Source organism: Cupressus sempervirens, chromosome 2 (genome assembly GCF_028749045.1).
Source record: "Cupressus sempervirens isolate cs-2001-9-10 chromosome 2, ASM2874904v1, whole genome shotgun sequence".
NCBI classification, from domain to species: Eukaryota; Viridiplantae; Streptophyta; class Pinopsida; order Cupressales; family Cupressaceae; genus Cupressus; species Cupressus sempervirens.
In genome coordinates, this window is record NC_143119.1 from 739470932 (window position 1) to 739615110 (window position 144179).

General features: G+C 34.9%; 1 protein-coding gene across 2 annotated transcripts; it reads left to right on the plus strand.

The window, feature by feature from the left end:
* The first annotated feature begins 12061 nt into the window (after window positions 1–12061).
* LOC149575502 (protein CLT1, chloroplastic-like) lies at window positions 12062–116322 on the plus strand. 2 transcript variants are annotated; one of them, XM_089815241.1, is made up of 10 exons: window positions 12062–12898; window positions 49760–49905; window positions 70996–71033; window positions 71411–71526; window positions 71860–71959; window positions 72062–72106; window positions 72261–72311; window positions 72520–72643; window positions 115479–115604; window positions 115715–116322. In XM_089815241.1, exons 1-10 carry the CDS (start codon window positions 12513–12515, stop codon window positions 115870–115872), a joined length of 1290 nt encoding a protein of 429 aa, XP_089671367.1. In that variant the 5' UTR covers window positions 12062–12512; the 3' UTR covers window positions 115873–116322. The 2 variants fall into 2 exon arrangements, with proteins under 2 accessions (XP_089671367.1, XP_089671368.1); XM_089815242.1 differs by having other exon boundaries at window positions 12065–12898; window positions 72062–72097.
* Window positions 116323–144179: the final 27857 nt, after the last annotated feature.

A 144179-nucleotide genomic window follows, 5' to 3' on the forward strand; every position in this document is an offset into this window, starting at 1 on the left:
ATTTATTGTTATCAACGTTTTCAAATTTGAGAAGATCAATTATTTACTATGGAGTTTAATTAAAATCAGTCCATTGCCTATTCTATTCTAAGTTTCTAAAGTTAAATCTTGGAGAGTATTATAAGTTGTAGATTATTATCTTTCAAATTAGGTCATGAGGTTATAATAATGCTTTAATTGCCTCTTATTAAGATTATCAAAGGAGGAATGATGATTAATTTTCCTTTAATTCATTTTGACATATTGGCTTTGTCAAGATATATTTAATCTTGCTAATATTTAGATAATATTGTAAATCCTTATTATTGTCTTTCTTGAAGTTTTTATCTTGCTAACCATATTATTTTTAATATCTTTCTTGGGGCCTTTATCAAAATTTCCTTAAATCAATGTTAAACATTTTGTCGATATATTGTTGTATGACATGTTTAAGTTATTCCCAATGATGAGCAGATTGTTATTATTGCTTAAATGTGAAAATGAATTAGTTGTCTGAGGTACTAACTGGTCAACCACTAGCAACATTCCTTTGCTAATAACTAGTTAGGAAATCTTAGAGATGAAATATTTGTTTATGTATCCATATTCTGCTAATAAAGTAGTCCTTAAAATAATCTTCGGGGTCTTGTTATTAGCCTTGTTAGAATGAACATAAACTGCAATGTACTCACCCTATACAAATCTTGTAAAGAAATCAACATTGTGATATAGAAAAATTAATTGATCAAAATCAGTATCATGCTTTGTTTAAATCCAAAGTTTCATATAATCTTAATGAGTCATTGAGTGTTCGAAGATTGCTAGTATTTTGGAATTTTCCATGTATTTGTTGTTGTTAAAGTTCATTAAAAGTATACTTTTATATGTTCTGAGTCCTTAGTTTTAATGTCTAATGTTGATCAGTTATGCTAGATCTATTTGTTAATATCCCATCTAAATATTGGATCTAAATATGTTTATTTCAATATTTCCCAAGAATCCTTATTCATATTTATTCTTCTTTCTTCAAGAAATTATATGTAGCATGTAATTATATTAATATAAATATATATAATTTAAAATTATGTTCATATTTTTATACTATCCATTTATAATTGTATGGACCCTAAAATGGTCACCTAGATTATGGGGCCATCATTCTTCAGTTTATCAAATGATGGAATCAATTTATCAAATTCCTGAATCAATGCCTTACAATATTTTCAATTCAAATCAATTTTCTTGATCAAATTGTAATTATTTCAATTATTTCAATATTTCCTAAGGTTTGATCATTTCATCAGTAATCTTATTTAATTAAAAGAAAACATCCCTTTTAAATAAATGAAATAATCTTATTTAATTAAAAGAAAATCTCTCTTTTGATTAAATAGTTTTATCTTATTTAATTAAAATCTCTCTTTTAATTAAATAATCTTATCTTATTTAATTTTTAAAAATTTCACTTTTAGTTAAATAAATAAATCCCCACTTAAAGCTCTCTTTTTGATGAAAAAGGAAAATAAATCAAATAAATCAAATAAAAATAAATAAAGATTCATTTTTTGCACATATTTCTAAGTGGTGGGCTTTTTCCTCTTACTTGACTTTTTAGGGATTTATCCCATATTGCTGTTAAGGATGCATTCCTCTCCACACTTTCCTTTATAAGGAACCCTCTCCTTCTCATTTTCACAAATCAAGATTTTATTGTTATGCTATAGGTTTGGAGAGCAATTTTAGAGGAGAGCTTGAGCACTTGAGCTTGGACATTGCAACTTCTCTTTTCTTGTCTTCTTCTCTCATGCATTTGTGGTAATCCATTTAGATTACGCTTGCAATTGCATGCTAGATTAGATTTATATTTCCTTTCATAAAATAATTTTACATTTGCATTTTTTTTCATAGATTAGTTTGCTTTCATGCGTTGTTGTAATATATAATAATTTTCATTTTCATTTTCATGCATATTTGATGATCATGGAGACTAGCACTCTTGCTTTTTCTCTTTGAATCTCTTGTTTTATGGTGTACTTGCATAGGCACAAACTAAGTCTAAACTGAGGGCCTCCATTATAAACTCTTACACTCCATGAATAGAGAGCTATGAGCCACCATTTGAGACCTCATTCTTGAGCAATCTTGGATTTAATGGTTCATAGAAGTGTGTTAACATTTTAGCACACAATAATAATACGGTTTAAAGAGTGTTTTCTTTTAAACATTGATACATAAGCAAGTGTAATAAATGCAAAATAGTTGTTTAGAATTTTATTTTAGGAACTTCTGAGTGCATTTCACATAACATCAAGTATTCTTTAATAGACAAATAATTTAATTCATTTGGTGTTTTTTTTGTTTGGAATGTTTTCTTCTACTATATTTGTGTTACTCCTATATCACATTTTATTATATATTTAATTTACATAAATTATACTTATATTTAATATTATATAATCATAAAATTTATATATTTTAATTTTATTAAATAGATTAAATATATACAAAATATAACATATCATTAATATACAATATTTATATGGTTTGCATTTAATATTATTGACTATAAAGTTTAAAGAATATGATATAATAAAATTTGGTTGTTGAATAATTCAAATTATTGGAAAATCACAGAAATTAAAAAAAAACTTATTTATAAATGTATTATTTTTGAGTTTATATAGTAACTTTTAATCTTCATTAACTAATTTGGTATTGTCTTCATATAATGCTTCAAGACACTCAAACGTAAAGACCAAGACCACTTGAGTCCTATTTCATTTGAAGGTTTTAACTGAATTGTGGTTGGATTCATTTTTCATGTAGATCTTTTGTTATGTTTATCAACTTTATAAGCTTATTATCTATTGTTAGATATTTACCTAGAAATTTATTAAATAATAAACAACACATAATGGCTAAGGCTTACATGGTGCTTAGTATAATGGTTAGAGTAAGCGTTTTGGTTAGGGTTGAAGTTAGAATTAGGATTATGTTTCATGTTTTAGGATTAGGATTATAATTGGCATCGTGGTTAGGGTTAAGGTTTATACCATCATTGTTGTTATGTTTAAGCTTATGATTAGGGTTTATGATTGCGACAATGGTTAGATTGAAGGTTTATATCATCATTGTAATTTGATTAAGGTTATAATTTTGATTAGGGTTAATAGTTGGGGTTAGAATTACAATAAGAGGTTATGATTTACACTATGATTACAATTATAATTAATTTTACAATTTTGGTTATGATCTTGCTTAGGAATAGGGTATGATGTTTGGGTCAAGATTAGGAATTAGATTTAGGGTTGTGGTTAGGGTTGAAAATAGGGTTTAGGATTACAATTATGATTAGGTTAAGTAGTCTTATCATGGTTAGAACTATGGTTAGGGTTAGGGGTAAGGTTAGTTTGAGGTTAGATTTAGGATTATAGTTAGTTTTATGGTTAATTTTAGGTTTTGTGGTAGGGTTAGGATTAGAATAATGTTTTAGGTTTATGTGATGTTTAGGGTTACAATTGTGTTTATAGTTTGAGTTATGATCTTGTTGAGGATTAAGATTATGGTAATGATAAATTTTAATGTTTCTTATAAGGTTAAGGTTTATGGTCATTAAGTGTGACTATCTTCCTAATTTAGAGGTTTTAAAAAAATTATTTATGTACCGATCACTTGTGTCTTCAGACATGTATCTTACATAAACATCATTGACTAAATAGCTTTTTAAATGTGTAGTGCCTCTCCCATTTGATTTCTATAAGTCATCCTGATGGATCCAACCTTGTTGATCTTGCTTGGTGAGTGATCATGACTGGGACCATGAGTGTTCTACACCCTCGAGGTGATTGGATTTATGTTATCGTATCAATTGCTTTATTTATGCTTATGGCTAATTTATGAGATTATGACGTGATTTATGGTTCACTGAGGTTTGTGCTAGTGGATACCAGGATCGATGTGGTATCATGTGTTGTTTCATGATCACCTAGAGATGTGTGCAGAGATTGCACTATGTACTATTATCTTGCTACATTGGACTAGGCTTCCTGTAGAAATGGTTAGTCATGAATATGATTGTGTTTGCTTAGGTGTTTTAAGTGCCTTTTCATGTTGTTTAAACAACCATTATTAAATGCTTAAATAATTAGAAATGGATTGTCCATGTTTGATTCGTTGGTTATGTGTTGCGGATATTTACCTCGTTATATTTGATCTGAGAGATACTTGTTTTTTATTAGATAAATAGGTTTTATAGGGATCCTGAAACTCGAGAGTTAAAACATAACAGGCTGAAAATAAGCATTAGAAGCCCAACCACAAAAGTAACAAGTCTAAAGGCTGATAATAAGCACTAGGCCTAGCCAAATAAACAAAGGCCAAAGAAAAGGCCAAACAGAAAAAAAAACAAGACAAACAAAACAGTGAAAAGCCAGAACAAAAAGCCAGCTAAAAAGGAAAAAGAGAGGAACTAATCCTCGATCTTTCTTTCCAGCTCCTGCATGACCTGGGCAGCCTCCTGGGCCATTTGGTTCTCCTCGGCCTCTTGCTGGTGAGTCTTGTGTTCTTCCTGGTCCAGAGTAGAAAAAGTGATACCAATGGTATTATCATCATCAGATCTGGCTTTACCCCTATATTTTCCATCCACATCCCCCTGCATGCCTCTATCTTTAAGCCAATCAGTTAAATATAGAATGTTGTTATTAATCGAGTTGAGCAATGAGATTGTCTGGCTCGATAGACTGTGATTATAATTTTCCAGGTTGTGGATCCTCCTTTTCGCCAAGCTATGCCTATCATCATAATCTGTCCCTTTCTCCAGGCCCTTTAGATTCCAGGCTCCTTCCATTTGACCCACCTTCTCCTTAACCTCCTCCAGCTCATCTGAGAGATACTTGTTACTAATGCTATGTTTTACATTTGAGATGACCTGAGGGTCAAATGTTATACTTTAATTTCAGTATCATAGATGTTAGACTACTATGTTGTTTAGTTGATCATATCGATTGATGATGCCATTTTGAGATGACAATGTGTTTTATGATGATATATGGTTATCTGGTATTTGGACATATCTCTGATTGTGTTATGTGGTGGATTTAATGTTATGGGTATTTACTTCATTCTTGCATTGTTATGTTTTATGCGAACGTGAGTAATGTAAATGGATTATTTTGGTATAATTGAATAAATGGTTAAATTAGGTTATTTATTGCATTTATTGCTTTAGCTATGTTGTTATATGAAATTGCACTTGATCGTGTTGTTTAGTGTGCAAGATTTATATCCCTAGCAATGGCATACGGAGTTAGTGATCCAACTATTCATATTTACCAATGTTGTCCCTATATGGTCGATGTATCTTATTTAAATGTTTAAATTAAACTTCCAGTGATTTGATAAATCTGGACTCATTTGCATTGTGTGATTAGACCAATAAGTGTGTTTGCGCAATTAGAGTTTCGCATTATTGCAAAAGTTGTTAAGAAAATTTCTATGATTTTGAGTTTTCGGGCTCTAAATTTTATTGAATTTAATTTCTGGCAACTTTGCCATAGATGAATTCCTATTACTAGGAATAACCTATTTTGTTTGGGTCAATTTGGGGTTTAACGAGGTTGGCTGGTTATTTGCTCTAATCAATTATTCACTCAAAAAGTGAATAATATTGAAAGAGGAATTTAATTCCTCACTTCTCACTTTTGAATTAGAAAGTTTGAGAGTAAAACCCAAAATCCTCTTCATGAGGATTTGTTGTTTTGTTTATTGTGGGAGCTACGAGTGTGGGATCGTCATGAGATTGATCTTGTTGGATTCAACTCGGGGAGACCTTTGATTGCAATGATTTTTGGCTACTTCTATAGAATTTTTATTTTATTGTTCAAATTCCTGTTTTGCCCTTTTGGTTGTGAGGTAGGGCTCCCCCGTTTTATTTTTTCTACTTCATTTTAGCTTCTATTTTTGGTAGTCATTTGTTAGGAGGTTGAGAACTAGTGTTCCCCTCTATTTTTGTTTGTTAGTTATGCCCGGTAGGTTGGGTTTGAACATTTTCCCTATTTTCGAGATGGGGGTTTGGGGTTTCACACCGTTATGCTAGTCATTTTTGCATATGGTGTCCTAACCCAAATTTTATTAGATTTTCAGGGTTTTGTGCCCAAAGACCAAGTGGGTTTTAATTTTGAAGTTTTCTAGTTTTTGAGATTTTTACCTCGTTTTGTGTGTCACCCTATTTTCTCAGGTTTTCTTGACATGAGTTTGGTCGTGGACCTAGATCATTTTTTTGGATGTTAGTCAAACCATTGTTGCACTTTTATGTTTGCATTGGGATGTGTGCCACATTTGTAATCCCAACTTTGTGTTCGGTTGAGTGATTTTATACCTAGTGATATTATTTCTTTTGGACCCTTGTTATTGTTTCATGGACACTAGGATTTGTGTGGAATCCATACTCCCGGATTGAGGTTGGTTGAGTGAGTTCATGATGTCTAGTCTTGTTGCATCATTGGGATTTGTGTAGAATCCATACTCCTAGATTAAGGCCGATTGAGTGATTTCATGATGTATGGTTTTATTGTCTTTGAGATTTGTGTAGAATCCATCCTCCCGAGCTTGTTTTTGGTTGAGTGATGTTTTGCTTGTGTTCTCATCTAGTCCTTGTGTTATGATCTTCATGATGGTGGTGCGCCACACACGAGTATGTGTACATACATTTGTTAGGTGACTTGCGAGGTCCGATCTTCCATGGTACTTCTGGAAGTTATGATCATTGGGGTTGGGTTGGGAATATGCATGCCTACAGACACTCATCATTACATAAGCATGGGTAGGGTAGGGTAGCATATGGAGGGGCTTCTTTTTCACAGCCCGGTGTCTATTTCCTAATGGTTGGCACATAGAAGTTTTAATCAAGTGATAACTAAATAAAATGTGTGAGTGATAATAAAACTTAAGATAATAAAATGTATGTGCAAGAGCCTTCCGTTGAGGAGTTGAGCCGCACAATCTGAGCTTGGACTTGTTGATGCCAAGCGACTCTCCATGATGTCAGCCCCTACATAGTAGCCCATTGAGTGTCTAACCAGGACCTGTTGTACTTGCATAATCTATGTTTTTGGTTTCAGTCATCATACTGTCTGGCATGAGTGTTAGCCATGGACACTTGCTTTGTGCGTGTTTGTAGTTGGATCATTATCTCCATCAACATGATGGGAGTGGACCTAGGGGTTCCACATGGTTGGGAGGCATAGCTGCTTTCACCACAACTGGGGACTAGTGTATAAGGACGGTCTATTGTCGTAGTGTGACTGTTGCTGGATGTTTTCACTTGGTACTTCAAGTTCCAGAGTATGCTTTCTTATGATTTATGCTTTAATTGGAATGCTTGGATATCATGTTTAGATGATGTTAGTTTAGTTGACATATTCCTATATTATGATGTTTAGCATATGATTGATGATGTGAATTGCTTCATTAAAGTATCTATTGCTTTGGTTTAGCATGTTAGATTTCCTATTCGTATGATGTTTAGCATATGCTAGATGATGAGTTTGATTTGTAGGATTATCTTATGCTTTACTTCTAGCATGTTAGGTTTCCTTATTCTTATGTTGTAGCATGTTTTAGTAGCATCATCCTCATAAGATAGCTTTGACGATCTGGTCAGTGGTTTGGGATATTACATGTGGGGGATGGCTTGGGCCTACGATGGTCTCATGGTGCTATTACAGTTGGGAGGAACCACATACTTAGTTTGGTTGTTTAGTTCATTGCAATGTTGTTTCAGTACATTGTGATGTTATTTTCAATACGTTCTTTTATTGCTATGGTTTAGATGGATAGATGTTCCTCTTTCTTGTTTCATGGCATCTTCTTGATTATGCACTCGAGTGTTCATTCCTCGATCTATGTGGATTTGGTACTCCTTGATGTGGAGGAAATTTATTTCCTAGCTTTTTACCTTTATGTTTTTTGGCTTGTTGATTTGTATCCTTGTGTGAAATTGTACTTTCTCACGCGAGAATGCAATTGTCCATGTGGTGTGCTGGGTTTCCTCACATGACTTGTGGTGGATCCTCGCACAAAACCCCACACCAGTGCAGTGCTTTTGATTGCTAATTCAAGCATGTCCTCATGCAAGATGGTGTTTCCTTGTGTGGATCAGTGTACTTTCTCACACGAAGAGGTGCTTCCTTGCACGAGACTGTTAGTTGTTATTCTCTTGCATGAAAAATAGGGGGCATCTCTACTATTTTTTAGAGAATGCAATTTGGACTTTTGAGTACCCTTTAGGAATGCTAGTGGTTCCGTGATTCGATAGATCAGAGATATTGTGTTATGATATCATCTTTGGCTTTTGTTCTTTAGTTTGGTCACGTTAGTTAGGTTGTGGCGTTTAGAGATCCTTTGGTTGCTAGGATTGTTGGTGAAGTCTTCTGTTGCAATATTTGTGATCCCTGTATGCTATTGTCATGTGCATTCATACTTGTAAAAGAAATATCTTGGCTTGTATTGAATCCTTGTTCCAAGGATCTCCGAGTGGGGCATTACAAAATGACCTTATTAGTTGCACAAATACATATAAAAAATGTACCACATTTTCTTGCTAATTACCATCAATATTTATTTGGTGTACCCATTGCACCCTAAGGTGCGATTGCTAGTTTTTAAAATTCTTTAATTATCTTAAATTTAAATAAATATAAGACATTTTAGTCCTCACCAATATTTTTCCATTCTAATTTTATAGATTATGGATGTCTTAAGTGAAAGGATATTTAACTCATTTTGCCTTTTGAGTTTGGTGAATCAAAGATCTTGCCCATTGTCTCTTTCATATAATCAATTTTAGGGTTTCCAGCTGAGGACAAAAGCTATATAGGTGTTTAAAATCATAAATACAAGGACATGGGTTGTGCTTGTAGTTTTGGCCCTTCATTCAAAGAAATGTTCATTTCTAACATATTAAAGCCTCAGTATTACAAATTGACTAGTAAGCATTTGATCCCAATTGACAATAGTCGAGAAGCTCTACCCCTCTATGTCAAATTTAGCATTTGTTTTAGCACATGTTGAAGTGCTTGTCTAGACTTCACTCTTTTATCCAAGAATATTGTGATATTTATTTTTTAATTATCCCAAAATTAAATTAGTATAAGATATCTTATTCCTCAATATTGTTTTATCATTCTCAATTTATAGATTATGTTTGTTTGAAGTGAATGAATATAACTCATTTAGTTGTTTGTGTTTAGTGAATTAAAGGTCTTGTCCATTTTCTCTTTCATACATAAGACCTAGTTAAAAGTAAATAACATAATCTAAGCAATAAACACATTTCTTATTTGCCATATATGACATAAGGCTGGACTATAATTAAAACAAGTTATGGATTACTTACTTGATGACACATTCTATTGGTGCTTTTAAACACCACCCACTCTATATATTCATTTTTAAAGGATAACAATATGGATTATACGATTTCTATATAAGGATCATACGATTTCTATATAAGGATCAAATCAACATACATATTTAAAGGCATAAGTGTTAATTTGTACAATTTTGACCCGTGATGAAAGAAAACTCATTTCTAATTTATTAAATACTTACTATTTACATATCTAATAACATGCATTTGATTCAAATCAACCACGACAAGACATTACTTGTCACACAAAGAGGTAGTAACATTTAGCCCTCTATGTCAACTTCAACATTAGTTGACATTGACAAAATGATGACTTAAAAACACAGATCAATATGTGTTTTCACTAGTCACACACACACGCGCGCTACACACACACACACACACACACACACACACACACACACACACACACACACACACACACACACACACACACACACACACACACACACACACATTCATTTTAAAAGGATAACAATATAGAATATTATAGGATTTCTATATAAGGATCAAATCTACATATTTAAAGCCATAAGTGTTAATTTGTGCAATTTTGGCCCTTGATGAATGAAAACTCATTTCTAATTTATTAAATACTTAATATTTACATATCTAATAACATGCACTTGATTCAAATCAACTACAACAAGATATTAATTGTCATACAAAGAGGTAGTAACATTTACCCCTCCATATCAACTTCAATATTAGTGGACATGGACAAAATTATGGCTTAAAAACACAAGTCAATACAATCCAATGAATTTTTACTAGTTCTTTTAGATTTTTACAATATTTTAGAGTCAAGACTATGAAAAACATATTAGTGAAATTCTCTTGAAAATTTAGTGTGATATACAAATTTTGAAGATCATTGTAATATTAATTGTCACAATTCCTTAATTAGCCTAAATACTAATTAAGCTGATAGGCTTATTCTCAGAGCTTTGCTCCTGGAAATTACTATTTCGTCGGAATGTTGTAAGACCTTGAGTTTTAGATTTTCTGATGAGCTATTGCAAAAAAAATAGTTTTATAACTTTCAAAAATGCAATTTCATTCTTCTTAATCTCAGTTTTAATGTTTTGGCAAGTTTCTATTTTGATTTTTGTAGATTTCATAGTTCATAGATTCACATCTGTTTGCTATTTTATATATTTGTTCATTCAATTTTATTTATATTTTGAACATGTAAACAACATTGTACATTATTATTAATTACTTCAATTTGATATTCATTTAGAATAGACACCATCAAATATCAACAAAATGCATTTTTTCTTACAATAGACAATAGTAGTCAACTACATTGATTTTTTTTTTTTTTGAATCTCAATTAATTTAATTTAAAAAATTAAAATTATTATTTTTATATGTCATAGAAAATTAATATAAATATAATATTATTCAGATATTTTTAAAGAAAAATATTTTTAAAATTGTTTAACAAATAATTTTTTTATTTTAATGAATAACCTTTTCTATTAATAAATAATATACCAAGTTACAATTCATATTATTTATTTTTAATTAGATTATTATTTTAAAATCTATTCTAAGTAATTATGAAATGAATAATATATTCAAATGCTAAATTTTATATAAGAACATAAATAATTATCATTTCAACATTATAAAAAAAATTCAATTTTTGAAAATTGAAATCATTCTCTTTGCCTTCTTTTAGAAGAGTTTCATTTATGCATGATTGTTATTATCAATAGTTAAACTATGTATATATTTAAACTATGAGACTATGAGTATGTGGCAATTTGATTTTTATTTATTAGGGTTGATAGGTAATTTACATGTTTTAGTCAATAAGCTATATGTGAGAACTTTGCTCCCCTAAAATTACTTTTTTGGCTAGAAAATTGTCAGCCTTTGACCATAAAACTGTCAGCCCTTGCCATTAATTATTTTTGGACCAGCTTTATCTCACTCCAACTTCAACTCTTGTTTTTTTTCCTATTTATTTAATTTAATTAGCTTATATTTTTCTTATTTATTTATTTATCTCCATTTTTTAACTGTTGTATTTAATTTATACATTAATTTATCTAAATTTTGAACTCTTATTTTTTTTTCTATTTATTTAAAAAATTAATTAGTTGTTATCTTCACTTTTAACTCATATTTGTCTTTCTTTTTATTTAATTTTGATTTTTAAAATTGATTGAGTTTTCAGTTTTTATATTATTTTAGCTTACGACTACTAGTAAAAGTTATCTTATTCCTCATCAATTTAGTACATTCTTCACGTGTCTCTCAAAGAATCTAACCCATTTATCAAATGACATCTCTGTCGCTTTCAAATATGGGACCCAATTTCATGTATTGTCCATTTTATAGTTGACTCATTTAACTTCAATTATAACAAAGAAAATCTTTTGTACCCCATAAAGTTTCTTTATTCCCAAAGAGTCCTATAATAAGCGAACCTGATTAATTTTAATAGCTCAACACCATAAAGATAGACAAATTGAATCTATTATATTCAACCTAACATCATAGAAGTACCCCACAACCATTCAAGCTCGCCCACCATAAATCTCCATCATTGATAAATAAATAATAAAAACTCACTTCCTTCCAAATAAAAATACAACAAAACAAAATCAAACTGTTGTTCCCAGAACCTGCATTTACTCTAGTGGACCAGGGCATCTTAAAAAGCAGATGGTATATATTGTTTCCATTCATTCTGTCAGATGCATAAACTGGAAGACGCCACAAATTCACGACATATGTCTCCAAGTGACCAATCACACTATCAGGTACTCTGGTGTCATGGAAGTGCAAAATCTTGATCTGCTAAACGGGTCATATACGCGGGAAAAAGCAGAAGCTGTGGTGGCGAAGTGCCAATTGGGGAGGACCCACTCTGAGAAGAGGCCGACACCTACGCCATTGCCACCAAGCACGGTCACCCACATTACTATTTCAGTCCCAAATTTTATGATTGATCACCAAACAGCAGTCAACGTTGGAGGCTTCCTGGTTTCTCCCTCATGATCACCGAATTCATTAAAAACACGTTACCCAGTGATTCAAATTATTGTTAACTCTGTTGCAGCCGACTTCCTCTGAAACCTTCTTGTTTGCAATGTTCTCGATCGCTCGAACCGCCACGCGGACTTGTTGCTTTCTACCCGAGAGAAGTGCCACTCAATCGAGTTTTCAGAGTAAGGTTTTGTTGAATGGAGAGAGAAATCATGGGATCTGTGGGGTTAAGCAGAGTTTGGGGAGGACATGGTGGGAGCACAGAGCAGGTCGCAGCAGGGGACCGATCGTTAATGTTACGGAGGGAAGAACGATGGGTGAAATGGATGCTGTCAATTTGAATGTTAATTTGAAGGCGAGGAACATTGAAGTGTTAATTGCCGCAACAATGACTGTGCTGTTTGGTGTTGGCAACAAAGTCTTGTACAAATTAGCCCTCGTTCCTTTGAGAAACTACCCTTTCTTTTTGGCCCAGCTTGCTACTTTCGGGTAATCCCTTTTTTTCTCAGTCTCTATATCTTTGTCTTTTTTTGTTCCTGCATATTGGATACAAGTAATTCAAATTACTCAGTAGTTTGTCTGGGTGGACAAGGCATGAACCATAGTTGTTAATTAATTGCAATAGATTGACCACAGACCAGAATAGTGTATGTTACTTTGATGGTGATCCTAATTGAACCCCACAATCCTTGAGAATGCATCTGAGAATTCAAATACAATTGGATCGGTTTAGATTAACAAGACAGGAAAATAATCAGATTGCAGACAGTTATGGACCCACGAGAAGGCTGGGAAGCTGTTCTACATTTTTGACCTTGCAGAATCAATGAGAGTATTCCCAAAGGTCTCTTACAAGTTGGTTAAAGAGAAATAATTACACATTACACCGTTCAGCTTAGCCACACTTTATGAGAAAATCCCAAAGATCTGTCACTAGACATTCTTTATAATGGTTTACTGGCATCACAAACGTCAAGGCCTCTTCAAAAAGTAGATTATATCAATTTATGTATGCAACTAAAGATGCAAATTAGAGCTATGCACCAAATCTAATATCATTAGTAGAATAATGTTTCATATGTAACTAAACCTCTGAAATTACAGAAATACATAATTCTCTAGAGAAGATTCACAAGCATAGCCTTTCATAAGATATTATAGAGTTGAAGACTACAGGATTATGCAATTGGGTAGGATACTACTAGACTAAGCTAGTGAAAAAAATGAATGAACTTTGAAATGCAGAAGGATCGACTTTTGAGAGATTGGTGCCTTAGTCCATTGGTACTAGAGTCGAGCCTTAAAACCAAAACATCGCATATTCAATATCTCGCTGAGACACAATTCAGAGATACAATGATCAATACACCAATTTTTCTTTAATTTATTCCCAGCCAATCAGACAAACCTCATATGCTGTTATGAAAAATACCCTTAAAGACAGAATAATTTTTACAATTGCTTTGATAGTCACGCAATCAGGAATGAAAATAGGCTAGCAAACTGTTGACTACTTGTATCTCGGACAGGTACTTCTGAATAGGTGTGATGTCTATTTGCATGCAGAAGTCATCCCGTTAAATTTTCATGCACCCAGTTCACGTGAAAATTGAAGAATTTCTAATTTATAGTGAAAAAGAACATTAATTCTATTATTATTTAATGCAGCCTTCTTTTACCTCTGAGAGCTAATTTTAGTTTGGAGATGGGACACTGGAGTATTAGAAATTGGAGTGCGGAGGAAGAGCTAAACACATAGAGAAATAAGAGAATTTCCAAGAGAAGTTAAGAGTGAGTGTTCGGGATGGGAGATGATTGTGAGGCTAAAATCATCTTTCAACAATTGCTGTGGCAATCTTGTAATCTGCTGTATAAATTCTTGCTCAAGATGAATAAATGTGTGTTTGCAAGTTTTCCCCACATTGGGGTATCGTGGGTATATCTATGTTATTTGTTATTGGTTTCATGTGAATTTGCTTCTGCTGTTCATTGTTAAATAACCTAGAGTATTGGCTGTCATGAATTGAATAGATTAAAATTAATCTTTTGTTCTGAGAAATTTGTTGAGTAGTTAATTTGTGTTAGTGAAATAGGATCGATTAAACTTATTCTATAACTTATAATAGCACTTGTGGATATTTTATGTGTTTTCCAAGTTACTATATGAATGAATATATATGTCAAATAAAGAGGCATGTCTCTTTAACATATTAACTTACGTTAGTTAAAGTTATAACACAACTAATATATCCTTAACATATTATAATGGTTATATATATATATATATATATATATCACTCTTAATATAAGTTAATTATAATATTTGTCATATATTATATCTCATATATATAATATAATTTATCCGATAGAATTATAACATTAACACTCCCTCTTAATGAAGAAGGATAAAACACATAGATATTACACCATAGGTAATATCTCAAAAATAATACATATAGGAAATCTTTGATCAGAAGATTTCTACTATATGATATCAAGTAAGTATTGGCCTATCAGAATATCAACATATGATATTCACCAATTACTATTTGATATCATATTTGGTAACATGAGCATTGGCCTATTAGAATATCAACAATATGATATTCACCAAGCTCTCAAGAGTAATGGCCTATCAGAAACATCAATTGAATGATGATCACCAAGTACTCAGTATGGTATTGGCCTATCAGAATATCAAGGCAAGATATTCACCAAGTACTGAAAATATATCTATACAAGCAACTTGTAGATAATCAAATTAATGATATCAAAAACCTAGTTGTTGATTTAAGATAAAGCCTTTACATGAAACAATTTCACAAAATGAATCATGCTACAAGTTATTGTAAGGACGTCACTTTACAACAACTTCTCTTATACAAGTGATAATCATTTGGAAGTCGTCACTTCTTCATGTACACAGGGGATAGGCTCATACATGAATGACATCAAAAATTCACATGAGGTCTCCACGAATACTATCATGTGGTGTTGTCATAACATTCACCATAAACATATCAGAGAATAAGGTTTCTCCCTCTTAGTTTGATATCAAATTTTTTGACCTCTTAGCACAAGGTTCTCTCCAATGAAGTGTCAGAGTTCCTCTGAATCTGTTATCATCCTTTTAACCTCTTGGTAGCAAGTCATGTCATGCTTCCTTAGTTCAATGGTTACACTGATAGTATAAGGCCTTCCAGCCTACATGCATGAGACTTTATCGCAAGAATAATAGTCCTCTAGCTGTTATAGTTTCTGACTAGTGGAGAATCCATCAACAAGGTCTACTCCTTCTAAACCAAGATCATCAAAAATTTGATTGAAGCATTTTTATTTTTATTTTTTAAATTTTTTTCTTCTCCCTCTTTCTCCAAGGTTGCCTCTAATGAACTATTAGACTCCCTCTCATAATCATAATCATGAAGGATATTCGCTTCAAGATTGTCACATTAGCCAACCTAATCATCAGATGATTTGTGAATCCTAAATCATAGCTTCTTTGGAGCTGCTATCATAAGATTGAGTTTGCACAATATTTGGTAGCATGCCTAATGTTCCAATCTTCTTTCCTGTAAGGACATCCTCAAAGACAAAGGAAAATATTAAGGCAAATATACAAATGACTCTTTATAGCACATATTGAAGTACAAATAAGAGAGAGACTACAATAAGTAGATAAGTGTAATACTGAAGGATAATGAATACATATCTACGCATCCTTGATACAAGTTTGCTAAAATGAAAGTCCATATCTGAAAATGTCTTCTTAGATTATTTGAGAGACATTTCCTCTTTTGAATCGGCTCCTCACTAAGGATGGTTCAAGTTGGAACTTTGATAGTGTCACTTCTCTGACATCTCCTCACTGAAGATGGTTCAAATGGGAATGGAACATTGGTGTCCTATTCCCCCCACAATGTAAAATTCCCACCTATTCCATTTTATAGAATTTTCAGTCACTATCAAGTCCAATGAGAGACAAACATGCATGAATGATACCAATCTCTAAATCTGTTAGTCATCAACCTCTATATTTGAAGTGACCATCACATGACTTGAAACCTCAAATACCCAATTTGTCCAAAGTATTTGCAGATCTAAATTCTTTGCTCATAGTATTGAATAACACATCCAATACTGTGAAACAATTAGCCTTCCAATTGAAGATTCTATACTGAAGTAGAAGCAACTTAATACAACTGAATAGAGGCAGAATAATCACAGAGGTAACCCATAGCTCTCATAAATTTCCCAAACACTTAGGTCTGATAGATATAGTCCCTCATGCTTACGGTTTATGGTGTGTGACAACCACATTTCAACTGCTTATCAAAACCTCTGCCTGTAGAATAAAATAACACTCCCAATCATTAAGAATGAGATCTTCCGTTTGAACCTTTGATATCTCTCTTATCAAATTTCCTTTTCAATATACAGGCTGCACTATATTTTCTCACAGCCAAGCTTAATATCACTCTCCCGGCAATATATGAACTCTTGATGTTATAGAGGAATATACCAGCAAGTCTATATGACACTACGACCACCCACCAAGAGTGATGAATTGTCGAACACACAGCAGAAATACATGTTCTCCAGGATTTCCTTCAGTAATGTTCATGGAGACATTAGTCTTCCACCCAATATTTATGACAAGAACACTAGAGATAAAATATAGTAATTAATATTTATCCGAGAACCATACATAGACATATGAGTATCCCAAATAATAATCTTCACACTAATGACTCTTTACAACATAAGAGAATTTAACTCCAAACCATATGCTAGGTGGAATTATAAAGGCTGTCTTCTTCTAGATCCTTCAGCACACTATACCTAGAAGTTCTCCAAAACTACTAAAGCCGTCTGGCTTAGGGAATATAAACCATCTCGACTTAAGAAGACACAACACAACTGTGGATTTTTTTATTGGGTTCACCACATCCAGTTCCTACCTAGAGTATCCATTGTATTCCTTAACTTCACCATTTTTAGCAATACTTCTAATCAGAAATAGGGAGTTTTCAGTCAAACTGAGATTTGCCGCTCTAAATAAGGAAATCGATAATAAAAATTGAACCAATGCTTGTTCAAAGTTTTGTATTCTTGACAAAGTTTAATAATTTTCAGTCTCATATCCTCAGGGGAAATGTTTGAGAACTATAATGCAATTTAAAAATCCATGCTTATAAATAAGTCCAAAGAAATACTTGAGTGAAAGATATTTTCGTGTGTGAGAGTTTATTCTCTCGTGTCCAAGCCTTCTCAACCAATACCCTTGGACAGGTCTGCTTCAGTTATTTATTTTTTATTTTTAAAACTTAATCTCTACCTTGAGTAAGTTGGCCAGCTTTTGACCTAAGCGATAAAACATGGAATCAGTCTCAACTTGCTGCTGTCTAGAATAGTTTCCAATCACAGTTGATATTTGTTCCCTTTCTTAATATGCTTGACTTTCTCAATATAGTCGATATGCCTTATAAATGCTTTCGTAAAATCAATCTTGAAGGATGTTGTGTCTTACACTTGCACATGGAACCCTGCTTCTAGTCAGATCCATGAAGGCACTCATGTGTTGTCTCTACACAAAGTAGCATTTAACCGTCAACACAATGCTTTTCATTTTCTTCAGACTGTATAGCATACTTTATTTGAATTGCATGTTGATCATTAGCCATATCTGCTATTTTAAACTTTCTTTATTAAAATCTTCCTCCCAGGCTTTGCTCTGATACCATGTTAGTGAAATAGGATCGATAAAACTATTCTATAACTTATAATAGCACTTGTGGATATTTTATGTGTTTTCCAAGTTACTATATGAATGAATATATATGTGAAATAAAGAGGCATGTCTCTTGAAGAGACATGTCTCTTTAACATATTAACTTACATTAGTTAAAGTTATAACACAAGTAATATATCCTTAACATATTATAATGGTTATATTATATATATATCACTCTTAATATAAGTTAATTATAATATTTGTCATAAATTATATCTCATATATATAAATATAATATATCCGATAGAATTATAACATTAACAATTTGCAACTGGGTTATAGAAATTAACATGGTATCAGAGCACTAAACTTTGAATACAAAGTCAAGTTTTGTGAAACAAATTTCAAGAAAAATAAATCAGATTTCAGTTTTCAATTTCTTCGAGGGTTCCATTCTTCTACAATGGGAACCAATGTTCCACATGAGGATAGGCTTGAGGGTGCTTCAAACTACTTGCAATGGAAGGTTCAAATTACATTAGTTCTCAAGGAGAACAAGTTGTGGACCTATATTAGTATAGTGGTGACTTTACTAGTGAATGGTCCCGTTTCTCTAGATACATATGAAGTCCAGGAGCCCAAGGTGCAGAGGATTATCCTTAACTATGACCAAGATCACTTGATTGCCCATTTGTCAAAGAAAGACATCTTGATCAAGGCCTTGATGAAGCACAAGTTTGTATTCTTTAGGGATAAGTTGGGTGTTGTGTAGAACCATAGATTAACTACTAGCAGAGTACTCTCCAAGTTGCAAAAACTCGCCAATTTTTCTAGCTTGATGAGTTTCTATGGCTGTATTGGCACTAAATACTCGCTGATTTTTTGACAAAAACTCGCCAAGTACTTGCCTGAGTTTTTGCCAAAATCTCGCTCGTAGTTTTATAATTGCACTTAAAGGAAAAAAATGGCCCAATTTAATTTCATTTCTCATTTCTCAACTTGTATTTTGTTGAGAGGGGGAAAATAATCTTCCCAGCACTTGCAAACTGATTTCTATCGATATGAAGCGAACTTGCCGTTGTTTTTGAAGAGGATGACATCAATGATTTGGAAAGGCAGGCTATGGAGGAGGGGTGGATTTGGTTTCACACTAGATGACATTGGGTTGAATGAGTAGTCATTGCTAGTGCAAGCAAAAGCTAGAGGTAGAGCTACATTGAGGATGGAGGACAAGCCATAGACTGTGTTAGACATACCAAGCAAGGAGGCATACTTGTGCCAATGCAGACTTCCAAGACTACACCCTCTAGTTCTACCTCTCCCTTAGTTTTTACTAGTGGTTGGAAGAGGAAGATATAATTGTAATGATGTATTTACTTTTAATTTTACATAAATTATTTACTATATTGCCTCTATCCATCAACGTTCTTCACGAGAATGCAATTTTGTGCTCGTTTTGTGTTTAAATGTGTCTAGACTAAGCTTGTTTCTTTTGCGTTCTCATTTATTGACTCATTGGATGCATCTTCTCATTGAAATTTGCATAACAAAATGCATTTCAAATTTCAAATTTAAGCAACTATTTAAGTTCTCGAGTTTTTTTGTCAAAAACTGGCTGAGTTTTTCTCGAATTTTATTTTTAGGCCTGGGCAAGTTTTCCGACTATGTGTAGAACACCTTGCTAAGACGGAGTGTTGAGTTGGTGTAGCTTAGACAAGTACTTTTGAATAGGTGTATTGTCTACACATGCAGAATTTGTCCAGTTAATTTTTCCATGCACCTAGTTCATGTAAAAAGTGAAGAATTTGCAATCTTTAGTGAAAAAGCACATTATTTATTTAGTTAACATAGTCTTATTTTATCTGTAAGGGTGAATTTTAGTTTGGAGCTAATTTTAGCTTGGAAATCTTGGTCGTTGGAGGATTATAAATTGGAATGTGGCGGAAGAGCTAGACACATTGAGAAAAAAGAAAATTTCCAAGAGAGCCTAGGGAAGAAGGGGAAATAAAATTTTAGCAAGCAAAGCAGAGGTAATTATTCTTATAGATATAAATTACTATGCTTTTTGTTATAATTGTTCAGAGTCCAGATTCTTGCATAGGCATAGTTTGGTGATTCAGTGAGAGCTAGTGTCTGGGCCAAGATTGGGAGGCTGAAATTATCGGTGTTTAATTGTTGTAGCAATCTTGTAATGTACAGTATGAATTCTCGCTCTTGAAGTTGAATAAACATGCTTTTTTTCCCCACATTGGGGTTTCCTAAGTATATCTGTCTTATTTGTTTTTGGTTTCGTCTGAATTTCCTTTTGTTGTTTATTGTTATTCATTTCTGTTAAATAACACAGAGTATTGCTTGAGGACAAGCAATCATTGGCCAGCGAGGATTTGTAATGTCCCCAATTTTTAATGTAATAATTTTTAATGTCCCATATCATCTAAAATACTGAAACAATACTGAAATAGAGATGCGCATGTTGAGATAATGGGTGTTGCACACATTGCATAATATTGTTATTTTATTATTTTATTTTTATTATGTAATGTTGTACCTAGATGGACGTGCAACATGTAAAGATTTCCATGGAATATTCTTGATGAGTTGTATTGTAACATTGTGAAAATATTTTATGTAATTATTTAATATTGGGAAAAAGAATTAAATGCCCAATATTAAATGTGGGGTCAGTGGGTTAGGTAGCACATGGTTTTAGCACATGGTTTATGTAATACCACTTGGTGGTTTTTGTGGGACTTGCTACTATATAAGCAGCCACAAGGGTAGTTGTTGTATAGAGAGTTAGAGAGAGGGACAAGGAGAAGACAAAAGGCAAGAGTCGAGCAGGACAAGGCTTGACAGGTTAGCCAAGGGAGCATTTGTAAAGGTTGAAAGCATGGCATGGGATGTGTGGATTCATGCTTGTTCACATAGTTTGCTCGGTTGTGGCTATGGCCATGAAGGCTTCCATGGTTGTATGGCAATGGTATTTTTGCTGAATAATACATGGTGATGGATGCTTTTGGAGGTTGGGTTTTTCCCTCAATGAGGGTTTCCCAAGGTATATCTTGTGTCACAAATTTTGTGGGTATGTTGTCTATTCTCTTGCATGTGGATTTTAATTCCGTGTTTATTTCAGATCTATTATGGGTTATGTGGAAACGGTTATATTCTTTATTGCCAAGTTTCTTTACAAGTGTTATCAGAGCTATGGTTTTATTATTATAACCCTAGATTGAATCCATGGGAATGCATGAGAGGATAAAAGAAAATGGCAAGATATATGAATAATTTATTGCAGATCTAAGGGCTTTGGGTTTGCTGTTATGATGGGATGTTAAAAGATTTGGGCATGTGAAATTGTTGGACAAAAAGATTTTTCGGATGTTTCATTTAAATGAGGGTTTTGGGGGGTACTTGCAAAAACGACCTCCTGGGTAAAAAAAAAAAAAAGACATCACCATTGGATCCGGGTTGACATTTCCATAAATTTTGATATATAATATGCCCTAGTTTGGCCATGTTCAAAGGAAATGAAAGAGTTTTTTGGTTTCAGCCCATGATGGCCGTCAAATTTAATCCCGTCAGAATTTTCGTCACTGAAAAAAAAATAAAAATGAAAAATTGTACTGAAAATGGTAAAAAGACTGTCTTAGTAAAATGGCCATAACTTTCTCTCAGAATATCGGATTTCAGAGTTCTTATAGGTGTTGGAAAGCTAATTCAGAGCACTACAAGATGGTGTAGGTTTGGTTTTATGATTTTGAAATTTTGTTAGGTTTTAAGAGCCCTAAAGTCAGATGTTATTTATTTTGAGCACGGATTAGGGCATAACTTGGGCATACGGAGTCAGATTTTGGACTTCGAGTAGTCAACGGAAAGCTCTTGGAGAGTTCTACACATTAGTTTAGATTTGATGCAAGTTTGGCATGATTTATTTGTTAATATATTGATCTGAACAGTTTATAGATATATTTTGACTATGGTAACATTGTGAGTTTATGGCATTGGAAATTTAAGATTTGATGTCATTGTATACTCAATTCATATTTCAGATTGGTCTTATGATAATATGGTTATCGGTGTTTGGATTTGGATATGCATGATGACTTGTTGGATCTACAAGTTGTGCAGTGTTGTAAGCGGTCTATACTTACAGGTTGCATTTATAGCTTGGTTATGGGTTGTCTTTGCCCATTGATCTTTCATTATTGATGCATATTCAGATTGGTTGTTTGGATTTGGGTTGTCTATGCCCTGAGTCACATGATTTGCTGATTTTATTCTTCATGTAGAAGGGATGAGATGTTGTTACCAGGTACAGTCATGGTGGAGGATTGTGGTTGACTATGCTGACAGGTTGGACACTTTGAGAGACAGATGCTCGGTTCATGGATGTGATCATGGTGTCATGGATTTTGGCATGACATGATTGGTTATACAGGTACATCCTTGATGTTCATTAGCTTGGATTTTCTGATTTGGTTATGGTGGTATATCTTCTTGGTAGAGGATCATGGTTATTTGGTTTCTTTTGAGGAGCTCATGATGTGCACTTTGAGTTCTTTGATGGTTTGATGCCTTGGTTGATTCTCATGGTTAGAAGATGGTTTTTCATCATTATGTCATGGATAGCTTGGATACACGGTTTAGTGGGAGCTTGTGACAGTGATGGGGTGACGGTGCAGGATTAGTTCCTGGTTTGGTTTATATCTTCTTGGTTTGGAGAGGATGGATTTTATGATGCCATAGGTGACTTGGTACCACAGTTGAGTGGGAGTTGTTGGCATTGATATATTTATTGAGTGTTTGCAGATGTTGGAGGTTTGTCTTAGATCCTGTTGTTGCAGAAGCGTCTTTGACATTTGCATGGTGCACTTGTTATCTTCATGGTGTATGAGGATGGTTAGATCTTGAGGACTCATGGAGTTCTTGGTTATCTTCATGGTATGTGGAGATGTTTTTTCTTCATGGTGTGTGGAGATGGTTGCATCTTGAGGACTCACAGGGTTCTTGGCAAAGGTGTGGTTTATGCTTTTATTTGGCATGTTATCCTTGGTATGAGGATGGTTTCATTATTATGTCATGGTATACTCTTGATACGCGTTTAGAGTTGTGACAAGTTATGGTGTGTTCATATGGAGCATGTTATCTCTTTAGTTGAGATGGTAAGATCATGTTGTCATGTTTATGTTCCTGAGCCCATGGTTGGAACTTTGACATTAATCTTGGTTTAGTTTCTTGGTATTGAGTACACTGATCATAAGCTGGATACTTCATGATATTGCTATGTTGCATTTGGAGTTGGCATGGATTGATTCGTTACAGGTGCTCATGGATACTTAGAGACGGCGGTGACGCTGATTTCTCTTAGATTAGAGAAGTATTTGTTGGGACGGTTGATGGTTTCAGCAGGAAGTCCGAGGGGCAGTCACCTGATATGGACTTGAGAGGAGATTGTTCTTAGATGAGTCTTGGTTGGAGACTTGGGTATCTTGATGAGCATTCTCATTCCCCACTCTTGGTCTACTCGATGGTTTGCTATTTGAGAGGTATAGCCCATTATTTTCTCTCAGTTGCATTATATTTATGCTTGTCTTTCATGGATATGGATCTTGAGCTATGGTACATGAGTTAGTTCTGGAGGGTTCATTTGAGAGATGGTTTAGCATTGGTTATCTCCATGTGCATATGTTGTTATGCTGGTTGAGTTTGGGAGATGGTTTTATATTGGGCATTTTCCTTGGATTAGGAATGGTTATTCCTTAGTTTAGGAATGGTTTATTGAGTTTGATCTTCTTGTGAGAGGCTTACATCCATGATTAGTTATATGGTATGGTTTGGGTGTTGTTGAGGCTTCTTGTTGGGGTTTTATGGAGGAGATCATACTTGCACAGTTTACATCTAGAGGTGTGTGTAGAAGGACATGATACAGGTTATGATTTGCATGGTTTCTCTGGTCTTGGTTATCTTCTTGGATGTTCAGTTTTGCTTACATTGGATTTGAGATTGGTTAGATATTGTGATCACTGGTTTGTGCTTATGCATGTCATGTGAGAGATGACATGGTTATTTCTTTCTCTTTCCTCTGTTGGTTGTGGTGAACTTGGGAGAGCATTGGAGACTTGTTATGAGAAATTTTTCTTGCAGGATATCAATTTATGTATTGTGGATGTCCTTGATACTACATGGATTCACTTCTTTGAGATGTGTTGAGTGGATTGGTTATAAATTTGACATTATCTTTTGCAGTGGGAGCTTCTTGGTATATATGTGGCAGGTATTGCTCTTGAGGCTTGTGATTGCAGGTTATAGATTGGATATGTCGGTGATATGAGATTCACTTGTTATACCTTTGAGGTATGGATAGTTGGATGGGTTTGGCACTTGCTGTGGGTGCTATTTGAGCTATGGATATTTTGACAACTACAGATACATGTGATTACCTTTGGATCAGGTTTTTTTTTTTTTTTGTGCTTGGAATTTCAGTTGGTACAGGATTTTATGATCTTCTAATGTGACAGGTTGGGTGGTTTTCTCTTTGGATGGCTTCTATGTATGTCTAGTGGGAGTGGCATAATAGGAGGTGAGATCATTCATGTTTGAGATGCTGGATACTTTGATTTTGTCGCGGGTACCAGGATGGAGCACTTAGTGTATTTTGATCCATGATGGTGGATGCGCTGGGAGGGATTGTTCCCTTGTTCATTTATGTGGCTACGGATTGACCCTATGCAATGTATACAACAAGTGGGAGATTGTTGAGATAATGGGTGTTGCACACATTGCATAATATTGTTATTTTATTATTTTATTTTTATTATGTAATGTTGTACCTAGATGGACGTGCAACATGTAAAGATTCCCATGGAATATTCTTGCTGAGTTGTATTGTAACATTGTGAAAATATTTTATGTAGTTATTTAATATTGGGGAAAAGAATTAAATGCCCAATATTAAATGTGGGGTCAGTGGGTTAGGTAGCACATGGTTTTAGCACATGGTTTATGTAATACCACTTGGTGGTTTTTGTGGGACTTGTTACTATATAAGCAGCCACAAGGGTAGTTGTTGTATAGAGAGTTAGAGAGAGGGACAAGGAGAAGACAAAAGGCAAGAGTCGAGCAGGACAAGACTTGACAGATTAGCCAAGGGAGCATTTGTGAAGGTTGAAAGCATGGCATGGGATGTGTGGATTCATGCTTGTTCACATAGTTTGCTCGGTTGTGACTATGGCCATGAAGGCTTCCATGGTTGTATGGCAATGGTATTTTTGCTGAATAATACATGGTGATGGATGCTTTTGGAGGCTGGGTTTTTCCCTCAATGAGGGTTTCCCAGGGTATATCTTGTGTCACAATTTTGTGGGTATGTTTTCTATTCTCTTGCATGTGGATTTTAATTCCGTGTTTATTTTAGATTTATTATGGGTTATGTGGAAACGGTTATATTCTTTATTGCCAAGTTTCCTTACAGCGCAAACCAATATTTTTTCTCAATGAAACTTAACACCTTAATTTCACTTTAAAATTCACAACCAACAAACTTGGAAGAATAAAATCTGTTTATATTAATAGTAGCAAAATGTCTATATATAGCAGATTCAATCATTTGTGGAACCTGTTGCTTGATTCTGCAATCCACATTGGCAGGCTGAATGTCGACTTGCCCCAGAAATTCTACAGCAGGCCTGTAAATTAAATTGCAGACTTATGGAATGAAATGCTGATCTTCATAGGTGAATCACGGGCCCAAATAGGAGATTGCAGGTTGAAGTAACTTGAATGCAGGCCTCCCAAAACACATCTGCAACTGATATTTAGGTCTCCACGCTGAAAATTATGAATTGTAGGTCCAAGACAAGATGCCGCCTTGTTTCTAAAGAGATGAATTGGCATAGGGATCACCAATAATGCAAGTAACAACATAAATGCTGCCTTCCAGATGTAAATCAGTAAACAACAATGCCCAATTTAAGCCCTTCAAATGCAACAACAGGATGATAATAATTCCTCAGTGAATTCACTCCACAGTTGCACAATATCACTTCCAGAAAAGCAATCTCCTTAGACAACATAGTAGGAGAAGGCAAATTTTTATACAACAACAACAATTTGCTATAGAAGTTCTCAGACAGACCCTTATACTTCAGCAAGGGCACACAAATCAGAACTCAGAAAAAGCCACAAAGGCAACAAAGTAAATTGATTTTCAAGCCTGCCTTTCCCAATGAAATGAGCTCTCATTAATAAGCTTTCGTTAGCAAAAGTTTCCGTAAAACCCCACTTCAAAAATCGTGGAAGTTTCCCAAAAGAAATCAACACTAGATTCTTTCCAACTTGCTTTTTAGAAATATCTCTTAAAGCCATTATTATAATAATATAAACGTAATTATAATAATGCAACTCATTGAATAATAAATAAATAGGAGCTCATGCAATTCTTAACCTAATTAATTGTAGGTGACGACAACCGCCAAGCCACCCACTATACTGCCAAAAATAGCAACTACTAAAAATAGACTTACTAAAAATAGTAAATCTATAAATGAGACCCCCAAAACGCCATGTCAGCTCATGAGGGTCGCTATAGTGAACTGACTTGGCCAACTGTAGGAACTTGCTAAAAATGGGGACATTACACTTGCAACTACCTACAAGCCATGCTTAAATGATTGTCGGGGAAGACCTTTCTGAGCACGTACAAAGATAGCCGACGACAACACTTCCCACAAAAAAAAAAAAAAAAAGGTCCGAGATATGTTAAATCAATTGGAACCACAAATACAAATATTAACTTGGGCCCCATATTAATTAATTAAAGTAACTAATTAAAGGTCCTTTTATTATATAATTTAAATTTTGGGAACAATTAATTAATTAATTAAATTAAATTAAATTATTACATTAAAAATTGGGGACATTACACTCTAAATCTGATTTTTGCAATTCAATAGTCTCCCTCTGAATGTCATTTCTTCCTATTTGAAAAAATTGATTGCAATGACTATTTGAATAGGCTCTTTCTCTCAAATTTCTATCAACATTTAATTAGCAAGAATTTCTTAGTATTCAGTAATCCATCAAACCACATATTTGTCACCCATCAGTCATCACAAATCTTCTAGAATCCAATTTTCTTATTCTGGTTTGCATCGTTCTCTTAGATTGCTTTGAAACCTTTTTAATTTTTAGGTAATGCTCGTTAACCACAAGCAAGCCATCACATTTGTTGCCTTCCCAACCATAGATGATAAGCTCTTATCATCACCCTTGAGCACATGGCATTTTCGTACATCGCAAATTCATTACTACTAATGCAAGAACGACCTTGCATATATATGAATGAATGCCTCCTAATAGACCTCTAGTTGGCCTTGTAGTTTTTGTGCCAAGAAAAGTATCCGACCTAATAATTACAAGTTACATTCATATAGGTCTTGCCCAATTAAATATCTGCAAGTTACATGAATCACCCAATCAGGGCCAAACCAAAATAAAGATTGATATGACAAAGTTCGTTAGCAACATGGCTAAGGCCAACCAGCCAATTAGCTATTAGGCATTCTAGGATAGCCCTAGAAGGGATCTAACCTAGCTACACATCAACAGATGGTACCGAGCATATGTTAAAGCCTTTCAGTATATTGATCTTTAGGGATATTCAATCCCTATCTTGCTTCTTGACACTTTATTACTTAAAGTCCTTTGGAGGTCCTTAGATCTCCGCTTGTATTCAACGAGAATGAGATGAATTGCCCTTGACCTCTTGATGAGAGCAGGGGCTTAAACTGATGACTTCAACAATGTCCCCTTACTGTAGGATATTGAGGAGTCTCGCTGGTTTGTATTTACTCTAGGCCCAGTTTGTTTTGTAGGACTGGTTTGTAACTGGACTGTGGATTGATAATCTCCAATTTGTATTTCTTTTATTACAATCACTTGTCTCCACTGATGAAAAGCCTTATGACTCAAGATTGAGTAAGATGTTACTCTTGTAGATGAATTTTTACTTAATCATTTTTTTTGGTCTTCACACTACTTTGTTATTCAAAAGGTTTATGCTATATCTATTGTGTTTTTGCTGACAATTCTGACTATGTTAATGTCACTGGGTACTGTTTCTTCCAATATGGATTGAGGCCCTTCTTTTAGTCTACAACTTTTATAACTTCCTGTGATGGACGTCTTTGTTGATGAGTATGGTTCCCATGATACACTTTAAATTGCCACAACTACACCCACGTTGGTTCATGGACAATTCTCTGCTGATGTGGTTTATTGTTTGTCTGTTAAATGCTAGAGATCCTCATGCTGGTGTTTATACTTATATTTGGTGTAATCCACGTTGGAGTTTTACTGCCCCTTTGTTCTTTTCTTTTCTTCTTACTTTTTTGGTCGTATTTGTAATGTCCCCATTTTTGCCAACATTGGAGTTTTATGGATTAACCTATTATTGTGATACTCGTAGGCTAATTATTGTGGATAGAGGGTCTTTTGAGGCAGTGGCATGGCTTGGGAGGGTTTTGTCTTCTCCACAATTCAGTAAGCTACAGGTTGGTCTTCGTTTGGCTCAAATTGGACTTCATTTGTTCTTAGATTTGTGTACTTATTATTTGTGATAAGTCGGGTGTTGATTGAGATGGACCCTTTCTATTTTTGGAGAGTGGATTTGGTCACATGGAGAAATAATAGGTGTGACTCCTATTTAAGACGATATATTTAAATGATGAGTATTTTGGGAGTTATTATATTTTTAGTGGCCAAATTATTATTAAATCATTAAATGACTAATTATAAAGTTATAATTTAACTATATAATTTCACTTAAGTTGAGGGTTGAGTCACCATTGGAAGGGGGCCATTTATTATATGCCTAAGCTAAGTATTTAATTTATGAAGTGAAGTTGTGTTGGAAAGTTTCAAGAGTTGAGTTCTTTTGGGAAACTTTCACAATTTCAAAAGTTGAGTTCTTTTGAAAACTTTTATCAACAAAGCATTATAAATATGAGCTCATTTCATTGTAAAAAGCATGCTTGAATATTTATTTGCTTTGTTGCCTTTGTGGCTTTTTCTGATTTCTGTTTTTTGTGCCCTTGCTCAAGTATACGGGTCTGAATTTTGAGTTGCTCCAGTGGATCTACAGCTGAAGTATTGTAGATTCAAATATGAGATTTTATTCTAAATTGTGTTGCAAATAGTTGCTGAGGTAAAACTATTTGCTAATTTCTCCCGCTGTTCTAATTGTAGTCTAAGAAGAATTTGCTGGTGAGGGTTCATGTTCAAATTTTGAAAAAGAGGTTTTTTGGAATTATTAATCCTACCTGTGTCTGCAATTTAGAGGCTCTATCTGGGCAATTAAGGTTGTTGTTTTTCACTTGGAAGGTTGCATTTTTTATATTAAGAAGCTTGCAACATTTCCTAAGGCTGAGATGTCAATTACTAGGGGCTGGACGTGTTTCCTTAGTGCGTACGACTCATACTTTTGGGGCTGCATATTACAGCAGAGCCTGCATTTTTCATCTAGAGACCCGCAACTCAATTCTATAGTCCTGTGAGCTGCTAACAAGGCTGGAGATTGTGTTCATTGGCTGCGTTTTGAGGAAGGGATTTGCAAATCAGTTTCACAAGTTAAATTTCAGACATTAACATTGATATCAAGATGGGCGACAACCATACATGCAAGGAAATTGTCATTGCAAGGGTATTTACATTTCTCATACCAGGTTCCTATTTGCTGTATGGAATTATATTAAATTTTCTTGCAAATATTATCTTATATTGTCAATTCAATTAGTAGATAATAAATTCAGAGTGTTCTTGTTATTTCCTGGTATTTATAATTCATAATTCATTGCATATGTCTAAAACTCCGTTAGTAAAGTCCACAAGATCACAATATAAATCAGAGTGGTATAAGAGTTGTGCGCTGAGTGTTTGACAAAATGCCTAATTACATTAGTAAAGAAATTTGGAGTTTATGAAGTTATAACCAGCTGAGGGTTATTGCAGTATTTGCTTTTATGGCTTTTGTGCTGAACCTGTATGCCAACCTGATCTGTGGTGTTGGTGCCTCCAGGATATGGTATAACGCCTGAGAAACTATCTTTTGTTTTGTGATTGCTGTTAGTGCCAATGACGTTGATTGTCTCAGTTTATTTATTTTTTTTCTTATTCTTCAAACTCTTCTGATTCCTTCGATGCTGAGATGTGTAACAATCATTTCCTGTTGATGCTATCCCGTTCAGTATGTCTTTGCATATATACGCAGGATTGAAGTTTGAAAAGCTGTGACTATAATTAGTCGGGCCTCTTCTCCACGCCTATGCTTGTATTTTATTATCATATTAAATAATGGTTTTATTTTAATTAGTTAATTATCAGTATTGCATGGACTGATAATGTTTAATTCATAATTTAATTACTATTCTTAATGTTTATTGAAAAGAATAAACTATTTTAACAAAGAATTATTATTGGTGCGTGTCAATTATTATTTGGAATAATAACAATTTGGATTATTATTATTTTAGATAAAAGTCAATAACAATTTGCAATCATTAATTTAATGATTTTGTTGTGTGGATTTATAATTATTATTTTAATAATAATCGTTTATGAATTGTACTCATCATTTATTCTTGATTAAAATGAGGGGAATGGTACTTAATAATTTAATTGATTTTATCCAAGCAAATGCTCACTCTAATTTTCAAGGGTTATTACAACAAGAGATAGCACATAGGCCAAGTATATCTTAGCCTTAAATCCATTGTACGTGCATAAGGGGGATTTTCCAATATTTTATTTATTATTTGAGCCCCAACTTTTGTCGTTTGGAGCTTTTGGATACCCAGTATTCTGATGTAGTAAGCCCGTGGAGGTGTTTAAGCATTATTAAATTGCTTTTTACCATTGACGGTTTAATTGGTTTAATGATGTTTTGAATAGTTATTTGAGTGATTTGATGTTTCAGAGAAATATACTGTACGAGTATCTAATTTAATTGGAATTAAATGCTTTATTTGTTTGGGGGATTTTGGAATTTATTAATTTATTTATTTAATGTGATTTTATTTTATTTTCTTATTTTGAAATGAGTTCCTTTTTTATTGTGAAAAAGTAAAAAAAAAACACTCAGTAAATTTTAATCTGCTATTTGCTGAGAAACCCTCTCCTCTTGAATTTGAATTGGCTTGGATACGATGATCGGAGGTAAATATTTTGTAGGCATTTGATCTTTGGATTTCTCTTGTTGACTCTACCAGTTCTGCAATTTCAACTGGTTTTGTTGAGTCTTTGGCAATTTCTTTAATTTTCAAATTTCTCCAGATTCAAGATAAGAATCTCTTCTTTTCTCCTTAGTCTTTCAACTTAAATGTAAAGAGTGCTGCAAATGATTTATTTAATGTTTTTCAACATGTTTCTAGTTTATGGAATTGAATTTGGTGTTGATCTGATTATTTCCCCAATTTGCATTGTGAAATGAGGGTTTTAGTGTACTTATGCTGTCCATTTGGGTATGGATGAGTGTATTGAGAAAATGATTTCATTTTTGGGATGTCCTGTGAATGAGAATTAATGGGCTTTCTCAGATTTCTATTTCATTGGGTTTGAACTTTTTAGTCAAATTTTGGGCAGATTGGCTTGTATTGCCCAGTTTTGAGACAAGTTTGTTGTTGTATGAATTGTTGATTTGTGTTTAGAATTGGGATATGTAAATGTGGAATTATGTACTTTGTGCATGAGATTTTTGGTTGGAAATGTATTGGATTTGAAATGCAAGGCTTCTGGAATTGATTGTGTTTTTTTTGGATGTTTGGGATCTCTTGTTGGCAATTTATTCCTGATGATTGGTCATGGAGTTCGGATCCAAAACTTTGAACCAAAAAATACACAGTCAATTGCAGAAGTATTGCATTTCAACATTATGTACTGTAGAAACCATATGTTTGTATTGGATTTGTTCTTTTGATTGAGGAACTTTTGGGCGAAATTGATATTATGACACAATTTTGATGAAGGAAACTTTATGTTGGAGCTTGGATTTGACTTTGGTTTATGATTTCTTTCTTGAGCCTTGGGCAGTGAAATAGGGGGCAATGATGGGGGCAATGATGGGAGTGGTGTCCAATGGGGGACAAGGCACAAAGGGTTCCCTAGGGAAGGCATTTGAAATCTTAACAAGTGAAAACCAATGACACATTAATAAAATGATCTAAGACAAATAATTTCTTTGGCACTATATGAGTGTTATCATGAGGCTATGGGTGTATGTATGGGAATGTGGTGGTTCTTTCTTGATTGACACTAGTTAGTATGAGAGAATGCTCAATGTCGAGTGGTGATACCATTTTATGAGCTCATCCGATGATACTCCTCTGTCTTGTTCTCTATGCATCCAACCCTTTAGATTTGTGTATCTCATAGGAGAGGCTGTGCCTTCCATGTTGCTAGCGTTTCTTGATGGTGGCAAGTGTATGCCTTGCTAAGAGCTATGTTTTAGGAAATCCATTGATTGTTGAGCTTTGCATACTATTGATTTAGTTGTCTTATTGAGTTTCCTTGAATATGACCAGGAAAGGAATGTATTGAGGTCATAACTCCCTATTGCATGATAAGGTGACGTGTGAAATAGATTAAGACCTACGTTGTGGTCTTCTTTGATTGGTGTGTGTTAGCCTAACCTATGTCGCGGTCTTGTTTGTTTGGTGTGTGTTAGCCTACTATCTTTGTGTGCAAATGCATTAGTGTTACGTGTGTACGAATTGAGTGGTCCTAGATGATATCATTCGTAACTATGCTTTGACCAATTTTGTTAGATTTGAAACTTCGATGTCTTCTTGAGAGAGGGAGAGCATCATCAAAGGTTTTACCTCCCATTCATTGACCATTGGTCTCCCGCACAACTTCCTTTTAGAAGTGGCCTGATCCTACATAAGAGGTGCAGAAATGGGGTTTGGTCTTATTGCCATCTGAGTCTTTGGTGTTTAGGACATGCATTAGTCTTTGTTGCTCACACTATCTAGACTCCATTAGACATGTACTTCTAGTTCATGTGACTCATTGTTGCATGCTATGTGCATAGTGCCATGCACTTTAGATTCACCACCTTAGTCACATAATTGAGCCCATAAAATTGGGTCTTCATGACCCATCTTAGACTTGTTGTCGGTTTTAGGCAATAATTGTCTAATGACCTTAAGGAACAGTGACTTATTGGCAACTATTTAACATTTAGAATGGTGACTTATTGGCAACTATTTAACATTTATGGTTTTTAATGGTCAAAAGACCAACTAAGGGGAGTCCCTTCTCAATAGTTCTCAGCTATTATAATTCAATTCATTTTAAATATGTTAATATTTCATTCATTCTATTTTCCTTTGTAGGATAAGAAATGGAACCCTTCTCAAATGTTTTTATATGTGTAGTTTCTTTTTTTTTAAGTTATCTAATTAGGGTTTTATCTAATAATGCAAGTAAGGTATTACAACATATTTGTTGATGACATGTTGTCAAATTTGTATATTGATTTCATTTTGCCCAACTAAAGGACCATTCATCATATATGAAATTTACAATATAATTGAACTGTAAAGTTTATCAATGCAGATTAAGTATTATTCCATAGATGGGGCAATTTCTCAAGCAAGTATAAATTGTGTCCAATGATAGAAGGTGTTAGAAAGTAAAGTCCACTGAGATAACTGAGGGGGGGGGGGGCGGGGGGGGTGGTGAATCAGTTATGCGATTAAAACAACTCTCAATATCTTTATTAATTCCATAATATGTAAATATTAGATGGAACAACCATAGAAAGATAGCCATGTACAATAAAACCATAGATGTTAACTAGGGAAACCCTTGATTAGAGTGAAAACCCTGGTGGGAATGATGTCGACAAGATGATGTAGTAATATAAAAGTTCATTGTGAAAGGATAGACCTTGTTAGGAGTCAGTGAAATCCAATCAGTACATATGAGTCCCTGTTAGGAGACTTTGAATCTCTATTAGGAGATTCCAATGCTGATAGGAGCTATGCCAACCCTGTTAGGAGTTGAAAGGAGGACAACTGAACCCACTGCCCAAATAGCCTCAGAAACAGTCTTCACTAGACAATATTTCGGATAAGCATATCCAAGATTTCTGAACAGACTAACTAACAACTCCTTTTCCAATATAGTTCCTTTGAAGCTCACAACACATCAATCCTCATCAATCTCTGCTCTGATCAAAAGATATTTGCATTCAAGTTCGCTTATAGAATATCTATTGGCACTAGATACTACATATTATCTCTCTGATGATTACAACCAAGGAAATGACCTTTCCTTTATACCAAGTCACAAAACAAGTTATTGAGTCGACCTTGAGGCTTTCCCAATTTATAATAATAATATAGGACATCCTTAAAATATTATAATACATTTTACATTACAATTTTACACTTTATCCAAGATTACCAACAAACTATCAGTTCACAATCTTCATAACTCTTCACACGATGATCATTTGATTATGCCCTTTAAATCAAGACATCTTTGTCATGTATTCAACCTTTGTCTCAGTCCGCTAAAGATGATTCCATCTCTGTGAGGAGATAGAATCAAAACGTCAACATCCGCTTTCTAGAAACACTGTCTGAAAGTTGCCTTCACTAAAATCTTCATAACTCGAACCAGTCTTCATAATTTCGTACATGCACTTAGTTGTAGCATCTTGACATACTTGAGAACATATCCTTAAGTGCGCATAAGCTGGTCTACACTCCTCAAACCACACTAAACACTTCTTCCTCTGTAATTGTGCCAGTCTTCATAGAATAATAAGTATGTTGACATCAATAATAAATAATGTCATGAATGCATCACATAAGCTTTGAATTATGTCTCCAACATTGCTAACATACTCCCCTTTAGGAATAACATCAACATTCATGCTAACAGAAGACTAGGGTGCTATGATCACCATGTTCCTCTAAGAATGGTTTTGTCCGTTTTGTAGATTCGTAATTAAATTGCAAATTCATATCTATATATTTATAGACAATGCATTACCAAGACTTGAAGTAACCCTCCTGGGGGGTTACATCTGTAGACGGCCTTTTATGTTGGGCACTTGTTGGATATCCAGGATGAGATTTCCCAGGCTAATTGTCTCACTGTTGGAGCAACGCCCTACGTATCTCTTTGGGTTCCTTCAAAGTAAGCTCTCACCCTTACCGACTTTGTATTCAGATTGATCATAATATTGATAGAGAGGAACAAATTTGTTGGCTTTGTATGTTGGCAGAGGCATAATTAGAGAACCACTTCATTTTTTTGATGCCCCATCTACTACGAGATTAGAGGGAGATTTTACCGTCTGGTCAGAGAGTGCATGTTCCTCTCATCTTTTTTCAGATACATGGATCAACCAAGCTTGGGTTTTAACTCCGGGAGACAATGCAGCTCCGCAACCACACTATGCAACTGTTATTTCTCCAGAGCCAGGCTTTGGATCAGCTTATCATTGCCTTTTTCTTGCCCATGTGTCTGGGTCGGGGTGTAAAGTGGCCACCCAATACTCCTATCACCTACTACTCTAGATCCTTGAGACCCTGCAATGAGCTCACTCAGCAGTGCCACTCCTCCAGTGGTGCTCAGAGATGGTCTGAGACCCTGCAATGAGCTCACTCAGCAGGCTCTCCATTGCCCTGGACTATACCCTTCAGTGCTAGACTTCTTCCTATTGCGGAAGGACCCCTTGTCCTTGCCTTGACGGTCTTTCTTTTGCTTTCTTGCTTGCTCTTTTCCAAACACCGTTTGTTGCTCCTATTGTTGGCTGTCTTTTTGGTTGTAAGCTTTCAGTCCCTTAGACCCTTTTGGTGGTCTTTTGTTCGACATTAATAAATTTATCTTTTCTATTTGTTTTACAGATTCAAAGTTGATAAGAAAATTCATATTCAATATTCAAATACACATCTGATATGCAGCTTCATAAATGATATCCAGTTTCATAATAGAATTGCAGGTTCATAAATGATATACAGGTTCAAAATAGAATTAGAGATTCATAAATGATATATGGATTCACTCTAGAATTGCAGAATTCACAATATCTGGATTTATATTTGAAATGTAGATTCATAATAGTTATGTTTGACATAGGTTTTTCTCCTATTTGAAACATTAAGTCTGCTAATGCAGATTAAGTTTCACATACATGTCTATATCTTGTATGAATGTTGTAATATGATCCAAGTGCACTTGGTGGAGAATGATCCAATTATAACTTGGTGGAGGGCATTCATTAAGAATCTCATGGAATGATCCAAGTATAACTTGGTGGAGGGCATTCATTGTGAATGTCATAGTACAACCCAATAACTTGATGGAGAATATTTAATTACAAATGTTAATTATTTCAAATGAGATAGCTTATTAAAGATGTGAAATAGTCAGTTAGATTTATTATGAACTTACCAATTTCTTGTAGTCATTATGGTCCCAAGCTAACCTAATATTGGGGACATTACAATGGTATTAGAGTATGATCTTGTCATCCTGTAGGGTAAAAAGTTAGACTAAAGAATAATTCAATAAAAAGTGATCTAACAATGTGTTACATATATGCTTTGGGTCTTCATACATTCAATTCTATACTCAATATTTGTAAATGAATGGGTTCTAATTTTGACAAATCTAAGAGTTAAAGAATAACTAATAATGAGCCAAAGGACATGATTTGAACACATGCCATTTGAACCATTATGACATGACCATAGAAAAATCGCCTAAATACTTTGAAGTCATGTAATAATAGCTACTCACATTTAAAGATTCACAAAAAAAAGAAATTGCTCGAGGACAAGCAATTTTGGGACATAAGGACTGCCATATCCCCTATTTTGAAACAATAATTATGATTTTTAATAATAAACAATAATCAAAATAAAATAAATATGAATAATAATAATTATATGTTTTTTATTTATACCTATACTATAGGGAAAGATAACAAAGAGTAATCATTTGTAAAAGAATTGAAATATATGTTTTTAAGGGAGATAATATCAAAAGATTAGGTTTATAACTAATGGAAACAATATATTTTACTAGACAAACCGTTCTTTATTAATGATTAAAGTAAATGCTATAAATTTATTAAATATTAATAACAATTTTGAATATATTATTATAAATATTTTTTTTTCATTGGTAAAAGGTGGAAGCTATGTCTATTATACTTATAACTGAAGTAATTAAAAAATTTACTTATCTTCATTCAAACAGACAGACACTAGTAGGAAAGAACGAAGAAAACCTGCTGTGCAACATAGGTCCTATATTATTACATAAAATAAAAAGGTCATAACCTAGTTTATAAATCTTATAAAAGGGCATACCCTTTAATTTTGAAAAAATTGAAGTTTGAATGTTATGGTAAGTATTTCCGCTCCCCTGTATCATTTTTGAGGATCTGGTATCTATTCTTCTTTCCAGTTCGTACGTCTCCTTGATTGCTTTTCTTGCCACTCTTTTTATTTTCTGATTTACCCATACCTCTTAGTGGAAAGTGACTGAATTTTGAAGTACTTGCCACTCTTTGTATTTTCTGATTTACCCATACCTCTTAGTAGAAAGTGACTGAATTTTGAAGTAATCTGTCCTGTCGACCTTTGTATTTTGCTGCAGCTTAAAGACGGTTTCCATCTCATATATATGGTTAGCACAAAGATTAGATATAAAATAGTTTCCTTTCTAGAACTTTATCTTTATTATGCCGAATTTCTTTATGGTTTATGGGATCCTATATGTGCGGACTGAAATTATAACTTCTAAAGATTTTCTTTTAGTTTTTTGAAAGAGATTTCCAACTTTATAAGCTTGATTTAGTCCTTGGTCTCCTCTATAAGAACCCATTTATTCTTAAGAAAAGAGTATCAGATTGTTTCAGCAACATATTTGTCTTGTTCTATTTCTTTTTGAATCGAATTTGTGCTTAAATCCAGGAAGTTATAGTAAAATTAAATTCTTAGATTTAATTATAATCTAGATGATGGTCCTATTTATTAGTCATTAAACAACTAAGCTAATTTTTCCAAGTCTTTGGGATTGACTGAATTTGATTGAGTTCGTGAAGCTTTATATGAATTTGTGTGTGAAACGACTATTCTATATTGTTTACCGCATAGGTTAATTAAGAATTGCACACAGATAATGAACACGAACACGAACAACAGAACTTTTCTTATTATTATTTGCATATGCCAGAACATTACATTATGCTTTTTTGATCTCCTGAATACAATGCTTCCCAAAGGGGTTATAAATACTTTCCGAAGAACATTCCCAAAGGAGTCCGTCGGCCACATACAACATGTCGCTACATAACAAAAATCTTTCCGAAGGGACCTGTCGGCTACATAACAAGAACCTTTCCGAAGGGACCTGTCGGCTAATACACAATTTCCTTTCTGAAGGGACCCGTCGGCTGATACACAATTTCCTTCCCGAAGGGACCCGTCGGCTGATACACAATTTCTATCGACGACATCATCCCCCCCAAAAAGAAAAGTCGTCTCCTAACGACTATAACAAAATCTCTGAGACAAATCAACAACCAAAATACATTGACTGACTAACTGGTCTTCAACACTGTCACCTTAGCCAATTTGACATCTGACCCTGATAGCCACTTGTGCCGCTTTCTGCATTCCAATTCCGGGTGCATTGAACCAAGTGTCGCTGTACTGCCTTCAACTGGATGATCAACTCCTCCCGAGCTCTCTATGCATCCACCAAGACAGCCTCACGGCCAACACCTACTCGTAGTGCCTCTGGTACACAGACACTCCATGCCTGCAGCAGCTCCAAGTTTTCTCAACTGGTCAGACTCCCACGACTAATATCCACAACGACTGGGGGTCCAGGGCCAATACCAAATTAGCACTCTGAAACTCACACAAAACTGCACGAAACACACCATTTCTGTCATTTTTTGCCGATTCTATACTCTTTCTGGCAATTGTTGGTTCTTCCTCTACCCTGCGGCATAATCTGATACTCATTTTGAGCATTCCTGATTTGTCGACTTTTTTTTTTTTTTTTGAAAAACTTCCTGCCACCCTCTGTTACATTACAACCGTAATCTTGTACGCCAATTCCTTATGCAATAACTTGTAATGTCATTCAAAATCTAAATGCCATATCTTGCAGAAGCTGTACGCCCAAACCTATAATGAAATCCGCACACCAAATTTTGGAAGGCTCTTCCTCACGCCAAGCCCTGAGAATATTAAAATAGTTATTTAATCTTTTAATTCCGTATGCCAAGTCTTTCAATCTTCAACAATCTGTACACACCCCCTTCCGCAAAATCCGTACGCAACTGGAAGCTTTAAATTTGCAAATTCATATTGAAGCACACAGGAAACTTTTCTATTGAAATCCGTACTATAGCAATATCCTTCCTCATCCTCAACTCTGTGAAAATCCGTACTTTGAATATGCTGGAAAATCCGTACAGTAACCTGGCTCTAAAATCCGTATTACGACTGATGAAAGAATCTGTACACTGCTTGCTAAAACCTGTGCACTAGAACCTCCAAAGTTCGTACGCCATACGGTAATCAAATTTTATAAAACTTGTGATGAATTCAGAAAACCGTACGGTGGTTGGAACCTGAAATCCGTACACCGTCCACTCACAAGAAATCCGTACGCTGTTAAATCATTAGAAATCCGTACACTCTCTCCACAATCCATACGGCAACTGTGAAAATATCCGTACAAGAACTGTCTTGAAAATCCGTACGGTATTTGCCCACTAAAAAACCATACGGTAGCATTTAAAAACCGTACACTGCTTCCTTATTATAAAATCCGTATGGTGAACCAATAAATTCCGTACACAACCTCCAAAAACCGTACGGTGAGCAAGTTAAGAATCTGTACAGTGCCTTTTTTCAAATTTTCAATTTTTTTTTGAACTACTATGTACAATATTTACATATGTACAGTACTTACAGTCTTCTTCTCTTAGTTGTTCGTCCATGGAGGTGCATTACTTCTTTCATGGCAGACATTCAACTTCGACCTATTCACTATGTCGGCAACTTCCTTTCCGTCTAGCATCCATTGTTTTACTGCTCTATTATCACCCACTTCCCGACTTTGATATGGTCTGACCCACTTAACTCTGAACTTGCTTGGGTTGATCTCATTTCGTCCATCATACCTCAACGCTAACTGTCCTGGTTGAAACCTGCTATGCCTGTTCTGTGTCATCTCCATATCGCCTAGTTTGTTCCCGAAGCTCCGTACCATGGACTCTGTCAGCTGCCCCTTCTGGCTGTGAATAACACGTCCACTCCGTACTGCTACAACTTTTATTAAACCCTTCCGCTTTGTTTCCTGTGTGGACCGTATGATGTGTCTTCCTTGCTGCTGGCACCTTTTTGCTATATCTGTGGTTTGATGTAATACTTTCTTCCTGTGCGGTCGTATAGTGGAATCTTTCCTCCTTTCGGGTTCGTACTGTATGTTCTTTCCTTCAGCTTCAGTCATACTTGCGTTCCCTTCTTCGGCTTCTCTGTGTTGCTTCGAACATTCATTTTCTCCTTCGGCTTCTCCATATTCCTTCGGACATTCATTTCCTCCTGTAGCTTCTTTGTGTTCTTTCGGACCTTCATCGATCCTTAGCATATTACAACTTGGAAAGAGCTCGTAATCCTCTATCTGCCAGTGGTAAAGACCATTTACTGAATCCAGATCGTCATCTCCTTCCAATCGTAGGACTCCCTCCTGATTAGGTTCCATACTCTGCCTCCTCTCATCCTCTTCTCCTTCGGAATCCGACGATACAACTTCGTCTCCAACCATCTGAGTGTGTAGATCGATGACATACTTTCGGCTTTTGCTTTCAAGTGATAAAGTATTTTTCTTCCAATCGTGTTTTACCTTGGCTTGTATCAACCACCCTCGGCCCAAAATGGCATCATATCCTCTCCGCTTCAGTGGGATCACGACAAAGTCCAACAGGAACGGTTGTGTTCCAATCATCACTGGTTGCGCTGTGAGTACTCCCAATGGCTTGATTCCATGTTGATCGGCTGTTAACAACTAGAAGGTAGGTGGCCACAATGTTGTTTGTCCCAACTTTTTCCAGGTATCCTCTGGCAGCACATTGACACTAGACCCTCCATCCACTATCGTGTCCGTTAGCACAGTCCTGAGAATGCCCATTTCAACAACCGTCGGATAGCATCCGGATGAAAGAGCTAACAGCATCGGATCTTTTGCACTTGCGCCACTTTCCTTCTCCTTTTTGTCCGCTATACTTGCTCCACTTTCTTGCTTCCTTCCATGTTCTCTTGGTAGTTGAGCAGCGGGAACGATGTTTGTGAGTGCCAATCGGAGCTAAGGCATAGTGAGCAATAGATCACTTATCCTAACGGGTATCTCGGCTTGCAATATTTGCCGTACAGTGTTCTGTTCTGCGCAGTTCTGTACGGAGGTACTCAACGTGTCCTTCAGGTGTGCTGTTCCTACCTGTGTTGCTCTTTGGATCTCTGCCCGTGCTTCCTCCAGTCTTTTCTTTTCCTCCGTCGGATCAGGGTATAGCTTCGTCTGCTTCGGAGTGATTGCCAGAACTTCTTCCTCGTCTGTCCCGACGGTAATCAAGTTTACTCTAGACTTCGGGCACTTAGCATTGTCATGATCGCCAGGTCCACACCATCGGCATAGCAACTTCGGTGTGTTCGTCGTTGTGCACTCTCGGGCAAAGTGACCCCACAGATTGCATGCGCGGCATTGAACGATTGGCCGACCATTCGCATCATATTGAATTTGACTCCTTCCGCCATTATTATTGCTGGTATTGTTATTGTTTTGACTGTGTCGGTTGTTTCTGTATCCGTCCGATGTGGCACCTTCCGTACTGGTGTTCCCGTTCCCTCCTGACGGGGATGCCTCTTGCGTGAGAAACACTTGCCGTGGTGTTCTTGATTTTAGGTTGAAAGGACATTCCTTTACCGAGTGTCCTAGAATCTGGCAAATCTCACAAAATTGATCTTTTGGGCAGGATCCCTTCGTATGGCCTTCTTTCTTGTACTCCGTACACCATAGGTCATTGCCCTTAGTCTCCTTGTTCATGTTTTTGAACTCTTTCATCATCTGAAGCATATCCTTCCGAAGAGAACGAACTTTCTTGCTGTTGCCTTCATCGTCGTTGCTATCTTCTCCTGAAGGCTCATCGTCATCTGAATCGGATGAGCTGGTCTTCTTCTTCTTCTTTGTCTTCTGTTCACTTTCGAGGTTCAATGCCCGATTGTATGCTTCAGTATATGTCGATGGTGGCACAATCTTCATCTTTTTCCGCAGCTTCGGGTGAAGGCCTTCCATGAACCATCTTTTCTGGAGCCCATCTGCCGGCTTATTCTCCATTTTACTGATTAAGTCCTTCAACCTCCTGGCGAAGACCCGTATTGTTTCATTCTTCTTTTGTTTGGTGTTGAACATCTCCACTACAATTTCATTATCGTCGCGCAGAAGTTGAAATTCTGCGATGAACTCCTTCTTAATGTTATCCCAAATGTTTAACTTTTGTGGATCAGTATCAGTAAACCAATCAATCGCAACACCCCGTAGGGTAGCAGGAAATTGTCGGATCCATTCGTTTGTATCTATTATGCCATTTGCCCTCCAGATTGTTTCACATGTTTTACAATGTCGAATGGGATCAGCTGCTTCATCACCATCAAATTTAGGCTACTTTTCCTTCGGACCTACCATTATCACTGTATGTTGAGGGTTTTGTTGTGTACCTGCGTTGTTTTGCACGCCCGCGTTGTTTTGAGCACCCGCGCTGTTCTAAGCTCTCGTGCTGTTCTGCACACCCGCACTGTTCTGCACACCTGCGCTGTTTCGCACATCGCGCTGTTTTCAACACCCACACTGTTTTCAGTTTCCGTGCTGTTTTCAACACCCGCGCTGTTTGCAACACCCGCACTGTTTTTGACTTCCACGTTGTTTGGTGAAGAAGAGGGTACGTCAACCGAAGCTGTTCGTTCCGGAAGTATATCTCGGACGAAGAGGTCACTCCATGCTCGTGCTCTGTAATGGGCACCCCTGGATGTCCCAAAAAAACTAAACCAATTTGCTGAAAGAAATTTTGTCAAACAGTTTGCATTCAACCTCTTATTTCTCCGTTTAAAGTTTTAAACCCCTTATAACTCCGGAAATCAAACGTTTATTTGTTTGTTGTGTTTTGTGCATGGAATTGGTATCATACAACATAAACAAGAAAGAAACTACAATAATATGCAAAGTGGAAATGAACTGTTGCTAATAAAATGTTATTTTCAGAATTCATAAAACCAAATACATGGCAGATTTATCAACTCACTAATTACTTCAGCAGTATTGACATAATACTCCAGCCCATGCTTTCGAACTTGCTGCTACAGTGGTTTGTCCTTCAATCAGTCCACTACCTTCGTAATATCATTCCCTCAAAGCGGCATAAGCGTCGGAAAAGTAGTGAAGAAGATATGAGCAAAATACCAAATCTGCCTGTAGCTGGAAATGCAACTAAATTGCGTGATAATGAAGCCAATAACAAAGAATTCCAAAGGCCAAACCCCAAGGGAATGACGTTTAGAATGTTACAAGAGAGGATAGACGTCCTCAAATGCCAAGAACGGAGCTGCAACTCATACACCAATTTCTTCTCATATTCAACTTGGCTAATGAAGCCACAAATGCTTCCTTTTATTCTATTTCCAAGGGTCCGCTCAACTCATATGGACAATGTGGGATAAAAGATGTGTAGTATATAAAACATATATTAAAATACCCCTTATGTCTCCCTTGGGTACACATCCCCATAAAATAAATATTAAAATAACACTTTAATATTTTACAATTAAATTAGATGTTACTTTAATAAAACTTCAGGCATTAAAATATATTAGCAATCGGACTCCGAATAATGCGAGTGATAGCTCATCGGAAAGCTCTCACCGAGGAGTATCAAATCCAATCACCAAAATTGACCTGCACTGTGTCCTGCCGACTTACTAAAAATAGTAAATATGTCTGAAACTGAGTAAATCAACTTCGTTTTGGCCCAAACTGGAAATGACTAGGCCAAAACACTCCAGGATCCCATTAAACCCTTCGTTAGCCCTCGAGACCATGTAGAACAAGGCTAACGCACACACACTTGGTCAACTGCTAAAATGGGGACATTATATGCTCCTTTGGCACTTTGAGCCATGCGAGTCAATCTCCTTCCGTTAGGATTCTCTTCCTGTGGTGTATGTAGGTTCAGAAACTCCTCCCTTGCTTCTTCCACTAAATCGAGCCGCTGTCGAGTCTCTTCCAATAATTTTTCAATGCTTTTGTGTCCGTCGGTAACTTGCTGAAATCTTTGTCTGCGTTCAGCCTGTTGTGCTACAATTAAATTTTCCTGTGCTGCGCGTAATTCATCCTTTTCCTTCAACTTATTCTTATTCTTGTTTAACTGATTCGGCATTTAATCTTCATTTCTGCCTGCCTGCGTACCAGGTCCATCGGGCAACGGTGCCAAATATTTACTGCATTGGTTAATTAAGAATTGCACACAGATAATGAACACGAACACGAACAACAAAACTCTTCTTATTATTATTCGCATATACCAGAACATTACATTATGCTTTTTTGATCTCCTGAATATAATGCTTCCCGAAGGGGTTATAAATACTTTCCGAAGAACATTCCCGAAGGAGTCCGTCGGCCACATACAACATGTCGCTACATAACAAAAATTTTTCCGAAGGGATCCGTCAGCTACATAACAAGAACTTTTCCGAAGGGACCCGTCGGCTGATACACAATTTCCTTTCTGAAGAGACCCGTCGGCTGATACACAATTTCCTTCCCGAAGGGACCCGTCGGCTGATACACAATTTCTACCGACGACATATATTACAGAAAAATTCTCGTGAAAGCTTATTAGTATTCTATCAATCACAGCCACAGAAGCCTGTCAACTCCTTCGAAGGAAAAAGGCTCTGATAATTTTTTTTATTAAAACAGAGCCATTATAACCCAGCGTTAAATTTGACTGTGTTTTTAGGGCTTTCTCTTTTGTGTGTCAGGAATTCAGTTTTCCCTTTTGAGGTGTTTGAGACAATTTTTTTTATCGTTTTGAAATTAGAATGAGATTGCAAAATAATTTATTTGGATTGTATAAGAGTTATTTGAAGATCATTAGCGAGTTGATTCATTTTACTTGTTACTTCCGGGACTATTAATCTTGTTAGTCCCTGTCTTATAAGGCAGGGAATTAATGTTTTTGTTTAATTCTTAAATTTTTAGTCTATATATTTTAAAAGTCATTTATCAGAAAGAAAAATCTTTTTTTCTAATTGGCCAAAGATCATTTTCCTGAACATAAATCTGAACATTTACAATTGAAAAATTTAAAGAAAATAGTAAGAATAAGAATATAATTAATACTCTTGTCAGAATTGAATGACTTTATTTCCTTAGCTCTTTCACTCAACATGAAATGCCTTTGGTGTAATTAATTGAAAAATAAAATAAATCAAATGTGTCCAAATCAGAGAACATACAATTTTTTAGAAAAAGCTTCCATGGCCACGGGAGCATACTATTACCAACCAAAATCTGAAAAAAAAAATGACCTAATTAAACTCAGCCGCTCCACATTTAATGCATAATTTAATTATTGATGAATTCAGCAGCTATATTATCCTGCTTGTTCAAATTCAACTAAACTAATCTACTTTAATATGCGTCTCTTTTTATTATCTTTATACCTTATAGATCTATAAACTCATCATCAGTATGCATTCTTATATCTATTCTTTAATCATAAGTCGGAAAGATCGGAAATGGGTCCTTCTCCAACAGAGAAAAACACATGTTTTCAAAATCTTGGTGCTGAAAAAAAAAGCATTGGAAGTCCAGGCAGTCCCGGAAATCTAAAACTGTTCGTCATTTCTGTAAATATTTATATTGGTTTTTCATTGATTTCCTAAATGTGGACGAACAGACCAACCAAACAGCTAGAGCAGGTGAAAATTGAAATAGATATAAATTCAATTTAATAATGCCATATTTCAATACTATGCAATGAACTAGGGTTGAGAGGCTGGTAAAATAGAAAATTGGGAAAAATATGTTTTGTTTAAGATTTAATTGGGATTCAAATTTATTTATTGTATAAATAAAATTTATTTAAAATAATATAAAAGAATTGTATGTTTGGTTTGGATTATGTGAATGTTTTTATGTATCAATATTTTGACCATTCTAAGTGATTCCTGATTTATAATTTCTATCATTTTAATGGTGAATTATCTAGTATGATCTCAAACTTTTACATTAAAAATGTTCAATAATCTAGTCTACTAGCAACATACACCTTATCTCTTAATAGACGGTGGAAATCTTAACGATAGATAGATGAATGATGAATCAAAATACTATTAAGATGATTTTTTTAATTCTAATGTTATATTATATGAATGATAACGAGTTCATTATATTTTAAATTTATTTTGATACAGAATTTTCTATTTTTTTGTAACCAAAACTTTCATTAGTCAAGAGACATACAAATTAATTAAATGATTTAGACTTCATTTTACATATAAATTACCAATAGTCCAAAGGCAGGGACTCAAGCTCTCCCAAGAGCTCTTGTCTACAAAGGTTAGAGAGCCTTTCCAATGATTTGCATCTTATCAGATTCAAAAATATACAGACTATTTTTTCCATCTAAAACAAAATTTAGATGAATAAGATTTAACAGTTTTTTTTAACATACTATTTCATTGATAATCTTATATTTACAATTTGAGTTATTATAAATAATATTAGAAACACAATAAAATTGTATTTAACCAAGAAGATAAAAAATTATATTTCACAAATTAATAGATGTTATTTCACTAATACAAATAAGAAATTATAAAAATAGAATTAAACATGAATTAATTCTTAATACATTAATATTAGGAAAGGGCATGAAATACACGTTGTGCCTTTTGGAAAGATATTTAACTTACATGAAATGAATCTTATTATCAAGGAGAAGAATAAGGAAACATATTAGAGGTGAATAAATTCAAAATCCACCAAATAAGGATACAATCTCAAAATTCTAGGACTTGACTCAAAGAGGTATGTAGTATTGACATTAATTTATTTTATTAGTTATAGAAATTATTTAATAATTTTTCTTTCATATTATTAATTAGAATAAATAATATATTTGTTCATGAAGCATATATTTTTTTATGGAATAAACAATTAATATATTATTTTAGATTATAATAAATTTATAGAATATTAAATATATTTTTTATGATCCAAGTAAAACTTTGTGGAGGACATTTGTTAAGAGTGTCATGGCATGATCCAAGTTATACTTAGTGGAGGGCATTCCTTACGAATGTCATAGTATGATCTAAACTATGTTTGGTGGAGGATGTTCTATATGAATGTCGTAATATGATCCAAATGTACTTAGTGGAGAATGATCCAATTATAACTTGATGGAGGGCATTCATTGTGAATGTCATGGAATGATCCGAGTGTAACTTGGTGAGAGGGCATTCATTGTGAATGTTATAGTACAGCCCAACAACTTGATGGAGAATATTCAATTACAAATGTTAATCATTTCAAATAAGATAGCTTATTAAAGATGTGGAATATTCAATTAGATTTATTATGAACTCACCAATTTCTTGCAGGCATAATGGTCCCAAGCTAACCTAAGACTGGGGACATTACAGATCCGTTTCTTATATGCAGACTTAGAGAATTTGGTATGCAGCAAGGACTCCAATATTCTCCTTATATGTGATGCATAGAATATTGAAGCTACTGCTAATGCATGACAATAATCCTGAACTTAAACTTTTTTTCAATTCAAGATGTGGTATACAGAGCATTTAAATTATTATGAATCAGTTGTTTCAGTTCAAGAAATTGTAACACATTAAAATGGAGAAAGGAGATGGTCGGGATTAATTGTTTTCATTTATAATTAAAGGACGGAATTCTTATTGATGAAGATAAATTCATTGTAATTAATCAACGAACAAGGAAGGGACCTCCTATCCCCACCATAACAAGAGATGACAAATGAGTAAACCTAACTCTATCGCCAGGTGACCAGATGACCAAGATTACTCATGTATAGGTTTCGACTGGAATGACAATTTTGACCCTTCCCATATGTCTACATCCTCTCTCCCTTATGATACTCTCCCTTCCTTCTTCAAGGGTGGCCATTCACTTGCATCTGCTAACACATGAGGTAGTTAGCCATAACTTCATTCCATTCTGGTAATATATAGACATTTCCTGCTAGCATAAATCATCTAGGTGTACCGACATTCATCCATGTTTGTTAGTACACATCATTATCCATCAATATATTCCATTATTCATTCAAATGTATCGTTATTGAATAATGTTCGAAGCAAACATAGTTCAATAATAACATCATTCTTACAATGAAACAATTAAGACAACTCTTTGAAAAGTCCACAAGGAAGGGATGTATCAAATGCTGTATAAGAGAATAAAGTGGACACACTATCTAGGAGAATAACTTCTCCTTGGAAGTTATTGTGGAACTCACGTCAATCCATACAAAATTCAGGATCCTCTTGAATGTTTTGAACAGGTATTCAATGATGTTCCAAGTAGTTCACCTCCAATCACAGAAGAAGAGCATACTTTAGAGGAGGCCTTGGTTAGGCAAGTACCCGATATCAGACCTTATCAATATCCATACAACAAGAAGAGTGAGATCAAAATTTGTGAATTGAATTCTGTTGGACATCATAACTATTTGCCCAAGCACAAGTGCATTTTCTGCATCAGGGATAGTGAGCAGATACAAGGACGGGTATTGGAGGATGTGTACGCGCCCTCGGACAATTGAAAATTATTTTGTATAAATTATTCTTATTTTGTTGTTAACAAATGGCTTGATGGATTAAGTAGCACACTTTTATCCACAGAAGTAGATGTTTGATTTGAATATTATCAGATCTGCAATAAAGAAATTCAAAATAACTTTTGAAAGTAAGATTCTTGAAGGCTGTAACGAGTTCCCTTAGATACCATTTAAACTTATTAATAATATTTCATGCTCTAATAAACTGGAATTTTAAGCCATTTCTCAAAATCACATGTTCATTTAGTGTGATGACATTTTTATTAATATAAAACATCAAATTAATGTGGCTAAGATGTTGCAGGTAGTTGAATACAGCCACCTTTATTCTGTAAATTCATTGCATTCCTTTGACCATAAGAAGTGGAGAATTTGATTCCAAATAATTTTCTTACGATTAGATTTTGTTCCCTTTATTTTATTTGTTGCTTTAATTAGGTGTCTGAATAGTAATCACTTTATTTCCAGTTGATTGTAATAAGCACCTGTCTATCATAAGTCTAGAAGTTATTTTCTTTATGAGGTTTTATTCCTCCAATACCTGACTATTAAGCAATTGATAGCGGTGAATGTAGTGAGCATGAATTGATTTCAAGCCTTTTAACATAACAAATATTTACAGTTTAGCTTTTGTGGTGGCATACAGCTATGTGGTGGTTTATTTTTCCATTCTATATATCCGGTACAAGGCTGGCATTGTGACCAAGGAGATGCTGTCATTGCCAAAGTCTCGCTTTCTTGCAGTTGGTGCTCTAGAAGCCCTTGGGGTGGCTTCAGGAATGGCAGCAGGAAGTATGTCAATAATCCCATTGTCATTTTGCAACAATGTTGTGTCTGTTTGCCTTTTGTGAACTATTGTATTTCTCCAATTTTACATTTTTTTTATAATATTAGGTGATCAGAATGGTACTATGTGCAAACTGTGGTTGAATGTTTTTAGGAAGGTTTTCATTACTTTTAGATTTTGTACATTCCATGTAATCCTGATAGATGTTTTAGCAATAGGCTCAATTATGTGTCGAAGTTTATTGAAGAGCATATTGCTTTGATAGTTAATCTCCCTTTATATTATAATATGTTCCTGCATGGAATTTGAATAAATAATATACATATAACATACGCACATGTACATACATACATATATATATATATATATATATATATATATATATATATTGCAAGTTGCTGCCTTGAGTGGCAGCTCCATACCGTTATCTTAGAAGATGAAAATTAATGCCTTAAGCCAGAGGAGGGAGGAGACTAATTTCATTTCCTAATTTTTATTACATCATAGAACATGAGGCCTTCCTTGAGTTCATCAAGTTTCTTGACCTGCTGAGTGAAATTGAGATTCAATATGCTTGTAAAAAACTTCCTAAATTTCACATTACTTCTACTAATTTAGTTAGAGAAAAGCATGAGACATTTACCAAGCTTTGCACTGTCATTCAAAGCCCTCTTTCCAAATACCTCACCATTGCCATGCATCACAACTTCACAAATGTGTTTGGAGTGTATAGAACCTCAACTGCTTCATCTTCAATTCAAGTGGTTTGACATTTTGTCCAACACTTGTCATGCAAGCTCTGATACCACTGTAATAGCCCTGCTGGTTCGTTGTAGAATCATGCTGAAGAGCTTTGAATGTGTTGCAAATTTTTTGATTTTTGAATATATATGGTTTTTTAAATTTTCAGAACAACAGTAATGCTTATACAAGATATGAATTAAAACTGAAAATGGTTGCCAACATAGAATTTCAATTGCAATTATAATTGAGGCAATTATTACAACTAAAAAACTTGAGACAGGTAATGAATTTATGGAACCTGAATACGTCTGAGATGTCTGATATAAATAGCAGCAGAATCATGTAAACTCCCACACCAACTCAGTAAGTGACAACTCTCATATGCAACACAGCTAATCCAGTAATGAAGCTGCTAAGAGACTCCATATCTTACCCTTAAGCAAATCGCACCAGCAGTAAACCAAAACGCTGCCCAGTTGATTGCAGCACTCCAATCTTCCCTCCAGTGGCAGAAATAATGACCACAAATCAGTAGAAAAGAGACATCTAGTGGTTTAGGAAAAACACCTTCAAACAAACTCCAGCTTTAGCAATAAGTCTCAAACATGAAACCCTCTTACTTGGACGCCAATACTAGATCATTTGAATTCCAAATTGATATACAACAGCATCAATTTGGTGACTAATCAGAATTAGAATGTGTACACAATTCATTGTATGTTTCAACAGCATAAAGTTCATGTTGATGTTTCCGGATCTGCTGCAGATGTAATGGCATTGCCTGTTGAGGTATATTTTTTCCATATGCAACATCCTCTCATTTATATTGAGCATAGATTATTGAATAAACATGTCTATTCAATAATCAAATAATTAATTTATATAAACTTAATTATTGTTATATATATATATATATTTCTCACATAGAATTATATATATATATTTCTCACGTAGAATTATATCTCATATATAATTACATGTACATCCAAATGGTTATCCAATAGAAGCTACCAAACATTAACACTCCCTCTTAGCAATGGAGGATAAACACAAGACAAATATTACACCACTGGTAATATTAAGCATATCTCAGAAGTTTTCCACCATTTAATATAGCATATGATATTAAGAGTATTGATCTTTAGAATATCAACATATGATATTCATCAATTTTTCAAACTAGGGTACGATATCACATTTGATATCAAGAGTCTTGATCCCCCAGAATATTGATGTCTGATATTCATCAAGTACTCAAATAAGGTTTGATATCACATTTGATATCAAGAGTATTGGCCTCCCAGAATATCAATGATATTCACCAAGTACTCTAAGAGTAATGGCCTCCTAAAATGCTGAGATACAAGACATTCACTATTTACTCAATTTATTTTATCTCATAATACAAGTTTATTGTAAGATCGTCACCTTACAACTTCTCCAAATACAAGTGATGATCATTTGGAAGTCGTCACTTCCTCATGATGTACATAGGGGATAGGCCCATATAAAAGTCACGTGGTCACAGTCCTCTTGACCGTGACAACTTATAGATCATTATAGAAACCATCTCAGCTGGTTTACTCCCTCTTAATCAATAAAATCAGGTTCACTGAAGGTCAACCAAATAACATCCTCAGTCTTCTCCCTGTGAATCTTAATCTCCCTCTTTTTCCTGCAAGAACATTCTCGGAGGAAAAGATCAAGGCAAATAGCTCATATAGAGATATGAAATAAGAATGATAACATTAGTTTGATATTTAGTAATTTAACTCATGCCTATTACTAACAACAATATAAATGATTATAAAATAACTCTTTATTTTATGTTTTCAAAAATTAAGATAACATAATACTTAATTTTATTCATAATATAATACTTAATAATAATCAATTCATTTGATATCACATATCAAATATATATATTATGAATTAATTCATAACATTTAACTTATGGCATATCAGATATATATAGTATGAATTGATTGAATTTTAACATTAAAATAAAACATAAAATATATCATACCTTCACCAAGAATTTATTTGCTATTTTTCCTCTTTCCATTCAACCGTAATACATAGAGATTTGATTTAAAATATATTATTCCCATTTTAGGTCATCTAAAGCTACACAGACATAGGGAGGTGTTGCATGCCTAAAATTTCTTCCAAGAATGGTCCCCTTCTTTGCTTTTCTTTGTAAGATATCAAAGACTTCGTCGGTCGCTTGGTTGGTGGTTCCATCGGCTTCTGTATTTGTCTACGTGGGTCTCCTTGGAGGTATTCTATGTTAATTTGATAGGGCCAATCATGCTTGTTGCAGACCTTAATGTTCACATGTCTCACATCACCTGATGGGATGCCAAGTATTCTTCTTGACATTTACAGCTCCTATTGCCTGGTCTTTTCCACATAAATACTTCATTCTTCTTTGCTTCAAGTCGATGTCCTTGAAACACTGGAGCTTTGAGATATTACCCCGCATCATGACGATGATATTGCGTCCTTGGTAATTCAACATCTCTCATTGAGCCAACAATGATACCTGTTCTGCGACATTCCCTAAGTTGCCTTTTGTAGACATTAGACGGAACGTGGGTTGAATATGCATAATATCTCTAGCTTGGCAATGTCTACGAGTTGGAACCATATTCAATACATATTGAATGACATCTAACCTTGAAATTCCAATGCATGTAGAGATTACAAACAATGATCTAATATTGGAATGTGATCAAAAATTGCTTGCCAAGAATAATAATAATAAAATTTGGCATTGACCCTCCCCTCATTGAGCATTTTCAAAAATTGACTCAACGTCACAGTTAAGCATTGACTTGGCCACATTTAGCCTTCAAGAAGTGTTGTGGAGATTTCGAGTCAGTAATCAGAAATTGCCCCACATAGCTTGCTAATTCCAATGACATTGTTGGTATACAATCTGAGATCATTTCTTCTTTTCCATACATTTGCTATTTTGGTATCTGATACCATGTTGATGTTTTTGGATCTGCTGCAAATGTAATGGCATTGCCTGTTGAGGTATATTTTTTCCATATGCAACATCCTCTCATTTATATTGAGCATAGGTTATTGAATAGACATGTCTATTCAATAATCAAATAATTAATTTATATTAACTTAATTATTGTTATATATATATATATATATTTTTCACATAGAATTATATCTCATATATAATAACATGTATATCCAAAGAGTTATCTGACAGAAGCTACCAAACATTAATAGTTCAACTAACATTGGAGGAATCAGTCCTCTCCCAAATCCAATGCCAAAACCCTCAAGCAGCTCATGGAATTAATAAAATGCAATTGTCAAGAGATGGTTTGATTTCCTCATGAAGGCTTTTTTATAATATAAAATGAAACTTGGCTTCTCATTCACACCCAATGTCCAGTAACTTCATGAGCACACTTTCACTTAAATGTGCTTAGCATTATACATAGTCACATATTTGAATAATAAAATTTATTAACTCTCTTTGCCTCCAAAGATGACCTTTTCATCAATATCATGATATCCTGACACACAAGGTCATTGTTTCTTGTGCCCAAGATTTAAAACTTTTCAACTTGGTTCCAATGAGCTATGACACTAAGGTGACCAATATACTATACTAGCAAAAATAGCAACCTTAGTGAATTTAATTAAATAATAACCATAATTTACCTTTCTTGCGAAAATGATTGAAGAAGCATCAAAATCGAAACCTAACAACACATGAGCGATCTTGATGAAGAAAGATGATGAATGAAATCTAACGGGGTGACTTACTAAAAACAGATGCTCCCCCAAGATTCTTATAGCCAAAACTAGAAGCCAAAATAAAAAATTGAGAGCATCATTCAACTACTCTTAACTCATTTGAGCTCATTAGAACCATATGTTGACTTACTATAAATAGTAAGTCCCTCAAAATGGAGGCAAAAGTTAAAACTCACCATTGCCCATTGTAGAGCCTAATAACTCCACAACAAGGTCCTCCAAACACCAGTATCAGCCTATAAAGACCCAATGATAGATTGAATCCATCAACTCTGCTACAACTCAAAAATGGGGACATTACATGGTGATTGCTAACAAAATCACCCTTTTACCATGAGCTATGGATATATTTATTTGTGGCCAATTCTCTAGTCGTCTTTCCCGAGATGTTAACTAAAGTTACAAAAAAGTTTTCTAAACTAATAATGTCATGAATGTGATCATCTTAAAAGCCATGCATTTTGTCTTTCAAGATGTCAATCATTAATTCAATATATTTTGTAATTGAATTTTACAAAAAATAAATCTTTTTTGTAGAGATTTTAACTTAGTTCTTCTATGTTGCTGAGTTTTTGCGAAGTTTTCTGTGAGTATTGGCCGAGCTAAAATTTTTGGGCTTGCTGAGTATTCTCCGAGTCCAAGTCAACTATTGTATTTATAGTTGATGCTGTTTTTGGCAAGTAGTCTTAGCTTCAATCTTTTCTTAGCTTTAGTTTGCAACATCTTTGATTCCAGGACTTTTGGGGAACATTTCTATTTTTTAGCATATTTCTACTCATAGTAAGTGCTATATCTGGTAACATGTCTTAGTGTTAGTATTCCTCAGTAAAGAGAACCGTGTCTTCAGTTTTGGGGTTGCGTAGGTCTTACTAGTTATAGCATATCACTTTATTTAATAGATGTTATTTTTGGCAACTGTTCAATGTTTCAGTTTCAGGACTTGGCAAATTTACTAAGGTCAGAAAATAATATTTTATTACTCACTTAAATATTTATGAAGTGACTTTATGATTTAAGTGAATTAAAGTGTACAATGATCCCCCTGGCTATTCCTAGGTAAATGAACAACTTTAACTTCTTTAAGCTGTTTATTAAGTTGCCAGATAGGCGTAGTTAGTGGATACCAAGACAAAGGATGGCAATCAATATTTTAATGTTATTTAAAGAGGCCCTCAATGGTGGGCATGTGATTTGAGGAAAGAAATACAAAGATTGAAAAGTGATGTTTTATTGCCCAAGGATGGACATTAACTTGGGAAAAAGAAAAGAAAATATTTGATAGGGCAAATACTATTATTTTATTTTTTCTCAGTTGCCCTAATTTCTTGTTTCATTGATTTCTCTTTGAGAATCTATATAATAGAGTTTTGGCTCTCATTTTGATATTTAGAGTTTATTATTTTTGATATTTCTTTCTGATGAGAAGAATACTTTTGTGGTCTCTAGAGTTTGGACTTGGTTCAGCTCATCCTCCCCAAGGGAGAAATCCTTCTTGCAGAAGATTGGCTCCAGTAGTGAAGGATTTACCTTGGCTAATATTTATTGGAGATATGGGTATTTCACAGTGTATTCAGGTTTGATTTATCTTCTGTGTGGTTTCTTTAAGTGTCAGTTTTGCAGCATGTTTTGGTGTGGAGTTTGGAGGGTTTGGCAGCTTCTTTTGAAACCTATATTCTTGGCATGGTTTGCATGGATTTATTGCTCAGTTTCTTGTTAGAGTTTGTGTCAAAAGTGATTCCTTATCATGGTGTGAGTTTACCATTTTTGGGTGTAGGAGTTTGAACTTATCTCCTTTGGTGTGGAAGTTTATTGCTGCTAAATGTAGAGTGTCATATTTCGCAATTTTGTGGGCTGAAGATTAGTATTCAGAAAATATTTTTGGCTTGATCTTGGCGTGGATATAAGCATAGGAGTTTGCTGGCCATTTATTCTCACTAGCATGAGAAACATTGCTTGGTGACTTGCTTATGGTCATGTGAGATCTCTGAAATGTTTGGAAAGTGCATGAAACTCGTCCGTAGAAGCAGATGTAGCTATTCAGTTTGATTCCTGTGCATCCTTTATGGTGTGGAGGCTTGGCATAGCTCCAGAGATTCAGGAGATGTAATATGCGTGCAGATATATGGACAAAGAGATATTTGGAGTTGAATGAATGTAGTGCACGGCTGTCCCTTAAGCCAATCTGTACAAAGTTTTATGCTCTCAGTTTGCAATGTATTCATACGTGTCAAAAATTTCGGATGATATGTCTGTAATTTTATTCTTAAAAGTGCCTGGAAAACTTTTTGATGTGACCGGTGAACCTGGCATGACATGCCCCCTGGCTGCACACAAAACACTTTTGACCTGGACCTATGAAGTTATGAACCAGTTAGGCCACAAATGGGGGATCACACCCCATTAATACAAATCTGAAGCTTAAACCCGCGAGCACATCAGATCAGCGAAGGCACAAGCCTGAAATGACAATGGCCCAGTGGGGTTTTGAACCTGGGTGGAGAGAACATCAACACCACCAGTTAACAAACACACTAATTAGTGAGCTCCCATTTGTAATTAGTTCATTGCTGATGAGATTTATAAGTTATTGCACAGTTTTCAGTTAAGGCTTCTTATTTATTCGTCTCTTGAAAAGCTAATTCAATATCCATAAATTCCTATGCAGTAAACATTTAGATATCAATATACATTGCATACTGGCAACTGAAACCAATAAACGCCAAGCAAGCAAACTGTTTGTTAAAATGTCATGGGAAAAAATGCAGTCAGTTTTGGAGTCATCTGTTCGACAAAATGACTGTGTAGAAAGGGGAAAAAATTGTTTGTGATTTGGGGTAGCTTATTACATCGACTGTTTTCTTCTACATCTTGACACATCAGGCATCTTGAGGGTACTTGGATTCCAATAGAATGCAACCTGTCCCAAGTCAATATTCACTGATTAATCATTGTCTAGGCATATGCTCCTACTTCTGGCAGTAGATTAGTACCATAACATAGATTTTCTAGCCAAGAAGAGCTAGCTGGGGCAATGTTTTGGATGTGGTAACCAAGCTTTATTTAGTAACTTCTAGATTTTATCCTGCACCCAATAATTTTGATCCATTTTGGAACAATCCATATGTTCCTTTTTCTAAGCTCCTTTGCAAGTTCATCTTTGCTTCTCAAAAAAATAGTTCTACTTGAATTTTTCCATCTCCTCATGTCAGCATTCTTAGCAACTAATTTGGTGATGTAATCAGTTATTTAATCACCCCAAACATCTTCCATATTATCTTTGCATCCCTCATGATTTAGCCCATAAATTTGGATATTTGTCATGATTTACCATCCACGACATATGATTAGCAATGAGATGCTTGTACTTCGTCACAAACTCCCAATTGTGAGAACTTTTCCTTTTTTTTGGTTGGGGGGGTGGGTGGTGGCAACAATTAGAATTCTTCTTAGATTCTTATCATCCAAATATTTCATTTGGAGAATCTTACACTAGAGATATGAACTATGAAGGATTCTTAAACATTCTCCAAACCAAATTTAACCAAGCACTGAATTACATCCTCTTGCCATAATGTTCACAACTTCTTTTAATAAATTTCTAGTTGATAACATAGAAACTGTTGAGATATTAAAAGAAATAAATTTAAAATCGGTAATCAAAAAGGTTTGGCCAGATAAAAGGTCTTTAGGCAGCGGTTACAAAACTTCAATGCAGCACTTGTTGAAGAGTGGCATCCGTTATGAAGCGAAGGGGTAAGAAAACCTCCACTAAGGGAGATATAATATGAAAAAAATCTCATTTGAGGGAGCATCATTGAGCTACTACAGAATTCAGAAATAAAAATTGTAATATAGGACATCTATTGATAATCCTTCTGGCAAGAATAAAGAATAAGTATATAATATTATAAAGGTGATCATGTATATATTACTATAGATATATAGAAGATAGTTATTTATTACAATACTCTGGAAAATAAGTTGTTAATTCATCAAGAGGTATTTTGAACTTTTAGTAGGTCTTTTGCAAATAGACAGGATGGGCCCCCTTCCATGCCATGCCTTCTATAAAGACAGACTGCAGCTTTAAATAATAAACCCTAGGCAATTAAATAAATGCAAGGGGGTCGACACCCCTTAGAAAGGATGAAAATTTCCACTGATTAATTAAAAGAGGGCTGACTAGGATTAAGTGACCCATGATTAAAGGAATGATTAGATTAATGAAGACATTAAGCAATATTTAAATGATAATGATTTATTTAAGGCCACCAACTAAGGTTTGTGAAGACAATGCTCAGGTTGGAAGGTGCAACTCTTAATAAAGGCACAGGGTTTCATGAAGAAGTATGATTTCCTCAAATGGGGGATATAAAAGAAACAATAATTCATCCAAGGAGGCATCAAATGATCCAGGGAAATAAGCATAAAAAGAACTGAATTTAATTTTAACAGCAACACTAAATAAGAGACAAATCTGATAAATAAGTAGAATTACAGACGTATGCATATGTGTTGATGCAACAAAGATACTTGCAGAAATTATTGATCTTTGTGAGTAATCTAAATGTTTCTTTTATTATAAACATGTAATAGAAGATTCATGTAATAGTCCATTCTAAATTTGGAGACAGATTGCAAATAGGAAGGACAACCAGCCTTCCAAGTTCACAAGAAGTGAAGGAAGACCAACCTTCATGCTCTTATCAAGTATGCCACCCCAAGATGGAATGAAGGACCAACCTTCCATGCTTGTGGGCCAGGAAGTGGAATGGAAGATTGACATTCCGTGCTCTTGGGCTTTATCAAGGAGAATGACCAGCCTCGAAGGTGAACTTAGGGATGGAAGGACGGCTCACCTTCTATGCTCATGCAATAAGGGTGATGAACTGCGAGACTATTTTGCAAATGTTTCATTGAATTCCGTGTAAGACTGTAGCAATCTACTTTGAAATGGCTATCGCTTATTTGGTTTTCAGTACGAATGATGTATATGGATACCTCGATGTTTTTCAATGATTAGTAAGATATATGTTATCTTGGCTTATGGTTTAATGTCAATTTCTAGTGACTTATACTGTGTGGAAGACCTAGACCAAGTTTTCTCTTATAAAGTGCATTTCAATTGGTAAATCTGTGTTCTTAAATGTATCATACTTCTTATTTAAATTGAAATTGTAGTTTTAGGGCAAAATTTATGAATATCTCCAATAAGGGACATGACATTCCAAGTCTACAAAAGGTGAGAGGATGGCCACCCTCTCATTTTCTTATGAAGTACGCCAACCCTAAACATAATGGATGGCCAACCTTCAATGCTTGTGGTCAAGAGGTGGAGCAAATGACCGACCCTTAGTGCTCTTGGGCTTGATCATGGAGGATGATGACCCCTCCAAGATGGATTGGGAGTTGTAAGGATGTCCCCCCATCTTACTCTTCGCAAAATTGAGGATGACTCACCTTTATTTTGCTATTTGCAAGTACCTATGAGAAATTCGCTATGTGATTGGTTTGAGGATTGTACTATAATTTGTCTATGTTAAAATATAGACACACACAACACACACACAATTATGATATATTAAATTACAGGCTAATGTTGCCATGAAATGTTGACCTAAATGATGTTATGACTTTGAATATTATCATGTTTTCTCGTTACCTAACAATACTAATGTTAGCTTTTAGTAAATACTATTGTTTGCAAGCTCATAAAAAGAAATATATCAAGGGACATTTCCTTATTCTCCAAGGAGAATTGATTACCAGCTTTGCTCTTGTTTGTTTTTCCTTTCCAAATCCCCACTAAGCAAATGGATTTGTTTAATATCATTTGGACCTTCCCATAGGAAATGCCTTAGAAGTTCATCAATGCTTTATGAGGCCTTTGCTAGTTGCAAATAGGACATCATATTAATTGGAATCATTGAAAGAGTATATTTTACAAAACCATGCTACCCAAATGTTAGCTAAGGACCTTTCCAAGCCTTAGATTTGGCTTGTACCAAGTTCCATCCCATAGACCAGATGTTATAGTTCCTTTGAATAGTGGCACCCCAAGATATTTGCTAGTTATAGAGTTGATATTGAATCATAGGATTTTCATAATTTTTTCTGAACAACCCACTTAGTGTAGAAAATAACAATTTTTGACTTTCTATCTTGAGGAAGCAATATAACATTCAATCGTGGATTTGATCAACTTTGCTTCTTCCATTTGAGCCTCACCATGAAGGATGGTGTCATCAACAAATTATTGGCGGGTTATGGGTTCTAAGTTGTGATCAAGTTGGACAACACTCCAATGCCAACTTTTATCATTCTTGCAAGAGCCTCAACCATTAGCACAAAACGAAGTGGGGAAATACGATCCCATTGTCTAAATCCACAAGCAAAATCAAAGAGGCTACAGAAAATCCGTTGACCATACAAAGAACTTAGTAGTGGATATGCACATGTAAATCCACTCTAACCATTATTGCCCAAACCAAAGTTTCTTAGAACTTGCATAAAAAACAACCAACTCACTTCATCATAGGTCTTTTTGATATCCAACTTGATTGACATGCTTTTCTAGTTTGATTTGTCAATCAAACAAATTTACTCACAAGCAATGATGATCTCATTCTTGATGTTCCTACGTAGTGTAAATCCATTTTGATCACATGATATGATATGAGGAAGAACTACTTTCAATTTGTTAGCCACCACCTTGCAGATATCTTTGTAAGTAGTGATGCACAAAAAGATGGGATAGCAATTAGCAAATGATTTGAAATCTAGCTTCTTGGGTACGGGAGCAATATTGATGTGGTTTAAATCTAGTAGAAACTTCTTTGGGTTTTTGCAAGTCCTCTACTACCTCCCACACTTGTTTTCCAATAATTCCCCAAAAAAATTGATAGAAGCAAATAGGGAAACCATTTAAACTTGGGGATTTGTATAGATGAATTTAGAAGGCCGTAGCATTCACCTCTAACTCATAGTTTAGTGCCATGAGCATTTCTTATCCCCTCCTTGACAATTTAAGGGATATTCTCTAACAATTTGATCATATCTTGGGGACTTGAAGTTCCCACTCCAATAAACCTTTAGAAAAAAGATACATATTCCTTTTGAGATTCTTCTACACTTGTTAATTGTATCCCGTTGATGGATTTGACATAACCAATTCTGTTTTTGACTTTTCCTTACCCTTGTAGCATTGTGAAATTCTTGTGTTCAAGTCACCTTACAATAGTGGTTAACCATTTGGTGAAGGTTTATTCCACTCACACTTACTTAATTTCCACTTATGTAACCAAAATTTTACATTACTAGATATAGTTGGTCATTATTTAATAATGTTTAGTGCAATTGAGTTGGTTGAAAATTGTTCTTGTACCTAATCGCATCTTTTTTCATATTTGGGATGCATGTACATTATGTAAAATATTTATACAATTTCTCTTTTGGAGGAACATTTGGTTCTCTCTGTGAAGGTTTATGTAAGTCGTGATCTTGGCTCAAGAGCATTTCTCTAACATTGTATAAGTGCTTGCAACTCTGCAATAGATTTCTTTGCAAGTTCTCACTAGTATTTTTGAGGTTAGATGGAAGACTGGCAATTCTTAGACCTACATTTTGTTTGTGGTTTGTTATTGGTACCAACACCCAACAAACCATATACTTTATTGCTGTACAAACCACACACTTTCTTGCTGTGGCCACCACAATCTGTTTAGTGGCCAATTTCCTTGACCTATCATTGGTAGGTGGCATTGTTTCTTTTATTGGCCAATGTATTACGTTGCGTAAGTTGGTTTGAACTTTGGAATTGGTCTAAGCAATTAGATTATTGGCTCAATTAGGTAATTTGCCACAACCTCTCATAGGCTTTTGGATTTTTTTTTGCATCGGTTGGTGCATAACAAATTCATGGTGATATATGGATTCATAAAGTTTGAATGCTTCTTAGCCCAAGCTCAACCTTTGTTGGTAATTTGTTCACCGGTAGAATTTACTTTGATCTCTACCTATCATGCTTTTACAAATCTTTGTCAAGCTTGTGTTTTCAGTAGTTAGCAAAGTCTTACAGTTCATAACAGGTAATGGGAACTTTTGTTTTCTTACGTTAGGCACTTTCCATGTGATCAATCTTGAGCCTGAGTACCACCTGAGACTACCCCCAATTCTTTGGCCGGTATCCATTTCCCTTAGGGGTGCTCTTCTTTACTCATTTCCATCAGCAGTGGAAGCAACTTTGGCCAGTTGTAGTTCGTGCGTTCATTTGGTTGAGCCATTCTTTTTAGTCTTGTTAGTTTTTTTGTGTAAGACGGGTAACTTTTTGTTGGAGCTTGACATCCTTCACTTTGATGGTTTGTATCTGCAAACTAGCCTTCTTCAACTCATGATGCAAGTCGTATACACCTCTGCAAGGTCATCAACTATTGTTTAAGTGTATATTTGTCTGCCATTTAATTGGTTCACTTGCTGTTCTATCAATCTCCGTTTAGAACTCAGCCCCCAATGCATTGTTTGGCTTGGTAGGTCATCTTAGTACTTGAAAGCCCCATATAACATCTCCTTTTTGGTTACATCAAGAAACCGGGACAATTAGTCCTACTTCTCACACTTGCTCTATTAGATATTTGCACTTTAGACTAAGTAATGGAGAATATATGAGATACCAATTGCTGTTTCTGATGTAAGTAATACAAATATTTGCAAATGATATAGATATACAGAAACTAATAGCAATATTTGATATGTTGATATGAAATATGCAATGTAAATGTTCATACAATGTAAATGCAATTGCCCTTAATATGTGATCAAGTATGTTGATGCAATAGCTTTGACTCAACACAAAAACCAAAAGCAAATCATGTAAGACAAAACCTCATGTAGTAGATGCTTTTAATTAGCTTCAATGTTGAATGGAAGAAGAGAAGAGGAAGACTTGAATGGATGAATATAGGTCTTTCTTGATGGCCAATTCCTTTGTCTCCAATGAAGAAAGAAGCTAGATCTATAGATGCTTGACAAATGATGGATGAATGCTTTCAATGAATGTTTGCTTGCTTGCTTGAACTCTTTGAATGCACAATAGCTTGTTTGACAGTGGGATTTAGATGTCTTGCAATTGGTGGATGTGAAAATAAAGGGAGAAAACCCCCTTCTATAGTGATTTTAGCGTCAATTTTTTCAAGGGCCAACTCCACTAGGTGGGAAAAGAGAAATACTTTGCGCAAGGCCTTAAAATTTATTGAATTTTAAACCCTGAGGTATAGGTTGCCCCATTTATGATCTATACCCAAAATTTAAATTGTGTAGGTTCCGAAAAGTATTTAAAATTTTGGGGAAAAATAGAAGGAAAGTGGGAAAATCAAACATAAAGGCTAAAGTGGGGTGAAAAGGAAAAGTGAATTGGGAATAGACAAATAAATGGAAAAATGTGCAGAGAAATTAGAGCCAACGTAGAGTTTTGAGCAAGATTGAAGGAAGAAAGAGATCTTGATTTAAATAATGTACGCAATTAAGTGTAATGTGATATCCAAATATAAGAAACACACTAAGGAGGGCTAAAATGGTTTAAAAAAGAACACAAAGTGAGTGCTAACTTTTCAAGACTATACAAATTGATATTTTAGTTATCCATTGATCTCATGATTGACTTATCATTAATCAAGTCAATCTCCTTTATGTGCATTTAATCAATATTAATCATCCAGCCTTGCATATTAGCCTTCATGTTTAATGAGTCAATCTTCTCATTAATTCTTGATATTGCTGATTATCTATATGATTGTCTTTTTGAAGATCAGTTTGGAAATCTTCTCCTAGGAAACTGTTTTCTTTATAAGACTTCATGGTTTCCTTGTTCTTTATTCTCTGAGTACACTAAATTCTAAATTTACTAATTGCTATTGATAATGGGGCTCAAGGACTGCCACTCCTTGTCCATGCTTTTACTGTATTATTTTTCTTGGGAAGGTTTCAAGAGTGCTGATATTACACCTCAATCATCCATGATTATCCTTCATTTCATGGTTGGCTGTTGGTATTTCCAATAGCAGTTATATATTGGCCAGGACGGTGGATCATAAATCTTTCCCAGACAACTTTTTTTGTCTAGCAAGTTAGGGTTTTCTGTCTGCACCTTGTACTTTTCTTTCATGGCATTCCTTGTGTGCGTTTGAGGCCCTTGAGGATTGTGACATTTTAGGATTTTGTCTAGGCAATCCGGCAATGCGTATAATCCAAGGATTGATCTTAAGCTTTTTGCATGGTTTACCTCCTTGTTTAGTTTCTTGTTTGGTCCTACTATTTAGTTTTCTCATTTGCTTTGGCTAGTGCCATATAGTCCTTTATTGGACAAGTTTTTTATGATCGAACTGCTTCCTACATTGAGCAACCCATATTCTTCCACAAGGAGATGTTTTTACAATTCTTTGTTTATAGCCCTTATATTTGCCAATGTTTAATTGGAGTGTAAAATTTGATGATTTCTAATGTTTTATACAATTTTTTTTTGGCAATTTAGGGTTTGTATTCACAGTGGAAATACAAATAGGCTTGTGCCAAATTTTCTTTAAGAGATGCATTGGTATCTTAATTTGACATTTCTCAAGTGGAAGTTTATCGAATTATTTATATATTCCATTACACCATTTAGCTAAGGTTCATGTGTACCATAGAATTCCTTTGTGCAAGAAGTATTCTGGTCTGTACTCGTGATCTTTTAGCTAGTCCTTGACTGGGTTATTTGTGGCTAAGACCTGGTGCCTTGCTATTTGTGAGCTTGTGACAACTTAGTGATTTTTTGGCACTTGTCACTTTGATTGTCACATGGTGGGATTAGTTGCTACTCACAAGGTGATAGATGCTTTGACCAAGGTGTCTCAATTGGAAGACTTGTTCATTGTTGAACCATATCTTTTGAGTTCATGTGCAATGTGTATGTGGTTTTGCTGCTAATGCTATCCATGTGCCCATTTTTTCATTTACACTAACCACGTGGTCACATGGTGACCACACCTTATCACTTGGGTGCTAAAGAGGGCAAGCCTTTTTATCACCTTTAGGCTCAAATTGGCCCCTTTCTTCAAATGATAGTAACATGGGCATTTCTGGGAAATGAAGTATTGTCCGAAAGGTGGTTTTATCCACTTTCCATTGGTGCAAGTATTTCTTTTTTCGTTTCATCCTTATGAATCAATTGAATGTCTTTTCTATGCACTTTCTCTTGTAGATTAGTTGAGATACAATGCTAGATATTGTTTGTGTATTTTGATGGATTTGGCAAAATTGTTGTGCCATATTATTTTACTCACACTGTATCATAAAGTGCTACGAGGGCTTGTGTAGTGCCTTTTTTGTTTTCGAATCACAACTATTTGATGAAGAGTACTCCCCACAACAACATAAACACAATAGAAATAGAGAAATAACAAGTTGCAAGAACATAAAATTGGCTTCTTATTATCTCCCGAAGTATAGAATTACAAATTTCAGAAATAAAATATGCAAAGCCACATGGGCATCTTCCTTACAATATTCTGTAAGGCAGTGCCACCAAAAACATCCCCCATAATTGCCCTAGACAACCCTTTAGACCTTCTTTATCTAGGCAACTTTCCATTGCACAAGAAGGTTCTAGAAATTTCAACCCTAGACCTTAAGGCCAACCAACCCTAAAATATTATTATTATTCACATTTTATTACATTCAAGTAGGTCCCAACAAGTTTCACTCAAAATAGATTTTGAAGGAATTTAATTTTTGTCCATTTCAGATGGCATGACTTCCGAAGACCATAACTCATCCCTAGTTGCTTAGATTGACTATTGTGACCCCATTTCAGAAATGCCACAAACTACTCTACAATGCTCAACTTGCACAAGTTCAATTTAGTCGAGGTTTGACGCCTTTCAGAGCCTCTAAACCCTTCAAAATTGAGTTCGAAGTTTTTATACCCTACTGCCAATACCAATTTTTTTCAATAATTTCCCAAATAGACTTGATCTTGCAATGAAAACTATACTAGCAGGCTGATATATCTAAAATGAATCCCCAGGGAAGAAATCAAAACATTTTGAGCTTGAACGACCAACTTACTAAATATAGTAAGCTTCTCTATAAATAGTAACTTTGCACTAAGATAGCCCTTTTTGAAATAAGACAACAAAAATATTTTTGGCTGATGCAAGATTGCCCTTACACCCAAGATACTCCTACATCATTTTGTGAGCATCCCTCTATGACAACAATGGGATCGTTGAGATCTTTTTCTCATGTGTGTTTGTAGTTTTAGTGCATACCCTTTGTTTAGTTGCAAGTACTTTATTGTCACTTCAAATATTGTATCTTCTCCTTCATGCATTGCTTGGCGACACACAGTTTCAATGGATCTACTATGGTTCTCCCTAGTCTACATTATGGGGGGTATCTTTTTGTTCATGCTAATGCTTCCTTGGTTTGTTTTGGAGTGAGCTGGGACACATTTAAATTCCTATTTTTTAAAGGTAGGCTTCTATCCTTATTCAATTACGGTTCTTTAGAGTTCAAACCACTGCTATTATATTATCAACCTCATTGGTTGAGTAGTGATGATGCAGACACTCATGCAGATTCATGTGCTATTTGTATTTTTGGTTGACAAATGTTATTGCCATTGTTGCCATTTGATTATTGTTTGAGTAGTGTTGTTCGAGGCACCCATGCATATTATTGTCTTCTTGATCCTGATCATAATATCTTTCAAAGGAGGTTCTTTAGATATAGCACCATGTATGGGTCATCCTTTGACAATTATTTGTAGGTCCATCTCGCTTCAGTGATGTTCTTCATGTTTTTGTTTTGGGACTTGTTTCGAAGGCTATTTAGTCCTTCATTTTCTATATTTCAAAGAGGAGTTTTCTCCCTTAAGGGTTTTCTCCTTTTCTTTGTTTTTGAGAGATTTCTTTTCATTACATTGTAGTTGTGCATGGTTACCCAACATTGCCTTGTTGTTGGAACCCATCTTGCATCTCATATTGCATAGTTTTACTCCTCAAGTTGCAACTGGGGGGTGTTGGTGTGATTTATTCCATTTATATCTATTTAGGTTGCACTTAGGTTAGGAACATAGTTGGTCAGTATTTTATAATGTTTAGTGTAGTTTAGGTATTTGTTTGAGGGTTGTTGCCATACTTCATTGCATCTTTGTTTATATTTGGGATGCTTGTACATTGTAAAATCTCAATACAATTTTTCTTTTGGTGGAATATTTGGTTTTCTCGGTGAAGATTTCTGCAGGCTGTGATCTTGGCCCAAGAGCATTTTTCTAACACCATCTTTCGTTGGATTTTGATTTGTAGAATAACTCTTATGTAGCTAGGATTTTAGCATGATATCCAACAATAAACACTAAATCAAAGCTGCCGGTCATGGCAATATCTTCCACAAGTAAACCTTTCCAACCATTATAGGGATTTGGGAAGAGATTAGCTTTTGAGGATTTTAATTTAGTATCTTGCAAAGCTATTGTCTTTGCCATCATATTGTCCATTTGGTGCTTGACCAAGTGCCCCCTATTAGGGACATTTCATTGCCTAACATTCCAAGCTGTTATCTTCATTGATCTCTAAGGGAGGATATTTCTCCATTAGATATTACAAAGATTCCTTCACTGAAGATTGTCCTTTGAACATTGCATGCCTTTTTCCATTCTTTGCTTATTTGTATTTCTGTTTTCTTGACCCTATAGTGGCATTGAGTGAATTGGAAGTTGTTTAATCTATGTACCATAGATCTGTTATCCCTAATTCCTCTTCCAATTCATCTTTTGAATTTGGCCATAGTTTTGAGCCTGCTACCATGGTCTTCTAATCTATCACTTGAGAAAGATGATTTTCAAATGGAATCAACAACAATTTAGGAGAGGCTCCCTTACCTAAACAAATCCTCCCACACTCAAGAATTTCCCGAGTAGAAATTCACCTTTCTCTGAACTCTTTTTGTTCACTTCAATAGCTTTCTTTTTCAAGATCCATTGCTGAATTAATTTTTTTGAGGGCTTTTTAGGTCAATTTCCCTTTGAGTGACCTCATGTAATGGGCACCCTAGAAATGGCTATAAACTAAACACTTGCTGATAGGAATTTTGTCAAACAGTTTGCATCCAACTCCTTATTCCTACGTTTACTAATTTAACCCCTTATAACTTTGGAAATGAGCCATTTATATTGTTTGCTTACATGGAATTGAAAATCACTCAACATGAACAAAAGAAAGTACAATGATATGTAGATTGGAAATTGTATTACAGCTGATAAGATGTCATTTTCAGAATTAAATAATATCAAATACATGGCAGATTATCAACTCATTAATTGCTCCACGATTATTGACATAATGCTCCAGCAAATGTTATTTAAACTGCTGCTACAGTGACATGAATAGTGCCGTGTGAACAGTACCCTCATGAACTATGTTGCTACAATATTTTGTCTTCCAAATAGTCCAATATCTTCATAAGATCATTCCCTCAAAGTAGCATAAGCATCAGATGAGTAAAAAAGAAGATATAAGCAAAACATCAAATCTACCTGTAGCTAGAAACACACCCAGTCTGCTTGATAATGAAGCTGATAACAATGGATTCCAAAGGCCAAACCCGAAGGGAATGACATCTAGAATGTCAGAAGAGAGGATAGACGTCCTCTAATGCCAAGAACGGATCTGCAAGTCACATATCAATTTTCTTCTCATATTCAACCTGCTGAATGAAGCCACTAACACTCCCTTTTATTCTTTCTCCAAGGGTCGATTCAACTCACATGAGCAATGTGGGATAAAAGATGTGCAATATAAAACATATTAAAATAATCACTTATGTCTCCCTTAGGCACCCCCTTTTATTTGCACACATTCCCGTAAAAAAAAATATTAAAGTAACACTTTAATATTTTACAACTAAATTAAATGTTACTTTAATAATACTTTAGGCATAAAAATATATTAGCTATCGGACTTTGAACAACATGAGTGATAGCTCGTTGGAAAGCTCTTGCCAAGGAGTATCAAATCCAATCACCAAAACTAGCCTCCTTTGTGTCCTGCTGACTCACTAAAAATAGTAAGTATGCCTAAGACTGAGTAAATCAACTCCGTTTTGGCCCAAATTGGAGATGACTAGGCCAAAACACTCTAAGATCCTTTTAAACCCTTCGTTAGCCCTTAGGACCATGTAGAACTAGGCTAACGCACACACACTTGGTCAACTGCTAAAGTGGGGACATTACACCTCAACTTTTGCATTTAAAAAAAGAAGAAATTATTTTTCTTGACCTCTAATATTTGTACGAAACCTCCTACATATACTGACAAGGTAATTTTTTCAGGATTTCATGTACTCAAGCCACTCGAGTTCTAGCCTAAATGTGTGAGTTTCTTTCAAGCAACTCAACCTATTGAATAGATTAGTCAATTGTTGCTTATTTTTATTTAAACATTCCATGGACCAATATTTCACTAGCAAGTTATAAAGCGTAATCAAATAGAAGTTTTGCTTGGGGTGCAACAAAGGGGATTAAAATTTGGGCACTGTTTTTTTATGGAAAAGTGGAATTTTTAAATCACCATGGCCCATTTTGCAAAACAAAATCTCAATGTATGGCATTTCATTTTTTTTGTTTATAGAGAAGAACTCCTTTGGGAGGAAATTCAGTTTGTGCTTGAACCCCAAGTCGCTCCTGAAGATGTTTAGGCACCACTTCATTTAATTTAATCACTTTTTTTGGTGAGGGAGCCCCATGTTTTAATATTTTTGGTAAAGTGCTACACTGCTCCCCCATTTAGCTTTTTTGTGTCATCCTTTCTTTATATATTTATGTAAGTATCTATGCTTGTTCACATACATGAATACATTATAGTGTATCTGTATCAGTATATTTGTCATTCATCAATTGGGACTGGAGGATTTACTGTTGGATATGGATTAAGGTAAACTAGCAGTACTTATCCCTTTGCTTCTATTGACTATGCTGCTTATGCATTTCCTACCCCCACTTCCTCTCTTTTTGCAGGCTCTCTAATGATGGTAACTGGGGAGATACAGGCTATGTGAATTGCATTACTGACAGGACAGACATCGATTGGGGAGCTTCATGTGCCTTTTCTGTCTACTGCTGAATCAATTGAGTCACCACCAAAATCAATATAATGAACCTACACACGATTGAACAAATTGCTAAAACATCTATTGACCTTGTGTGAAAAGCTCAAAAACTCAAAACCCAATATTTTGCCACAGTTTACAATTAGAACTGTATTGTGTATAGGTGTGTGTGATGGCAAGAACATGCATGTTTGTGTCAGGTAGAGGACACAGTTTGCTTTATGAATTTTCCATGTGTTATGAGAAAAGCTTTTGTCGCTAGAAAGGTATTGGAAAAGTCAGATAAGTATAAAATATGTACATTTACGTGGAGAGTTGCTTGAGTCTACTTTATGCAGTGGTTCTTTTGGGCACAGTGCTGAAGTTACATGGAATTTGAATTAAATGAGGTTTCATTAACTATTTCTTGTTTATCCAAACAGGTATGCTTTCAGGGGCATCAATTCCAATTCTGTCTCAGGTAATTTGTAGAACTGTTTTTAGATATTTACATCTATTACTGAAAATTGATGTCAGCGTTTGGTATGCAAGTAACTTTTGATCTGGACTAAAGTGATCTGCTACTGTAACTATACCAGTGAATTTTATATTGCAACTCATTTACAAGTAAAATTAATATTGAGATAGAGTTGTAGCAATCGAGATGTTCTCATGCTCAAACAGATTGATCAGGTTAACATGATTGAGTATATCATTATTGTATGATGTTCATTCGGTCAAATTTTATGATTTGAATAAGATTCTTTTAAGCATCAATTAAAAGTTTTCATTATTCATGGTCACGGATGCATTAAATTATGCTGAACCTTCCCTAATTTACTATTTTATATTTTGCAGACATTTTTGGTGTGGCAGTTGTTCTTGTCATTCATATTTTTAGGACGCCGCTACACTACAAATCAGATTTTTGGTTGTTTACTAATATCTATTGGCGTGATCATAACAGTTTCTAGGTATTTGCTTGTCCTTTTGCCCTTTAAATTGTATGTATGTCTTAATAATATCAAATATTTCATCTAATGAATGATGAGGATCAAAACTTTCAAATTATGTAGAACCATGAATTGTCCTTAAAATAATATTGGTGTGTATATTGAAGGAGTGTATTTTTTGATGTTTGAGAGTTTTTGGACCTGTATGTATTACAAGTGTTTGAGCTATACCAATTGGATTGGCATTCTTTCTCCAGTATAAACATTGAACTGGCTGTCTTAGTACAAGAGCACTATAGCTATATGCATAGTGCATCTTTATATGCCAAATTGACCTTTGTTTTTCCTCTGCAGTGGAGCAGGCAAAGGTACATCATTGCAGCAGACAGGATTTCTCTGGCCACTTTTGATGATACTCTCTTTCTTGTTTCAAGCCGGAGATACAATTCTAAAGGTTACAAACATTCAAATCACATAAATCATAGAAGGCTATATTTAATATTTATAATGATGGTTTAAGAGTGTATTTTCTAATCTGCTATTTTCTCTTCAACAGGAAATAATTTTCCGGGATGCAGCCAAACAACTAAAGGTACTCCTGGTAAATTTGACTTCTGTTTTGACATAAAAAATTATGCCTGTAAACGTTACTTTCTGCTTGTATACCACAGAAATAAACCAGCGTGGTTGTAATTTTCTTATAACCCAGAATATTATCTCTTTTATTCATAAGCTGTAGTCCTCTTATCATGCAGGGTCGATCTGTGGACCTATTTGTAATTAATTCTTTTGGATCAGGCTTCCAGGTGAATCTGTTTAACAAACATCCAGTCGTGATCTTTATTTTATTTAATATGTGTTTTAAAAACCTAATTACTAAAACTACTATGGTTATTTTATTTTTGCAATTTGTTTTCATTTTAGTTTAGGACTTGCTTCATACTCAAAACTCTTCTTTTATAGCCAATCAGATAAAATTGGTAACTTATTTATCATTTGACTATTCTCTCGCAGGCCTTGTTTATTTTGCTATTACTTCCATTTCTATCAAGACTTTGGGGTGTTCCTTTTAACCATCTTCCTGGCTACTTGAGAGATGGAGCAGCTTGTTTTGTAAATGCTGGATCTCTAGCAAAGGGTAATATATGCTTCTGCTAGCTTTCTATAATACTTTGTTTTTGTTTATATGTCTTAATCTCTGGTGTGTCAATTGCAGAAAGCGAGGATGGTACTGTGTGACTTTTGCATGATAGTAGACTGTAATATGTATCATAAATGCAAAATAGACTTTAATATGTATCATAAATGCCAATAGTCATTTTGCATTGTTACGTTTCATACTTTTTGAAATTTACATTTATCATCTTACTACAGGAAGTTATACTCCAAACAATAGAAGGTTGTCCACCAGCATTGAGATGATTACTCAGTGTTTGCCTGAGACTTGTGGACATGTGGATGGCAAAATTATTCCAGGCTTTGGGGTTGGTGGGGAACAAATTAAAATAATATATTAAAAATGACACATTAAAAAGAAAAATAATTCTTTTATCAAATCATCCATTTGCTAATTATAATATTATTTTTAAATATGATTTTTATCGACCAAAGTTATCAAGTACAAACAATTTGAGAATCATTTTTGACAAATGACAAAATGACAAATTCCCAAAACAAAGTATGCATAGTTGGATTCGACCACTAGCTTAGAAACTAGAGCTATTTTCTGAGATTCTGCTGGAAAACTTGGAGATTTCTTTCCATTACTGTAACAGCTGGACCCTACTCAACATGAGCCCAACCAATCTTCACTACACATCTTGGTGCTGATCAACATGTTCCAGCTCCTTATGCTCTACATCCTCCCATGTTGTTGAATAGCAATGTACTTCGGTGTCTTTTCATCAATAAAATGCAAGATACTATGTCAATAATATTCTCTGCTCTGTTAGAGGTAATTTTGTTTCTCATGAAAGAGTGGAATAAAGCAATATGTGGACTGGTTTTCTTCAGTAGTGAAGGAGCTATGAACCTACAAGGAGAGGAGTATAGCAAGTGTATGAAAACATCCAGAGACCAATATAGCTGCTATAAGATAAGACAAATTTATTCATGTCCAACAAGAGACCATGAGGGTCTAAGAGACTGAAAAGCGTAAAAAGAGAAAACCACCATTAGTGGGGCACCAAATAGTGTCCACGTGAAGAGAAAAACAAGAACCGAAGAAAGAAAAACCAACTACTCCTATAGGCAAGAAGTAGTAAAAAACTGAGGGGTACTGCCCTGGGCGAGAGTGAGCCCTGGATCGTCTCGAAGAGTTGGTAGAAGTAGGGTGATGTTTTCAAGTGTACCCTCTCCAAGGTCTCACAGACTTGGTGTGATTGAAAGAGTGGCAAAGGGGCCACTTCGACCCCTGAACTGGGGACTCAGGAGGAAAGAATGAGGTGATGAGCTGGTTAGAGGACTGCACCGAAGATAACTGAGGCAGTAGGATGTGGTCACGAAGTCGTAAGGCCTCTTGAAGATAAAGTGCAAGACACCATTGATCAGTGTATTTGAAGAAATTCAAGAGGGATATGCACTCTAAGAACAACCAGTGGAACCTCCCTCTAATCTTGTAGAAGACGAGGCAGTGAAAAATAAAGTGGGTCTTAGTATCCGCCTCCCCAAGCTAGCAGAGACGGTAAATCCTCACCTCTATCGATTTGATGAACAATCTGAATACGTAGTTGACAAGAGTTCACTTTAAAAGAACCTAAAGAGATGCTCGAGGGCATGTGTCCAGTGGCTAGTGAGGTACCAAGGGTGCACAATAATACCATCTTGGATAACCATGAAGTACTCAACATAGAAAGCCATTCTTAGTTGAAGACCCCCTAGAGGGTTGCTCCAAGTTGTGATAATATATAGTTTGCAGATGTTAGTCTTGTAGTGCTTGTTCAACTCCTAGTGAGTAGAGGAGGTGAGCGGGGGTGTCCAAAGAAAAGTGAAAGAGAGGAAGGCAGTCCATCGAGATCCCAATCAAACCAAGAAGAGAAAAAGCTTGGGCGAACCAGCAATGCACCACAAAAAATGCTCTTATTTTGCACAAAGTGGGCTTGCCAATCTTTGTTGAACTCTTGTAGCTATTGAGTTTAGTAAAATTGATTAATGCAATTCTATTCAATGGAACTTCCAATGTTATGTTCATTTTTAGGTGGCACCTTTGAGACCTTTCTTCACCTCATTCTCATCCAAGGGAACAACTCTACTAGGTCACACCACATACCATTCTAGATTCAATGCATATGTGGCCATGTGTAGAGGGTTGTTCAACTTCTGCCACCTCCAGGTAGATTTGTAGGTAGGTTCTTGTTCATGAATAATACCCTTTATCTTGCTAAGTGTGCTATCAATGCACTCGTAAATCTCCTTAATGTCAGGACTATTAAAACCTTCAAATCTATTAATGTTGAAAATAGGGGATGTGAGAGTTGTGATGCATCTTGAATTTGGCCAAAAAATACGATTCACTACATGCTTCTTCAACCACATCCTCTTCTTTGTGTTGGACTACCCCAACTTAGTACAATTCTATGTTATGCCTGTGAATTGCAAGGATTCCTGCAACTCAAGCATCCTCTGCAATAGAATGATGTAAGATGCAATTATGGTCTCTACGGTTTGAAGAATTCCCTTTTTAGAAAGGACTAAAATAGTGCCAATAAGGTGTGATGGCTGCAGCTGACATCAACCCTTCCCTTATATCCACCATGCCCTTCTTAAACCCATCAATTTTGCTAATGTCCTTGAGTGCTTAGTTCATGCCATGCATACAAGTGAATCGATACGTGTGCATGTAAGTAATCTCAATATATTTATTTAACTGCTTTATTAACACAAGGTATAAGAGTAACCAATTGCAATACATTAGGACTTTTTATGTCAAATGGTATGCTATAGGATATCAACTTGAAACTCTACATATTAAATTTGTCAACCACCCTAAGTAAGTAAGGTCCGTCCTTATATATAACTATTAAATTTATCAGTAATAAGTGGATAGTGTCTAATGTGCACCGACCGATCTTTGTTATGCGACATCCATGTGGCATCCCTAGATTAAATTTTATTCTAAGATTGTGGTTCTTAATTTGGTCTACCAAGAGTTGGAGAAGAAACATTTGCTTTGCCTACTCTAGACATATGCTCCTTGTAATAAGGAGATCAAGCAACATGAAAGGGAATGCCATTGCCAAAAAAGCACTGCAGTTACCTCTCCTCTCTAGCTTGTGTATATAATATCAACATATTTGTAACTGGGTTTGTTGATTTTGAACCCATGGACTTTGTTTTCTCTCTTGATGTCATTGCATCACACCAAAATTGGGAACTATTGATGCGAGCTATGTTCCACTACAACATGCAAAATTGAATACTTATTACTTAGTATTCCAAGATGAAACACCAAATCTCCAACTCCTAAACAAGTATGCTCATATGGTAAACAATGAATCTGGATTGTGTGATCAAATGAGACAACTCAAAGGTTCCTTTCTTAATTTGGACTTAACTTAGTTATAATGATGTGATATGAAAGGTGTCACAAAGTTACTTATGTTGCCCATTCAATGGATATCAACTGGACTTGGACTTGTTCCAATTACTTCCAACTAAAAAAACTATACGAAGAAGGGGTTTACAAAGTTAATCTACTCCTAGAATGCAATAAATTGTGGATGCCTTTGTATTCTACTAGACTTAGTTTAGCCATCTATATCAACCAAGCTAGTACAGTCTCCAAAGATAAATGTAAGATGTTCAAACTACCACCATTACATTAACATCCATCCATGCATATCAATGTGCAAGCAATAATTGAAGTTAAGCACATAATATTCCATTCAACCACACAAGACAAATTTACAATCACAAAGCTATTAGTGGTTTGGTCTAAGTGAGTTCACCAAAGGTGCATCTAAAATATCTTCCATTCAACTAAACACCACTTCTAATCAACATGAAATAAATTGCTACTCTAAGTGAGGAAGTGTGGAAACCATGCAATATTCCAAAATGATATAAACCATAGTTAGAAAACTCTCACTCAGCAACAACTCGCCATGCCCCCAAATGTTTATTCTCGAAAAAATTGGCCAATTTTAAAAAAAACGAGGGACCCTAAAAAAATCACTAAAATTTAATTAAAAATACATTTTTTTACAAATTTCAATGAGAAGATGCATTTAGTGAGTTAATTAAAGAGGACACAAAAGAAACAAGTAGAATATGTATATATATATATATAAATGCATAGTGGATACAAAATCGCATTCTAATGCGGAATGCTGATGGCGGGAAGCAAAATAGTAAATAGTTTCTGTCAAACTAGAAGTAAATACTAAATACATCAATACAATCACATCTTCCTCTTCCCAGCTCTACTAGCAGAAAAGAGAGGGGGTCTAGTCCTTGAAGAGGTGCTTCGCACTGGGAGTGGGCATGAGTTGCGTGATTGTGAAGCCTCTAAATGCTAAAATGAAAGCCGGTAATGAAAAAGGGATTTTTTTTGCCTATATCGCTGGTTTGTGCGCGCTGGTGAGTCGTAGGTAGAAACTCGCAAGTACAAAAACTTGCTGAATACTCTGCCATTAATCGACGAGTTTTTGCAGGGAGGCATTTTTTTCTAGAAAAAGCTTGTTGCTGGAAAAACTCAACAATTTTTGCCTAATTATAGAGTAGTCGATGATTATGCGGACTATGATATAAACAATTCACCATGAAGACTAACAATGAATTAAGAACAATTTAGTAGTATCATAGCAACAATTTCAACAAGTCCCTCGTTTACAAATGATCGGAGTGAGGTTTATATAGGAGCCCCCAAATACAAAGAATGACCAAGATCGATTTGGAACCAATTGCCCAGATTAATTTGTGACAAATTGTAATTAGGGGAACCACAAATAGCCAATAAGAAGGCAACAACATATGGGCCAATGAGAAAATTATAGTCTACATCACCTTGAGGATGAACCAATGAGAAAATAACATGTTCCAAATGTCCATTTGTGAATGATTCTAATTGGACAATCTTGGAGCTCTTTGATTGGTTGAATGATGACTAGACGCAACCTCATCTTGCTCACCTTTGATCCCTTGTTTCAATTTTTCATCCTCTCCCTTTAAGAAATTTCCTCATCGAACTTGTCTTTGAAATTGTTGTTGATATCTTGATTTTTTTGAAGTGACGTGTTTGTCTATATTGATTATCGACTTGTAAATCTTCAAGCTGTTGAACCTTTGATGATGGTTAGCTTTCTCATTTGCAAACCTTTCTTCCTTGCATAATTTGACCATCCTTGTATGGTGAAGTCTTCCTCTCCCATTGTTTAGAACATTCTTGATACCTTTATCCTAAGTTATCGGTTTGAGTTCAATTCCAAGTTCAAAGTTCGAGAACCGGTTCGCAAGTTTGTCAAAACTTTGGAAAGGGGTTTGGGTTCATTAGTACAAAAACATGTAAATTATATATATATATATATATATGTATGTATGTATGTATGTATATACACATATTTATGAAGCATGAGTTAAAATTAGAATGTAGCATAGTAGCATAAACACATTTGAACAACAAAAACACCATAAACTTGTAATCATAGTGATCATACCATCGTATAGTTCAACATCAAAGATTCAAAACATCAAAAATAAATCATAGAATCAAGTTCAAGTATCATTGTTTCATGTTCATTGTTCAACTAATGAAATAAAAATCTATTAATATTCTAAGTTCTTCAATCTTCATCTTCTTCATATTCATCGTCTTCGTCTTCATCTTCGTCTTCTTCTTCTTCTTCTTCTTCGTCTTCTTCTTCTTTGGCATTAGTTGACTCACCAATAGAGCTAAGGCCAATAGGATCAGCAGCAACAACAATGGTAATGGCATCAAATTTTTCAAAAAATGACAATGACAATGACAACGAGAGGCCACCAAAAGCATTTCATAACAACCTTTTAGGGTTGTGGATGCCAAAAACTTTTTAAATTTTGCAAAAAAAAGAACATTATTGCGGTTTGCAGGGCCCATAAAGCACGTGGTTTGAACTTGGTCCATTTGTTTTTGGCCTGGTTCGCTCGGGTTTGAACTAGAGCAAAGCCGAACCAACAGACAAAAATTGGAACCCTGCCCGAACCAAACTACGAACCGGACCCAAAGTTTGAACCAATTCGAACTTTGTCATGTCCCCAAATTTTAATGTAATAATTAAATTAAATTAATTGGTCCCAATATTTAAATAATATCATAAAACGACCTTTAATTAGTTACTTTAATTAATAAATATGGAGCCCAAGTTAATATTTGTATGTGGTTCCAATTGATTTAGTATAGCTTGGACCATTTTTATTTTAATTGTTTTTGTAGGTGTTGTCGTCCGCTATCTTTGTAAACCCTTGGGAGTTCCTCTGAAGGGTATCTAAACATGACATGTAGGTAGTAGTTGGCATGCGATTTAGAGTATTTTATTGTATGCAAATTCCTGTTGGAGTTCTGTATTGTTCGCCATTATGGAAGTCAGAGATCTTCCCTACTTGGCTCTTGCGGTCTTGGTGGGAATCAACCCTCACCGTATTCCATCCATTGAATTTCTTTGATTTGGATTTGGCAAATCTGGAACACCATTTTTGGTCTGGAATATATGTATCTATCTGTGATTATCTCATTATATTCCGGTGTCTCTTTGTACAATTTCCTTTAAAGTTGTTAAATCATTTTTGGAGGACTTAGCATTGGTGAATCTAAAGAACAACACCGTACCGTCCTTTGCAAGGACCGTATGGCCTTCCTTGACATGCTGAATGGTCATCTCCAAGGCCTTCTCAATACCCCCTTATGGCCTCCTTCCCCTTACCCCACGTTCCCCTGTTTTGCATCTCACTGTACGACCTCTTAGTGTATGGCCTCATAGCCACTATCATACGACTCCACCATACAGCCACATCCAACCTCTCACTATATGACCTCTCAACATATGGCCTCATAGCCACTACTGTACGACTCAGTCACTCCTCCCTCTAGATTGTACACCACCCTCAATTTGCTCCCTCCCTTTCGTACAACACCCTCTGACTACTTGACGGAGACGGAATAAGGTATACAGAGGAATCATGTCTTCAACTGCGGGGATTGGAACACTAATGGTATTAGAACAATTGCCTTCGGGTCGAGATCCCCTTCAGGAAGTCATTGCCTTCTGGTCGAGATTCCCTTTGAGAAGTCATTGCCTTTGGGTCGAGATATCCTTTGGGTTGAGATTACCTTCGGATCGAAATTGCTTTTGGACAGAGATCCCCTTCGGGTCGAGATTGCGTTTGGATAGAGATCCCCTTTCAGACGAAATCCTCTTTGGGCCAATATTGTGTTTGGGATGAGATCGCCTTCAGGCCAAGTTCGCTTTCAAAACATTACAATGGTATTAGAGCAATTGCTTTTAGGTCGAGATCCCCTTTGGGTTGCGATCCCCTTCGAGTCGAGATCCCCTTCGCGTCGAGATTGCCTCTCCCCTTTGGGCTGAGATCACCTTCAAGACATTACAAACTTATGTAGCTCCGGGGGGTCCAAGGACAAACCGTGGTAACTTTGCCTTTATCCATAACCTCCTTGGCTCAAGAATCCATTAGCTTTGATCCCTCATACGGATAACTTGGAGACCCTATTAATTTCTCCTTGAATTGAATCGTGTTTGATCCTCATGGAAAACTGATGCAAATAGGGACAAGTTGATCTCCCTATAAGATAGTTTTTATTCTTCAAGCATTTAATTGTGATGTCCCTATTTTTGGTGAGCTCCTGTAGGCGATTGAGTCAGTTCATTACATCGACCCTTGTGAGCTAACAATGTGATTTGAGGGTCTTTGTGGTGGATTTGCTATTTTTAGTAAGTCCTATTCAAGCATGTGCCATATTTGGCAATGTAGATGGTGGTGCTGGCAGTTGGTCATCACCTACAGTGGATGGAGCTATTTATTGTGTGGGTTCGTATTTATTAATTTATTATTAAGTTATATTATAATAAGGCACTTTATTATATTTAAATGATATAAAATGATGTTGTGCTGAGGAAGCGTCTTAAGTGGATTTATGTTTGGGAAACTTGTCCATTTGGAGATTATATTATGAGCCTAATTGATGAGAAAAGCATCCGATTGTTTATTTGCTTTTGTTCCCTATGAAGAGTTTTTGAGTTTGGTGATTTGTGTGCCCTTGCTGAAGCATAAGGGTTTTGTTTCTGAGAAGTGCGCAGTGATTCACAGCTGAGGTGTTGTGAATTATTTTTGAGAATTGTTCAATTGAATATTATATTTGCTTTCTTGCTGGCTGAGGGTTTGAAGTCTGAGAATTGCATTGGAAGTTGAGTTGCAAATTATTGCTGAGGTATAATAATATGCCTTTGCTTCTCCACTGTTTCTTACTGTATCTAAGAAGTAAATCCATGCTGAAGAAATTGATTGCATTTGGAGTAATTACTAAGCTGCTGTAGTCAATCCAACTCCTGCGATTTTATTCTGGACATTCACAGTGCCTTGTGAGAGGGCTTTGTTGCCATTGAAGACAGGGATTATTTTATACAGGGCCATTTTGATTATTTTCTAGGGCCTGCAAATGATCTCCTAGGGCCTGCAAATCATTTCCTAAGGCCTGCGATTTGATTTCAGAGGCTTGCGTTTTACTTTCTGTGGCCTGCAATTAATTCTGGTTGGGCTGCGATCTACAATTGGAGGGTCTGTGTAGATTCCAGGGGTCTGCAAATTGAGTCTGGGCAAGCGTTTATTACTGGCTGTCTTGGAGATGTAGAAGGCAGAGATTTTTTTGAAGAGGTGGGTTTATACTTGAAAGCTGCTGTTAGACTTTGGGCGTTTGGCTTGGGGGCATAACAGGTTCCATCATTCATTATTATATTTCTTCTTACTGTTGTAGCTGGGAGTGTTAATAAATAATGGTAATTGTAAATTGGGAATTCAAGAAATTGAGTTTGGAAAAAGAGTGCAAATTGATTAATGAAAGTTATATTTCATTGCACACTTAGCTTGATTTTATTGTGAATTTTATTTGCATGTTTAATAAACTGTTCATTTTGAAATACCAAATTCGAATTGTATTTGGTTTGCTGACACATTTGGATAGAGAGATTCCTTGCAATATGTTTGATAAAATGTCAACAACTGATTAGTGAGAAAAATCAGTGTTTGTTGTGAACTATAACGAGTTTGGGGCTATTACATTAATCAAGTGGAAAGCTGGCTTATTCTCCAAAATGAATGATTACTAAAAGCCGTATTACCCATTTTGTTGACTTGGCTTATTCTCCAAGTGGTTCAATTTGCAAAGAAGTGCACTTTTCATTTGTGAAAAGATCTGTCCTATTGATAAGGAGCATTATATAGAGGTTGAATGATGAAAGAGAAGTGTGTGTATTGTGTATCAAGAAGACAATCAATTATATAATATATGCATCAGATCAAGAGAGGATATTATATAAAGATCTAAAGTGAAGTATATGAAGAGTTTGTAATCGACTTTCAAGAAGAGATTGTGGATAATCTATGAGTCTTATGATCAGATCATAGAAGACTTTATGACAGATATGTAGAAGAGACTTATTGTAAATTGTGGAATAATGGCTACCCCAAAGGATGGAATTGGTCATAGTTGGATCTTGCCGCTTTGGAATAATGATTACCCCAAGCAATGGAAGTGATCATAGTTGGACGTTGCTGCCGCTTGTGGAATAATGATTACCCCAAGTGATGGAACTGGTCATAGTTGGACGTTCCTGCCACTTGTGGAATAATGATGATCCCTAGGATGGAACTGGTCATAGTTGGGTGCTCCTACCACTAGTGGAATTCTGAATGGTGATTGCTGTAATGTCCTCCTCTGATATAAGATTTATTAATAAATAATTAATTTAAAATATAAAATAAATAGATAAATAAATGATGGAAAATATTTTAATCCCATCCCTTTTTTATGCATTGGCATATGGTCATCATATATGTATGGCAACTGCTCAACATCGTAAAAGATTACAATTGGTGTTTAAAGTCATTAAAGGAGCAAAAGATATCGTTCACCATTGAATGATTACAACTCAGCATTCTCTAGCTATATCAACTAATTGATGATTAAAGAGGACATGATCAGTCATCGTATTGCCAACAATCAGCATTAAAGAAAGGTGGATGTGGAACATAGTGAAAGGAATCACTAACGATAAGGATGTATTCCTAAGTATTATGCAGCAGCTAAAACCATAGTTTCAAGAATCACGACAATTCATGCAATTCGCGTGATTTGATTCAAGCCAAACGATTTTTTGTGAATCGGTGAATCGAATCAGCGATAAAGGGTTTATGAAATAAGTTGCTCACTAAATTTCAAGGGTATTTTAAATTTGCTGATTTGTGGGCGATTCGATTCTAATTAATGGCCGATTCACGATTTGATTTGGCCTTGTCGATTCCGATCCGATTCTGATTCTTGTTACTTTGGCTAAAACAGAGGCTAAAGTAACAGCAATCAAACACATTAATCAAGCATTGAGTTGCCACCCTTAGATGGACATCTACAATTCTTCAAGGGAGTCAATCAATTCATACTTTTGCATGGTAAGGATAACGGCAATGTTAGAATCTAATTAATGCACCAGAGATTACATACATGAAGGAATCAATAAGGTTTTATGAGATGTTGCCACCTTAGATTAGAACAGTAATGAATAGTGATTAGACAACAAATTCCAACAACAAACTAAGGAATACATACAGGTAATGATTAGGTTGTTCGTTAAGAATAAGAGATTAATTAAGATATGATTGTTAAGTATAAGTATGCATCGTTTCATATAGTGAAGATATAATTAGATTGAATAGACCCGATGACATTATAATTTACACTGATTAAGGACAATTACTTAAAGGCGGTTGTTATGAAGAGATGCGGTCTCTTGAGAAAGGATGCCAATCAAAGAAGATACATGACTTTTAATATGCAACCATTTAGTTATTCAGGGTATATAATGAGGTTGTAACATACAAATTTTTATAACCAAATTTAAACTCATATTAATCTAATTTTATAAGTAACTGATTCCAATTTGCATGGCAATGTTTTTCTACCATCTGTTTATAACTGAAAGAAACTCTTTACAATCTAACTGTTTTACATATTTTGCAGATTATACGAGAAAATAATGTATTGCTAACAATTTAACTACTTCTAACATATTCAACTGAAAATAAAGTAATGGCTAAATATAACAACTGTAATGCTTATACAATATGAAATTAAATGTTTACTCTATCTAGCAATTATAATATCTATTCTCTTAAAAGTAAAAGAGACATATAGTAATAATGAAAGAATCCATTTATCTCGTTGTCCAAGCCAAGGCATTGGTGAGAGGAGAAGCATTGACATAGGCTTAACCTCCTAACCGTGAACCATTACTTATCCCCACACATCCTAAATTAATAGAACCGCCTTCCCTACCTCAGGATCGGGCTTGGGATGTTCATAAGCCCAGCCATCTGAGTAATTGGGTGGGTTGAAGTCCCAATAGTTATTCTCCAAAATAATTGAAGCGTCTAGACAATCAACAAAGATCACATGTTTGACACATTTGCTTAGGGTTCGTTTGGTGAGCGGAATAGGAATACGTATTTTAGAATACTTATTCTGAAATACGTATTCCGGAATAGAACGTATTCCTGTTCTCTGTTTGGTTCAGCGAATATTTGATGGGAATTCGCGGAACTGAAAATTTATGTTTTCTGAAAAAAAAAAAAATGGAATAGGAATACGTATTCCAATACCACCTATTTGGATGGAATTGCAAAACCCTATTTTTGGACCAAAATTGGAATACGTATTCCTATTTTACCTCGTATTCCAATCCCATTTTGGTACATCCAAACAAGGAATTCGAAATTTTTGGAATACGTATTCTAGAATATGTATTCCTATTCCGCTCACCAAATAGGCCCTTAATTTCTACCCTGGCCAAGGATTTCAAGTTGGATCTACAAACCCAATCTCCACCACTCAATTTGACAACATAATTCATTTCTAGAACATGCATGAGCTATTATAGTTTTTACTTATTAATAATTTGTTCTGACTCCATTCTCTTTTGTGCAGATTCTCTACACCTCCTCACCTTCTCAAGCTGCCATGCTGGTGATTCCTAGGTGCTCATGAGTCATATCCACTATATATACTTTATACCTCTTCACCTATAATGGCATTATCGCCTGTGAATTCCTCGGTGTTGGATATAATTACCATCTCAATATGGTATAAATGAGTGTAATGAATTCTGATTAGAGTTATTTATTCATGGTTATCAGTGCATATCCATCCCTTATGCACATGGTTGACATTCTAATAAGAATAAAGATTATCAGTGAGATATTGGACAGATTAATTGGACTAGAATCTTCTCATAACCACCTCGGTTTTAGACTAAAGAATAAGTGGCTTCAGTATTTTAATATAATACAAACAGATACACGACTAGTATGGAAAATAAAATACAAATTCATTCAAGGTTCGATTGGTTTCATAAGATAATCAAGGCTCACAGCCGGCATAGCAGTATGTTAGGAATCAAGACATGGTTCGATGGTTCCACTATTCGGTTCTTATGGTAATCAGGATTCACACAGACATAATAAGTGGAAGAAAATTTAAACAAATTTAGTAAAGCCTTACGTGACACTTTGTCTGCTCTTGAACTCTTGCTGCAAGAAGAAAGACTCCGTTCCTTGCTTAGAGTTGTGGTTATGAAGATGTGGAAATAGTATGGGTTAGTGGAGAGTAGAGAATAAAATCTAGAAAGTATACTCAATTCCTCCTTCAACGAAGAGGGCCGAGAGCCATCGAAAATTAGAGAGGGAAAAGATGGATAGCTGATACAATCATGAGACTCTACTATAAAAGAATAACTTGGCTCATTGGCTTCCAACAGTTACAAGAAGACTTTTCAAATGCAAAACAAATCCTTTTTTAAAAGAAAGAAAAATTAGAGGGAAAGAATAAGAAGTTGAAAGGTTTGATTTTATTATTTTATTATTATTGTTCATTCTTATATATGTTCATATGTATGTATTGATAAGGTGGCATCATTAGATTATAGCTTATAATTTATTGGTGTCACCTTATTTTTATGTATGTATGTTCGTATTCGAGTGTGAATAATAATTGATTAAATAATAAATTGATTAATAATTCTTGAAAGGTATGAATTATAGTTTTTTATTTATATTATTTCTTCAATAGCTCATGCGGTTCCATTAATGCAACATGTTGTCAAAGCCTAGTATCTTAGCGAGGGTAATCTTAGGTCAAACCTGTTGATTCAGATGACTGGACTATTCAACCATCCCCTTCTGATGACCCCATTTAGCAATGCCTCCCCTCTCTTCAGTCTTCTTCCTGCAATCATTCAAGCAAACATTCTTGCCAAGACATTAATTCAAGTTATGTTAATTGTTAATTCAAAACCATTGTCGATCATCTAGTGACCGTTAGAGATTTCATCAACGTCTAAATAACTAACACATTTCACATGATTAGGAAGAAATAAATTGATACAACGGCTATAATTAACCAACTCATTTCGCATGGTCAGGAAGAAATAAATTGATACAACGACTATAATTAACTGACTCGCTTCACATGATCAAGGAGAAATAAATTGATACAATAACTATAATTAACTAACTCACTTCACATGATATTAATTTGTTAAACCAATGGCTATGATCAACATAAAATTTTAGGGCAAAAATTTGGGTTGTAACATCCCCCCCCCCCCCCCCCCCTAAAATTTTTCATCGTCCTCAATGAAAATAATAGCAAATTTAAGTAGTACTTAGTCAGTTATATGAAAAGAGGAAAATTTTCAGTTTTCAATCTTAGAGAAAAGGTAGGGATATCTTTGAAAAATATCATGATAATCCTCCCAGGTGGCATTATCTTCAGCATACTGGTCCCACTAGACCTTGTATTGTGTTATTTCTCGACTTCATAAGCATAGCTTACGTACCTCGAGTATTCTTAGCAGTTTTACCTCTAACACTCCTGGTTCTCGCACCTGCAATAATTTCCAATCAATCATATGTTCATGGTGGGTAATATATTTCTTAAGATATGACACATGGAAGACGTAATGCATCCTGACAAGGGCTGGTGGTAAAGCAATTCTATATGCCACTGGGTTTACAACTTCCAGAACTTCAAATGGTCCTACATATCTTGGGGCTAACTTAGCATTCTTGTCAAACTTAATGGTACTTTAATGAGGTTTAACTCTTAATAACACCTTGTCCCCTACTGAGAATTCTCTGGGTGTTCTTTTGGCATCAACATAACTCTTTTGTCTGTCGTTTGCTTCCTTTAACCTCTGATGAATTTGGATTACCTGTTCCTCCATTTCCTAAAGCATTTCAAGCCTGATAATGATTCTATCTTCCAACCAATTCCAATTCATTGGGGCTTTGTACTTATGACCGTACAAAGCCTCCAATGGAGCCATTCTAATGGTGGACTGATAGGAGTTGTTGTATGCAAATTCTACCAGGAGTAAGTATGTTTCCCATTGGTACTTTCGGTCCATACAATATACTCTTAGGAGATCTTCTAATACTTGATTTACTCGTTCTGTCTGACCATTTATTTTAGGATGATAGGCTGAACTAATATTCAATTTGGTGCCCAAAGCTGTAAATAATGTTTGCCAGAATCTGGAAGTTATCTTAGCATCCCTATTTGAAATAATCTTCTCTAGAATTTTGTGCAACCTGAAGATCTCTTTCATGAACTTATTGGAAATTTTGGGTGCTCCATCAGATAAATTCCCTAGTATGAAATGAGCAACCTTAGTGAATTTGTCAGTCACAACCAAAATAGTGTTGTGTCGATTTCGGGTCAGTGGTAACCCTTGTACAAAATCCATGGATATTACCTACCACTTCCATTTGGGTACTTCGTTTGGGTGCAACAAACCTGCTGGGTACCGATGTTCTGCCTTTACTCTTTGACATTCTAAGCATCTTGCTACAAACTCGATTATTTCCCTTTTCATCCCCTTCCATAAATATAAAGGTTTTATATTAGATAACATTTTCGTTACCCTCGGATGTCCTGAATATAGGGCGGAGTGAAATTTACCTAAAATCTGTCTTTGGAGTTCAGGGTCGTTGGGCACATAAGTTCTGTGGTGGTATCTTAATAATCCATCCTCTTCTAAACTAAACTCTGAATACTTAGGATTTTGTGGGTCTTTGATAAGAGCCAAGCTGATTTCTGTGTAAAACTCATCATGCTCTAGGTGTTGTAAAATTTGGTCCTTTAATCTGAAGTTTATAGTAGTTATTGATGATATATGTCTTCTTTGGCGTAGGGCATCAACTACCTTGTTTTCTTTACCTTTAATGTAACTTATGTTGAACTCATAATCTACTAAGAATTCTAGCCATCTCCTTTGTCTAACATTAAGATTCTGTTGGCTGAAAATATACTTCAAACTATGGTGATCAAATCTAAGCTCAAAAGGTTTTCCAATTAAGTAATGTTTCCACATTTGTAAGGCATGCACAATTGTTGCTAATTCAAGATCACGAGGTGCGTAATTTTCTTCATAATTTTTCAGCTTTCTAGACTCATAAGCAATGATTTGTTCATCTTGCACTAACACACCCCCTAATCCTTCTCCGGATGCATCTGTTATGATTATGCACTGTTTTTGTGGATCAGGCACCCTCAGAATAGTTGCAGTAGTCAATTTTTCTTTCAGAAACTCGAAGGCTGACTGACACATCTCTATCCAAATGAATTTCTTTCCCTTTCTTTGAAGTGAGGTAATTGGATAGGCTATCCTTGAAAAATTCCTGACAAACTTTCTATAGAACCCAGCTAATCCCATAAAGCTCCTAACTTCAGATACATTTTTAGGTATGGGCCATTCCTTAGTTGCTTTAATCTTAGATGGATCCACTGCTATACCTTGGGCTGATATAATGTGCCCTAGATACTAAATTTCCTTTTGGTAAAAAGCACACTTAGATAGTTTCCCATATAACTTGTGTTCTCTTAGTCTGTGCAAAACTATTTCTAAGTACCTCTGATGTTCTTTTTCGTTCTTAGAGTATATTAAAATGTCATCTAGAAAGACTAATTCTGAAATATATTGTTCATTAAATTCATGAAAGCTGCTGGGGCATTGGTTAATCCGAAAGGCAATATTGTAAACTCATAATGTCCGTACTTGGTTTTGAATGTAGTTTTATGTATATCCTCATCTTTAATTCGTAGCTAGTGATATCTTGACCTTAAATCAATTTTTGAAAATACAGTCGCACCCTTCATTTGGTCAAAAAGATCATCTATCCTCGACAATGGGTACCGATTTTTGATGGTGACTTTATTAAGCATCTTGTTATCTATATATAGTCTCATGGTTCCATCCTTCTTCCTTACAAATAACACTGGGATTCCCCATGGTGAGACACTAGGTCGAATCATCTTCTTATCTAGCATATCCTGTAGTTGGATCTGTAATTCCATTAACTCTATGGTCATCATTCTATAAGGAGCTCGGGATATGGGTTCCGCTCCTGGTATCAAGTCTATGGTAAAATCAAATGCTTGGGGAGGGGGTAGTCTAGGAAGTTCCTCAGGAAACACATTTTGATAATTTTTCAAATAAGGGTATTTTTCTTCAAAGGATTCTTTTAACTTTTGCTTAATTTCTCCATCTTAATAAATGTAATCATCTCCATATGTGGTTGTTTTAGACTCCCTTGCATCCTCAATCCTAATTGCGAAAATTTCACAGCCTTTTCTCTCGTACCTCTTAAGTTGCATTGCAGAAATTTGTTTTGATCTAATTTCATGTTTAATCCATGAAATACTTGTTGGTCTGCCTTGATCATCCACACAGTTGACAGTTTTGGCAAGACAATCTACTTTAGCCTTATGTTCACTGAGCCAATTAATTTCTATGATAATATCATATGACCCCAGCGGTGCTACATATAAGTTCAATTCCATTGAGAAATTCGGAAAGTCAACCCGAGCTTCAAATAGGCATTGCTCCACTTCAGCCCTTGACTGGTTTGCATACTTGACTATCCATGGTTTTGCCATAAAACTAGATCTTTTCGAGAACCTACTTAACAGCCTAGGTGATATAAAACATTCAGATGCTCCAATATCAATTAGTATGGACAAAGGGTTCCTGTAAATCTTACTTGAGTTTCAATGGGGCCTATGTGTTGTTCTACTTGTCTATTATCCAGGGCTGCATGAATCCTTTGCTGAAAGGCTTGTTGCTGTTGCGGCAAAGGTGGTCGCTGTGGCTGGCTGATGTTGGGTTTAATGGGGCACTATTTCATAAAATGATCCCCTCCATAGTTAAAACATCCTCCTGGTGGTCCCTTCTCATTATTCCTGTTGTTCTTATTTGTATAAAAATTGATTTTGACATCCCATGTTCCACTGCTTTTTAATTCAGGTTTATTGCTTTTGTAATCCTTAAACTGCTTTTTTTGTGGCCCGAAGTTAATTCCTTTTGAATTCCAGTTTGTCTCCCTTTTGTTGTCTTGGATGGAGTTTCTAATCTTGTGTTCTTGTTGAACAACCTTTTCTACGGCCTCTTCCATGGTTTGGGGAGCAATAACATCAACAGCTCCTATCTTATTGTTCAACCCCACGATAAATTTTCTTACCTTCAGATTAGTGTTTTGCTGATAAGGTGGCACGTATTTAAGCAATCGTGTGAACCTCTTCCAGTACTTATGCACTGACATGTCTCCTTGTTTTAAGTTCTGGAAATCTAAAAGTTTCTGATCATAAAAAGTTTGAGGCAGCCAACATTTTCGAAAATGCTCACGAATTTCTCCCAGTTGATTTCAGTGGTTCTAATGTTTTGCTCAACCTTGGCATTTCCCCACCAGGTTGCAACTTCTCCAATGAAATCATATATCCCCCAAACTGCCTTTGAGGTCTTAGAGAAATTTTTAATCTCAAAGTATTGTTCCATCTTTGTTAACCATGCTTTTGCTTCCTTCTCGAACTCAAAATCAGAAAACTTAGGTGGTTTTATTTTCTTTATGTTTGCTGATAAATTAGCCACTATTTCTTTCTTCTTTTGCTTCTCTGATTGCTTGGGAGAGGGAGTTTTGTTACGTTTAGAGACTTTTGTCTCTACTCTAAAAGTGGATGTGGTTTGCAGTTCCTCACAGTTCTGCCCTATCTGGGCTGCCATTTCACTTATCCTTCTTTCCATGATTTCTAACTTTAATTGTGTTTCTTACAAGATTTGGAGTAGCAGTTCATTGGAAGATTGAGGGTTCTCGTGTATTATATCTTGGTTTTCAATGTTCTCACTATTATTCATTTTTATGTTTAGGATTCTCACTTTTGTGTCAATTATGTGGATAAAAGAGATCTTTTATAATGAAGAAAAAGTTTTACAATCACATGATTTCAAATAACTTAATTTATTTCATTGCTTCACTAAGCAACCTTATTTACCAAACTTTCCTCTATTGAGGAGGTTTACATCAACATAACATTTACTCTTGCTTTGCAGCACTACATTTTGGTTCAAACTGGTACATATCTTGCACCATCCAGGGTCTATGAAACTATCAAAGAGGGCTGCTTTGCTGAGCATTCCAGCTTTGTATTAGCTTGTTTCTATATGTCGTCTTTTTGACAGGAGTCCACCTGACTCTTTCCTTCTTCATTTTCTGTATTGCTTGATTCAGGGTTTCATTATCTCAGGGTATAGAACAACAGATGTAGTCATATTTATTCATGTTTCTAATGAGATAAGGAAAGATGGGGTGTCAAGTTTTCTTGCGGGGGGTTTTACATACTAACATCCTGTAGTCAATTCAGATTTCTATCAGGTTTCAAGAAGGTAGGGTGCCCTAGGTTCAGTGTTGAACCCAACGCTCTGATACCATATGTAACATAGGAATTTTCATAACCAAATTTAAACTCATATTAATCTAATTTTATAAGTAACTGATTCCAATTCGCATGGCAATGTTTTTCTACCATCTGTTTATAACTAAAAGAAACTCTTCACAATCTAACTATTTTACATATACTCCAGATTATACGAGAAAATAATGTATTGCTAATAATTTAACTACTTCTAACATATTCAACTAAAAATAAAGTAACGGCTAAATATAACAACTGTAATGCTTATACAACATGAAATTAAATGTTTACTCTTTATAGCAATTATAATATCTATTCTCTTGAAAGTAAAAGAGACATATAGTAATAATGAAAGAATCCATTTATCTCGTTGTCCAAGCCTCGGAATTGGTGAGAGAAGAAGCATTGACATAGGCTTAACCTCCCAATCATGGACCATTACTTATCCCCACACATTCTAAATTAATAGAATGGCCCTCCCTATTTCAGGATTGGGCTTGGGATGTTCATAAGCCCGGCCATCTGAGTAATCAGGAGGGTTGAATTCCCAACAGTTATTCTCCAAAATAATTGAAGCGTCTGGAAAATCAACCAAGATCACATGTTCGGCACATCTGCCTAATTTCTACCTTGGCCAAGGATTTCAAATTGGGTCTACAAACCTGATCTCCACCACTCGACTTGACAACATAATTCATTATTTTATTATTATTGTTCATTCTTATATACGTTCATATGTATGTATTGATAAGGTGGCATCATTAGATTATAGCTTATAATTTATTAGTGTCACCTTATTTTTATGTACATATGTTTGTATTCGAGTGTGAATAATAAATGATTAAATAATAAATTCATTAATAATTCTTCAAAGGTATGAATTATAGTTTTTTGTTTATATTATTTCTTCAATAGCTCATGCGGTTCCATTAATGCAACATGTTGTCAAAGCCTAGTATCCTAGCCAGGGTAGTCTTAGGTCAAACATGTTGATTCAGATGACTGAACTATTTGACCATCCCCTTCCGATGATCTCGTTTAGCAATGCTTCCCCTCTCTTCAGTCATCTTCTTGCAATCATTCAAGCAAACATTCTTGCCAAGACATTAATTCAAGATATGTTAATTGTTAATTCAAAACCATTGTTGATCATCTAGTAACCGTTAGAGATTTCATCAACGTCTACATAACTAACTCATTTCACATGATTAGGAAGAAATAAATTGATACAACGGCTATAATGAACCAACTCACTTCACATGGTTAGGAAGAAATAAATTGATACAACAACTATAATTAACTAACTCGCTTTACATGATCAAGAAGAAATAAGTTGATACAACAGCTATAATTAACTAACTCACTTCATATGATATTAATTCGTTAAACCAACGGCTATGATCAAAAATAAAAATTTAGGGCAAAAATTTGGGTTGTAATAGAGGTTGGGATCAATCTTTCAAATCATGGATGGGAATCTTGAAATATTAGATATTATAAATACCATTGTCGAAGAGCTGAAAATAAAAGATTATATGCTGTATTCAGCAAGAAAGAGATTAGAAGTTTTATTCAATGACTGGTCTGCTGAAGCTCATCTATGAGTCATACTGTTTTATATAACATTGTAATTCATAAATATATGTCAGTTTATTTATAATATATATACACATTTATTCATAATTTATTTGGAATTAATATATTTTTAGCCATTTCTTAATCGCTTGTTATAGAACCCTTAAGAGTATAGGTTGGTGTTGTGTAGAGGTGGGGTAAATCCTTGCAAGGTAGGTGAATCCCAAGATGGGGTAATGTAAAGTACCCTATTGTGATCTGTCATAAATTAAATGAGATTTATCAATTGGACTTTTGCAGATCCAATTTTATATATCTTATTTCATCTCTCCATATTTCCACGATGATGTCTCCAAGTTTTTTAATTCTCTATATATACTTTTTCATTCAAGGAGTCATGTCTTTACATTAAGAATATTTATATAATATTAATAACATTTATAATATTAATAATATAAGATTATATCAAATATATTAATATTGATATTATTACTTATAATGCATAATATATTTAGATTATTAATCTAAATATGACATTCTATCTTTTAATTTTAATTCTCATATTAATATATTATGAATGATAATAGTAAATTACAACTATAACATTATTAATATTTTATTATTATTTAATTTTTTTATCTATATTTTATTTATATGGATTTCAGGGATATCACAGATAAGGATGAGTTCTTGAAGCCTTGAGGGAGCCTACTTGAAGATCGATGTCAAGCACCCTATGAAAAGTAAATCCCCATCCTCCTTTTGGTTGAGTGCAGGAGAGAAGTAAAGAATTGAGCTTAAGTGAATCGTATTTTTTGAGCTTAAAGAATCATTAAATTTTTTAAATTTAATTTGTTTAAAATGCATACTAATGTATGGGAATTTATAGATTCCTGGCAGGGTGCACTATAGAGACTCAAGTAAATTGCCATTTCTAAATGGAATCCAAATCCTTGTCAGAAATTTAAAGATAAATCAAGTAAATTATGTTGGCATAACTGATGCATATTGTATTGATGAGATGTTATAATAGAGGTTTGATGCTTTTTCATCGATGTCAACTTAAGTAATGGTGGTTGAAAGTTTACTGAGAATATTGTTCTAGTATATGCAGAGTGGAAATCAATGTTGCAGTTGTGTTGCAAAATTAATTAGAGTGTGTGGTTGGAATGGGAGACTTAGGGATGTCTCTAGATACAATGTCTATGATCGCACAAGCTGGTAACAAGTTTGGACAGAGTTATGACCAATTCAAGCGTACCAGAGTAACCGGGAATAACAGTCGGTGAAAAATGGTAAATGGGTTTATCAAATCTGTTTGGTTCAAGTGTTGTGGTGCTGGATATATTATCAAGACTCAGTTGTGTGATTAATGTTCTGATCGCACAGAGTTTGGTTTACTAGAATACATGGTTTGAATTGATTGGAGATTGTTCTGTGGAAAGTTCATACAACACTTAAAAATAGTTTATGTTTGATCCTTAATCGGTAATATTATGGCTGACTTCGGTGGATCTTTCGTGATAGAAGGTGTTGTGGTGATGTGACAATGATATGGCAATGTTGGGTTATGATGATTTGGTCTTGCACCGATCATTGTGATTAAATTTCTTGAAGTCATGCATGAATGTTGGAAAAAGTGAAACAATCTACTTAGTTCTTGGTCAAATTGATGAGCAATTCAAACTGGTGGCTGACTGGATTTAGTAAATAATGGATTAGGATTTGGTAATACATTTTGGCGGACCAGTGGTGAAATTCAAGTGTAATATGTTTTGGTCAAGGCAGTGGCCACCCTAACAAGTGAAATTTTTATTTATATTATAGTTTGTTGTATTTGCAAGTTTGTAGATTGTGTATGTTGACAACGGTTGAGCAGTTTGTTGAATGTCTGCAAGAAGAAGCAAAATCTAAGCTTAACTGGATCTATACATGCAAAGGAGAAGTGCTATTCCCAGATAATCTTCCTTGTTGAATACGAACAGGTTCTCCAAGCTAAATCCCTTAATTGGGTCACTCCCAACAAGGTGAGCAGCATCCTAATAGGTCCGAAGATTAATTTCCTTAACTGGGTGGCTCATTAACTTAAGTTAGAAATCCTCCAATGAGGTTACTTCCGATAGGGCTAAAGATAAATCCCTTAACCAAGTGACTCCAAATAGGGTCTTCTCTTAATCGGGCATTTTTGTAAGCTCCTAACAGGGCTAAGCCTTTAACTAGGCGTACTTCAGAAAAGTGCAAAATATTCGTGGGTACTAATTCCCATCGTGCTTCTTCCCTCTCACTAAGGGTTTCCATTGAAAAATATTGGTATTATTGTGTTACTTGTTTGCATGCTTTCATGTGTTGTTTTCCTTATTACTTCACAAGTTAACATTGGATGCATGTAGTTGAATGCTTCATTAAGTACATCTGATTCAGGTTAATCATTTAGCAATAAGTTGATAAAAATTTGACTAATAGATTACCAATTCACCTCCCCCTTAGTAATCTTGAGCCTTATAATACTTACGATTGGTATTAGAGCCTAGGTCCTCTTGGTGGTAAGCTTAACAACTTGAGGTAAAGATCAAGATGATGAAGGAAGGTCCAAAGTTTGTTGTTTAAGGACAACTACTCCATGTGATATGACCAAACAAAGATCTACATCAAAGGAATGGGGCCACAGTTTTGGACACATGTTGAGAACAAATATGTTACACCTATGGGGACACTTGGTGCAGATCAATTGAAGGTGCAACTGGAGAGCATTTAAGCATTGGAAGCTATTGTAAGTACTTTACGTGATACTGGGTTTATTGATATTCATGGACTTGATACTGCTTATGATGTTTGGGAAAAGATTAAGCCAGTGTATGGTGGAGATGTACGTGTACAAAGAGCTAGGGTAGTTAGTTTAAAAGGGAAAGTATGATGACATGAAAATGGTAAAAGGAGAAAATGTTGCTTAGTATGGTCATAGGATAAAAGAAGTTGCTGCTATCAGAAGCGTTAGTGGTACCATTGATGATGAAGATGTGATAAGTAAAATGCTGAAAACCTTGCTACCTTCTTATGCCACTAGAGTTTTTGCTATTCAAAAGTTGAGAACTTTCGACAAAGTCTCCATTGATAGATTAATTGGCAAGCTTACTGCTTTTGAGTTGAGCAATTATGATAACAGTGTTCTTAAAGCTGAACTAGCTTTCAAGGCCTCCTTATCTTTGGCTCAAGGGAAGAAAGGTAAAGAGACAAGCGGTAACAGAGAGCTTCATTCAGTGTTTGATGAAGAACAAAAGCAAAAAGAACTTGAATCCCTACTTGCAAGAAGATTGCCTAGAGGTACCTATAAGTACAAAGGCAATTTACCATTAAAATATTTTTCATGCAAGAAGATAGGACACATTGCTGCTAGATGTCCTAATGGTTGTCGAAAGGACAAGATCAAAAGATCTAAAGACAAAGGTAAGAAATAGTGCTATGTTGTAGTAGATGAAGGTGTGATAGATGAGGAATCAAAGGATAATGATGAGGAAGAGGTGGTGTTTGTTGCATTCAACGAAGAGATTGCAGAAGAAAACATTAGTCTCATACTTGGATCATAGTAATGATTGGGTCATTGATAGTGGTTGCTCACATCACATGACCAGTGATAGAAGTAAGTTCATCAAGTTGCAAGAGTTTGATGGTGGAGTAGTCAGATTTGGTAACAATACATCTTGTTTGGTAAAAGGTAAAGGCTCTATCTCTCTAAATGGTTAAAGTAAAGCAGATGATGTTTATCTTGTGGAAGGTCTAAAGCATAATTTGCTAAGTGTTGGTTAGTTGAATGATAAGGGATACCACCTAGAGTTTAAAGGAGGTATGTGCAAGATACTAGGAAGTTCGAGAGATTTGATTGCTACCCGGAGATAAAAAAAATGGTAATATATTTCATTTGAATGCTATTGTTAACAATTGTTTGGTTACAAAAGTCGAAAGATAGTTGGTAATGGCATAGAGGATGTCATGTAAATTTTGATAGCTTGATCAAATTAAGAAAAATGCAGTTAGAGGATTGCACCACTAGTCAAAGCAAACAATGTTATGTGCAAGGAATGCCAATTGGTAAGTTAATTAGTTCTACTTTCACTGGAAAGTCATATTCATTTGAGAATGTGTTGGATTTAGTGCACATTGACTTGTGTGGTCCTATGAGGACAAGAAGTTATCATGGTGTTAAGTATTTCATGCTATTATTGACGATTACTCTAGAATGATGTGTGTAACTTTCTTTAAAAGATAAATATGATCTTTCCATAAGTTTATGATGTTCATAACACTTGTAGAGAAGGAAAACGGTAAGAGTTTGAATTGTCTGAGATCTGGAATAGGTGGATAATATATTTCTTGTGATTTTTTTGAGTATAATGACTAGAATGAAATCAAGAGATAGATGCTTGCTCCAAGGACTCCGCAACAAAATGGGATTGCGAAAAGCAGAAATAGAACAATTGTCGATGCTACCAAAACTATGATGATCAAAGGAGATGTTGCTAAGATGTATTGGAGAGAAACAATCAGTACTGCAGTCTAAACTATGAAACAATTGGAAGTGAAGAAAGGAACTGGTAAGACTTATTATGAATTATGTTATGGTCATACTCCTAGGGTAAAACACTTTAAAGTTTTTGGTAATAGATGTTATATCAAGAGAGGAACTCACTGAAAGATTTGATCCTAAGAGTGATGGAGGCATTTTCTTAGGATACTCTACCAAAAGTAATCCATATAAATGTTTCAATAAAAGAACTAACAAGATGGTTGAAAGTGCAAATGTGAAGGTAGATGAATTTTCAAATAGATCTAATATGTCTGATGATTCCAACTAATGTGAATATGAAAGGGTCGAGAAATTGGGTATGTACAATTAGAAATTCAAGAAACAGTTGAACAAAACAATGAAGAAGATGATGTAGTTCATCTGGTGGAAGAAGAAGAAGAAGCCTTGAGGCCTAAATCAGTAATTCCAAGTTATGTGAATTTGAATCATTTTACTTATTAGATAATTTGTGATAGGAATATAGGAGTTCAAATTAGAAGGAAGATTAGGGAGAGTACTTGTTTGATTTGAGAAATTGAGCCTAGGACTATTAACAAAGCATTAAAGAGTGATTATTGGATCGAGGCTATGGAGGAAGAGCTTGATCATATTGAGAAGAGTGATACATGGACATTAGTTCCCACATCAATAGACAACAATTGAGTGGCACAAAGTGGGTCTTCAAGAATAAGCTGAATGAAGATGGAGAAGTATTCAGGAACAAAGCAAGACTAGTATGGAGAGACTTTTGCGCTACTTGCAAGACTTGAAGGGGTAAGAATGTTACTTGCCTATGTAACTTATAAGAAATTTAATATATTTCACACGGATGTAGCTTATAAGAAATTTAATATATTTCAAATGGATGTTAAGTTTACATTTTTGAATGGTATTCTAGGAGAAGTTTACATAGGACAACACTAGATGGTTTTGTTTTATCAAAAGATCAAGATATGGTGTGCAAATTGAAAAAAAGCTTTGTATGGTTTGAAACAAGGACCAATGGCATGGTATGGAAGATTACACTGTTATCTAATCAAGATTCATTTTAAAAGGACTAGTGAGGATGACAATGTCTACTTGAAAATTGAAGGTGATAAGTTGTTGATAGCTGAAGTTTTGTTGATGATATAATATTTGGCTATGATGATGATATGAGCTTGGTATTTGCAGAAGAAATGAAAAAGGAATTTGAGATGTCAATGATGGGAGAAATCAAGTTTTTTATTGGATTGTGGGTTATGCAACTAAAGGATGGAATTTTCATTAATCAATTAAAGTGTGTGAAGAAAGTATTAAAGAGTTTTGGAATGGAAGATTTCAAACAGGTTGGAACTCCCATGATGACAAGATGCAAGTTATCCAAAGATGACGAGTCAAGTGCATAAAATGGAACTCTTTAAAGGTCAATGATTGGTAAATTGCATTATATTGTTCATAGCAGATCAGGTATTGCTCATGCAGTTGGGATAGTGGCAAGATTGCAGTCAAATCCTAATAAATCTCACTATTGAGCTATCAGGATTGTTGCAAATGTATTAACATTGCCTCTTTAGTATAATACTTTCCAAGAGTTATGATCTCTCTCTTATATTGTGGAAAACACATGGAGAGACATGTCCCTTAACGAGACATGTCTACTCATTATTATTTAATTAATATAATAATTAATTATTTAACTATATATATTTCTTCAATTTAGTCTCATGGGTTTATCCAACAGAAGCTACCAAACATTATCACTCTCTCTTAGCTAGGGAGGATAAACACATAGATATTATGCCATTGGTAATACACAAAATGACAAAATTTAAGGATATCTTCGATCATAAGATATCCACCATTTTGATATCATGAGTATTGGCCTCCAGGATATCAACATATGATATTCACCAAATATTGTCAGTATTGACCTGTAGAATGTCAACATTTGATGTTCACCAAGTACTTAATAAGGTAATGGCTTGTAGAATATCAACACATGATATTCACCAAATACCTTCAAACAACTCATAGACCGTCAAGTGAATGACATCTGACACTTAAGTTGTTGATTTACAAGATATAATCTATCATGATCTATTTCAACATTTATGTAAAATGCGGATCATGATTTAAGCTATTGTAAGATCGTCATGTTCCAATAACTTATGCAAATACAAGTGATAATCATTTGGAAGTCGTCAGTTCATGATGTACACAGGGGGCAGGCTCATTAAAACCATATAGTCACACAAATGGACTTTTGAACTCCCTCCTTATATCAATTGTCTGAGCGCCTCATCCAAAGTTACCTTTGAAGAAGTGTCATACTCCTTTTGAAACTAATATCAATCTCCCTTTTCTTGCAAGGACATTCTCGAAGGAAAAGATTGAGGCAAATAGCTCTTGTAGTACGTATAAAAATACAAATAAGAGAGAGACTACAAGAACTAAATAAAGGCAATTCTCAAGATATAATAATAAGAAATAATTATCTCATCGTTTTGGAGCAAATAGCTAATGACATCCTTCACTATGTAAGTCCTTTCTACTGTATGTCAAAGTCCTATTTCTCCTAGCATTTGCTCACTACTCATTCTCATTTTCTCTTTAATCACCATACATAGATATACTTCAGAATTTAAACTCAAGGTATATACATATGTACAACTTCCTTTTCTTACTGTCTTATTCGCTGCACACTTCTTTGTATAGTGCTTCCTTAAATTATTGTTTAGTCTTTCTTCGTGCTAGTCGATATAAATCATCAATGTCTCAACCAAATTATGGATCGTGTCAATTTATATCAGAGATTAAGAGATAGCATATTGTGGCAATGATTAATATTAATTGTTCTCATATTTAGAGTGCGCAAAATCACATGATGAAAAGTTGTAATAGATCAGTAACCGTCTCATTTCTAGTGTACAATCAGATTGATTACTTTGATCTCAAAATAAACATAATGTGTTTGGCTCAATTTTTATATGATATGAATTGACGTCACCGTTGCTAACATAGGGGTATGTGGTAATTACATTGATTTGTCACTGCCCTGAAGTTCGACCCCACCTTGGTCATCGTATTGCATGTCCTTCCGTGGTCAGCAGTACTCTACGTCACTTCCATTCTCCTATCTCCTGTCTAATACTGCGGTGGCATTAGTGGTGGGTCCTTCATTTTTATGTGGAATTTGAAACTGATAAACAAATGTATTCTGCACTGTGCATTAATAGGTCAAAGATCCATTTTGTCAGTAGTAATAATGGTACTTATCGGGCAGTACATCCATATTAATACTGCTTTCTTTTCCTGCATTTATCAGTTTCTGTAAATACAAACCCTCCAATATTCGGATGATGCCAAAAACTTGAAGATAGATTAGATTGATTTGATATACCCTTCTGTTGGGTGCATTTTACTGAGAGTTTATAAAGTCTTTTAATAAATCATTATGTTTGCAGTCTCTACAAGCATTGAGGGACTGTATAAAAAACATCATGTACTACTTGTTCTTCATACCATGAATGGGCTGGAGGATGTTAGCAAAAATTCAATGTTGCCATAGTTTTTTGAAACACAATATTCAATGATGCAGATTTCTTTGTGCATCTACTATTGGCAGACATTTGAACTTCTGTGCTAGAACTCCATATTGTTGTTGTGTACCACCACTGATTTGTCCCTATCATATATTAAATTATATTAGATACAATCCTACACTCACTCAGCCGATTCATTCCCAATACTCTTATCACAGATGTCAAAGTATGTTGGGACGTCATCTGCTGAGTATTCAATACTTCATTATGTATGATTGCAGATCATTTCTAATTGATGCTGTATGTACATGTAATCTGTGCCTCTTTTCAATAGTCTATTAATTTTACCTCTTTTTGGCTGCTATAAGGCTCTTAGAGTGCTTAATATATGATATGATCTCCATTGTTACATTTGCAGCCTGGCTCTAATACCATGTTGAGTTATCAAGATTGCTGCAAATGTATTAACATTGACTCTTTGGTATATATTTTCCAAGAGCAGCAATCTCTCTCTTATATTGTGGAAAACACATGGAGAGGCATGTCCCTTCATTGGACATGTCTATTCATTATTATTTAATTAATATAATGATTAATTATATATATATATATATCTTCAGTTTAGTCTCATGGATTTATCCAACAAAAGCTACCAAACATTAACACTCACATGGTTGCAATAAAAGGGATATTTAGATACTTGAAAGGAACTACAAAATATGGTCTTTGGTATCCACATGGTGGTGATTTGTCTCTATGTTTATTTACTGAAGCAGATTAGGTAGGAAACATTGATGACAGGAAAAGCACAAGTGGTGGTGCATTCTTTCCAAGAGGAAGACTTGTGTCTTGGATAAGAAACAAACAAAATTGTATTTCCCAATCTATTGCAGAGGCAAAGTATGTGGCAACTTCTAGTAATTGTTCACAGGTTGTATGGATAAAACAAGTTTTGGTAGGAATCAATGAGAAGATAATAAAATCGGTGACTATCTTTTGAGCCAATACTGGTGCAATAAACATTACCAAGAACTCAGTGCAACACCCTAAGACTAAGCATATTGCCATTAAGTATCATTTGTTGAGAGAAAAGGTGCAAGAGAACGAAGTGAAGATGGATTGGGACATCCAAAGAGCAGGTTGTAAATATTTTCACCAAGCCATTACGTAAGGATCTTTTGAGCATAGATGTACCACTGGTAGAGTACTCTCCGAGTTCCAAAAGTTGGCCGAGTTTTTTTGGCCTGGTGAGTTTTTATGAATTTTACTGGTGCCAAAATCTAGTGAAATTTTTGACAAGGAGTTGTAGAGTACTTGTTGAGTTTTTGTTAAAAACTCGGTTGTAGTGTTATAACAACACGTAAAGGCAAAAAATGCCCCAAATTAATTTTATTTCTTATTTATTCACTTGAATTTTGCTAAGAGGGGGGAAATAGTCTTCCAAACACTTGCAAACAAATATCTATCAATTTGAAGCAGATTTGAGGTAGGCTTGAAGCGGATTTGCAATAGGATTTAAGAACAGTTTTTGAAGAGGATGACATCAATGATTTGGAGAGGTAGGCTATGGAGGAGGGGGTGGATTCGGGTTCGCATTGGATGACACTGAGTTGAATGAGTAGTCATCGCTAGTGCTAGGAGAAGCTAGCGGCAGAGCTACATCTAGGATTGAGGACGAGCCACAAATTGAGTTAGACATTCCAAGCGAGGAGGCACAATTATGCCCAATGCAAACTTCTAAGACTATACCCTCTAGTTCTACCTCTCCCTTAGTTTTTACTAGAGCTGGGAGGAGGAAGATGTAATTGGAATGATGCATTTACTTTTAATTTTACATAAATTATTTACTATTTTGCTTCCAACCATCAACATTCCTCATGAGAATGCAATTTTGTACGCACTTTGTGTTTAAATATATTGAGACTAAGTTTTTTCTTTTGTGTTCTTATTTATTGACCCATTGGATGTATCTTATTGAATTTTTTCAAAAAATGTATTTTTAATTAAATTTAAGCAATTTTTTAAGCTGTTGAGATTTTGCCAAAAATTGGCTGAGCTTTCCCCAAATTTATTTTTCAGGCTTTGACAAGTTTTTGGCTCTGGGGAGTTTTCCAACTATGCTTTTGAGTATCTAAGAGGTAAGTTAGGGGTCATACCCCTACCAAAGCAGAATTGAGATGCTATTGCAACATCAATCTAGTGGACCCATTGCATATCTTTCATAGGATTGATGTTGAGTGGACTATTTCTTAGGGGGAGTAGTTGGAAGATGCTTGCAACAGATAGGTGATGTGTTGAGTGGTCCCTTTGGCATTGTTGTCAAAGGGGGAGAAGAACTAAGAAGGGAGTAGATTACCACGTAAGGAAGAGAAGAACTAAGAAGAGCGAAGATCAGAAGAGATGATGCATCAGTTAATGGGGAGCAATTGTTATCAAGATAGTGAGTGTTGCCATCAATGCCAAAGGGGGATATTATTGGCATAACTAATGTAAACTATATTCATGAGATGTTATAATACAAGTTTGATGCTCCATTGATCACTTATCATGTTGTCATTGATGTCAACTTAAGTATTGTTGTTTGACAGTTTACCAGGAGCATTTTTCTAGTATATGCAATGGAAATAAGTGTTGCAGCTGTGTTGCAAAAGTAATTAGAATGTGTGGTTGGAATGGGAGACTCAAAGATGTCTCTAGATGAAGTGACTATGATCACACAATCTAGTAACAAGTCTGGATATAGTTATGATCAATTCAAGTGTGACAAGAGTAATCGGGAAGAACAGTTAGTGATAGATGGTGAATGATATGATTGGTTTCTCAAATCTAATTGGTTTGAAGTGTTGTGTTTCTAGATATATAATCTAGACTCAGTTGTGTGATTGATGTTTTGATTGGAGTGTGTTTGGTTTATTAGGAGACCTGGTTTGGATTGATTTAAGAGTATTCTATGGAAAGTTCATAAAACACTTAGAACCATTTATGTTTGAACCTTAACTGGTAATGCTATGGCCGAGTCTAGTGAATCTTCTATAACACATGTTGCGGTGATGTGGCAATGTTGGATAATGATGATTTGGCCTTGCATTGATTGTTGTGATCAAATTTCTATAAGTCATGCACGATTGCTGGAAAAAGTGAAATAGTCTAACTATTCTAGGTCAAATTGATGAGTGATTCTAATTGGTGGTTGACTAGATGTAGTAAATGATGGATTAGGGTTTGGTAATACATTTTGGTGGGCCAGAGGTGAAATTCAAGTGTAATACATTTTAAGGCAGTGGCCACCTAACAAGTGAAATATGTATTTATATTGCAGTTTGTTGTATTTGCAAGTTTTTAGATTGTGTATGTTGGGATCAATTGAGTAGTTTGTTGAATGTTTGCAAGAAGCAACAAAATTTGGGCTTACTTGGTCTGTACAAGCAAAGGAGAAGTGTCATTCCTATATCATCCTCATTGAATCGTAACAGGTTCTCCAAGCTAAATCCCTTAACCTAGTTACTCCTAACAAGGTGAGTAGGATTCTAACAAGTATGAAGATTAATTCCCTTAACCGGGTGACTCATTAACTTGAGTTAGAATTCCTCCAACGAGGATACTCCTAATAGGGTAAAGCTCCAAGTGGGCTAAACGCAAATCCTTTAAGTGAGTGATTCCTGATAGGGTTTTCTCTTAATTGGGCATTATTTTAAGCTCCTAATAGGGCTAAGCCTTTAACCGAGCATACTTCAAAAGAGCATAATTTATTTGTGGCTACTAATTCCTACTACGATTTTTCCCTTTGCCCAAAGGTTTCCACGTGAAAAATATTGGTGTTATTGTATTACTTGTGTGGATATTTTCATGTGTTGGTTTGCTTATTACTTCACAATTTAGCATTGAAAATGAATGTGGTTGAATGTTTTATTGAGTAGGTATGATTCATGTTAGTCAGTTGGTAATAAGTTGATAAAAGTGTGAATCTGATAGATTCGCCCTGCCTCTTAGTAATCTTGGACCTTAATAATACTTACAAATTCCTATTTGGGGACATTACAATTATCCCAAGGAATAAAATTGGTCATAGTTGGACGTTCTTTGAGGTTGTGGAATAATGATTACCCCAAGTGATGGAACCCGATCATATTTGGACATTATTTCTGCTTGTGGAATAATTATTACTCATAGGATGGAGTTGAATATTCTTGCCACTTGTGGGATAAGAAGTGAGTTGCTATGATTGGATAATTGCATGCGCTTGGGTTAATTCGGGGGTGGCTTTGGGTGGACCCATTATGTTTCCTTTCCCAAACACTAATGTGTTTGGATACTAGGGTAAATCTATCGATAATTAGTCAAAGAAAGGGATCTAAAAATACATATATTCATGTGTATACTTTGTGGTTCTATTTGTTTTCTACATGTCTCCATATATTCATGTGTATACTTTTTTTTTGTTTTTGTGTATGCACTTTGTTTGCTTCATATTTGATATGTTTTCAATTTGTCTACTCCATATGTGTCTATGATTATTGTAAACATATTTCTATCATCATGAGAAGTGTATGTTGGTTATTCTAGAATATGAAAATAATTAGAGTGAACCAAAAGATAATAATTTATTGCATTTGAGGTCATAGATATATGTCATACTTCTAATCCTCGTCTTATCATGTGGATAGGCTAACCCTTGCTTCAACTCACAAAGATATCCAATGTGTAGACATATGGCCAACGTAATTGTTGCAAATACAATTAGTGCAATTACAAAGATGACCTTGCTCCTTAATTGAATATGTTGAAGTTGATGAAAGATCAACCTCACAGCTCCCAAGAATCACCTACATGCAAACATCTGTCACAAAAAGAGAGAAGCAAAAGCTATGGAGGCTGGAGTTCCCAGATCCATAGATGAGACATTCTTGATGAGCAAAAAGAGAAATTGCTATTATCAAAAGTGGATGAATAATTACAAAGATAGATTGTTCTTATAAAGGAGATCAAAACCCTAACAAGTAACTAACCTAGGTAGCATGATAATAGTTAATAAAAGAATTAATTATTATATGCCCAAAGTTTAGCTGAAGTAAACTAGAGATAATAAGTGACTTAATAATTAAATCAATATGATTTAATTAATAAGTAAATTTTTTATTACTTTAATTGAATATGGGACAAAACTTATCTTAGGATACAAACTTTCTGATTCTCAATTGTGGGTAATATTGATACGAATAATTTCGATGACTTACTTTGAATATATTTGGGTTCGAATTTGCAACTTGAGATAATATTGGAATAGTGCAGGAAAGTGAATTGATATTAGTGAGAAGCAAAGGATAGAAGTTGCAAGATCAAATCATTTAGATTGAAGATCATTTTGAGCACTCGCTTGTTGGTCATCCCAAGTTAAATTGCTAGAGGACAAGCAATCTTGGGAAGGGTGGACTGTCATGCACCCGACTTGGATCATAGCCTCTACTAATATTAATAGCGATTTGCTAAATGAAGGTTGATTCGGGTAAACAGAGGGTCAACCAGATGTCAAGGCACAACACATTCAATACAACGCAAGCTTCTTTAGAAGTAAATAATAATCGCTTAAAGAAGGCCAACCCGCCAAGGTGTAAATGTTTGTAGATTAAATTAAATTGTTTTACTGAGGGAAGCCAACGTTTTGTAGGGACACATCTCTTGGAGGAGTCGCTTCCTTAAGAGGCATTGAATGGTAGATAAAGGATGATGCAAAGAGCATTATTCAAGGATACAAAGAGCAGATTAAATAAAATGAGTCTTTTAGATCTATATTAAAAAATGTCAGCAGCCTTCTATAAGTGCAGATGTATATGCAGAACATGTGTGAAGGCTTGGGAAGAATTCATGCAAATCTTGAAGAAATATATGTTTGCTACTTGTTACAGGCAATAGCATTCTTGAGAATCTCAAAAAGGAGACATTACACTATGTTTCATGAATAGTGATTCACAAAGAACCCATCTCTGATGAGAGTGAATGGAACACTTAGTAGTCACTGCATCTAGGTGATGCTCTTACAAGTGAAGCATTGGACCTTCCTGATGTAGAATTTTGCAGCTTTAGCTGCACCAAGATTTGGCTAGGAAGTGAAAAAGAAAGCTTGCAAATATATAGAAGAAAAAAAGAGCATTAGAAAAAACTAAATCATTGATTCATTCAATATTAACTATTGTATATATGACAATAAAGAAACCATCATTAGAGAGAGAATTACAGTGAAATGCATGAACAACTAGCACTTTGGTGCATGAGCAATACTACCAGTTCTTAGGGAAATACATGCGGAGGAAATAAGTGAAATCATTAAACAAGGTAGTAGTTTTTAATAGGATGAAAATGAATTCATTGCAGATTCGTAAATAATTGTCCAACTTAAGTCCAACGCTTACACCCCCCCCCTTAAGGTTTACTAAGGAGAATAAAAACTAATGAAAGGAGAGAGGAAAGAGGGAAAAACTAGTGGGAACAACACCCTATTACAATAATAGATAAGTTGTCTATTATTAGTTAATGGTTATCTATTGTAAATATCTAATTAGCTTGAAGTTTGCTTTCGTTTTTTGCTTTCTCTAGAATAGAATGTTTCTATTCTTTACAAACGTTTCCTAAGGAAACATCGTCTCATTCTTTTGTATAAATTGACCTTTCGGTCTCTGTTAATATCAAGCAAGTATTTACCAATTACTTCTGTTTTGAAAATTTCATAATTTCTTTTGAATTATCTGCTCTCAATTTTCTAAATTATTTTTGATTAAGGTAAAGGGTTTCCAGACTTTTGAGAAACTCCTCTAATCTTACCTAGATCTTGGCTAGGGTTTGAGAATCTGAAATTCGCAAATCCGGAGGTCATTTTTTCTAAAACTTGCATCTTCAATCCTGACTCCTCTCTGAAAATCGCGACCAACAAAAATCAGATTTTGTTTGGTGGTGGTGTTTGGCATTTTTGGTGGTGGTATTTAGCGTGTTTGGCAGCTTGAATCAGGCTTTCTCTACAACTCCCACGTGATCTCAGCATCGCCTTTTTCTCTGGTCCAAACAGAGAATGACAGGGATTCGTTTTGCGCAGCAAACGTCTGATAGCACATGCGTTTTTTGCAGCAGTTGGTGACGTTTTTGCCTGATACAAAATAAACGCCTATCTCAATACCACCATTGTCCATTTTTGGGCATCTTCTTATAGTATTCTACCATTTTTTCTGCGCTCAAAACCTTCATGGTTGCCGACCTATTTTTTTTGCTCGAGACCCTAATTTTTGGTTTCAGAATTTTTATTTGATTGCAAATTCTTTGTGGGTTTTTCTTGAGCTCAACTGGTTGTCGTTCATTTCTTTGGGTGCCTCGATTTTTTGAGCCAGCGGATCCAGAAACCGACAACATATTCCTTCTAGGTTTTTTGAGCTCTCTTTTGGGTCACTCTAATTCTTCTGGGTCTTTTGTATTTTTTGCCTCAAAAAATGTGCCTTCACAGATATTCACAGTTTTCATTCAAAAATGTGCCATGGCATCTCTGACAAACATTTTGCTTGAGCATAACTCCAAATTCAATGGTTGAAATTATGGCACCTGGAAGTAGTGAATCATCACACTTTTTGAATATCGGAACACTGATCAACTTGTTCTGGGTGTTACGAAGTGTCTGACTTCTTCGGGTCCTAATCAAGATACATGGGATTTGAATAATTGAGAGGCAGTGATGCTTTTCAAATTATCTGTGGTTGATGATCAACTTTCTTAGATTCCATCCGGGAAGACAATTGCCAAAATTTAGACACATCTCAAAGGTCTTCATGAGACTTCTGACAAAAGCAGAGCTTTCTTTCTAAAAAACACTCTGTTTTCTATTGTCATGGATGAGCGCACCTCACTCCAGGCACACCTGAATCGGATTAAGGAAATCCGTGATCAGTTACTTGCCATTAGTCGCAAGATGGAGGAAGAGGATATTGTGGTTATCACTCTTTAGAGTTTACCCAAATCCTATGAGCATTTTATCGACTCTCAACATCACATCTTTTGGTGTTGATTTGAAGTTCATTGATCTCTACACACTGCTGCTTCGGCAAGATCAATGGAAACAACAATTCAGTAGTAGCTCCAGTTCCACCTCCACAGAGCAAGCCTTTGTTGCGAAATCCTTTCAGAAGGATAATGGCAAGTTTCAGTAGCCATCTCAGCAAAAGTCTTCTGCTCCAGCACCAAATGGTTCCAGAAAAAAAAAATTCAATGCAACTACCGCCACAAGTTTGGACACATGAAGGTTTAATGTTAGAAGTGCTTAACTGTAGAGTCTAAGCAATTAGGTTCACAGCCCAAAGCGAACAGTGCATAGCACACTGAGCAGGCGAAATCCGCCTTTTATGCCTTCATGGCTAAAAGACCTATAGATCATGTGAAGTCATCTGCCTGGTACATTGATTCAGGTGCCTCTCATAATTTCACCCACCATAGAGATTGATTTACTGACTACCAGCCTTATTCAGGGTTTGTTATTTTTGGTGGCAGAGAAGAGTACATGGTTGTCGGTAAAGGCAACATTTAGATTCAATTTGTTGGGAGGAATCTCATATTCCTTGATGTGTACTATGTTCTAGGGATGGAACTAAATCTACACTAAGTCAGTCAGTTGTTGCGACATTCTACACACTTGGCAGTCACCTTCAGTTCACATCAGTGCACCATCATTGATCGGGCGACTAAGTCTACTATTGCAGTGGGTTTTGAGGATCATGGTCTTTTTAGGCTGATTGATTCTGGTGATTCTTAGGATTTAGCTATGGCTGCTTGGCGATCTTCTGTTAGCACACTTTGGCATCAGCAATATTGGCACTTAAATGTGCATTATATCTCATAGCTTGCTCGAGATGGGCTTGTTCTTGGATTGCCAGAGATTCAAACTCAACACTTTGGAGTTTGTGACGCATGCCAAGCTGGGAAGCAACATCGTACACCTTTCATCAATGGCAATTCATGGCGAGCTTCTTAGGTACTTCAGCTTGTTCATGTCGATCTCTGTGGCCCTATGGCCACTCCCTCTATTCTTGGGTCCAACTATTTTCTGTTGCTTGATGATTTCAGTAGAAAAATGTGGGTGTATTTCCTTAAAAAGAAATTAGATGCATTTCCTATATTTCAGAAGTTTAAACCCTTGAAAAATAGTTTGGGAAATTTATCATTACTCTTAGATCAGACAATGGGGGGGAATTTTGTTCTAATGCTTTCTCCAACTTCTTGGATACACATGACATCAAACGTTAGTTAACCACACCCCACACGCCACAACAAAACAATGTAGTTGAATGTTAGAATAGGATAATCACTGAGATGGCTCGTTCCATGCTCGAACACAAACATGTTCCGAAGCAGTTTTGGGTAGAAGCAGTTATCACTGCAATTTATCTACTGAATTGGTCAACCACAGTGGTGATCAAAGGTAAAACTCCGGAAGAGGCTTGGTTGGGTCGTAAGCCTAGATTTAGTCACCTGAAGGTTTTTGGCTCCCTTGCTTTTGTTTGGATCCCTGATGCATCACGCATCAAGTTGGATGCCAAGAGTCAGAAACTGATGCTTGCTGGATAAAATAGTCTTCACAAAGCCTACTGCCTGGTCGATGTTGAGACATCTCGTCTCATCTATAGTCCTAATGTAGTCTTTGATGAGCAGCGAGGACCATTCATGCCAGTTTCTCCTGTTCTTGATCTAGCAGACCAATCTATGATGGCTCATGATTTGGGAGTTCGGCTTCCATTAAGTTTACATAATGGGAGGGCTCCAGTAGCTCCTGCAACTCCAGTTATATCAGTGATACCTGTACAAACGCCTCTGACTTGTCTTACAGGATCACCTCGCTTTGTCGATGCTGCACTTGAGTTTAATCCAGATTCTTCTAATGAGGATCCTATTGATCAAGCATCTCCTAGTGCTAATGTTGGTCATTCTCCTATTCGGCCTAAGTGGTGGGCTAAGACACTTGCTGATCTTTGTGCTGATGAGCTCATTGATGGGAGAACTGCTCAGAAAAAGAGCAAAACTACAGATTTTGTTAACTTTGCTCTCATGGCCAACATTCACAATGTGTTTGAACCTCAAACATATTCCGAGGATAAAGGAATTCCAGAGTGGGAACATGTCATGACGTTTGAACACCAGAGCCTGCTGAAGAACAACACCTGGGTCCTTTCTAATCTTCCACCAGGGAAGAAACCCATTGGTTGCAAATGGGCCTACAAAATCAAATACAAATCGGATGGTACTTTGGATAAGTACAAAGCTCATTTAGTGGCAAAGGGATTTTCTCAGCACCAGGGCATTGATTATGAGGAGACCTTTGCTTCTACCGCAAAGATGAGCACCATTAGATTAGTCCTAGCCATGGTAGCACAGTTTGGCTGGAAGGTCCATCAAATGGACGTCAAGAGTGCTTTCCTGAATGGTGATCTCTACGAAGAGGTCTACATGACACAGTCTTTTGGTTTCAAGGTTGCTAGTAAAGACCATTAGGTTCTCAGATTGGTAAAAGCTCTCTATGGCTTGAAGCAGGCCCCTCAAGCATAGTACATAAAGATTGATAAGTACCTTAGTGATCAAGGCTTCAAGAGGAGTTCTTCAACTGAAATTTGTACATCAAGACTACTGATAGTGACATCATCCTTCTGGTTATCTGTGTGGATGATCTGATCATCACTAGCAGTTCGACATCTTTGATTCAGGGAATCAAATAGAATTTATGCCAGTCTTTTGATATGACTGACCTTGGGCTCATGCATTATTGCCTAGGTGTTGAGGTTTGGCAATAGTCTTCTGGTATATTCATCTCTCAGTCCAAATATGCCAGGGCCGTATTAGAAAAATTCCGAAATGTAGGATTGCAAACTTGCATCTACACCTACGAAGAAAGGTCTCAAGTTACCAACAAAGTCTAATTGTCCTTCCGTTGATGATACTACATACAAGCAACTAATAGGCAACCTCATCTACCTCTCTGCTACTAGGCTTGATATCAGCTTCGCAGTCAGCTATATTTCACGCTATATGACAGCTCCTAAGGCTGATCATTGGATGGCAGCAAAGCGTGTGCTTCGTTATGTGAAGGGCACTTCGGATTATGGACTTTTGTACTCTCGAGCTTCGAATCCTAAACTCAGTGGGTTCATAGATTCAGATTGGGCAGGTTCTGTTGATGATAAAAAGTCAACATCTGGATATGTGTTCAGTTTGGGCTCCGATGCAGTCACATGGACGAGTAGGAAGCAGCGGGCAGTTTCTCTCTCTTCTATAGAGGCCAAATACAAAAGGACTGTTAAGGCAGGATGTGAAGCTATTTGGCTTCATCGAATGCTTGGGGATATGCAGATGTCACCAGTAGGACCGACTACTTTGTTTGTTGATAATGAAGGCATTATCAAGTTAGCACGAAATCCAGTCTTCCATGAACGAACCAAGCATGTGGATGTTCATTGTCATTACATACGATAGTTGATTGAAGACGGGACTATAGATTTGCAATATGTTCCTACCACAGATCAGACTGCAGATATTCTCACCAAGCCTCTTGGTCCTGATAAATTTGTCAAATTTAGAGGATAGCTTGGTGTGTTCGATAGATTAACCATTAAGGGAGGGTATTACAATAATAGATAAGTCATCTATTATTAGTTAATGGTTATCTATTGTAAATATTGCTTTCATTTTTTGCTTTCTCTAGAATAGAATGTTTCTATTCTTTACCATCATTTCCTAAGGAAACATTGTCTCATTCTTTTGTATAAATTGACCTTTCGGTCTTTGTTAATATCAAGCAAGTATTTACCAATTACTTCCGTAATACAGCCCCCACCTCAAAATATACGCTAATAGAGATGCAACTATATGAAGTAGAGAAGAACATCTTCTAAGAGATCGGAAAAGTGTTGACAATTGTCATATGATAACTCCCATAGTGCTGAATGAAGAACCTCCTCTAAAACTAAGATGAAGATGAAAAGCAGTGTACATGAGTGCCTCCAATGGCACTACTCAAACAATGAGAAGATGGCAAACAAAGGCAATGCCTCTGTCAGTCGAAGATACAAAAGACGATTATCTACAAAGGTGCCCCCAAACAATGAATAGATGGAAAACAAAGGCAAAACATCAATAAGTTGATGATGTGAATGACACACGAATCTGTTAAGTGACCCCAATGGTACTACTCATACATGCAAACAAATTGCTAGTTGAAAACACAAGTGACAATAGTCTAAATAACTAATCAACTATGGAGCCAAGGAAGCATTAGCACGAAAAGGCATGCCACGTCCACTGAAATTGTGTGCAACTAAAGAGGAAATTAATGCAAGGCTCATGTAGTAAGAGCATGACCTTGGCTTGTCTGTGATGAAGAAGACTTAGGAGCTGAAATTTGATTTTTATGCTTAGCCTCCTCTAAAGCTTCTAGTCTCATCCAAAATCTGTTGATTGCATGTCCCACCTGACCACAGAAACTGCAAGGCTTGTCTGACTTCATCTTATTTATCTTGGATTGCTGATTGGATTGTGAGCTTTTCTTCTCACTTGCATTCATAGCAAGAGCATGAGCTTTGAAACTTTCTAAAGTAATCATCTTTATGAGCTTATCCTGCTCATATATTAGGGACTCAATGAAAGCATTGAGATTGGGTAGCAAGCTAAGTGGGCTTAACCATAAAGAAAACTCCATGGCTGAGCGCATTTGAGTTGTAGTCGTACATGGATTGTAACCTTCTAGGAAGGCCCAATGCTTGTCTTCCATTAGCATCACCTAGATGCAATGAGTGCCAAATGTTTCATTTATTTGTTTAAGAGATGGGTTCTTTGTGAACCACTACTCATGAAACATGGTTCAATGAGTTTGATTCGAAAACTACCCAATTCAATATTGATACCAATATCACAACTTGACTTGCTGTGGAAAATCTCCTATTTATCAATTCTGAAAATATTTGATGCAAAGGACCTTGCAGATGGCCTTTACCTTTTCCTTAATAGAGAGGTGTGATTAAACTGTTTTCTGTATTGTTTAATTGACCAGATATGTGGCAAATATGGAATCATCTTTGTAACTATGGGGTAAAACTGCACTCAATTAGTTCCTTCAAAATCTGTTAAATATCAATTTATGTTTGCTTTATTGCCCCTGGAAGCTGTGGGCAAGATTGTTACCAAGTGAGAGCTATTTGTAAATAGTGTTGAAACTACCTAGCTGTTGATTTGTTTTCACATTTGTTAATTTAACTATTGTTTTTGAATCTCTCTCTACAATCTTGAAACCTTCATGGTATTCTTGTTTCTGAAATCTCTTTCTGCGCTATCACATAACCTCCACGGTTCTAAGGGTTTGTTTTTTCACATCCTGTCATAGATTAAGAAAAGAAAGGATAAACAAAACCATTATTGTAGATTTTCTTTCCTCCATTTTATGCTGATGAAATCATATGCTGCGTATAACAAATCCTTTTTTCAAGCTCTCTAGGGGTATTTGAATTTTTCCCTCCTTTGCTTCAGAGCCTCCATGATTTGATCAGCAATTTAACTTCCCATGTCTGTATGGTAGGACTGTCTCATGACTACAACTTCATCTTTCTTCACACCTCTGCAATTTGGTCAGTAGTTCTCCTTTTTGAATAACTGACCATGTCCTTACAATAGGACTGCTTCATGATTAAACCTTTTCTCTACTCATGTCTCAGCCAATTGATCAGTAATTCTTCTATGAATGACTGGATGTGCCTCTATAATAGGATTGTCTAATTATTACAAGCTTTCCTGCCTCTATTCATTATGCAGTTTGTCTCTTGGCCTTCCCACATTTCCATTGGCTTTGATACCGTTTGATGTTTGCAATTTGCTTGCAGAACAAAAATTGAGAGAGATATAATATTATTAAATATTCAAATCAGATGTGTAATGTTTTCATAAATTTACTCAGGTTTTGAGGGATTTATTGGAACTTTCATATTAAGTAAATAACCTACAAACCTGGATAAAATGTGGATAATCATAAGATCAGGACTCCGTTGCAAACAACTATGGTCATTTTGTTCTATTTTCTGGATGATGTATGATTCTTTTGTTTTTATAGGAACCTGCATATTATTGTATTTTCTTGTTTTGCTTTGAGTCTGCATAGTATAGTGGGCACATTGCAGAAAACTCGTTCAGTATTTGGTTGAGCAATGAGAACCCATATCCACAAGTATGCAGTAATGAATTTCATAAATTCCAGTATATATTGAGGCATTAATTTTATTTTGATATTCATTTTGAACATGGTATTCAGGATGTGAAGGAGCTCCTTTGTTGCCACTGCTTTTCATTATAGTAAACATGGGCTTTAATATTTCTTTGCTGCATCTTCTCAAGATCTCTTCTGCAGTAGTCTCTTCTCTTGCTGCAACATTTTCAGGTAGCTCAATCAAAAAATTCTCATTTTTGTCTCCTGTTCTCACAAAAATCTTAGTTGGATATTTCTTATTGGTTTGCTAGAATTTAATGGCACTACATTTGTTTCTGCAGTTCCACTCTCAATTTATATGTTTACACTTCCACTCCCATATATTGGAGTGGATTCCACTCTACCTCCAGGATTCCTTATGGGTGCAGTTGTTCTTGTAATTGGATTGTTCGTATATAATTTGTCTAATCATACCAAGGTGGCTACCAAGTTAAAATAATGCAAATATGGAGATCTTTGCTCCTTTCAATTTGTAATGCTTCATTCACCATCCTGATGAATGCAAGCAATGCTGAGAATATTAAAGAATCTCAGTGCCTCAAAGGTGTGTCCCTGGAAACTTCTAAGCGATTTCGCTAAATAAATGAGAATACAATAAATGCAATGCTTGCAGAGGTATGTGAAAAGTTATAGAAAGGTCCAAATAATCGTTATGCAAATGTTGTGAACGATTTATTACAGTTTCAAGTATTTGTTGTTAAGTGAAATAATGCAAATATGGAGATCTACGGTCCTTTCAATTTGTAGTGCTTCATTCATCCTCCTGATGAATGCAAGCAATATTGGGAATATTAAAGAGTTTCAGTGCCTCAAAGGTGTGTCCCAGGAAACTTCTAAGCAATTCTGCTAAAAAGATTAGAAGATAATTAACGCAATGGTTGCAGAGGTATGTTATGATTTTGAAAAGTTGACAGATGCCCAAATAATCCTTATTCAAATGCTGTAAATTTTTTATTTGAGTTTCAGTATTTCCTACTAGTTTTCCTTGTGCTTTTTCTCATAGAATCATAATCATTTTTTAAGGATTGGTGAGGATATATATTCGGTCCCTCCCCCAAAACCAAAATAAAACTTTGAAGCAATCATCAACACTTCGAGGAAAAGTTTCATAACATGTTATCAATCCCTGGTTTAAAAAAAATTAAAAACCCGAAAAATTCCTGCCAGACTTCGTTTTTAGATTAAACAGATTCATTTATTTCTGCTAAAGAGCCTCAACTGCCCCTCCCAGGGGACGAACAAAATCAGGATTTGTGTTGAAATCAATCTTCTTCACTCATAGGAAAGGAGGGACTCCATACTCCACCATGAACCATCGCCAATGAATTCCTTGGCTTCCACTGGCAATTTTTAATCCTCTTCTCATCTTACACATAGATAGAATGGAATATCAAAGGACAAAAACAACTCAGAGATCTTTTTTGCATCTTATAAAGAAAATGTTGTGAATGATTTTTTTCTGCCTATTCTCCATGTACAAAAGAGAAATTGGCTACAATTACTGGATTAGCATATGTTTCCCATTTGATAAGAGGACCAAAGGATAATACAAACACAATAATAGGAGAAGACCCTTTTGGGGACCCCATCTAATTAGAACCTTCCAACATTTCAGAGTCTATAGAAGAACCCACGATGGCTGAAGAGGAAGTGGAAAATCCTAGAGACCCTATTACCTTTGAATTCCCAATATTAGACTGGGAAAGAGGTGCTACCCTTTGAAACATACCCCCCATTAGCCTTGCCTAATTATCATGGCCTAGTCATAGAAGATCCTAATACTTTTTTGTTTGAATTTGATGTTTTATGTCATAGCTATGACTATACCGGTGATGCTTATGGATTAAGCTCTCTTTGGCCACCCTAAATGATGTCTCTTTGAGATAGTTTTGAGGGTTTGGGAAGAAATGCCATTACTAGTCTAGGTATAATGGAAGAATTTTTTTACAAAAATATCAAGACTAATGTGAAGGTGTGGATATGAAGGAGGATTCTTTTAGTATGTTTCAAAGAGAGGATGAACCTCTGAGAATTATTTAGAAAGATGAGTTTTCGTTGAAGAAATCTAGACAACATAACTTGTATTTTTTGAGAGGCGTTAATGAGGAATGTATGGGTTCATTAAAATTTATGGGAGGAGATATTTCACAGCCGGACTTTGACTATATTTGTAAGCTAGCCAAATTTCATTCTAGATCAATGTAGAAGAAGCATAGAAGTACCAAGCTCTCTCTCTCTCTCTCTCTCTCTCTCTCTCCCTCCCTCCCTCCTACAAAGCAAGATAACTTTCTCCAATAGAACTTCCAAACAAACAAAAAGTCCTTAAAACAAGAACACTCCATTTTCAATGACACAAAACATGAATCTTTGTATAATTATAATAAAAGCCACATTAAGTAGTAAACACCTAGGAATCTATTCTTAAGCTACGAATCTTCAACATAGAAAGTAAGCCACATAATGCTCTTCATTTCAAAGAAATTGAGTAGGACAAAGGCACTTCCACCTATGACTTTACTAAAAAAATTACATTCATTTCAAAACAATTTAGAATATCAAAGTCAATTCCAACCATGACTATCCCACAACTACTCTAAAACAAATGAGTGCCTCAAAATCAACAACACTCCACTTATCCCAATCCTAAAAATTGATTATTTAGTCATAAACTACCACAACTCAACAAAAGAATAAAGATTTAAAAATATATTCTTAAGCCTAGAAAAATTCACGCCTCCAATAGAAAACTTTAATATTTACCTATCAGCAACTACACAATCCAATGAATCAAACAAAACAAAACAATCAACATCTAAGAATTCGTTCTCCAAAACCAAAACTTTAATGAATAACCTAACACTCCAACCTTCAATCATCAACCACCACCCCATACAAAACAATAAACAACAGTTATACCTTGTTCCCCATTTTAACTCGATAAGATGCTTATTGATTATTGTCATGTACAACTTGCTTAATGCACTAACATAAGAATAACTAAGGATGTAATAAATTGACTCTCAATAGATAACATATTGAATTCATGTGTATAGTTGAAAATTATCAATATGATATTATCATGAAAGTGGACATATATTCTTATACGAAATAAGAAACAATAGCATGTATATTGCATGGAAGTAAATGTTAATGGAAGGAAGATCTCCAATTTAAAGATTTTTTCATGAGGAAAATTAAGGGTGAAGATGCAAAGTTGGTGGAGGGCTAGGATTTTAAGAAGGATGGAGAAGAGGGAATAATACAGGAAAGATGTATCCATGAAGTGAAGACATGCTTAGACAAATGTGGACAAATTGTCATGTGTGAAGGATATGCCCCCATACGCACAATCAAAGGAGTGAGGATTAAGTCAAGAGCTAAGAAGCTTGCAAACTAGTACACTCACACATGTTGAAGGATGAAGTAGAAGTCAAAGGTGCTTCCATGAGAGCATGCTTACACTGTGAGTAAAGGTGTGAGTTGAGGTGGCATGCTTATATGGGGGAGCATGAGGAGAATAGGGACACATGATAAATGATAGCAAGTTAACATTTTAATTCACGTGATAAGATTTTATAAATAGTTTTGAAAGTTTTGATGATTGAGTTGGTATGGAACAAACAAAAAAAGAGGTACTAGTAATATGGATTAATTAATTTAATTGATTTGAAAAATTAGGGGCTAAATTTAATTAATTAAATTAGTTTAATTAATTAATTTAGGTAAGAAGGAAAATTAAGTTCAAGAGTGGTAATTACTTAATGATTTATGTAATTAATCAATAATTTATTTAATTAATCATGGGAATAGGGAATATAAATTTAATGTTATGATATTGCTATCAAGATTCAATTATGTAGTTTTATGGGTACTAATTAATCATGGAAACAGTTAACACTCATTAGCATCTAAGTGATGCTCATAGAGGTGAAGTATCAATACTTCTCAAAATGTCACCCATCCCAATACTACTCCAACACTTAACTACAAAATTTTGTCTATGATTAAATCTGCTATGCTTGCAACCCCATTTGAAAGCAAAATATTAGGAATCCCTTTAAGCTCATCAATTTATAATTAAATATTTCTGTATGTATGCAAAATGGTAAATTAAGAGTTTGAGGTGTCTATGAATGCCTTTATTATAATCTTCAGGTTAAACAAATAAATAAAAATTACCTTATGTTTTTAATTTCAAAGATTTGAGAAGGCCAAAGTCAATTCCATTTATCATTTTCTCTTATACAACTTCCAAACAAACAAATAGATCCTTAAAACAAGAACACTCCATTTACAATGACAGAAAACATGAATCTTCATATAATTATAACCAAAGCCACATGGAATAGTAAACACATAGGACTCTATTCCTAAGCTATAAATCTTCAACATAGGAAGTTGATAAAAGTCCCCACAATAAAGTAAACCATTTCAAGAAATCAAGGAGGACAAAGTCACTTCCACCCATGACTTTCCTAAAAAATTCACATTCATTTCAAAACAATTTAGAAGCTCGAAGTCAATTCCAACGATGACTATCACACAACTACTCTAAAACAAATGAGTGCCTCAAAATCAGCCACACTCCACCTATCTCAATCCTAAAACCTAGAATATTTAGTTATGGATTAATTAATTAATTTTTTTTGGAAAATTAGGGGCTAAAGTTATCTGATTAAATTAGTTTAATTAATTAATATTAGGGAAGAAGTGAAAATTAATTTCAAGAATGATAATTAATTAAATAATAAGTTATTTTATTAACGAATAATTTATTAAATTAATCATGGGAATAGAGAATAATTAATTAAACTTATGGTATTGCTATCAAGATTCAATTGTGTAATTTTTTGATTATTAATTAATCATGGAAATAATAAACACTCCTTATTATCTAGGTGATGCTCATAGAGGTGAAGTACCAAGCAAAAGGTCACCCATCCCAATGCTACTCTAGGTTGAACGCACTTAGCTACAAAATTTTCTCTATGGTTAAATCCACTCTGCTTGCAACCCCATTTGCAAGCAAAATATTAAGCTCACCAATGTAAAATTAAATATTTCTCTGTGTGTAGAATGATAAATTAATAGATTGCGGTTTCTATGAATAGAAGCCTCTACTATAACCTTAAAGTGAAACAAATAGATAAAAACCACCTTAAATTTTTAATTTCAAAGATTTGAGAAGGCCAAAGTCAATTCCATCCATCATTTTCTTCGATACAACTTCCAAACAAACAAGAAGTCCTTAAAACAAGAACACTCCATTGACAATGACCAAAACATGAATCTTCGTATAAATATAACCAAAGCTGCATGAAATTGTAAGCACGAGTCTATTCCTAAGTTACAAGTCTTCAACATAGTTTAAAGTTGATAGAAAACCGTCCAATAAAGTGAACCACATAATGCTCTTTGTTTCAAGGAAATTGAGGACAAAAGTCACTTCTACCCATGACTTTCCTCAAAAATTAAGTTTCATCTCAAAACAATTTAGAAGACTGAAGTCAATTCCGACCATGACTTTCCTACAACTACTCTAAAAGAAATGAGTGCCTTAAAATCAGCCAAACCACACCTATCCCAATCCTAAAACTTGAATATTTAGTCATGAACTACCACAACCCAACAAAACAACATAGATTTAAGAATATATTTTTAACTCCAGAAAAATTCACCTATCTCAAATTGAAACGTATCAGCAAGCACAATCCAATGAATCAAACAAAACAATCACCATCCAAGAATTCATTCTCAACCTAGCAAACTTACCTATCCAAAACCAAAACTTCAACCCTAAAAATCATCACTCACCACTCCATACAAAACAATAAACATCTAAAAATCCCCTTAACCCTTCCTAGAAAACTTCCCCTATTTCAAACCCTAAAACTTCAACCTTTATCCATTGATAACCACAACCCAACAAAAAAGTAAACATCCAAAGAATCCCTTTCAAATCCTAGAAAACTTCGACACAGGGACAGCACAGATACATCCATCTTAATAAAACACATGTCCACTAACTCCACCATAACCCTCGAGCCAAATAAGCAAAGAATTTGAACCAAAATAAATTCATCAGAAAACTTTATCTGTACTGATCTCAAAAACTTTATCTGCACTGATCTCAAACCAGCCGCCATCAAATTTGAAGACAAATAAGCTAAAACAAAGATTTTAAAAAAATCTTTAGAAAACTGTAGCTGAACAGTTCTCAGATCAGCCGCCATCAAATTTAACGCTTTCTTGGAGCCGGATTCCGTAATTTTCCAGCAAATATAATTTAACTTCGCTGGAAAGATTCGCTTTATCATCATTCCATAGGGTTTGATTAGGTACAACAATTCCCTCTCACGACCAGTAATAATCATTGAACCTGCTTTAAATATCAATTAGGTTTGGGAAAAGGGCCCTCCCTGTTCCTCCAGAAGACGTAAACATTTCTATTTAACAAGACATTAGTTCGATGAATCACACGTAGGTTCAATGCATCTGCAAATAAGTCAGAAAGCGAAAGAATTTTTCGACATTTTCGTCATCCATACCGTAGTAAGATATTCATTTTTATGATCAGTTACATCATCTGTAGGTAGGGTTTTCAAACCTTTCATTTGCAGCCCGTTGTTTTCAGGACTTCTACCGCTGGTTTTGGATTTCTAGGGTTAATAATTTTTATTGTAGATTTATACTTACAGCCGCCGCCATGCTTAGTCTACTGTTTGTTGAACATCAGATGTCAAAATCCAAACACCACGCTGAAAAGCTGGTGAATAAGTCATTTGCGTGGCAATGATCCGGGAAGAACACAAGGAGGATTCCAAAACATTTTTCATTGGAGGTGGAGGGATATTTTGTTCTTTATTGGGCTAAAACAGGAAAAAAAGAAAGAGAGCCTTTTCAAATTGATGTCAAATAATTTTTACTTTAATAGGGTTTTTTCTAATTCAAGGATTATCTTACTTTTTATTTATATAATTATTTTTATTTAAGAGGCTGTTTAAAATTGTTTTGAGGATATATATTTTTCCTTATGAATTTTTTAATTTAGTCTATAGAAAGTTTGAATGGAAATTTGTAAATCTTTGTTAATTATTTACTCTGGTTTTTATCTTTCTATTTTTAATTTTTGTTTTAATATTTATTAGTTGTTATTTCTATTTTTAACTATTGTCTTTTCTTTATTTAAAAAACAATTACTTGTGATACTCAATTAGCTCATGTTGTGATTTAAATTTTAGTTTTTAAAATTATTTAAAATTATTATTTATATTAGTTTAGTTTTTTAAATCTTATATTTTAATCTCTATAATTTATTTAGTCAATATAATATTTGTTAGAGATGTTGCTATTTTTTCATATTTTTCTTATTAATTTTTCATAATAGATTTTTTGATGAGATTTTTTTTAAATGATTTTTTTTTCTCATATTTGATAAATTGAATTTAAATAAATAATATTTATTAACTATTTAAAAAACTTTAGTAAATATTATGTTATTTAAATTGAAAATTATTAGTAATCTAATTTGTTCACATAATATTATATTTTAAATCTTCACTTTTAACTATTATTTTTCATTTCCTATTTATTTAAAAAATAATTACTTCTGATTTCCACATTAGCTCATGTTGTCATTTTGTATTTATTTAACTTTTGATTTTTTAAAATTGATTTAGGTTTTAGTTTTAAAATTATTTAATTTTAGAAAAGAGCCTACAGTGCAATGGTAAATTGTGAGCCTCTTAATTGGGAGGTCTTGGATTCAAATCTACTCAAGATTAACTAATAATTGAAATAATTAATCACGAAAAATAATAATAATAATAAACCTTGGCCTCGGCCTCTTACCGATTGAAAAAATAAAATAAAAAATTATATATTAGTTTAGATTTTTTATTTGTTAGAGACAACATTATTTTTTCATATTATTATTATTTATTTCTCTTATTAATTTTTCAAATGATAATTTTTTCATATTTGATAAATTGAATTTAAATAAATAATATTTATTAATCTATTTAAAATATTTTAGTAAATATTAGTTTATTTAAGTTGAAAATTATTAGTAATCTAATTCACATAAGATTCTATCTTAAAAAATAATTATATTTTCGAGCATCTATCTGACACAAAAGCGTGCAACTTCTAGTTTAAAACCTGAGGCAATATTCTGGATGCTTTGTAAACTTTATTTATTTTTAGATTAATTATTTCTCTTCTAACTTTAATCTTTATTCATCTTAATTTATATTTTTGTGTTCACCTATTTCATATTCTAAATTTTTTTTCTATAATATTCCACACACTAATTCATTATTTTTAATAATTATATTTTATTTTATATATAAAATGTACATAAATTTTTGAATACTATTATACATTATTTCTATATTAATTTAATAGTTTTTATTTTAATATTGTATAATCATTTAATTTAAATAATTCTTGTCATCAAATTTTTAGTACTTATATTCTACTTCTATTTATTGCATTTATTTAATAATTTAATAAACTTTAAATTATTACAATTTACCACAAATACAAGCATCACACTTGTTTTATTAGTGATTCTTTTATCTTCTACATAATGTTGTTTTAATTTATTTCATTTGAGAGTATTCGTTCTTCAAATTTGTCTAAGTAGTCTTTGTAAATTTGTTACTTGTTTATAAACAATCTTGTTAATTATTTTCTTTAATTTAAGTAAAAGACATGAGGATTTTACGTCATTCCTTTTAAATAACATCTTAGAACTTTATCGAGAACTATTCAACTTCACTAATAGAACAATGACACATTAACTTTATTAATTATTTAGGTTTGAACATTACAATAGTTTTTATGGGAGTAAATGGTCATATGACTTTTAAATTTTATTTTAATTTTAAATAAGATTTATGTGTTAATAATATAAATTATGAAAATGAATTTTGGAGGAGAAATTGTTAAAAAAGGAGGGAAGGAAATATGTGTAGCTATATGGAAGATTTACTGTCAATGAATTGCTTAAATAGCAACCCATTTTATTTTTTGATTGTTATTGTTGATCTCTAAAGTATAGTTGCTCTAACGTATTATAAAAGAAGATTCTTGATTATTGTTTATGTCTGATTCAAAATTTACTAGAATTTACTAATAAACAATCATATGAGACCACTCTATTGCTATTTAATTTATAAATTTATTGAGGAAGCTCAAATAACTACTGTAAAAGATGGTGTACATGCATTCCAAGATCTTTGAAATAAATCCACGCCTTATATTGTCTTATAATTTAGTAATAGATGATGTACATATGTTATTTGAACCCCTTTAGTCCCTAGACTATATTAGGTAGGACATTTCTAAAGGACATGCTAAATGATAATTTATGTTTAAATCAATATTTACTTGTACTCCAAACATTAAAGAAAAAATCCATATAAATACTCATATATTGACTCAATTAATGCTATTTATATGAGATGTGTATATATATTGGTTTTAATAACAGTAATTCAAAAAATATAAATTAGATAGGAAACACATAAAAGAAGGGAAGGAAATGTGTAGAGTCATCGAATGTATTTTCATTATAAGTGGTTGCATCAATTTAACTTCTTTATTTTTAATTTTTAAGTAATAATAGTTCCATCATTGTAAAAGAAGATTTTGTGTTATTTTTTGCACTTAATCCAAAATTTACATAAAACTATCTATGATTCTTAAATATAAAAATAATATAAATAAATAGTATATTGTACCTACAAATTCCCTACAATAAGTCTACATCTTACATCATCTTATTACTTCCCCTTTGATCCTTATAATAGTTGCACCACTATTAGTGAAGATTGCAAGTTCTCATTTATGTTTGAGTCAAGATTTACATAGGATTACATTCATTTCCAAACTTAAAAGAACAAATCTAGATTAACATTCATATGTGATCACTTTATTGATATTTATTTAAAAATTTCCCTAAGAAGTTCAGATGACTAGTAGAGGATGATGGAAGTGCATCCAAGAAATAACATTTAACAATATATATTACTTTTATCAACATTTTTGACAATTATGTGATGTTTTTGGTTGTGTGTCAAATTTTGATTTTTTTTTTATTAAGGTAAAAATAGGTTGTGAAGGGACCTAAAACCCTATATAGCCAAGCATATAGAAATATTACATGAAGTCCCACTATGAAACAATGTGTTAACAGAAGAAGTCCAACACCACAATAAAAAGACTGCATGAAAGGTAACACAATGGAACCAAGAGTTTGTAGCCAGTAAGAAAGCATCATAGAAGTCGTAACTAGAGCGAGGACCAAGCCTCCCCCAAACCTAGCATCTTACATCAAAGACAAGATGACCAATTACTTTCCAATTTGCGGACCACTTAGGATTATCAATGGTCTAAACCCCGTCACATTTAGGAGCAACACAAAAGGGTTATAATTAATCACAGTGGCCCCATCCATATCCTCTTGCAAAATTCTTTTGAAGAGCCAAAGACCATCAAACATCTCCACCTCAAAAGAAGATGCGACCACCTCAAAAGGAGAAGACGACCATGATCTAGGAAGAAACTACCCTTTCCCCACTGGGAAAAGAAGGTTGTGAAAAGAAACAAACCCAACAACCAACACCACCAAAGTGGGAGAACTAGCACCATTCCACTGGTTAAGAGTCATTATCAAGCCAAGAGTAGGAAGTAGACAGAGGAGAAAAGAAAGCCTAAGATCATCAAAGTCCCCCAACCAAACGAAACTTAGAAACTGCCAGCAACCATCCCACCACTAGTAAAACATCAAGATATGATTAGAACAATCAACCAACGAGAGCCCATAAATTTGAAACCTTCCGAGAATCACACACACATCAGTCACCACCTCAAAATAGAAAACTTCTCAAACTCAATAGGAAAATAAGTTTGGAACTAGAAGCATAAGTCTTAAGACACTCTTTCATGGTAGGAGGTAGGAACCAGAAGTGGTGAATAAGAGAGTAGGGTGCGAAGTCATCAAAAGCCCTCAAAAAAGTAAAATGAAAACCCTCCACCAAATCCACCTGCACCATTAAGAAAGAAAAAGCAAATCAACCCTCATCGACCTAGGAAAAAGGAGCCTGAAGGTAGTGAAGAAGAGAGATAGACTGAAAAAAATGAAGTCCCTTGGTGAAAAACATTCAACACCATCAAACCTCCTCACCAAACCCAACAAGGAGCCAAAAATCCACATAATGAGGATGCCTTGAATAAAGTTTCCTTTCCAAAGAGAGAACAACACAGGAAAAACTTGGGAAATTAGAGAGAGGTAAGATATACCATGGATAAGATCATCAAAGACTCCAAATCGAAAGAATCTCAAAACCTTCCATACACCAAACAACCTTCACTAATACACCAAACTCCAACCATGAAGCATCCATCCAAGTAGAAGGCAACCCTCTAGACTACGAGCCATCAAATTTTGAGAACAATAGTAACTGAAGCAAGAGAGGAAGGAGAGTCCAAAATCTTCAAAGCACCCTAGCAATAGAACTCTCACTCTTCCAATCTCTAACAAACAACACAAAACAACAAAATATTGACCCAAAAGGAGAGGGTATAGTGCCACTAGGAAAGGAACATCAGAGTCATCCAAATGGAGGCAACAAGCCAAAAGTCACCACTATGCCTACAAGATCCCCAGTAAGGGAGTAAAACTAGAAAAAACTCTTCTAGGAAGATAGAGAGGAAACTAGAGACAAAGGAGAAGGAGGGACCATAAGCATCAAAGTTCCATGGCATAAAATAAATAGTCCCAACCTTTGAACACACCAAATTAGCTAGTAAACCCACAATCCAATAGGAAGAGCCATCAAGAGAAAAATTGACGAGATTCCTGAAGAAACAAATTCGAAGAGGAGTCCAAAAGCCCATCAAAAGAAATCCTCCAAGAAAGCACTTATCACCAAATATGAACATGGAGCCACCATAAAGAAAGAGAAGCCATAAGAAAAATGGAAGCTAAAAACTGTAGTAAGAGAGAAAGAGGGAAGTAAAAGCATCATCAATATCCCTTCTCAAAAGATAGCCAACTCCCAACCTCTTCCAACTCAAAGCTAACAAAAATTTAACTCCCCATTTTGAAACAACCACCAACTAGACAACATAAGTCCACAAGAAGCCACCAATCTGAAACTCAACATAGCATTGAAAATCTTGATCCCCATTAGTCATGATAATAGAATAGAAAAGGAAAATGGAGAAAGAAGTGAAGAAAGAGAGATTGAAACCGTCAAGGTCCCTAGGCATAAGAAAATTAGATCTCTCCTTCAACCTCTCCCAAACTAACCAAAACCCTTCATTCTTAAAGGAAGAGACTCCAAAATGGCAGCTACAAGGCCTCCAAAGAATACTCGCTTCAAAGGGAAACCATAACCATTACAACAAAGCCTTCTTCCCACATATGAACCAACAAATATCCAAGAGGAACAACCTGCAAAGTGAAATATATATATGAACTCTACCAGGTTCAAACTCTTCCTGAAACTCCAAAACAAAAGAACCCTAAAACCATATGCACTCCCAAAGTGAGATGAAGAGACATGGTTCCAACAAGCGGAGAAATCTAAAGAAGAGAGGGGGAGGAGCAAGCTTGGCAACATTCAAGCCCCCCATAAAAAAGAGCCAGTGAAAGACACTAAACCCAAACAACAAAATAGAGAATCTGCATAGTCAGAAGCCCTTAAACCCAAGTAAACCACCATAAATTGCTTTAAAAAAACCAAAGTCAAGCCATGGAAAGGCTAAAATAGATTCGACCCAATATCAAACAACCACCTATCATAGCGTAAACATTGTCCATCTTTGTCATCATTGTTGTCTGACTCCCCATCATCAATTTTCTTCCCATAGGAAACCCTAACAAAGCATCTCCTGCGCGACGCCATAATTCAGATGTTCCTCTATGATCTATTATCAAATTTTGATATTTTAGTAGAATTCAACTAGATATGATTTGAATCAAGCTCAATGACCCATGTTTTGTGAGTGATTTCTCATACAAACCTATTTTTCATGTACATAAATGGTCCATTTGAGACTCATTTCAGCTTAGTCAACTTTGTAAGAGTAACTAGGACATCACCCATCTTAGCACTACTTCTACTTTAAGGTCTAAGTTGCTAGTGTGTGTGTGGGGGGGGGGGGGGGGGAGGGGTGGTGTGCTATCAGTATTCTACCATATTCAAACTGTTATCAACTATTCAAACCTAAATTATATCTATTAATCAATAATACAACCACATGCATCCTAATTTAACTTATGAACCAATAAATGATGAGACACATAAAACCATCCAAAGAATAACACAAGAACACCAAGATTTTTCATGTGTAAATCCTAGGTCAGAGAGAAAACCATGATGAGGATTAGTACCCATAAAAATTTGCACTCCTTTGAAGTATGCTAGATTAAAGACCTAGCCATATTAGGAGCTTGCAATAATGCCCGATTGAGAGAATACCCCATTAAGGGTCACCTAGTTAAGGGATTTTCCTCTAGCCCTATCAAGATCTTTTATCCTATTAGGAGTAACCTTTTGAAAGGGTTTAAAAATCAAATTAATCAACCACATAGTTAAGGGATTCAACTTCAGACGTAGGATCCCACTCATTTTGTTTGGAGTGACCTAGTTAAGTGATTTAACTTAGAGAACCTGTTAGGATTCAACAAGTGAGATGATCTAAGAGTAGAACTTCTCCTTTTCTTGTTCATATCCAATTAAGCTTAAATTTTGTCTCTTCTAATAGACAACCAACACATTACAAACCACAACATGCATTCATCATATACAACTTTATAAATACATTGGCTGAAATATAAATACAGTCTTCACTTGTTAGGGAAACTGCTGCCTTAACCAAAATGTTGGCCCACCAAAAAGTATTACCAAACTCTAATCCATCATTTTCCAATTTCAATCACACACCAATCTAACCAAGAACAACTAGACAATTTCACTTTTTCCAACAACATGCCCAACTTCAAGAAATTTGATTGCCATCATTGATGGAAGGCAATGTCGTCATTACATGTTATATTTTCACATCACCACAATGCCTTGACCACAAGGATTCACCAGAGTTAGCCACAACATCATTGGTTGAGGATAAAACATAAATTGTTCTAAGTAATTTATGAGCCTCTCATAGAATGATCTTTAATCAATTAAAGCCACATCTTCTAGTACTAATGTAGGAGTGTCCCATGTGTAAGACCAATCTTGTATCCCCTCAAAAATATTTTCGGTTTGTCTCTGAATAAGGGCTATCTCAATGTAGGTTGATATTTCTAAAAGCTTACTATTTTTTTTGTAAGTTTGTTGTTCGAACTTGGAATTTCATGGTTTCTTCCCTGAAGGTTCATTTAAGATATATCAACCTACTGATAAAGTTTCATTGCAATATCAAAGTCTATTTGTGAAGTTACTAAATTTTTTTGGTAGTAGGGTATACAAACTTAAACTTAGCTTAAAAGGTTTTAGAGGCTTTGAAAAAATTTTATCCTTCAAAACATCTTAGCTGTATTTACCATATTAACCATCTCATATCTAGCTTACGCATAACACCACTTGAAAAATTAAATGCTGAAATAGATCTAACTATGCATCATGTCCATGAAATGTAAACACATAACACAAAATATTTGGTAACCCATAAACACTTCAAGGTGAACATAAAATTGGGGTGGGGATGATACCTACAACTCTTTAGTACTGCAGTAACAAAGTTAACCTATTAGGGTTACAATTTTGATCACTTTTGATGATCTACCCTTTAAGGGGTCTGCTCGATTAAAAACTTTTAAGATTTTTAGGTCTTACCTTTATTAAAGGATTTTACACTTACAATAAGTAAGGACTCTGTTAGGAGATTTACAAAGGTCTGTTAAAACCACACTGTTAAGAGATTAGGTCTTATTCAATTTGTCAATATTGATTTAGTACTTGATCCTTCAGTTTGCATTTATAATTATTGATTATAGATCTCCTTCTTCCAATCTCTGATCTAATCTCCAATGTGATATAGCTTTACTACATCCTTCACTACTTCATAAGGTCACTGACTCTATTCTTCACAACTTTCGCATGCAACATCCAAAACTTAACTTCTTCGCACAATTCACACTCTCTTCTACAATATGTCACTCTGTATACTTCACCATATTAAAATAAGGTTTGGATCTTCCTATTTAAAGACATTTGTAGAGTATTTTAGACACTTCCCTTTTTGCCTCTTCATTTGATTGGTTTTTCATCCCTTACAGGAATCGATGATCCATGTTAGAATGCATAACAACCTCTATAACAAACTCTACGATAATTAAATGTTGTGTCCATGTCGGCTCGAAATGATTTACCTCAAAGTTTGTATCATTCAAGAATTTTACGTTCTCTTTGCATTACTTGACACTCATTGTCTCTGATGCTCAATCATAACTATTCTTGTTCTTGTTTCTTGACCTTAATTGTACTTGGCACCTTTTGTATAACTCGACATCTATATGCTTCGTCTGCTTTACATTCACTAGGCTCAAATTATATTGAAAGTACTCGATAACCAAAGACTTTCTCAGCTCCTATAGAGATCGACATATACATGATTATTTACAAGTCTTTACATGACTCATCTTGTATAGAGTAGCTTAGTTGTAGTGATGACTGTCAGACTCTGTCTTATATATGACTAAGTGTTTGACACTAAATAGACAACAAGACTTAGAGATACCGACAATCTCCCCCTTTGACATAGTGACAAAAACACTTTGTCATGATTACATCTTTACAATAAAATAATAAGAGTACTCCCCTAAGCCTATGACTCAATTTTTTTTTTCTTTTACAATACAATATACAATAGATACTTTACATGACTCAAAATAGTCTGATTGTAGCTTTGTCATACCTTGTCATTTTTTTGTCTCTCTGAACTTCATATCTTTGTAACTTTACCATTCTTTCATCTTATCATTCTTCTTCATACCCCCCTTGATCATTTCATTCCATTAAATCCTCTATCCCCCTTAAGCTCTATCTTATCTACCCCCTTTGTTTTTGACACTAGTGTCTAGTACTAGGGTCTTTGGTGCTGGGGTTGTGTAGGTGGAATCAAACCATATTTACTAATGAATGGTTTATGAATTTGATTGGTCATGAAAAGAGCATGATCCCATGTGGTTCTTGCTAACTCCAAAACATTAATCTTTATCTCCAGATTGGCTGCCAAGTTAATTAAGCTATCAACAATAGAAATATTATGATATCTTTTCACTAGATCTTTTGTTGAAATTAGCCCTCATTACATAACCTCCAAGTGAGGTATCAACATTGACTGGATGGAGATGAGTTTGGTCCTCATTCTTATATATGTTTTTTTGTATCTCATCCAACCTTCCTTGTGCAAACAACAATCTGTTATAATGCATTGAGCTCGATTCAACTGATTGAGAGATAGAACCTCTTGATAGCTTTATGTTAGCCTGAATCCTCTGAATGTTTTCTTGAAATTCATTAGAAAACCTTGTCACATCACAAAGTATATTGTATAGATCTTGTATTTTCTTTACAAGTTCTTCAATCTTTTGTACGAGTGCCTACAACTCAAATTTTCTAACTGCAATGACAATATAAATTTTTTTTATTGATCTCTTCTCAAATCTCTTCTCAGACGAGACCATAAGTTTTTCATTTGCCTCAATATCCTTAGTCTTGATTTTTTCAACAATTTGCACCAATTGAGAGATAATGGGGGCTTGCTCATCAATGGTCTGAATATCAAAGGCATCAACACATATGTCCTTTATATCATGCAACACCTAATTCTATTGTTTTTTTCACCCTATCTCTTCTTATTTTTTTCTTTCTTGATAGGATGCCTTGTAAGATAACAATTTTCTCAAAAGTGTGATTGGCTAGATCTCATTTTGGCATTTCAATAATTTCATCCAGATGAAAAACATTATCTAGAGAATTGTCCTTTATCTTCTTACCTTTTCTTTTCTTTGGAGTGTTGGTGCTTGACACTACTAGAGTAAGAGTAGGTGATGGGGTGTCACCACTTGGTCTTTCTTGTACTTTAGTGCTTGGAACAATAATGGTAACACTCAACATTACATTCTCTTTTGCTATCTCTTCTTCTTTATATCTAGTCTCCTTATTTCCCTCATCCTAAGATCCAGAGACATGAAATCCTTCTTAACCTGTAGTAGATATCTCTACATTTATTTTCTTGTTTGATTCCTCTTGCTCTTGCTTCTTCCTTTATGGTTCCTCAACTTCTGAGGTCTTCATTTGTTCAACAACATTTTTTACTTCTCCTTCTCCTTCCTTGGGATAGTCCCTTATTTGTTGCAGTACATGAGTGTTAGGTGTAGTATCACAAATAAGTGATACATTTCCTTGCGGGCTCGACATACCTAAAATTTCTCCATCACTTTGACAATCATCAATAGTTACTATGTCCACTTCTTTCTCTTGTTTATCTCCTCTTGTGGTTAATGCAAAAATACTCTTCCATAACAATTTATTCTGTTGTACAAGAGCCTCAATTTTATTCTATAAAATCATGAATGTTTTGAATTTAGGAACAAATTGATTCCTATACTTCTCCAAAAATGGTGTCTCCTATTTATTTGTCAATTTAGGCATAATATAGGCCAATGTGTCATCTCTAATTTTCTTCTCTACTTTTGTTGCAAGTTGCCACTTTTTATCAAGTCTACTATACAAATCATTTGGACTATTCTTTTCCAATTCAATAGGAGCATGTTTATTATTAGCCATCATTTTTATCATGGCTTCTTCTACCTTAGATTTATCAACATTGCTTAATGTATCATACTTCACATATCTAAATCCTAATAGACTTGTAGAGTTTTTGATGGTGGCACATACCTCATCAATATTTTTTGGCTTTATAGGTACAATGACTTAGTGATGACTAGGTTCATTAAACTCAATCCTCTCTACATCGTCCTCTTCAATATCTTTTTGCTTTACTAGCCTTCTTGTTTTTGTTTGGCCCATAGTAGCTGGTAATTTCCTCTTTTCTACACTTGTGCCACTATGTTTTGTGATTTTTATCACTCCTTTCTTGACTGGAGGCTCGACACTTACTATTGTTGCAACCTTGGTCCTTGGTCTTTGTGGTGTAGGAGGAGAGAGGGGCTTATATGTCATCTTCTTTGCATCCTTCCTCACCTTAGGCTTAGTTAATTTTACTATTTTAGCCTTCTTAACAGGTGGGGTGACTAGTGCTAGGGCTTTGCCCTCTTTCTCTACATTCTCTTCCTCTTCCTTGACATTGCTATCATTTTCTTCATCTTCTGCAAGACCTTGAGTAATCATCAAAGGTTCTTTTCTTTTGGACTGTGTGCCTAGTTTACCTTCTAGGTCTTCAATCATCTTCTTTCCTTCTTATCAGTTGAAGTAATCTTGATATCTATTGTTATTCTAGCCTATACTTCTTCATACTTGTCAAAGGGCTCAACCTCTACATCAATTTCTTCCTTTAGTAGTGCAACAATACTTGCACTCACATCATTGCTATCAATTTAATAGCAAAAAGGTTTAAGCCAAGCTTTCCTTAGTTTAACTGCCTATATAAATGTGTTGTCTGTATCAACTAGAAAATATATATCATTATAATGCTTCATAATTGATGATACTGGGATCTTCAGTCTCTTTCTCATCTTCTGTTTGAACTCTTCAAAATATCCATCTAGAATATCTTCAAAATTTTCTCCCAACTATGTTATATACTCAGTTATCTATTTTGTAATAGGTTTTTCTTGTTCCCATACAATACTACCAATAGCAGGAAAATAATTACAAGTGTAAAAGAAAATGCACATAATCAATGATTTGAACTTAAACATTAAATTCTTCGCTTTCCTGACTAATGTCAAGTTCTCTACTAGTTGCAATTGTTGCAACTCAAAAAAATCATATTCATGATCCTTCATCATGATCTTCTACACATGGTCAATTGCCATACATGGCACACTATTCAATCAACTCGACTGATAAAACTAACTGGAGATTACTCTCATTGCAAACTCAATTAATAGATCAGTGATGGTAAAAGTAAAAAGTCCGTGTCCATTCCACTTGGCTTTAGTATTTGCCTTGATAGCTACTTCAATTTGGCAACACATTGTCTTCTTCTTAGCAAATGTTGGGTAACTAGTAATAGCATGGATTACCTTCTTTCTAATCTTTACTAGTCCATTCTCTAACCACAACTCCATATCATGAATTCTTCTTAGCACAAGTTTAATCCATTTGATTTTGAAACTCCTCAAAAAATCTAGGGCACGAGTTAACCCTTTCCTCTCAAAAATTTGAAACTCATCATTTAATATTCCTTCATCACACAATTTCTCATATGCTATAAAAATTTCATTGTCTCCAAATTCACCAATTTTGTACATGTAACAACTCCTTACATCATGAATCATAATGAATTTAGGTGGTATCGATGATAGGGCACCCATTGAATCTCCTTTCATTGCAATTTCAGGAATAACATGAAACTTAGGTGGAGGAAAAGTGTCATTCTTCACCAATTGAACATTTCTTACCTGTTCCCCTTGATTCTTTGTTGCAGATGATGAAGATGTCATTTTCTTGTGTTAGAGTTCTGAAACTTTTCTTTTTGAACAACTCAACACAACTTAAAATCAATACTTTATCGCTCTTCCACTATTAATTCGCTTCCAATCACCTTTGAAATCAATTTGCTAATTTCTCAAATTGCTCTGTGCTCTTGAAATATGAATGTAAGGTGTGTAAAATGCTTTCAAATTCTTGATATATACCTCCATTCATTCAAGTTGGGGTCTCCATTAATGTTGTGATCATTTCTAGGTGGAATCCAGTTGTCTTGATCATTACTAAACTTTTGAACTCAGACTCCATTATATAGCTTGGTCGATTCCATCTAACTCGGCCTATACATTAGTTTGATATTTGGGGTACTCGGTCCATATTGCAATGCTTAGTCAATATAGACAATTTTACTAATGCTTGACACTCAAAATGTAAATGATTATTTTGCATTATTCTTTCCATAGATATGTTCTAATGCATCTTTTCTCATGTGGATATGAACTTTTTCACTTTTTATGTTAGGAACTGATGTAAGATAAATCATTAAGTATATTGTTCCTTACATACCTTTCTTAATCAGTTTGAGATAGTGTGATCACCTTCTCCATTGGATTGGGTGACCTTAACTTTATTTATTCGACTACTTTCTACTTCCACCTTTTTCTTCTAGGTTTGATTCATCTCCTTCTTTCTTTGTTCAATGTCTACTTTTTCTTTATCCTTGTTGTGTTCATTATTTGGTATTGGTGTTTGGGTCCTGCATTTCTTACTCACATGTCCAACCTTGGGACAATTAGAACAAACTTTTGACAATTAGAACAAACTTTCTTAGGTACATTGTCTAGCCTTCTTCTTGATCAGTTAGGTTTTGCCTGTGATGTGCATTCATATGCTCTATGTCCAAATTTTTGACAATTTTAACAATATCCCTAAGATCTAGGTGCAATAGGTATATTTTTGATCTTAGATCCGCACTCATGTTTTTAGTGTCCTTTCTTCTTGCAGTAAAAATAATAACCATAAAACTTAAATTTAGGGTTTTGCATACCAATCTTCCTTCTATAAATGTTTGCAGTGTGTCCAAGTGTACCATAATGATAACATGTAGGTTTGCCTTTTTATTTTGCATTCCTTAGCTCTCCACTCTTGGATGATTCTCCTTTTTGAGTAGATGAATGTTGCTTTATATGTCCTAGTCTAGAAGTGTTGCTAGATGACCTAGGTGATCTCATCAATTCTTCAAAGTATCTTAATGCTTCACTGGGCTTGTTCATCCTTTCCACAAGTTATTTCTTAGATCTCAACTCATTCCTCAGTAGGTCGTGCTGTGATCTTAGATTTTCTTTCTCCATGTCTTTCCTATTCAATTCCTGATTTTCAAGCATCAGTTGATTTATCCTATCTAGCTAAGTGTATGCATGCTTTTGCACATTAGATGACCTTTCTTCAATTATGATAGCCATTTATATTTTTTCTTCCTCAGCGACAACTTTTCCTTCTTCAACTTTCTTCTTTTGTTTAGTCAATTCACATAGCCTTACTGACTGGATTTCATGTTTTCTTTTCAATCCTGTAACTTCTCTCAAGATACTATTCTTCTCTTGTGGATCTACAATGGCTACATCACTCTCATTAGAATTTCCATTGTCAAACAATCCTTATGTATCAACTTCTTCATATAGTGTATCATCATGTTGAATTACCATATCTTTTCTCTTTATAAGGGATTTCCTCAGTTCCTCTCTTTCTGCTCCAAGTTGCTACAGTGTATATTGGATGTCAATCACTTGATTGTCAATAAAATTTCCCAATTTGTAAGCCTCCATCTCCAAGATTTGAACCCTCAAGCTGTTAAAATTCCTTCATCAGAACCAATTATTAATCTTAGATTGGTTTTGACAAGTGAGTGTCTATACACTTAAGTCATTTACCTAGTTCATGCCAAACAAGTAACATATGTCGAGCACAACATATAAGTTAGAGCATGCTGAGTATAAGTGAGTGCCGAGTCACTCATATGCCGAGTCACTCAAGTTTTGAGCAGATAGTTTGTGCTAGGTGATTCAGGAGCCGAGCAAGCAATGTATGTTGAGTCATTCAGATGTCAAGTGACAACATTGAAGTCACAGTATGTGCCGAGCACTAGGGACTTTGGATGCCGAGTAATACAATTTTTTCATAGTTGTTTGCATTGGCATAAACTACTATGTAAACCATTTTTGGGCTGACTTAAGGATGGAATTATGATATTTTTTTGATAAGGATGAATCTTAATTGGGAATCCCTATGTATTACATGCATCCATTCAGGTAAAGAGAAGGTTTAAGTGACAATATGGATGAATCACAACCATTGATTCATACCTAACCTTAAGTCACCTAGGTCTTCTTAAGGAGGAAAAACCCTAAAACTTCTTATGTGTGAAAAAGGGAATGAATGAATGACCAAGGAGAGCTATACATGTGCAAACCAAGACATTCATGGTGACCAAGGTATTATGATCTGAATTGCATTGAAGAATTAGTTAAAGGAGAATAGAGCAAGGAAATAATGAACATCAGAGAGATATCTAATCAAGAAGGATCAAGTACACATCAATATAGAGATGATCTGTCATCAAGCAATAGAGTGCTAAATCACAGAATCATTGTCCAGACATTCTAATAGTTGAATTCATTAAATCTCTTAATAGAGTAGTCCTAACAGGCTGTATTGAAATCCTCTAACAAGGTGCTTACTTAATTGTGAGTTGAAGTCCTTTAACCATGCACACTTCTAATAGGGTTTTGAAATCCTTTAACAGGGTAAGACCTAACAATCTTTGTAAGCCTTTAACAGGGTAGACCTTTCACAAGGTAGATCATGTTTCATGATCAAACATTGTAACCTTCATTGGATACATTTTATTGCTATAGTAGCAAATATTTGTGGGTGTCATCCCCACCCCAGTTTTACTTTCTCATTGGAGGGTTTCTAAATAACCATATCTTGTGTTATATATGTGTGAATGCTTACTTATTTACATAATTTAGATGAATATGCTTTACATGGTATTTCAGTTTACTTATTGAACATGTGAGATGGATGTGTGGTGAATATTTTATGGGTAGAAGTTTGAATCACTGATTCCCCCAGAGTTTACCTTTTCTATTGTAATTCCAACAATTGGTATTAAAGCATAATTCTCTAAGAGTGAAGCCTAAAAAATTTGAGGAAAGACCTTGGAAATGGAAGTCTACAAGTTGGGAAAAGTTACTAAGAACTAGGAAATTGAAATACAACTCATTCTACATTAGCTGAATAAAGCAAGAGAAGATCTAAAGAAATAATCAAGAAGAAGGAAGGAAATTGCTATTGAGGAGAATGACACACAATACCAAGAGATGGACACTACTAAGCTATTTGCAAATGGAAACCTCAATGAATTTGATGCAACAGTTGCAGATCTAATGGAAAAAAAACAAAAACCTAGCTAAAGAGATCAAAAATCTTAAGATAGAGCAAGAATCACAAATCATATTACTATGTGAGGTGACCAAACAAAAAAAGAAAGTTATAGAAGACAAAGTCATTATTGAAGATGGAAAAAGAGTTTTGACCAGTAGACTAGAAGAAAAATCATTGGAAGTAAATAGGATTGCTCAAATGCAATTGGAAAAAATGAATCAAGTCATGATTGCTAATCATGAAATAAATAGTAAAGACAATGAGATAACAACACTGAAATTGTAGAATGAATAGTTGAGCAATGAGCTGAGAAGGGAAAAGGATTTTGCTAAAAGTTTTAGTAAACCTAATGAAGCCATAAAATACTTTGAATAATTGATGATATCTCCTAGATCTAACAATGATACATCTAGACTGGGATACACTAGTACTAAAGAAGGAGAATCATCCAAAAGAGCTCAAGAAAGAAGTAACAAAGGTAAGAACTCAAAACCTACTTGTCATAATTGTGGTAAGAAAGGACATATTACTAATGTGCGCAAGAGTAAGACTGCAAGTCAGAATGTTAAGCAGAAGAGCATGGGTCACTGCCATGAGTGCAACAAACAAGGTCATTAGGCATATGAATGCATAACCAAGACCATGCACACTCAAATATTTGAAGGATATTTTTACAACTATTAGAAGTAAGAACATAGAGCTTTTGAATGCATATCCAAACCCAAGTGGGCATCAAACAAGCAAAGAAAGGTAAAGAATAATGACAACTCTTATGATTGGGATTATAATACAAGGTATAGTTGCCACTACTGTCAAGAATATGGACATGTTCCTAAGAATTGTATTAGAACAAACTTCAAGAGTGATTACAAAAGGTGGTTGAGTCAAACCACATGTTTTAGTTGTTTGAAGATTGGTCTCATTAGTCAATTTTGTCCAACAAGGTCAAAAGCTCCAAGTTGTGAGTTCAACAAAGGCAAAGGCAAGGCAGATATTGAAAATGTTAGAGATGAGATGAACAAGATATGGAAGAGAAAGTATGATTGAAACACATGAAGTGCAGATGGGATCACTTCACCTAATGGGTTAGGTGATCACACCTCATCAAACTAAGCAATCAAGAGGTATGTAGGATTGATATTTAAAAGATATACCATACATCGGTTCCAAAGATTTAGTTATGAAAAGATTACATATGCATGAATAAAATATGCAAAGTGTTATTATAAATCAAGGAAAAATCTTTTGAGTTTTGTCAGTTTTTCATGTTACTATTGAGTATGAAAAGTCTCTTATGATTGCCGAGTAAAATGTTAGTGGATGCTGAGCTAACAAAATTGGTTAGTTGAGGCTGAGCTCATAATGTTTTCCAAGTGAATGGAAAGACATGTGGATGCTAATTGAGCCAGAAATCTATTGATGTCGAGCTTTAATTGTGTAAGAACTTAACATTAATTGTAGTGTTTTAAGGGTTATTTGATTGATTTGTGCTCATTTAACATCATTTGAATTCGAGAAAGAACACAAAGAGCTAAAGGCAATCTTGAGAATTTGATCTGAGTGTTTGTAGGAGATCTGAGTAGTTGTTTGACACCATTTCATTAGTATTTATAAGGTATTTACCCTATATCGAGCTACGTAGTTTTAAATTTTGCAAATGCTAGATATATGCAATGGCACCTAGTTCTTCTAAAGAAAAAGGTGTAGAGGGAAAAGAGGTTTTAAATATTTAGTTAATTAGCAATAAGATCAAACAACCTATTCTCAAGGCTATTCTAGATATAACACATAAGCAAGATCCCTCTAGTGCATTGTCTATGATACCACTGCGACACTTGATGATTTAAGATGTCAAGAATTATTACACTCACAAGATTGGAAGCATAGGTGACATGTAAATCAAAGAAGAATATGGGAGATTATGTGAAAATTGAGTATTGAAGGAATATTACAATATTGTCGAGAAGAAAGGGTTAACTCATGCCCTATATTTCTCCAATGTTTTCAAAACTAAGTGGATTGAAATTTTCTTAAGCAAAATGCATGATAGCTCAGTATGGTTAGAGAATAGGCCAGTTAAAAAAAAAAAAATTGTTCATAGGGTAACATGTTATCCAACCCTAGATCAGCCAAAGACTATCAGAAGTGAGTTAAAGGAAGTCATTGAAAAGAACACAAGGGTTGTCTGGAATAAAAGGGGAATGACCATTGACACAATCACTCATCCCTTGATAGCTTTTGTAGTGAGGGTAATAGCACACAAGTTTTAGCAGTCAAGAATATTAAATAGTGTACCTTTCATTGCAGTGGATACGAGCTACAAAATTGTGAAGAAAGATCATACTTATGATCTTGCCGAGTTGTAGTTGCAACAATTGATTGAAAATCTAGGAGCTATAAGGAAAACAAAGAGTGCTCAGCACTGTATATGCTACTTTAGTATGCTAGAAACACTAAATTAAAACAATCAAAAAGCATTTGCATACTAATTTAACATAACTTCATGAGAGACAAAGTGATGTCCTCAAATGATAATATGAGCCATGGATGGGCTCTCTCAATGAGGATGATCACTTGATGTAGAGGTGTGTCTAATAGCTAAGATGACTTGATTATGTATGTATGCTCAAATGGGCTTCAATGGAGGATTTTTGATAGATTTTGGTGAATGGATTTGATATAAAAATGGCTTCTCAAAATGGCATTATGGCTTTACTTTCTAGATTGTGTTAAAATGGCTTGGGAAAGGATTCCTTAAATAGGCAAAGGGCTTGAGGGATCAAGGGCTAGGATGCAAGGATGGGAGAAAGTATATGGAAGGTTTAGATTGAATGAGAGGAGAGCACATGGATTGTGCTTCTTTATAACCAATTAGGGAGTGACACATGTCACAGGGTCATTGGTTAGAGCAAAAGGGGTTGAGGGGTCAACAAAAGAGGTTCAAATCTGATAAAGACCCTCATAATGGCTTGTAAGAGCAATGAATGGGCTTGTAAGAGTCATTTATGGCTTTGTGAGCTTCATAAAGTTTTATGAATGGGATATTTGTGAGAGAGTTGAGATATTTGTTGAGATAATGGGTGTTGCACACATTGCATAATATTGTTATATTTTATTTTATTGTACTTAGATGGATGTGCAACATGTAAAAATTCTCATGGAATATTCTTGATGAGTTGTATTGTAACATTGTGATAATATTTCATGTAATTATTTAATATTGGGGAAAAAAGAATTAAATGCCCAATATTAAATGTGGGGTCAATGGGTTAGGTAACACATGGTTTTAGCACATGGTTTATGTAATACCACTTGGTGGTTTTGTGGGACTTGCTACTATATAAGCAGCCACAAGGGTAGTTGTTGTAAAGAGTAAGAGTGTGACAAGGAAAAGACAAAAGGCAAGAGTCGAGCGAGACAAGGCTTGACAGGTTAGCCAAGGGAACATTTGTGAAGGTTGAAAGCATGGCATGGGATGTGTGGATTCATGCTTGTTCACATAGTTTGCTCGGTTGTGGCTATGGCCATGAAGGCTTCCATGGTTGTATGGAAATGGTATTTTTGCTGAATAATACATGATGATGGATGCTTTTGGAGGCTGGGTTTTTTCCCTCAATGAGGGTTTCCCAGGGTATATCTTGTGTCACAATTTTGTGGGTATGTTATCTATTCTCTTGCATGTGGATTTTAATTCCGTGTTTATTTTAGATCTATTATGGGTTATGTGGAAACGGTTATATTCTTTATTGCCAAGTTTCCGTACAAGTGGTATAAGAGCTATGGTTTTATTATTGTAACCCTAGATTGAATCCATGGGAATGCATGAGAGGATAAAAGAAAGGGCAAGATATATGAATGATTTATTGCAGATCTGAGGGTTTTGGATTTGCTGTTATGATGGGATGTTAAAATATTTGGGCATGTGAAATTGTTGGACAAAAAGATTTTTTCGGATGTTTCATTTAAAATGAGGGTTTTGGGGGGTAGCATGCAGAAATGACCTCTTGGGTAAAAACAGACCTCACCATTGGATCCGGGTCGATATTTCCATAAAATTTGATATATAATATGCCCTAGTTTGGCCATGTTAAGAGGAAATGAAAGAGCTTTTTAGTTTCAGCCCATGATGGCCGTCAAATTTAATCCCGTCGGAATTTTCGTCACTGAAAAAAAATAAAAATGAAAAATCGTACTGAAAATGGTAAAAAGACTATCTTAGTAAAACGGCCATAACTTTCTCTCAGAATATCGAATTTCAGAGTTCTTACAGACGTTGGAAAGCTAATTCAGAGCACTACAACATGGTGTAGGTTTGGTTCTGTGATTTTAAAATTTTGTTAGGTTTTTAGAGCCCTAATGTCAGATGTTATTTATTTTGAGCACGGATTAGGGCATAACTTGGGCATACGGAGTCGGATTTTGGACTTTGAGTAGTCAACGGAAAGCTCTTGGAGAGCTCTACACATTGGTTCAGATTTGGTGTAGGTTTGGCATGATTTATTTGTTGATATATTTATCTGAACAGTTTATAGACATATTTTGACTATGGTAACATTGTGAGTTTATGGCATTGGAGATTTAAGAGTTGATGTCATTGTATACTCAGTTCATATTTCAGTTTGGTCTCATGATGATATGATTATCAGTGTTTGGTTTGGATATGCATGATGACTTGTTGGATCTACAAGTTGAGCAGTGTTGTAAGCGGTCTATACTTACAGGTTGCATTTATAGCTTGGTTATGGGTTGTCTTTGCCCATTGATCTTTCATTATTGATGCATATTCAGATTGGTGGCTTGGATTTGGGTTGTCTATGCCCTAAGTCATATGATTTTATCTTCATGTAGAAGGGATGAGATGATGTTACCAGGTACAGTCATGGCAGAGGATTGTGGTTGACTATTTTATGCTGACAGGTTGGACACTATTGAGAACCAGATGCTCGATTCATGGATGTGATCATGGTGCCATGGATTTTGGCATGACATGATTGGTTATACAGGTACGTCCTTGATGTTCATTAGCTTGGATTTTCTGATTTGGTTATGGTGGTATATCTTCTTGGTAGAGGATCATGGTTATTTAATTTCTTTTGAGGAGCTCATGATGTGCATTTTGAGTTCTTTGATGGTTTGATGCCTTGGTTGATTCTCATGGTTAGAAGATGGTTTTTCATCATTATGTCATGGATAGCTTGGATACACGGTTTAGTGGGAGCTTGTGACAGTGATGGGGTGACAGTGCAGGATTAGTTCCTAGTTTGGTTTATATCTTCTTGATTTGGAGAGGATGGATTTAATGATGCCATAGGTGACTTGGTACCATAGTTGAGTGGGAGTTGTTGGCATTGATATATTTATTGAGTGTTTGCAGATGTTGGAGGTTTTTCTTAGATCCTGTTGCTGCAGAAGCGTCTTTGACATTTGCATGGTGCACTTGTTATCTTCATGGTGTATGAAGATGGTTAGATCTTGAGGACTCATGGAGTTCTTGGTTATCTTCATGGTATGTGGAGATGGTTTTCTTCATGGTGTGTGGAGATGGTTGCATCTTGAGGACTCACAGAGTTCTTGGCAAAGGTGTGGTTTATGCTTTTATTTGGCATGTTATCCTTGGTTTGAGGATGGTTTCATTATTATGTCATGGTATACTCTTGATACG

What these genes read in the sequence shown, in the direction of transcription:
- LOC149575502 (XM_089815241.1), top strand. Translation starts at nt 12,513, where the DNA reads ATGTTCTCGATCGCTCGAACCGCCACGCGGACTTGTTGCTTTCTACCC. An exon ending in TTCAGGAATGGCAGCAGGAA is followed by an intron (nt 49,906 to 70,995) that starts GTATGTCAATAA and finishes TTATCCAAACAG; the next exon opens with GTATGCTTTCAGGGGCATCA. An exon ending in CTTTTGGATCAGGCTTCCAG is followed by an intron (nt 72,312 to 72,519) that starts GTGAATCTGTTT and finishes ATTCTCTCGCAG; the next exon opens with GCCTTGTTTATTTTGCTATT.